This window comes from Canis lupus, chromosome 34, assembly GCF_011100685.1.
Source record: "Canis lupus familiaris isolate Mischka breed German Shepherd chromosome 34, alternate assembly UU_Cfam_GSD_1.0, whole genome shotgun sequence".
Classification (NCBI taxonomy): domain Eukaryota; kingdom Metazoa; phylum Chordata; class Mammalia; order Carnivora; family Canidae; genus Canis; species Canis lupus.
The window spans coordinates 18,839,591-18,961,486 of record NC_049255.1 but is presented as its reverse complement, the minus strand read 5'-3'; the positions used below and the strand labels follow the sequence as shown (position 1 = coordinate 18,961,486).

The 121,896-nt window shown below is 42.6% G+C and overlaps 1 protein-coding gene and 1 non-coding gene across 2 annotated transcripts; both read left to right on the top strand.

The window, feature by feature from the left end:
- Positions 1-1,077: 1,077 nt before the first annotated feature.
- Positions 1,078-60,597, top strand: ETV5 (ETS variant transcription factor 5). The gene is given in 14 exon segments (XM_038583633.1): positions 1,078-1,237; positions 4,394-4,512; positions 4,645-4,732; positions 4,865-4,912; positions 5,006-5,056; positions 29,312-29,441; positions 30,368-30,422; positions 30,424-30,656; positions 42,429-42,688; positions 44,779-44,838; positions 49,458-49,526; positions 49,701-49,870; positions 54,168-54,269; positions 58,041-60,597. Coding segments are annotated over 13 exon segments (1,533 nt in total). The 5' UTR covers positions 1,078-1,237; positions 4,394-4,467; the 3' UTR covers positions 58,263-60,597.
- LOC119867559 lies at positions 23,047-23,150 on the top strand. Its single transcript, XR_005384077.1, has one exon. It is a non-coding gene; the product is annotated as a U6 spliceosomal RNA (small nuclear RNA).
- Positions 60,598-121,896: the final 61,299 nt, after the last annotated feature.

The window sequence follows — 121,896 nt, the reverse complement described above, 5'->3', positions numbered from 1 at the left end:
GCACGGGATCTAACTCGCAAATGCACCATCTTGCATTCAACGCTTAAATGGAAAACAAGCAGTCCCGGAAGGGAGGCAGGCGGTCTAACGCTGCAGGCCCGTTTCGGAGGGATTTACGTTTCTAGGTCGGTCGACTGGTTGGTTGGTGCCATCCCCGCAGAGGATTTCTTTGAGCTCCGACCCCTCTCTCAGCTCTTCTCGGGCCAAGAACCCACCCTGGCGGAGGTTGTAAAATGCAATTAAACAGGGGGAGAAAACGGAATTTGCTTGGGCCTTAGGCTCTGCCAGGATAAAATTGTAACTGGAATCTGAGAGCTCAGATTTTAAAGGGAGATCCTGCTTATTCTTCCCCACTGGAAACCTGGTTAAAGGAAATTAAGGCCTCTCTTAAAGGTAACTAAGATTAGAGGGCTCGGTTTCCGTTTTCTGTGTTTCTGTGGGCCAAACGCCCAGGTCGGTCAGCGAGTTTCTTTCTGGGTGGAATGACGAATTCCTCTCGCCTGAATTCTAAAATGATAACTTTGCTTGGTGCTGCAGCTGCGAACGTCTGGCGCCCAGCGGCCCATCCAGGCGGTGGCGTTACCCGGGCGGGGGGTGAGGGGGTGGGGGGGAGAAGTAGGGGTGAGTGGGGACGGGGGAAGAGCCTTGCCTCGGCGAAAGTTGGGAGAGCTGCGAGGAGGGAAGTAAACGCGACACTTCGCGGCTTCGGCCCCTTTAAGTGCTTCACTGACTCAGCTAAGCTTCCCCCTCAGGTCGCGTTTTTTATGAATGAAAAACGTCCTTACATTCATTATATAAACAAGCCTGTGCTGATTGGCCGAAGGCCCCCGGTGCATAAATTATGTAAAACAGACCCCTGAGGGGGCGGGGAGGGGCGCGGTGTTGACCAATGGGGGCTGGAGTTGGTGGGGCGGCTTGGCTGGATTTGCCCGCAGACAGGGTAAACAAGGCGTGATGGACAGGCGCAGGAGCGGCCTCCGGCCAATGAGAACCAGACTGAGCTAGGCCCGCCGGCCAATGGCGGCGGGCGGAGCAGCAGGCCCCGGGGGGCCGGGCCAGCGCTCCAGCCTGGTTGGCAGCTGCGGCGCAGAGTCCAGCCGCTGGTGCGCGGAGCGGTTCAGCGTCCCCGGAGCGGTTCGGCCCAGCCATTCGCCCAGGCGCCCAGGCCCGGTGCGCGCGTGCGTGAGCGCGCCTGCGCCCCGGGGCCGCTGCAACGGGAGGAGAGCGGCTGCCTCAGGTGAGGGGGCGTCGAGGAGGCAGGGGGGCCTCGGAGGGGGTGTCCAGGGACGGGACCGAAGGGCCCAGCTGGCGAGAGTTCACTGGCTGATTCAGAATCCTCAAAGTCCGGGTGCACTTTCTATCTGGACTGAGCGCCCCCCCCCCTCCCCGGGCCGGCCGCCCCATCCTCTCCCGTGGCCCAGCCCGGCCCGGCCCGGTTCGGTTCGTGGGAGGCGTAGGGTGGGGGTGGCTAACGGTTCGGGAGCGCTCCAAGAGCGGGTTTCCGCACGTCGCGGGGAGGCGCGCCCGGGCGCGGGGTGCGGGGGCTCTCGGGTGGAGATGGGGGGGCTCGGAGTTGCGGGGCTTTGCAATCTCCGGAGGTCTGAGAGCCCGGAGGAGACTTGGAGGCTCGCGAGAAGAGACGCCCGGCGGAGCTTTGCAGTGGGGAGGAGGGGGCGGGAAGCAGCTTGAAGGGAAATATTTGAGAGGTGATGCCCCCCAAAGCACCAGGAGGGGTTAAGTGACACAGGCATGTGCAGCCTGAGGGGTTGGGGCTTGGCCAGGAACTTACGCAGGCCTTGCAAGTTTCAGATTGTGGCAAGTGGACACTCAGTCCCCCAACTCCCACCCCCAGCAGCCCGAGGGCGTCAGGCTGCATCGCGGTTCTCGAGAAATCGGGGAGCATCAGAGCAGCGGCCTGGGGATAGTGGAGGAGAAAACGGGTGCGGGGGGGGGGGGATGGATAGATGCTTCTCGCTGGGTTAGGGATCTGTCTGCATTTGCAGAGGAGAGGAGACCCCCGGAGGGAACCGAACTCCCGGTTGAGGAGGGGTGCCAAGGAGAGATGTTTGGAGGTTTGGGGGGCGCGGGGCTTTGGGGGCGGTTGATAGCGCCGGGCGCCGCGGCTCGGTTTTATGAATGTGGATGACTTTATGAATGAAGCGGGTTTCTTTCGTTGGCTCGCGGCTCCCTGCAGCTTTTTTTTTTTTTTTTTTTTTTTTCCTCCTTTCCCTTTTTTGTGAATGAAGCATTGAGCTTTCTTCCGAAATCGCTGGGGTGAGGGGCCTGCGTCGGAGGCTGGGCGTGCGTTGGGTGTGGGGGCGGGGGCGCATCTGAAGGAGTTTTCATGAATGGGGAAGGCTGGGAATTGGGTGGAAGCGTGTCTTGTTTTGTGAATGGGGCCCAGCGCGAGGGATCCAGTTACAGCCTTTACCTGCTGCGGCGGCCGCGGCTCGCTCTCCCATTCATAAAACCAGGCCCGCTGCGCGCCGCGGGGGAGGGGCCTCGATCGCGCCGCTGCGCCGCGTGAAAGTTTTCCTGGGGGCACCGGGAAGGGGGGACCACAAAGGAAGTGGCTTAAACTCCCTTAGGCTTAAAAAAAAAAAAAAAAGCAACCAACCCTATACTTTGAACAAGATTTTCCTAGCCCTTGAACTCTGAGAGCTTGCTTTAAAAAAATCCTCGATGCCTCTTTCGGGTTCGCTGATGGCAAAGCTTCTGTCTTTCATTTTTAAAAAGGTATTTTTTTTTTTCCTCGTGGTGAAGCGTGTCGCAACATAGTTCATCGTGAGGCTCTGAAATAGGTCTCCCGCCGAGCCCTTCGCGGTGCTCCCCTTCCCTCCTAGACACTGACGGAATTTCTGAGGTCACGATTTAATCTGACAGATGGGGAAGGTTAGAGAGGACGCATTTTCGTGTCCCTCCACTCACTGCGGATGCTTCTCAGGTTGTGTAGACGGGGTTGGTGGCATTTGAGAAGGAGGCTTTATTCGGAGTTCAGCGCTGTTTGGAAGGCTTGCAGGCAAGCTAGCCGGAGTGTTTTTCTAGGAAATTATGGACTGTGCAGTTTACTTCTCGCCCCCTTTCTCTTTGACTTTGAAAATTCCTGACTCCTTGGGCCAGAGTGCTGAGAGGAGGTTGGCCGTGAAGGGTTCTCTTGTATCCTCCTTACTTCAGAAAATTTAATATTATCCACAAAATGCAAAACAAGCTGCACGGAATTGCCCACTGAGAAGAAGTTCCCTATTTAAAATTTGTATAGGAGGTAAACAAAAGCATTATCCTTAGGCATTTTGCTCTGTTTAGAGCTGGGGTAAATGAAATTACTGTTTTCTCTATTCTGCTGATTTCACTGCATTTCTATTTGGAGAATGAAACAAAGGGTTCGGGAAGATGGTAGTACCTTCCTAAAATTGTTACTTTATTCCTCCCGAATTAGAAAAAGTCCCCTCCTTTCCATTTTGACCCTCAACCTATCTTCCCAGCCCCAAGACTTGACAGTGCCTAAACAAGTTTAATTTTATCTTTTGGCAAGTTTGGGGGGAAATTGGCTTCACTATAAGAAACAAACTGAATTTTCTTTACAGCAAAAAAAAAAAAAAAAAAATCTTTTGCTTTTAATGCTTTTAAGGTCTGTGGTAGGGATACATTTAAAATAAGTGTGGTGGAATTTGGTTTCCTTGATCCATTACTTTTCACAGCTATTTTATTTATTTTAGAAGTTGATATCACAGATATCTCTGTTAGGTTGCCATAGGAATGTTTGTGACTTTACAGACACTACATCTGTTTGGACAGAAGAATTAGGTTTTAAAAGAGTGTTGTGTGAAAATAAGTATATCTCTGATCGATATATTCCTGGAACTATATATAGTATCTTACCACTGACCTACAAACCACTTTTAGAAACACTATGTATGTCAGTTTCTTAATTGCCAATAATTTGGAATGCTTAAACCCATTTTCTCTACTTCCTGTCACTGTACTGTCAAAAATTAAATTATCTCTTGAAAGAAAAAAAGAAAGACCTAACTTTACAAATGCCCTGGAGAATCTTGTATTGGAGAGAATCTTGAAATCATCCTCTTATAATGAAAATAAGGGGCTTTGTTTTTTGTTTTTATAGGGAACAGATAGTAGCAAATTTAGGATGTTTATGATAAGAAAGAGAGGGAAGCATAGCTGGTAAATGGATTTGACACTAAGTACACTAGGAACTTTTGATGCCCTTAATCAAGCACACCTTTAGCCTGTAAAGCTTACACCCTGAGTGGGCTTTAAGTACTTCGGGAAAAGGTAGTGATTTTGCACAGGCCCTAAAGAAAGAGCAGTAAAAATTACTTCCTTTCTCTTCTTCCCCACCCCTCAGTTAAAATCTCCCAAATTCATATTGCAGGAGGACCCCTTTCCCCCCAGAAATTACTCAATGCTGAAACCTTTCAAAGTGATATTCGAGGCGTTGGAAGCACCATGGATGGGTTTTATGATCAGCAAGTCCCTTTTATGGTCCCAGGGGTAAGTTTATGTGGCTTTGGTTTGTTTTGTTCTCCCTCTTCGAATATTAGTCTCCTTATTGGCTGAGTGGCACAGCTCCCTTTTGACCTGTGTGTTTCCCTTGAGCCTTCACTGTCTCTTGGCCTCTTGCAGAAATCTCGATCAGAGGAATGTCGAGGGCGGCCTGTGATTGACAGAAAGAGAAAGTTTTTGGACACAGATCTGGCCCATGATTCTGAAGGTAGTGAAGCTTTCCCTTTGCTCTGTGGCTTCTTCAAATGGCGTCCCTGTGAGAGCAGCACGGAGACTTTGTCCTCCCTGCCCTCCTGGGCACAGGAGTTCTCATTCTGGTGTCTTCTGTTTTCAATTCCAGAGTTGTTTCAGGATCTCAGTCAACTTCAAGAGGCTTGGTTAGCTGAAGGCAAGTTTCTTGGCTGTCCGATTTTCTATATCAAACATTTTGCTGTGCTCTTGAATAAAACGTAAAGGTCTAAAATAAAAATCTCTTTTCCAGCACAAGTTCCTGATGATGAACAGTTTGTCCCAGATTTCCAGTCTGATAACTGTAAGTACCTTTCTGGTGGTGGCACATTTGTTCTGAAAATGTTTGGTCTGGGCACATCCATGTCTGGAAGACTCTTTTCAGCCGTCACCAGCCTATTTGGACATGGAGTGCATTTCGTTTCTTTTAATAATTCAAAGTTAACCCTCGAAACTTTTGTTTCATTCCTTATTGGAGTTATTTCTAAAATGCTTTTATTCTATGGCAGGTAAGATTTCCTGAACATAATTTCATCCTAAATTTCTTTTTGCCTAAGAATACTGCAAGGCTTCAAGCTCAAAATTATAAAAACAGTTTACATTATATATGTAAGATGTTGGACTTAACATCCTCTAACCAGACATTATTTTACAGTGTTTTGTTTGTTTGTTTTATAAATTAAGTCCTTGATGCAGATCATGAGTCTGACACTTTTTTCTCTTTTAAAGGTGCAGAAAATAGTTAATGGACGATTCCAGTTAATTGTGGCTTCACCCAACATGTTGTCAATTTTGTGTCTACTTCTAGGTTGACACTGGGTGGTCACAGTGTGACCTGATTTACTCTTGTGTTTTGCATAGTTGTCAGGACTTTATCTTTCAGAGAGGAGTAAAAACTTTTTCTTCAAATGGTCATTAAGTGCGCCTATCATTGAGATAATAAATGCAGTGGGGAAACTCAAAAGATGGCTCTCGAGGCTGGCAAGGGCATGGTTAGCTTTGCACTGATCTTTCCGGGCTGTCCTCAACAGGTTTGGGAGCTTTTATGGTCCAGGCAGAGCTATCAAGGACAAAGCCGGCTGATGAAATGTGAGCAGCACAGGGCAGCTCTAGAGAGCATTAGTCACTGGCGAGTGAGCAGGTTTAAGAGAGGCCTGGAGAAAATGCTCCCTCTCTTGAGAGTTGCATCATAGAGAAATTCATGTCTCTTAGTCATAGTTTATAATAGCAAGCACCTGAGCCAGGCAAGGATTCGATTTCTCATCTTGCAGCAACAAATTCTTCCCAGCTTTGTTTTATCGTGTGTGTGTGTGTGTGTGTGTGTGTGTGTGTGTGTGAGAGAGAGAGAGAGAGAGAGAGAGAGAGAGAGAGAGAGAGAGAGACACGGAATGCCATAGGAGAGAGAGGGTATCTTTGTATCTAAGTAAAAGCTGGCTGTTTTAAGCATTAGATGAAAGACCAGAGGTACCAGCAAAATATTCTTTAATGATAGACCTCCTATTCAAGGCACAATGCCATGAAATTTAAAAGGGAATAAACTGTAACCCACAGATGTATAGTTACCTTAGTGCTGCCACAGCTTGCTGTAGTTGTTTTCTATAGGAAAGTAAATGCATGTTAATTATTGCCCTTTTAATTGCTTTCAAGTGATTGGGAAGCTTGCCACTAAAGGGCTAAATAAAGATAACCCAAATATTGTGTGTGTGTGTGTGTTGCAAGATAAAAGACAGGATTTGTAACCCCACTTTGTTCTGTGTTGACAATTTGGCCCAGCCTTTCCAGTTCCTGCTCAGAGCAGCATAAACTGCAGTTTGTTTGGGAGGTGGCTTTCTTGGCAGAAGTTCTTTGAAATGCTTTTATGACACTTTTGTTTGTTTCTCTGTAACCCAAAGAGGTAGAAGGGAGTTGAGATGACTGCATTCAAATTGATTTCATGTGCTGAAGCAAAGGTATGCTCTTTAGAGAAGGATGTCAGTAAACAAGATTTATATTTGGAGAGATGTTTATCTGCAGGAATAGGCTAAAGTGAAGGAATCAATAAATGTGTTTTGGCTCCTTAGAAATAATTCCCACTCAGCCAATAGAATGTGCTAAATTCTTTAATTAAATTGCCATGCCTACCTAAAATGGAGATGCATTGAGAGAGATTTCTACTTACCAAGCGTGATGTGTTTTTTACTTTGTTTGCTTTTTGCTTTAACTTCTTAAGGTTGAGCTTTCCTGTCCTTTAAGGATAAAACAGATGGTTGAGTAGCCTCAAAAAGTGTTTTAATAATTCTTTCCCCCCTCTGACTCTTCTTTCGGGAGATAGAGGTTTAAGAAGGATAGCTTCAAATAGATCAGCTTGTCTTAGAGGTTAAGTAAGAATACAAGTACAGGGTGGTATGTACTTGAGCCGTTCATCCTTACCATTATGTGTAACGGGTTTGGCTGCAGTTGTGAGTGACAGTGTGTAGATGCAAGGGAGCTGGCAAAGCCTGAGGCTGGTCAGACTTCTCTGTGAGCACATCTCACAGCCTTGGATTGATGATCTGTTTTCACTGCAGTCACCTTCTGGAAGAGCCCATGATTATTCCAGGGGAGGGGGAGAAACTCATTCAGATTTAATAAAACCTTATGAGTTGATTTGAATCAGCCAATCAACGAACTGTAAACCAAACTTGCACTTGCCCAGTAAGGCAGACCTTTTCCCTGCAGTAGCGAAAGCCTTTGTAACAGATATTCTTCTGTGGCCTGCCACACTGATCTTCCTGCCCTTTTAATGATGATTTGATTAATTATCGTGTGTGTGTGTGTGTGTGTGAGTGTGTGAGGTGGGGGGCAGAGGCAGAGTCTGTGTGTGTTTATGTATGAGAGAAAAAGAAAAGTAATGTGGGTAATTTTTTTTTTTTTTTTTTTTAGAATGTCAGTTTTGAGGATTATGGCTTACTTTTTTCAGTGAGTGCTATGAGCTCAGCTTCTAAAGAGATTATGTTTTGTCAGTTTTCCAGATTTGGGTTCCCATCCATAGTCTTCTAAGTGTGATTTGAATAAATGAAACCATTGTTCTTGTAAGTCCTACAGAAATGCTCTGCTTACTTCTAGCTGTATAGACTTTCCCTTACCTCACAAATACAGACATTAGTAAAGTATCCTCCCCCCCCCCCACTCTGGAAATTTTTAAAGGTCAAATTCAGTGGAACAGAAAGTGCAACCTGTAGACCATAGGGGATCTACCAATTGGACCCATTATTCCCTGGTCCTGAGAAGTAACCTTGAAGATCCCAGATGGTTCAAGCTGCAAGTCCCTTGTAGAAATAGTCTTGCCCAACCCCTTCATTTTATAGAGGGGATAATACATGGTCCAGATCACTGGAGCTACTGACTGGTGAGTTGGGGCAAGTGGGAGGGGATAGGTGAAATAAGAAAAATTATAAAATATGATCTTTAAAGAACCTCTCACAAAGCTGCAGAGCCAGGTACTGGCATGTGCAGGTGTGTTCCACAGGCTCCCTCATTATTTCAAAGACCTGGAGCCAGCCCTCGGGAAAGATATAGGGAGACTGTTGGCCACCCAGTCTGACATGTCAGTGCTCTTCATTCCAGGATCCTGAGAAACTTATTAAATATCTTGGTGCTGTGAGTTTTTCCATCTAGGATTTGGAAGAGACCTATTAAACAAAGTTATAAAACTGACATCTTTCCTATAAGACATATTAGTGTGCATATAGATAAAAACTGTGTGTGTGTATATATATATATATCTTGAATAATATAAATGTGTGTGTAACTAAATATGTGTATTAACATACAAACCTGGAACCTACAAACCTGGAAATCTGGGTCAGTGGTTAGATGTGTCACACTTTTACTATACATTTTCATAGACTTAACTATAAATCAAAATGGTGGCTAAGATTGGAACTCAAAATGCTTTAGATCTGGGGAGGCAGAGCTTACATTAATTTTTTCTGGATTGACTGGGCACTTAACAGTATTACTAGACTTTAGTATACATAAATAGTATTTTTTTAAATGCAGATTTCAGATTAATTTTTTAATCTCATTTGTGATATTGTGAATATAGCATCTTGAATAACAAAACTATTTTACACTGAGGAAAAAGCATGATAAAAATCTTATTTTAAAACCGTGACCTCCATAGCAAATATAATTTAGAGAACTGTTTGAAAATCCAAATGACCTTATTTTCCCCTTGAAGTGTTCTTTTTTAGATCTGTGTTTCAAAAAGAATGGACCGACTGGAGGAAGTACTAGTAATTTCCTAAGGACTGGCTAATTAACTGATAAAATCGACTTTTCATAAATACATTGCAATAGGTGGCCGGGGAAATAGAATTAACTGTTATGGCAGCCCTTGAGCCTGAAACACATTGATCTTAATCCTGTTTTAATATGAGATGATTCAACTGGACTTTTCTTTTCTTTTCTTTTTTTTAAAACTACATATGAAGTTGATAGAGTAGAGGCAGAGACCAGCCTGTAGCAAAACTCTTGTTAACTTGCCCTGTGGTCTTGGGCCATTTCTATTTGAAAAGACTGTCCCAAAGTCTTTTTGTTTGGAAGGTTAGAAAGTAACAGTAGGCACTTTGAAAGTAAGAGAGTTGAGGGAGTCAGGGCTATCAGTTTGTCCTTTTTTAGAGAAGGTAGAAGGCAGAAGAGTACTGTTCTGGAAAGCCAGGAGAGAACAGTGGAAGGGAGAGGACGTTTGACTCCAGGCTACAGGGTATCTTTCGGAGTCTTTGTTAGCTAGCCCCCTAACTTACACTGGGAGAGTGCTAAGTGATTTGAAATCCTTCCTGTTTTGATAGCCTCCAAGATCCTTTGACCAGGACTCTTAAGGATCCAAGACCTGGAGTTCCCGTTTATCTAAGAGAGCCATATGTTCACACAAAATCTATTTTCTCTAACTTTAATTCAGTTAGGCTTATTAAAAACAATGAATTTCTCTCTTCCTCTTTGATGTCTTTCTGCTCTTAGCCCTCTAATAAAACCCAGTAACCTTTCCAGTCCTTTGCATTTGGCAAGAAAGACTTGGGATGGGGAATTACATGTGTGTCTGCCCCAGGCAGATCACTTATGTAGATGCCAGAGGTAACAAAAACCTGGAATCATTCAAGACCTTACCATCTATCTCGTTTTCAGCATTCTTTACTTTCATGGGATTAAAACATGGGTAGCTCTCTAAAGCTGAGGATTTGTATTATCAGCTCATTTCTACCATCTAGAAGTATCATCTTTTGAATTTCAGCCCCAGGAAAAATGTTAGTGGTAGTAGGCTTGGGTAGGATGTGTGGTTTTCTACCAAGAGACTGTACCCTCCACATGTTTTTCGAGTTTTAATGGTGGTAAAGTACAACGAGGCTCAGAGGCTGACAGCCCCCTCTCAGGCGCATGGCTGCCCTTGAGGCAGCTTGGGCCCCATCTGTGCCCTGGCACACGGTGCTTCTCCACTTGGAATCCAAGGAGCTCAGAGTCTTGTCATGTTGCAGCTCCCAGCTCTTGGACAAGCGCCAGGCATGCTGATGCCAGTACCGGATTAGGTTGCTTTTTTAAAAATTCATTTTGTGAACTCATCAAGCTCATTTAACAGAGGCTTTGGTCGTCAGTTTCTATCATTGTCCCAGCCCTCTAAGAGGCTCAGCTTAAAGGAGGGGCAAAATACTAGGTCCATAGTGTATTTGCGGTGGGTGCTTATGAGAGAGAGGGAGGGAGAGTGAGTGAGTGTGTGTGTGTGTGTGTGTGTGTGTGTGTGTGTAACCGTGATGTAAGTACTCCGATAGGCTTGGCTATGAAGTAGCAGCTCTTCTCATGGAGAAGACCCCCACAAGGCAAATAAAGAGGGCTCCCCTGCCCAGAAGGAGGAAGCACGGGGGAAAGTTGCAGCACAGAGCGCAAAGACTCCAGGAGCAGGATAAGTTAGCCACTGGTCTGCAGAGCAGCCAAGGCGTTGAATGTGGGGATTCTGTGGTCAGAAACACTATAGAGAGAAATGCTCCCTGAGTCACATCTGAGTTCACTAGTGTTGGGGGGGGGGGGGGGGGACAGGCAATGAGAAGAGGTAAACAGAAGATATTTGAAAATAGCCAAATCTGTTATGAAAAAAAGGAAACAACCCAAGAGCTAATTTATCTCCTGGATTTGGTTTTCACAAAGTAGTATGCTTTTCTTGAAATAAACCCTGGCTGTCAGACTGGCTTCATCAGATCTTCTTCAGGGTAATTATTGAAGATTTGGGGAAAAAAAAAAAAAATCTCCAAGAAACCAAACCAGTTTTTAGCCTTGTACTTTGCGTTGTCCTTGGAGTAGATTTCACCCGCCAACCCCAACATATCCATGCTCTTCCCTTTTGATGTCGCATGGGCATGGTGGGGGTGGGGGGCTGGGGGAGATTATAAACCTTTCAAGCCGGATGTGAAGCCGGTAGAGGAACTGTGAAGCTGTTCATAATAGGTAGCTCGCACCCTCCCCCCCTCTGCAGCCGGAGAATCGAGTGGTGTCTCCAGAGACCCTCTCCCTTGGGGAGGATGCCAGGTGGCTCCCCATGTAGCTGTTGGCAGTGAATGGAAAAGCAAGGAGTCTGGAAAGGCTGACTTCCATAGAGAGGTGTCCTCTAATGCAAACCAGCTTGCCCGGGGGGCAGGAGAAATACCAGGGAAGTCTTTTTCTCTTTGCTGGTAGCTACAGTTGGATTCTGAACCGGGCAGCACGGGACAGTTTTCTTTTGCCTTCCCCCCCTTGTGCCAGAGGGCACTTGCCGACCTTCCTCGGAGCTGACTTGCACATCCTTGCAGATTTGAGCCAGGGGCTCGGCCATCCGAATGTTAGGGAGGGTGCAGAGCAGGCCGGCGCCTGCAGTGTCTGAATTTCTTACATAAACACAGCGCGCTGGGCGAGCAAGCGTCCCTGTGGCGACAGCTGGGCTCTGCTCGGTCCGCCCCGGCGAGCTGAGCTGCTGAGTCCCCCTCCGGCCTGAATGGAGCATTCCAAATTGGTTGTGAATGGAGGGCGGGGCTCCCTTGCAGACTTTTTCAATGAATAACCAGACCCTATTGTGCAGCCTGTGGAAAAACAACCAACTCAAACAACACTGGGACTGTTAGAAATATGCTTGTGATTGGCAGCTTGGAGAACCTCCAAAATTAGTTTCCTTTGGCTTCCCTGCTGCTCCCTGTTCTCCGAGCCTGGGCTTAATGAGCCTGGGCTTAATGGGGTTCCAGTTTTCTTTTAAGTGCTGGCTTTAACCCTGCAACTGCCAAGCTAATGGTCTGGGCTTCGGAGGGAGGGCTGCTACTGACCCATGAGGCCGCCCTCCTCTCTTTGTCTCCCATTTTACACTGTAGCTGTCTAAAGGGGGTGCTAATAGAAGAGGGTGGTTCAGCTTCCCCAGAGAGAGAGGTGTTGAGACTTGATCTGAGGATATTACCCTTTTATCTCCCGCTTGCAGTGGGGCTGTGGCTTTAGCTCCCATGGAAGATTCCTGCTTGCTCTTCCACTGCAAGCTCCAGCCTTGATTCCAGGCCTGAGGATCGGGTGTTTGTCTGCTGCAGCGCACAGATCTCTTGCTTCTGCTTACATTTTGACTTGGGAATGACAAAGCTGTAATTTCCCTACTCCTTGGCCTTCTCTGTCCTGTTTAATTTCCCACTGTGGTCGGATACATGTCATTTTAAAATGATACTTCCCAGACTGTTATTCAGCTACGGGGGAGCCTCGCTTTGGCTGTGACCCTTCTGCCAGGCACTCCTCAGATGCCTAGCCTCCTCAGATGAACATCCCAGGAAGTGCCAGAAAGAACCCAGCCTCTGAGCAACCCCATAACCAGAAGGGCCTCCTCACCCCAAATGAGGTCAGGTTCTAGGGATATGCTTACCTCTGTTGCAACCATTCGAAACATTCTCCTCTGTCTTGGCCAGCAGCTCACAGACACCTCCCGCCTCCCCCAAAGGGCTGTGTGGGCTAGACCAGGGCCATGGGATAAGCACGAAAAGGACAATTAGTTAAAAAGCAAAACACAACTCAGTAGTAATGATTCAATGCAGCTTCTCAGTGTTTTAAAGAGCTCTTCTGAATTCCTGGTCCTCATCCTCGCACCTGAAATGAGGCTGTTTGCATTTGTGTTTCGCTTTAAGGTGGTTGGGTTTTTTTCGTTTTGTTCTTTTTTTGTTTTGTTTTTCCTGAAATATTTCCTTCTCTATAGGAAAAGACAAGGGCCTACAAGAATGTCTTCCTTTCCCTATTAAAAAAAAAAAAAAAAAAAAAAAAAAACCGGCCTGGGCAGATTGTCCTTTTGTGAGAGAGTTTGAAACCTCTCAGGAGGTAACCCTAGATATCAGCTGTGTAAGAGGATGCTGATATTTGTGCTTTTCCAGAAGGGGCTGAGGAGGACTTCAGCTTACAGAAACACTTCTCAGCTGAGTGCCTGGAAATGCTTTGTGACTGCCTGAAAGGGCACTTAATGAGGGTCCTTTATACTTTTTTATAGAAAAGGTAGAAGGAGGGGGGGATGTGTCTCCTTGGGGGGCTGCCCTCCCACAGTAAGGACCAGATCCTGGAATGCCTACCCCAACTGTCCTAATCTGAATCTAAATGGAGAATAATTTAGTAGGGGTAGCTACTCCATGCCCACGGATACCTCAAGTCCGAAGATTTCTGCCCCTCAACTCTCTTTCCATTTTCTTCACTCTTTATGGAATCTTTCTGGAGGAATAAGGAAAAAGCCACATAGGGCTTTAATGTCCTCTGTATTTTGACAAATATTAAACTCACTCCCTGCTTCTCAGTTTACATTCTTGTTAAAACAGGAAACAATCTCTCTTCACTATAAGTGGCTCCAAATGCAGAGGACCCCTGTGTTACGTTTCTTTGTATCTGCGGCAGCCGTAGCAGAGTTCTGCACACAACCAGAACTTGGTGAATGTATTCTGTATACCACATAGTCTCTCGTGTTCCCTTCCCACCTCACCTTTCAACAGCCTCCAACACTAGCTTCTAACTGCTCAGAAGCAGAGGATCTCAAAACCGGAGTTCTGAGAGTCCTTGGGATGACCTTAGAGATAAGTAGGAAAAAACTAGTTAGGACTAGTTCTCATTTTCTGATTCCTCCTTTAAACACATACACAAGCCAAGTCTTCCTAGGCTGCATTTAGACTTCATGCGGGTAATGCTATGTTTCCCAGTAAGACTACATGTGCTAGAGAATAAGTCACGGTGTAGACACCATTGACACATTTGCCGAGTTTCTGCTTTTAGGAGGAGGGCCATAAATAGAGGAATGGTTCTCAGAGGAGCTGATTTCCCTAATTTCTCTGGAGTTTGGATTTTTCTCCTGTCAGATTTTAAGTTTGAAGTCAAAGATAAAATTTTCCACAGTGCTTAAGTCCTGTTTCCAGTATTAATAACACTTTTCTTTAATGCCAGTTTAGAGGAGAATCACGTAAATTGGGAATAAATTATAGGAAGGATGTTAAAGATGGTTTCGTTTGGCATTCTTTTCACCATTCAGGAAAAATGCCTTGTTTCCCCTTTTCTTGATGATGTTGTGTCCTGTGTCCTCTCCCCCCACCCCCAATCCCCGTGAGCAGCCCTTAATGGTAACTTCATGGTCTGTGGTTGACGTAAGGCCCACAGTAGAGGAAGCCATCCTGTCATGTCGACCACAAAGGCTCTCTTTAGACTTGTTTCTCGCAAGTGAAAATCAAATAAATAGTTGTCTATCACATTGGTAAAAGTTGAATATTAAAATTCTTTGAACAGCTGCCCCAGGAAAGGAATTAGTATGAATAATGCTCAGATTTTCCTTTCGGGGTAAGCAGGCCATTCAGTCACCTTTTCATCCTGCTAGTCTCTTAAGCTTGAAAGTAACCAAATGCCCCAGGTGGAAGCCAGCTCTCTAGGCTGTGTCTAAAAAGTCCCAGCCTGTGGTAGTCGAAATGGGGTGGTTCATTCAAAGCCAGAGGAACCACTTATTTTTATCTTGACTCTGCTCTGAGTCAGCTCTGTACACTCACACAAGCCTTACACTCGACTGTCAAATGCTCTGGTTCCTCCAATCGCCCACAAATTTGGGGATGTGACACATTGATGCAACTAGGTATATTCATTCTGTACAAAATATTTTTGTGGAAGAGCCCCATAGCAGTTAAAGACACAAGCCCTACCTCAGTGTTCAGCCAGTTGCTTTCGAAGCTCCTTGTCCTCTCTTTAATTTCTCACTCTTATGTTCCAAGGCCTCTGAGTTTCCAATTTCAAATTCTAAAGTAACAATCCTAAATTGTTAGGGTAAATGAGTCCTTCGAAGAAAAGAAACTGCACAGATCCGAGCCATTTCAAAAATACTGAGATGTGGAGAGTGTGAACTTGAAGTGAATCTGGAATTTGTTCATCTGGGTCCAAAAAAAAAAAAAAAAAAAAAAAAACCCAAACCACACCTCTCTGCTACCATTGGCGTTAAATTATTTCCCTGATTTGATAACAGAGGTTTTCTATTTGGAAATGACGCTGAAAGATTTGCGATTTTGTACCAAGATCCAGAGGGAGTATTCTTGGATAGACATTTGTGCTTTCCCACATCCATAGTTCCCCATCCTCAGAGTCTGCACATCCCTGATTCATACCCTGTGTCCAGTGTGGGCTTCTCTCTGGACACCTGGGTGGCTCAATGGTTGAGCATCTGCCTTCAGCTCAGATCGTGATCCCAGGGTCCTGGGATCGAGTCCTGCATCAGGCTCCCTGCGGGGAGCCTGTTTCTCCCTCTGCCTGTGTCTCTGCCTCTCTCATGAATAAATAAGTAAAATCTTAAAAAAAAAAAAAAAAAAAAAAGTAGGCTCCTGATTAACATGACCACTTCTCTTAAGGAGGATTCATTGAAAGAATCTCTTTCCTTCTATTTTAGCCTAATGTAGAATAGAAACCTTCAAAAATCACCTGTGTCATTATTATTAGTACTGATTGAGCTAAAGAATGGGCAAGGTCAGTATCCCAAATTCTGCTTAGCAACTGGTCCTCCTACTTGATGACCATGGGAAGACATGATCAGCCAACCTTTTATACCCTGGCAAATTTGCCCCTGAACTATAGGTCAGCCATGAGGACTCTTGCTTCTAACGCCCACAACAGGCCCATTATTACCCTGAGCTCTTCGTAGGGCTCACTCAGCCTTTGGAGGTGGGGAGCAGCTTCCAGCCCTTTGCAACAGTAGAGGCAAATAGCCTTGAGGACCACTTTAACTCTTCCTAGCGAAAGCTGTTACCCCTAACCCCACACAGTCTCTCTTTTAGAAACTGGGTGTCATCCTTGACTTGGGTCACATTTTCTCCTCTCTGAAGGGAGAGTAAAGAGCCAAGGAAAGCTTTGAGACCCCTGGAGGCAAGGGTGCCCCCCCATATTCTGAGTGGTCAGCTTGCACGATACTATCTCTCCATCTGGGTTGCAGTTGTACGTTACACAGTGACCTCTCAAGCTGACTTTCATGGGCAGGATTGAGTTTTTCATCTTCTGACCAATAGTATTTCAGCTGGTGATTTGATTCTGGGATACCATGTGCTAGTTCTGCCTGCCAGCTGCTGCCATGGCTGATTGCTGGGAGAGACAGTGGAAGAGGAGGGAGAGGAGGGAGGAAACTTTTGGGGGGATGTTGCAATCATTAAGCTGAGTCTAGCAGAAGCAAACTTCCAGATCATCACATTCCCCTCCCCACTACATTAAGTCGCTCAATGATACAAACATTATAGTTCAAATAGTATGATTCCAGCAATAGAAAAACACCCCCAATAAAGCCCTTTCTTGTGAAGCGTACCCCTTGTCAAGTCAATCACAGAAATTTAAATCCTTTTGTAAGTATAAAACCACCATTTTTTTTCTCTTTTCCTACCTTTGCCCTTGCCAGAAGGGCTTTGTTTTGGGGGTCTAACAAGCTGCAACCCGGAAGCCCCTTGAGCTGAAATGCAGATGTGATCTGGCATCTTTAAAGCTGGGTTTCTTTGTTGCTGAGTCTGTCTTGTGTCATATATTCCACATTCCAGGGAGCAGTAGAGCATAAAATGCCATAACACCAGCCCTATATGAAACAAAATTTAGAAACCCTGTACTTTCCCAGAGCCGGTGTGAGCACTGCACCATCTTGTCATTGATCCAATGGCAATCCTATATACAGCCAGCATTTCCCCAGAGAAAGCAAAGTTCTGCAAACTCCAAAAGTATCCATGGCACCATCTAGACCCATGTTGCTGTCAGCTCCAGTCCATAGCAGAGATTTAGGGTTATCCAGGGTAAACAGAAAATGGAAGAGAGGCTTACAGAGCTTGGCTTCATGGTTTTAACTGCTTCATGGTATCCATTCTTTTGTCTAATTTAAAACCTAGGTGGGAGAAATTCTATCAATAATTCTAATTCCTGGGGATCCCTGGGTGGCGCAGTGGTTTAGCGCCTGCCTTTGGCCCAGGGGGCGATCCTGGAGACCCGGGATCGAATCCCATATCAGGCTCCTGGTGCATGGAGCCTGCTTCTTCCTCTGCCTGTGTCTCTGCGCCTCTCTCTCTCTCTCTCTCTCTCTCTCTCTCTCTGTGACTATCATAAATAAATAAAAATTAAAAAAAAAAACTTCCCTTTAAAAAAAAAAAAAGAAAAGAAAAAAAAAATAATTCTAATTCCTATATCCTGGGAGGAATTCTACTGTCTTTGCAGGTGACCACATAGAGATAGTTCAGATACCACTTTTCACTAATGCTCTTTATACATTTCAAAGTTGGGCCAGTGCTTTTTTAAGCTGCTTTTCCAACCTTTAATTTCTAACTCTTGTATCAAGGCCTCTGGGTTTCCATTTTCAGAATTCTGAAGTTGTTCTGATGTCCCTGCTAACCCTGTTTTCCTGGCACCCCACTTGTAAGTTGAGAGTGGGCTCTCTGGAGACGTACTCTCCATACCATCTTTCAAGTAAGTGCCTCTTATTGTTGATAGGAGCTCACCAACATGGTTCCTGAGTTTGCATCCATCCCCAAAAAGTTTCCAGCTCTTGAATTTCCAAATACTTGGTATAACCTCATCTGTCTTATGGGCAAAAAACTAGTGTCTTCTTCCCTCACCTCTTTTTCTTTAGCAAGACCTGGCTCTGGTTTCACTGGTTATTCTTTCAATCTGGTATTCCCCAGCCATGTTCATGCAAGATCATAAGCGTTGAATCTCACTTTTGGATTGGTCCTTTCCAAATACCAATGTAACCCTAATCCTGTTTGTTGCATCTGTCTTTACCCATAGTCCGTGTCATGATAGCAAGGTCAGAGACTTTTTTCCTTGAGCTTATTATATTACCTCAAGTTTCTAGCTCTAAGTCATGAAAAATAGAATGGGTTTGGGTTTTTTTTTGTTGTTGTTGTTGTTTTGGTCCACACAATAATTCCTGAAGCCTCTCTTTCGCTGACTGTAGGTTTTTCCTACTGCATAGAAGAAATCTGATTCCTGAAGCCAGATGTTCCGGGAACTCGCTTTATCAGTTCCTAATTTGGCTCTTGAGATATTTATTGTACAGAAGATAATACTGGCCATACAGGAAGGGCTTCTATAATTGTTAATTGATGAATTCTGCTACCTCATGGTTGATTCTATATCCATGGCCTAGAAGTATACCACCAGAGTGATGATACTCAGTCCTTTGGTCCCCAACTACCAACAAGGCAAGCAGGAAAAAATAACCTGGAGTAATCAACACTATAACCCCTACCACTACCACCATGATTAACCACCAATCTAAAATCTTGAATATTGCCACTGTGCCAGGCCTAAAGACCACTTTCCCTGTACCTACTGATCCCAAATTCTATCCCAGAGAGGAAGCCTTGCTTTCTTCATGTAGGACTTTGCCCAGGACAGTTACAGCTGTTCTTTTTTTTTCTTAAAGATTTTATTTATTTTATTTACTCATGGGAGACACAGAGAGAGAGGCAGAGACACAGGCAGAGGGAGAAGCAGGCTCCATGCAGGGAGCCTGATGTGGGACTCGATCCCGGGTCTCCAGGATCATGCCCTGGGCCAAAGACGGCGCTAAACCACTGAGCCACCTGGGCTGCCCTACAGCTGTTCTTACAGTTTGGGATTGCAGAATGAGTCTGCCCTGAAATCTTAGTCCCGATGTGTTGTATATGCTCACATAGGTGTTGGCTATACCAGAGATTTGTCCTATTTCCTGTTAGTTGTGTGGAGGGCTTCAATTCGACTCCAGAGTCCCACTGCCACTCTGGATTCCCAAAACATAAATGCACAGGGGATTCTCAAGCCAACATACTTTTAAAACACAACATACGTCTTTAGTCCATATTCCTTTCTGATCTAGCCTGGTAAGCTAGGTTGGTCCAATCTGGGCCTTCAGAAACGTGTGCCTTTTTTCCACAAGGCTCAGATCACCAAAAGCCAAGGCCATACATTTCAAACTGCTACTCCTGGCCCTGCTCAGCCTTTACGGACGAAAGGAGCCAAACCAGCTGCTTAAAGGGAAGAGAACAAAGGAGAACCTCAAGGAAAAGGACTTTAATTCTTTTTAATTCTGCCAACCTTCACAGATTGTTGATGACTACATTGTGTCCTCTTGAGGACTCTGGGGATAAAATCTAAGGAGTTGTCCAGCTGTTCTGGTAATGTTCTAAAGCTGTTGTGCATATATATATTTACAAGGGGTAGACATTCTCCATTTTTTCCCAAGAATGCTTTGTGATCTTGAGTTGGGCATATGTTTTAGTTTCTGTTATGTGTGTGTTAATATATATGTGGAATTACTGGTAGATTTTACTTTTGTTAATATTTTGTACTTGTGTAATTACTGTCTTTTTATCCAGGCAATGGTAAAGGCGGCCACAGGCCATAGTCATGATGATAGCAGTGGCACTTTTCATTCTGGCCTCTCTTGAGTGTTCCCTTCTCCTTTCTAATTGGACCAGGGCCAAAAAAGTATTTGAGAATCACTGACTTAGACATTGAAGTGTGACCAACATTTGTCTTTGTGTAAGTTTAGATTCTGGGGCTGTATTAGCCAAACATGGTAAAGGATAAATAGGATAGTATCCTTCCAATTTGATAATGGGCCAGGGTGGCTTTTTTCATGTGTGAATGCATGGTTTTGAAGTTCTTAGCACATCTACTTTTGACCTATTAGTCAATCATAAGACAAAGGCATATTTTTTTTCTCCAAATATCTCAGAAGAGATGGAATAGAGGATCTTATTGATTTATTTTTATTTTTTAAACATTTATTTATTAGAGACAGAGCAAGTGGTGCAGGAGAGACAGAGGGAGAGGGAGAGTCCCACACAGACTCCCGTGGAGCCAACACGGGTTCGATCACATGACCCTGAGATCATGACCTGAGCAGAAATCAAGAGTCAGAGACTCAACCGACTAAGCTACCCAGGCACCACCCTCTTACTGATTTTTAAAACATAGTCCTACATTTGCTTCATTTCTCTGTGTGTAGATTATTTTTTTCTTTCTGAACCATTCAAAAATAAATTGCAGACATGATATTTCACCCCCAGATACTTTAGTGTGCATCTCCACAAAGATTAAAAATATTCTACATAGCCTAGGAAAATTAACTTTTATACAGTAATACTCAGAATTCCCCCAGTTTTCCCTCAAATGTCTTTTATAGCTGATATTAATACTGTTTTTGATCTCGGATTCAATTAAGAATCCCATATTACATTTATTTTTGTCTCTTTTATCTTCTTTACAACACTCTGTCCTTTTTTTTTTTTTTTTCTTTTTCCTGTAACATTGATATTTTTTTGAAGGGTCTTAGTTTTTTTGTAGTTGTTGACTTTTGGGGAATAAATTCTTTTTTTAAGATTTTATCTATCTGAGAGAGGGAGTGCGGGGGGAGGGGCAGAGGGAGAGGAAGAAAGAATCTGAAGCAGAATTCATGCTAAGTGTGGAGGCCAACGGTGGGTACAGTCTTATGAGAGATCAGGACCTGAGCCTAAACCAAGAGTTGGCTGCTCAACTGACTGAGCCACGCAGGTGCCCCTGGGGGTACATTTTTAAAGGTTACGTAAAGGATATATAAGAAACAACACACAGAAATGCTGGCCTTAGGTCCAGAAATGTCCTATGTTGCTGATTGTCTCACTCTTATATCCACATTATTGGACTGACCTTAAATACTAGTATAAAAGAATAGAGTGAGTCAGATGGAGATATTTGGGTTGGAAATAGTTTGTACATGTTTAAGGAGAGGGCTTTTGAGGGAATCATTAAAATTTTTTTAGCACAGCTTACTAGTTGATTTTACTATTTATGGATGATTTTTTTTTTTTTTGCTATATTCAATTTTTAAATTTATGCTTAGCAGGGTTAGCTGTGTCGGGTATTAAAGAAGACAGCACATTCTCCCATACTTCCTCCAATCCTGCTTTTAGAACTTGTGCCCCCTAACTACATTTGATAACATTTGAAATTTTTTATTTTTGGAAACTGTTGCCAGGCAGAATTAATGTGAGCTTTTCTGATGGGTTTGAGCATGTTTCTTATTTGGTTTGGAAATCCAAAAGGCATCTCCTTTCCCAGATGTTCTTTTTAAGTGCCAGGACCTATCCACTTACTTTATCTCTCTTGAACCTTCTTGGTTCCCAGAACAGAGTATTATCTCTTGTTCTTGTCATTCACTAGTAGTGCTGTAGCAATTACAAAGAATATTGAGACATTAGGAATATATTTTATGCTTGAAATGAATTTTTAGTCTACTCAGCCCTAAAATAAAGACCTATTTCTGACCTCTTCTGGTAGTACGGTAGAACTTAAAATGTAAGCCTCAGTCTGTTTACCTCTTTTTTTCTAACTGGCTATTTGCACTTTGTCTCAAAATTTGTCCAAAAAAGCCAGAGTTAAGGAAAGGCAACAGTATACTGGAAAGTCAGCCTGTTGGCTTTGTTGTGCTCTTTAAACCGTAGGTCCCAAGGGACACTGCATCTGATGACTTCAAGCCCTCTGGTCTTTGCTAGTGGGGCACTCTGAGAAGTTAAGGGTACATGAGGAGAGAAGAGGTCACACTTACTCGTTCTGGGTGGCTTCTTTGGTTCTCTTTTGCCAGTGTTATGTTTATATTCACATGTCCTACTTGATGGTTTTTCCCTCTGCCTCTTTCCTTATAGTCTACTCACTGCCATAACCAAAGAACAATATGGGCTGATGTCTCGGGCTCTCCCCCACCCCATGCCTTCTTGAACTAAACAGCACGTATTTCCTTACTATGGAGGGAAATGAGGTGGGATGGTAATGGCCTAAGAGAGGAACAGTGACCTAAAGCTGCTGGGAAAGGGAGTAGCTCAAGAATAGACCTTCACTTTAAAATTATGACTCTGGACTCTTGAGACGTCTCTGACCACAACTATATACATTCCACATTCAGAAGTTCAGTGAGAGGCCCTAGACACATAAACTAGCCACCCGAGACATAGTCTCATGGACATGCCATTTGGAAGCAGGTGTGGGTATTCTGGTCACCTTCCGTCATGAGACACAACTTTCCATGAAAGGTAAGAAGATCAATCGAGTGTGACCAAATAAGGTCCTCCCCCAAGGGCAGGCCTGCACAGCTGATTTGGGAAGGTGAATCTGCCCCGGATGAAAATATTGAAACTGAAGAAGGGAGGAGGAAAACCCCAAAACAAAACCTGAGCAATGACCCCCTGCCCCGCGGGTAGGGGGGTAGGTAGGCAAAGCCTGTGTGTGAAGCATGAGAAATAACAATGGGCTTAGTCTGTCTCCCTCTCAGACTGCAGTGTCACTGATCAGCACTTTCTTTAACACTCAGCAACGACATGAATGCTATATGTATTCCCAACAAAGTCAGTGGCAAATTGAAACTTTGGTGATTACGGAAGCACCACAGGAAAGGCTTGTTAGACGAGGTGGGTTTTGTCTTTCTAAGGAAAAAAAAAATCCTTTTAAATCAAACTGTCGTTCATCCTATCATTCAACAAAAGTGTTTTCCTTTGTTTTGATCATATGTGCTGTAATAGTGAAGTTCACTGCCAGCACTGGCATGGGGTAGCTGCCTTGGACAGAGTCCACAAGCCTGTACTTGTGGGCAGGAAACAGATTTTGTCAGCAGAGGGAATTATTATTTCTCTTGAATGGGCCAGTTTGTCTATTTTTTCTATTTCAAAACAATTGGGTTATTTCTTTGGAAAACTGTTTCTATACCATCACAGAAGAAAGATTTTCTAAAATACAAGAAATCTTAATAAGTATTTATTAAACTCAATGATGCTGCTTAACAGAGCTTCTTTCTTTAAAAATGAGAAACTTATGCTCACTTCAGCAGCACATAGACTAAAATTGGAAGGATTCAGAGATTAGCATGGCTTCTCTGTAAGGATGACACACAAGTTCAGGAAGCATTCCATATTTTCCTAAAATAACACTCCATGTTAATAGTACTGGAATTAAAATAAAAACCTTAATACAAGCAAAGAGAAACTTAATTGATACATGGCAGTCACAAACTGTACAAACATTTAGATCAAGACTGAGAACTTATCAGAAGACAAGAAGACTCATTGTACCCCCCGAAAAGTACTACCCTCAAAGTAACCTCCATCCTGACTTTGCACACCATGTATTAGTTTCCTGTCCTTCTGAATGTTACATAAATGGACTCACACAGTATGTACTCTTTTGTGTCCAGCGTTTACTCAGCATATCTGTGAGATTCCATGCTGTTCAATGTAATTGTAATTTCTTTATTCTTATTTCTGTGTAGTGCTGAGATTTAGTGGGGTTATTAAGCCTATAGATAAATTTGGGAAGAATTGCTATCTCTACAATGTTAAGCTTTCCAACCCATGAATATGATATATCCTTCCATATATTGAGAGTTCTTTAATTTTCTTGTGCTTTGTAGTTTTTAGTTTAGGCATATTACATATCTTTTACTGGATGTGTGCCTACGTATCTCATGTTACTTGTCACTATTGTAAATTTATTTTTCAAATTTCACATGTATACAGTTCTTTTTTAGATTAGGCTTGTAGCTAGTGATCTTGGTAAATTAGCTTATTGATTCTTATATTTTGTGGGTACTTTTATATTTTCTTTTTTTTTTAAACGGTTTTAAAGATTTTATTTATTTATTCATGAGAGACCCACAGAGAGAGGCAGAGACACAGGCAGAGGGAGAAGCAGGCTCCCTGTGGGGAGCCCGATGTGGGACTCGATCCTGGGACCCCGGGATCACGACCTGAGCCCAAGGCAGATACTCAACCACTGAGCCACCCAGGCGTCCCAGTACTTTTATATTTTCTATGTACAAAATCAGGCCACCTGTGATTAATGCCAGTTATATTTCTTCCTTTCTAATCCTTTTGTTTTTTATTTGTTTTTTTTTACTTATTGAATTGGCTAAGGATCCAGCTTGATTTTTGATCACTGTGTCAGATAGAAAAATCTCCCAAGGAATTCCCATAATAACAAAGCCAACTATAAAGTTAAATGTAGTTGATCTAGATTTATTTTTTTAAGATTTTATTTATTTATTAATGAAAGACAGAGAGAGGCAGAGACACAGGCAGAGAGAGAAGCAGGCTCCATGCAGGGAGCCCGACGTGGGACTCGACCCCGGGTCTCCAGGATCAGGCCCTGGGCTGAAGTCGGTGCTAAACCGCTGAGCCACCCGGGCTGCCCTTGATCTAGATTTAATTTGGTGTTATAGTAGTCTACAAAGCAATATATTGTACTTTGTGTTGCACATTCACAGATAATGGACTAAAATCTGGTCAGACAGGAATCTTTGTCTTTTCTACCCCTGACAAGCAGAGACTTCCATATATATTTATTTGTATATGGTTCCTTAACAGAGTTCTTGCAGTTCATTAGGAGTCCAGACAGCTCACTCAAAGTGTTCTTGCCTCACAGGTGGCACTGAGAGGGGACTGTCCAGAAGCACTTTCAGGAGTGGCAGAGCATTTGGGGAGAGGGTATCCAGGGCAGTAATGTGGGTTCTGGCCAGCCAGTGACTCCTGTGGAAGATACCTGGTCTCCAAAGTCAGGTAGCTGTCTAAATAAGTAGAAGATAATGGTCAGCTGAAATATAGAAGGGAGAATGAGATCTTTTAGGTGGAATGGGAGGCAAGAACTGATAAGAAGCAGAGGCTACCGGAGTCAAGAGATGTTGGTTGCCAGTAGGAGGGAAGGAGGGATCCTGGGCATTTCAGTGGCCTAGGGACAGGGAAGGGATGAGTCGAATGGGGATACAGGTATATCAGATGTGCCTCCAGTTGGAGAATGTAGAGTAAACATGAGGATACAGACTCTGAGAGCTGGCAAAACGTATCCTTCCATTCTCCTCTGGTGTTGTCTTTCTTCTTCATCCCTTCCCCTATTTCTTTTTCTCTCAGATTCTCTCTAGGGGGCAATAAGATAGAATATGATAGAATCACCAAGCACTGTTTAGGTAGGAACCTCGACCACTTAAAGACCCGAGACTGTGCCAGATGACTTAACATTTTGAGCCTGGGCTCTCTCATCCTACTAAAAAGGGAAACCAAAAGTACCTTTCTCATTGAGTTGGGAAGATCGAATAAAATAATGTATGTAAGAGCAACTTGTCACAAAGTAAATGCTAAGGGGTCTGTCTGCTGCCTCTTTCTTTTCGGTCTACCTTGTTCTTTTCCAGAGGTCTTAGTTCTTATTCATTTTTTTTCTTTGTTCTAGAGCACTTTCAACCAGGTGTAATGTGATATTTTTGTTGTTTTTGTTGAAAAAAAAGGTTTATGTCCTCTATTTTTAGTGTGCAAAGTGGGTGAGTGAAATGTCTCCCATTTCTGTCAGTGCAGTAGATCACTGAAATGACAGAAGTGCTTGCGTCCTCTCTAATAACAGCAGCTCCAAGACTTGGAGCAATTACTTTGATTCCTTGAGCCTCACAGTCCTTATAAATGCAGGGGCTTGAATGAGGTGGACTGTGAGGCCCTGGTCTAACTATGATTGCATCTATGAGATGATGCCCAAAGTCCGATTCCTCACTAAATTGAGCGTACCACGAAGAAAAGGCCATGGCCGTTGGGCATGCCATCTGATCCCCTGCATCTCCAGGATGCCTAACCCATAGGAGATGCTCAGTGAGTGGGTGAATGGATGGAGGAGTGAATGATATCTTTACAACAACAAAGGTGATCCATATTCACTGGGGATTATTGTCAGGGCACCATGGGCTTTCTGGGCCCATTTTCTATAGTTCTGAGCTTAAATGCAGAATTTCTAATTGTAGAAAATGTTTGTCAACTTACGTAGTCAACTTTTTTGGCATTTCTTTTCCAGCTTCCTTTGGAGTTCGTGACCCTTTTTCATTCCAGTTCATTGCCATCCTTTGTAGTCCTAGGTCTCTGTCATCATTTAGGAAGCGATGCCTGTGCGAAGTTAAATACTCTATTTTTGAAAGCACAGTGTATAATTACACAACATCATAGCACCATCTGCAAGGTGCTGTGCCATTTTCTGTATTTCTCAAGGCAGCATCACATATCTCATTTTACAAAGGAGGGAACAGACTGAAAGCAAGGAGCATTCCTTGGGCTTCTAAGTCCTTGCTTTAAATACACCACTATCTCTGACTAATGCATGCCATAATTAGGTTCCTTCACACATCCTCTGGCCCAGCAGTCCCTTTGGAGAGCTGAGCCTTCTTCCTTACCACTCCAACGGCCCCTAATGGTTTTCTTGTCACTGATCTGGGAAACTTTCGAATCTCGCTCTGGCTGTGTTCCATTTCCTTCTCTCTCTCTCTCTCTCTCTCTCTCTCTTCATTCCTGGGGAAAAAATATTTATTTTTTTTAAAGATTTTATTTATTTATTCATGAGAAACACAGGCAGAGGGAGAAGCAGGCTCCATGCAAGGAGCCCGACATGGGACTTGATCCGGGAATCCAGGATCACGCCCCGAGCCAAAGGCAGACATTCAACCGCTGAGCCACCCAGGCGTCCCGTAAAAAATATTTATGACTAACACTGCCTCGCTTTGTAGGGTAGATGCAGTCCCAGCCTTCAAGGTTAAGAATTAATTGGAAACATAATCCACTTAGTCACTCATTGTGTTAGTCCATGGAGGCTGCTATAACAAAACATGACAGACAGGGTAACATATAAACAATAGAACTTTATTTCTCAAGTTGTAGAAGCTGGAAGTTTGAGATCAGGGTGCCAGTATGGTCCAGTGAAGGCTCTCTTCTTGTTTTGTCCTAGTGACTTCATGGCTCTGCCCTCATGACATAATCACCTCCCAAAGCCTCCCACTACCACCACCATCACATTAGGGATTAGGATTTCAACATATGAATTTGGGGGGTGGGGACACAGACATTCAGACCATAGCACTCATCAGCTGTTTCTTGAACTCCTCCTTTGTGTAGAGAGCATAAGATTCCAGGTGTAAGACAGTTTGGGGGTGGGATAATATACCATTTACTTTCGAGACAAAACAATAAGATACACACTAAGGGTACCGCATAGATTTGAAGAAATCGAGGCATTGGACTTGGCTGGCAGCTTAGATTCTCTCTCAACATGGGTATATGATGTTCCTGAAGCCATTCGCAAATTTTTCTTTCTGGACATGTTTGGCTTACCCTCTGGTCTTGGTCTTGTCAGCAGAACTGGTTACTTTTTAAACAGTACTCTGAAAATGTCAATTCATTTCCAAAACCTGAAACAAGAAAATTGAGTGATACCATAATGGTCTACTTTCTAAATGTAAGTAAAATAGTGATTATAAATGATTTTAAGTAAAAAAAAAGGAGATTTTTCAAGGTAATATAACTTTTGCTTACACTGGGGCATCATCAACCTTTCCTCATTATTTTTCCGTAACTTTTGTGACAAAAAGCTAATGAGAGGAAAGGCCGTGGCAAAGAGAAGGGTGCTGAGAACCACTGGAATACCCACTGCATTGGAGAAGTGTTGTCCTGTGTCAGATTGTCTAATTGTCCCATTTCATTTACTAACCACATTCTAACAAGCTTAGCCATTTTCTGTGTCTGAATGTCTGAAAACATTTGATAACAATTGAGGCTTGGCTGCCATGATGTCACCATCAAAAAATCACAAGACTAAGGACTTCTAACTATAATCTTCCAGTTCCAAACTTATTCCATGTGTTTTGGAAAAGCAGTTGGCATGCTGTAGGAAAGGAATTATAAAAACCTATCCTTTCCGGTCAGCCATTGGCAGGACTTTGCTTATAAACTTATCTGTGATAGAGGCATCTATCTCGTTTGTTCACTCCTGAGACCTGAACGTGTGGTTGGAGGTGGCACCTGAGCAACCAGTTGGCCAGAAGATTGTTCGGTCTTATCAGCAGAAAACAGATGATCGTTTAGTTAAGTTTTAGGAGTAAGCATTAAGTCAAACCGAAATTTTAGTGGGTCACCAGGGCACTGATTGTGGTTAGCTATCTAAAGAGACCTTCGATAGAGTGGAGAGTTACTGTCACAAAATTTAACTCAAAAAAAAAAAAAATTTAACTCCCCGCTCCCCCAGCCTTCCTGATAGCTGGACAGAGAGCAGCAATTCTAACTCTTAACGTAGAAAACAGACCCCGTGGTGTAGCATCTTTTAGAGTTTGTCCTTCTACTTTGGGTAAAATGCCCTCTCTCAAAACAAGTTAAGTCCTAGATAAGACAGAAAAGGCCAACCTGGTTTTATTTTGTTTCATTTTGCTACCACGTAAAGCTACCTTGGTTTGAAAAACTTTGCCCTCTCAGTATCACATATGGAATATGCACTTGATTTCCAAACATTACACAAGAGCTCTGTGTACTATTTCATCAATTTTGGAGAGGTGATTGGCACTTCTCTGAAAGGATTGGTTATGAAAACCTGCCCTTCTGGATTGGTCGGACGGAAAGGCACAGAGTATACACAAGCACAAAGGTTTCAAGGATTCGTCCTTAACTCAGTTAGCCTTAGCTAGGTTGTGGTTTGGCCCATTGTTGTATTCCTTTGCTTTTAAAATTTTTGAAACGCCATTAAGTATTTCTTACTCAGAACTGATATGTAGAGCTGCTTGACAAAGGACTTTTAAAAAGTCATATATTTAATTTATATGCCTCTGAATAAGAAATGTATTTGCCAGAACAGTTTCAAGCCTCTGGGAAGTTAATGTGCGATGTCTACCAGTATATCTGTGGCTGTTTTTGTCTTTTCTGGAAACAAAATTCTTCATGTCTGCAACCCTTGACATTCTATCACACCTGCATTTTTCTTGACGAACCGACACCTGCAGGAATTTTAAGGGTTTCAAAGCCTCTGCGAAAAGCAAACCCAACACCAACAAAATGGGGGGAGAAAAGACATGGTTAATTAAAAGTGTCAGATGATGACTTCCAACTTGAAAGAACTTTTCATTGGTTTTAGATGGAAGGCTCTGTGTTTAAGTGTTTGGCTTTCTCTGGCATGTGACTTGACATGACTTCCAAGAACAATCAGCTAGTTACAGGGGTTGCAGAAGGAAAGCATTGTGCTCCCTGTTAATCGGCTATCCTCTCTTTGTCCACCCCCTCCATCCCTCTTCTCATTGCAGTGGTGCTTCATGCCCCACCTCCAACCAAGATCAAACGGGAGCTGCACAGCCCCTCCTCGGAGCTGTCATCCTGTAGCCACGAGCAGGCTCTCGGTGCTAACTATGGAGAAAAGTGCCTCTACAGCTATTGGTAAGTGGAGCCAGAGAAAGGCTGGCCAGAAAGGAGCCGTCAGGCTGACGGCTTCAAGTGCTCTTCAGCAGACACTCAGAGTAGCGCTCAGAGTAGTCTCTCGTGGCAATGTCGGCCTCTAGGTGTGTAGCCCAGTACAGATGGGGCCTTTGTGCTGCACATAAAAAGTAAAACTGTTAGACGGGCTCCGCAGGGGAACTGTGTTCATGGGGTACTGAGCCCTCCTGAGGGAAAGAACCTTGAATACTGGGATATTTGATCTGTGGCTTCTAGGGAGGGAAGATATACTTCTCCATGTCTAGCATATGTTAATGTGAACTTTAAGCACCAAAGAAGTAATCTTCAAATCAGAATATATGAAAAAGTCCCAGGGCCTGTGCCCTTTACTTAAGAATATCCAGGCCCCAGGAATGAAGCTTTAATTTTAAAGCATTCTTTGCTCTAGAAGATAAACATAGATCTGCCTGGAAGGGGGAGAAGAGCCGTTAATTCAAGTGATCTTACAGCAGAAAATTTATCTTCAATAGGGAATCTCACTGCTTCCCTGGGACCCTGGAGTACTTGGGAGAGGGGGCCAGGACCCTCCTCCCCAGGGCATAAGTTCCCCGCACCATCCATCCCTACAGGCGCATACATGGAAAATGCTCTTAGAAGGGGGAAAAAGGAAACCGGAAACAGAGGCTAAAATTATCTTTGAGAAGAATCACTAGAAGTGTTAAACAAGTCCCTGTGACGCAGTTGTGTTTGTCACTTTTCGGAGGTACAAATATTCCCTCGGGGCTGCCAGCAATTTAACTATGTTAATGCTGTCATTTCCTGGCAACATGGCCTGCAAGCTAGCCCAGGCGTCCTGGCCGACCTGGCCACCAAGGCTCGGCTCCATCTCCATCGCAGCTTAATGCTTCCTTTTCTCTTTCTGTTTCCAGTGCCTATGATAGGAAGCCTCCCTCCGGGTTCAAGCCATTAACCCCTCCCACCACCCCCCCTGTCCCCCACCCATCAGAGCTCCCTCTTCCCCCCGCCCCAGCCAAGTCTGCCCACCCCTGCGCACGCCCCCGCGGCTGGCCCAGTACCAGGGGTGGGCCCTGCCCCCGCCCCCCACTCGCTTCCGGAACCTGGACCACAGCAGCAAACCTTTGCGGTCCCCCGGCCACCACATCAGCCCCTGCAGATGCCAAAGATGATGCCTGAAAACCAGTATCCATCAGAACAGAGGTGGGTGCTGATCCGGGCTGCTTTTGCTGCCTCCATCCTCCTCCCCTTGACCCCATGGGGAGAGAGGAAGGAGTTGCTTGTCTTTACCAGGTACCTATAAAGCTCTCATGGTGTTGAGGCATCTTGTCAGGTAAGATGAATAATAATAGGAATATGACCTGTTTATATACCACCCTGTTCTTGAGGTACTCAGAGGATCTATGAAGTAGGTGAAGGAGGGATTGTTAGTACCATCGCCCCATTATGGAGGTAGAAGAGTGACTTGACCAGGATACACAGTCTGTTGACGCTCACTGAGGACGGGCTTCCTGACTCACTGGAGACTGCCTCCTGGTATTGAACCTTGGTTTATGCTACTGAAAAATACTGCATTAACATGGGAAGGTTGCTAAATTACAAAAGGTATTATTACTCGTCTGAGTTTAACACATTTTAACAGGAAATTAGCAAAAGACATTACTTGTAATTACCTACTTGTGAGATAGAAATCTTCTCCTTTCACTCCAGGTAGGTAGTTCTACATTCCTGATAAGGAAATTGAGGCATCAGGAGTAACTTGGCCAGAGTCTCATTCATCAAACAAACTAAAGTGAAAAGGGAACCTCCTCTGCAAACACCAAACTTAACTTCTTAGGTCCTAGCCTTGTAAGTCCATGATCTAGGTATTTTAGAATTCTGGATGCCTGTGGCCTTCCTTTGTACAGGGTGTTCTGGAGACCTCTGTCTTTTTATTTCAAGTCTCTCTGGAATATATATAGATGGGGAGTTGTCAGTGATGTTACCAAGAGTTGCAAGATGGTGACCGTTGCAGTTCCTTCCTCTCTTTCTTGTTTTGCATTGGCTGGGTGTAGGGCTGAGGGGCAAGAGAGGGAGGCTGTATGAATATATACCTTCCCAAGGCCTGGTCCAACCCAAATGCCTCCCAGTATTTGCTCAGGGGTCACATTATTTCTAGATGAAATACAGAAAAGAAAGACATTTTTCTCTGGTTTTGGTCCCCTTTGCCCCTTGCTGTGAAAGTCACCATAAAGACCTACATAATTTGGCTGATTAGTCTTTATTCCCCTAGCGAGGCCCAGAACCATGAACACCAATGATACATAGGACCCAAGGGGCGAGTGTTGATTGGGGGGCTGGCTCAGTAGTGAGCCTTGGTTTCAATGGGGAGCTCATCCGAAGGAGACAGCTACCACTAAGCTTTGCCAGTTTATTGCCTTGTTAACAGCCTTACACTTCTTCAAGAGAATTCAGAAATCGGATTTTTATGTAAAAATTCCAGGTTGTATGGGGTTTTTTTGTTGTTTTTTTGGTTTGTTTGTTTGGTTTTTTTTTTAAGTTGGCAACTAATTCAAATTAAAAACAACAGCAACATTTGCAGACTAAACAAAACCTCTCTGGGCAAAATCACTCTGCAAGGCTGCCAGTTGGTGAACTCAGGCCTGGATGCCATTTTTATTTCAAAAGTTTTTTGGTTTTGTGTTTTTTAAACAATATCTTCCTGATTTTCTGCAGGGATTATTAATTGAGGAGGAGGGATGGGGCGTACATATATTTGGTATATGAAATACTTAACAAACCTTGTATTTGTTACACTATGTGTATGGTGAGAATTACTCATGTTAAATCTCTTTTATACAGTTCCCTCTCAATCCCTGTTTCTTATCCAGAGGGCTTGAGTGAGGAGAATGTTTGTCCTCTTGCAGCCCAGGCAGACAGGAAGCCTTAGTCTTAGTGGTGATGAAGTAGGTTTGTTGCCAGGCTTCCCAGCCCCCCTCCACCCCCGAAAGGGGGAAGTTTGATCCTGAGATCCAGGAGTATCTGCCCTCAGGTGTCCAAAGAGAGAAAGGCAGGAACCAGAAACCAGATATTTCTTTTTAGCGGGGATTCCTCTGACATCTGCCTGTGGACTTAGTTCCCCTACAGTCTGCCATTAGGAGTAGAGGTCTATTTTTTTAAATATTTTATTTATTTATTCATGAGAGATACAGAGAGAGGCAGAGACATAGGCAGAGAGAGAAGCAGGCTCCCTGTGAGGAGCCTGATGTGGGACTTGATCCCGGACCCTGGGATCACGACCTGAGCCCAAGGCAGGTATTCAACCGCTGAGCCACCCAGGCATCCCAGGAGTACAGGTTGAGAATAAAAAGACCTCTCGTGCTCTAGGCTGATACAGAGATCCTTGAGAGTACTAGGGTGAAGAGCAACACCTGGACACTTAGCCTTCTACCTGAGAACACTGTAGTTGCGAAGTTGCCAGTTACAGGAGTTCTCACAGGGGCTTATTTAAAATGCACATTCCTTACTCTGCCCCAGGTTTTGAGGTGGTGGGTCTGGGGGCATGACCTGGATATTTTATTGTCACACTTTGAAAAATCATGATATAGCTGTTTGTTCTACCCCCATCCTTACTCAAACCCACCTTTTCCTTATGCATCAAGTACCCAGTACTCTGAATTTTGTTCTTATTGCCCTTGTCTATTATTAATGAGGGTATCCATGGGATATTTGTGTGATGCAGATTACACCAAAGACATGACAAATGATTTTGCTTGTAGATACTGGAGAGCACACAGAAAATGAGGCAAACTGGGTAGCCCAGGTGGCTCAGTGGTTTAGCACCGCCTTCAGCCCAGGGCCTGATCCTGGAGACCCAGGATCAAGTCCCACGTCAGGCTCCCTGCATGGAGCCTGCTTGTCCCTCTGCCTGTGTCTCTGCCTCTCTCTCTCTCTCTGTCTCTCATGAATAAATAAATAAAATCTTAAAAAAAAAAGAAAGAAAGAAAATGAGGCAAACTAAAATCCCTGGTCTGATTTTGTAAAAGTAATAGTGACTGCACTTGTGTATGATAACAAGCTTAATAACTCCACCTCTAATAACTATTACACCTGCACGAAATGGGGCAGATTACTTTCTTTCAGTAATTGTAGTTTGTTCTTTGCTAACTTTCAATCTAAATGCAATCTGAGAATATTACTTCAAAAAGAACCCCCTAACAAAAATATATGGTATTTTGCAGGATATGAAGGAAACAGTCTTTTTTTTTAGACCTTATTTATTTATTTGAGAGAGAGAACACAAATGGAGGAGGGGCAGAGGGAGAGAGAGAAGCAGACTCTGCTGAGTGTCAGGCCCGATGTGGGGCCCTGATCCCAGGATCCTGAGAGCATGACCTAAGCTGAAGTCGGACACTTAACGACTGAACCACCCAGGTGCTCCAGGAAATAGTCTTATTTGAGCTTTTTAGCAATCCTCTAACCAAAGCGGAGTAAAAAACCCTGTTCCATAGATAAGAATATCAGGCCTCAGAGCAGCTAAGGGGCTTCCTTAATGGTCACATAGCCAAATACAGGGGCCTACATTTAGAAACCAAAACATTTATAACTGCACTGTTTTGGTTATGATTTGGGGGAAGGGGGTTGCTAACATCCTCTTAAACTACCAGAACTTTACCCATGTTTTAAATTACAAAACCCTGCTAAATTCCTGCTTCACTCATCTAAACTCATGTTGTGACAGATAGCTTTTTTGTTTTGCTCACAGTATGCCTTATCTCTGCTGTTGAATAAACTTTTTGAGGCTTAAAAACCATGATTTAGAACCCTCTCAGCCCAGTATCATACTTGTCCTCAGTTTATGTTTACTGATAGTGACAGCAGCTTGCTAGGATTATACTTTAAACAAATAAAATATAATCTATTCAAAAGTACATTCTTAATGTTCTATATAATCTTAGTATATAATTTTTCACAAGTCGTAAGTTATTTTTAGAAGATAAATACTGTGTTTGGAAGCCATGATTTATATTCGTGATTTCCTCCCCCCCAAGGAGGGGGGAAATAAAGCATGTAATTTGGCATGTTGAGACATGTTCCATTTATCCTTAAAGACCAGCTGCTCCTTAAAGAGGAGGCGTGTTTTTCGTTCAGCCATCCTAATCTTAAAAGTTTTATCATCATGCTGCTTACGATGTTTATATGGGCTGGGTGAGGGAAATTTAGAAAATGTTCCTGTGTTATAAGTATTGTACTGGCCAAGTATGATTTTGTCCTTTGTTACACCATTTCTCATTACATCTCAAGTTGAAAGAGTCCCCATAATTCAACTGAAGAGGCTCCACTAGGAAATTTATCATGTAAAAATTTTGGAATACACTGCTCTCTCACTTAGCATCAAGAAGCAAATCTCAAGAAATGACGGCATTCAAGACAGTACGGCTGGTGGAAAAATCCCCTGCTTTTTTGATGTTTTCCAAGGGCATCAGTATTGTGATAGGCTATCCTGCTGAAATTGATAGAATAGAATGTCCCAGAGTCATCAAGAAAGGATCAGTTATGCGAATCACCTAACCTGTTCGGGAAAGTTCTCTCCCACAGTGGTTATAAGCAAAGCTTTAAAGCTTAAAGGAATGAGCTTAAGTTTTGTGGATATGTGATTTGATAGGTAACTATTCATTCCCTAAAGATGCTGTATAGATTAAGAGATTTAATATACTCAGGGCTTTCTGTTGTTTCCACTTCCTCTCATAAAGTCCATCCCCAATAAAGTGCCGTTCATTTTTGTCCTTTAGATTTTGTAGTTTTTAGAGAGGGAAGAACTTGACTGTGAGTCATATTTGTAGCCTGGCCTGGAATGAAGTGAATGTGTCTGACGCATCTCCTCTCCACGCACTGCTGTTAATAGCATGTTATGTATGGTAGCACAAATTCACTTTGGGATCCGAAACTGAGTTTTGGAGATGCTTAATGGAACCTTCTTTGACAGACTGAATAATGTACTTCTAATGGTTAGAGTATGAGGTGTTTTAGTTTTGAATCTTAGAGGGATTGTTTTTAACATTTCACTATATTTACCTAGTTGTTTTGTTACCTTTTATCAAACTAAGGGAAATTTCCTTCTATTCCTAGTTGACTCAGAGGTTGTTGTTGGTTTTTTTTAAGATTTTATTTATTTATTCATGAGAGACACACAGAGAGAGGCAGAGACACAGGCAGAGGGAGAAGCAGGTGCCCTGCAGGGAGCCTGACGTGGAACTCGATCTTGGGATCCTGGAATCGAATCACACCCTGAGCCAAAGGCAGACACTCAACCACTGAGCCACCCAGGCATCCCTACTCAGAGTTTTAAATATGAATGAATATTGAATTTTATCAAATATTTTTTCTGTGTCTTTTGACATCATCAAATTAATTTTCTCCTTCCATTTCCTAATGTAGTGAGTTATACTGGTTTATTTGAAACAAACCTTGTATTTGTGTACTAAATCCAACTTATTTGTTATGTGTTACCTTTTTTGCATTCCTGGACTTTTTATTCTAATATATATTGAGGATGTCTGCATCTGTATAGGAAAAAAAATAATAACGTATAATTTTTTTCTTATATTATCCTTGTTGGGTTTTAGCATTGAAGTTATTCTCATCAAATGAGTAGAGGGTATCCTCCTTTTTATGTATGCTAGATTAACACATGTGAAATTGGAAATATTTATTCCTTGAATTTTTGGAAGAATTTACCAGTAAAACCATTTAGGCCTGATATTTTCTTTGTGGACAGATTTTTAATTACCGGTTAAGCATCTTCACTTTTCTGGTCTTGCTCTGAATTTCTATTTAGTTGAGTGAATTTAATAAATTACTTTTTCTGGGAATTTTTCCATTTTGTGTGAGTTTTAAAATTAATTGCCATAAAATCTCTAGTTAGTCCTTGGCAGACAATGTCATTTGTCTTTTCAACAAATCAACTTTGGTTTTGCTCATCCTCTCTATTAGGTGTTTTCTATTTCATTAATTTCTCTCTATTCTTACTAAAATTTTTTATTCATTCTTTCATTGTTTTTTTCTTTTTTTAAAATTTTAATTTATTTTATTTTTATTTTTTTGTTTGTTTTTCTTTTCCTAACTGCCTTGGTTGGATGATTCATGCATTAATTTTTTTAGCTTTTTTTTTCTTTATTTTTTTCTTAGTATTTTATTTAGAGAGAGGCGAGACACAGGCAGAGGGAGAAGCAGGCTCCACACAGGAAGCCTGATGCAGGACTAGATCCCAGGATTCCAGGATCATGCCCTGAGCCAAAGTCAGATGCTCAACCTCTGAGCCACCCTGGCCTCCCACTTTTTTTTCTTTATAGTGTAACATATAACCAAATTAAACTTCTCCTAAGGCTGGGGTGACCAGATACTCAGTTTGTCCCAGGTCACTTATGTTTGGTGCCTAATGGAAGTTACTGCTCATAGCTTTCCTTTTTACTCCCCCAAATGTCCTGATTTGGACAATCAATTATTTGATTTCCGTACCCAAGTCCTGCTTTAGCTGCATCCCACAAGTTCTGATTTAAATTAAAGTTCTGATTTAATTTCAAAGCTCAGTTCTAAGCATTTTCTATTTTTTTCTCTCAATCCTGTAGTTCTTTAAAAATATATTGTTTAATTTCCAAACATATGGGAGTTTTCTAGCTGTCTGGACTATATGATTTTTATTTCAATATCATCAAGAAAGTATTTAAAAGCAGTCACAGAAAGAGTATAGGTTCTAGAGTTGGGTCTGGGATTGAATCCCAGCTTGCTGCTTCCTCTCTGTATGACCTCAGGTAGGCACTTAACTTTGTCTAAGTTTTGGTTTCTTCATCTGAAAATGGGAGAATGGTACTTAACACATGGAATCATTGGGTGGATTAGATGAAGTCATACCAGCACAGAGAAGGTATTCAGTAAACGCTAGCTTCTGTGACACTTTCATTCCATAAAGGAATCTTCCTAAAATGTTGCAGATAACACAGCTTAGAAACTTCTGTTGCTGCATTGGTTAAGTTTTTAACGTGTAAACCTCTCTTTATCCCTAATCTTTGTATCATCAGGCATATTAATGTTATACACATAAAGCTAACACTCTCACCAGCTGTTATTCTGAGAATATCTTGTATTTCCATCACCATCCTTCTCTGTTTGATGTTAGGAAATCAGACAAACATCGAGTCTCTTAAAGGACATATTTTGTTCCTCATCTATCAGTGTTTTTATCATAGTTGAGATGGGCCACATTTGAGTTTCGGCAGTGCTAACAGGCCTCACAGAGCCCCGAGAGCTTTTTCAGAGTTCTGTGGTGTGCTTTTAGGGAGTGTTTGAGTTTGGTTTTGTAATAGTGTCTGGCTCTTGGTAGATGGCAGGAAAGTAAACATTAGTGTGAAATAAATGTGAATACAAATAGCATTTTCATTCTGAGAAAGGAGAATGGATATTGGCTAGGCAACTAGTGGAGTCTGTTATGTGTGTGTTAAAGTTTTCTCCCGGTTCCTTAAGATCTCCCCTTACTGTCTAGCTTCTGAATTTAGCCTTCTGGGGTGGGTCAAGGGGGAGATGGGGCAGTTGATGGTAGTGTTTGAAAATAACATATATTGAGAACTTAACAGCCAGCCAGGCCCTATTTCTTGCATTAGTTTTTGTAATCTTTACAACAAACCTTTGGACAGGTATCCTGGTTGTCCTTACTTTATTGACAAGGAAGGTGAGGCTCAGAGCAGTTACATAACTCACCCAAGGTCACACAGACAGTAAACGGTAAAGATTGGATTTCAGCCCAGGATCTTCTTCCTTTACGGCCACAGCCTCTTACCCAGTTATGCTGCGTCCCTGTTCTATCTTCTCTTAGCCTAAATGGATATATTAAGTGCATGGTGGTGGTTTCTGGCCGATTTTATGTATCATCTCCCAGCTGGCCTCTGAACCATGGCTACTTTACCTGGCATCCATAGTCACTGTGTAGCCTTCGTCAAATCCACACTTTTCTCCTTTCTTCCTCTGAGCATTGTGTTTACTCTGTGTGTTGGCAGCAGAAACCGAAAAGGAAATGCAGAAAAAGCATCTAACGGTTTTCATAACGTAAACCAAATGTTGGTAGCGTGGGTGAGCTCTTGGGAGGAAAGGCGCTATATAAATCTGACAAATAAATAAATAACTGGTTCTTTAAATAAACTGGTACCGAAAAAGCCTTAATCCGTAACCTATTGAATTTATGCTCCCTCGATAGTCAGAAATCTCCTTTTGCTCAGCAACTGTGAGTTCACTAGGGCCTGAGGAGTTCTGTTGGGATGACGGGTGTGGGAGCGAGAAGGGGGGGCGGTGAGCAAGAGAAGGGGGTTGTGAGGAACCAGGCGGCTCCTGCACTGAAAATGATTGCCTGCCTCAGTAAACAAGAGGCATCTTTGTCATAGCTGTATTATATATACAACACATTCTTAGATACTTCAAAAGGATTGCGGAAAGGGGAAGAGGGTTCAAATGAAGGTCAGTGAGTAAAGTTCACAGAATGTATTTTGAGGACGAGAACGGAATTACTTTACTAATCTCTGCAAATAAAAGCCATTATCGGCAGCAGGCTCGGAGAGAATCTTTCTCCCAATATGTTGGTTTTGTGACTTACCCTTCGGATCCCCTCTGCCTGCCATGCCACTCCCTCAAAACAAACCGGGGCTGAACCCTCCCAAGTATGGAATCTGTTCTGCAGATCCGAGGCCCCTAAGCTCCTCTCACCCTTAAAGTGGTGCTTAGGGTTGGGGCAGGAGCTGCTGGCTGGTACCCAGATGGAAGTACCTTTTCCTGAAGGGACTGCAGTAGGCCGACTCTAGAGTTTCATTCTGGAAGGTGAGAAGATAGGCGCTGAGAGGAAGCGAAAGGCTTGGGCCTGCCAGCTGCAGAGGCTCTGGTTACAGAACTGAGCAGTTCTGCGCCCTCTCAGAGCCATCAAAGGAAGTGATTTGTGGAGGTCACCTTTGAAGGTGCTAAGATGGTGGCAGAGAGGAGAGAGTGTGGAAGATGGGTGCCTCTGTTACTGTTCCTTCCTTCTAGTATAAGCTTTGGTTCTTGATAAAAATAAGGCCTTGAGAATATCTTCATCTTTCTTTTCTGCCCACTTCTTCAGAATTCTCTTCAGAAATTCAGGTTTGCAGTGTGCTGCTGCTGCCTGTATTCTAAATGTCAAGCCTAAACCCGGGTTTCAAATTTACACTTCTTCAAAGACCATGGAAGGGTTTCCTTAAATAACAGCAACCTTGAAAATCCGCATTCCTGATGAAGTTCCACTGTAATGCATTCAGCGCCACAGCGAAAGGCTCTCAACCCACCGAACCTTATATAGTTTGTAAAACTTGTTTAATACATTGGCCAGGCAGATTCGGATGCCTTTGGTGTCTGGGATAAAAGGCTAAGCGTATGTAAAACTGTTTGGGGATCTTCATGTCATGACATGATCTTACGGTAGTACCTTTGGTAAGGTAGCAAAGATTCACACAGAGTGAGTGCAGTGCTAAACCCTGATCTAAACAATGTTTTATCTGTATCCAGATCTCTTCAGTTAAAGATTTTAAATCTTGATATTCTAGAAATCTGTTGGCCACCTGTTGCCACAGATTGATTCAAATCAAATTCAAATTATTTTATGAAAGCTATTCATAGGATTCAAGCTAAAATTAGAGGTAAGACCTTAATATTATAGGCTTCTGTTGTTGGGTTTTAAAATTCCATTGGAATTAGTTGTAGATTTTTAATTTTTGAACCCAAACCTCAGCTCCTGCTTTCTACCTGAGGACATAGATCCACAAACGCTCTTCTTTATACACAAAGATTATGCACATTTATTATGCACATTTCATGGATGGAGACCTCACCTTTAGGGTTACCATCTCTGACTTCTACACCCACCCTCCTGAAGTCTGTTAGTGCTCACAGGTGTGATGGAAACCATGCTTTGTAGACATGATTTTATTTCACCCTTCCAGAGCATTTTGATTCATAATTTACTCCCATGGTACAGATGAGGAAACTGAAGCCACGAAAATTTGCCCCCTATCGCTTTCCCTTTCACTACACTGCCCTTCCAACAGATCAGGGGCAGTCGGTACACTTTTGGGTTTTTCTAACAGCTAAAGGATATTAATGCTACTCAGTTAATAATAAAGTAGTACATATGTATGAAACTGTAGATGAGCAAAAAAAGAAAATCACCTAAAATCATAGCCAACCAAAGATAAGCAGTATTCACTATTCACGTTTAGGTATGCAGATCTCTCCAAGATTTGCATGATCCCAAAAATACTTTTTTTTTCATACAGACTTTTTATTTTTGCAAAAATTTGTTGTTCTTTTTAACTATTTAACAATACGTCAAAAATAGCTTTCCAAGTTCTTACATATTTGAGTATTATATCATATTTGGTTGTTGCTTACAACTAAATAGCTTTATCATAAATGTGCTTAGCCAGTTCCCTTTTTGCAGACTTGCACTGGTGACCATCCTTGTAGCTAGATCTCATCTGCCTATGATTTCAGGGCTTTTTATGTGCCAGGCACAGATTTGTTAACTGCTTGTTCATCCTCCAAGTAACCAGGACAAACCTCTCTCTCAGTACTTTTTTGATCACTAATGAAGTTGAACTTCTTGTTGGTTTACAATCATTAGTAGTTCTTCTTCAGTGACTTTCCTATTTATGTTCAGTACCCATTTTTTTCTACTGGGATATTCATTCTCTGGTGATTTTTTAAAAGCTGCTTATGTCAACAATATTAACATTGCTACACCTGTTAGAGATTTTTCCCCAGTTTGTTTTGTTTTTGGTTTTGTTTATAATGTATTCTGACTGTTAGAGATGTTCTCCTCAGTTTTGATTCTGTTTCTGGTGTTTTTTTGAACTGTAGAATTTATATAATTAGAAATATCCGTATTTATCTTGATGATTTTTTACTGTTGGTATGATGTGTAAAAAGGTTTTCCCTCACTCCAAGATTATATGTTTCCACATCTATTTTCTCTACCATTAAGGTTTCACATTGAAATCTTAAATCTATATGAAATTTATTTTGACATGTGGTATAAAACAGGGATCTAACTCTCCCCCCAACTAATTTGAAATACTAAGTTTAACAAGTAGTAAATTTTAGAATATTCTTGACAGTTTTTGACTCCCTGTTTGATTCCCTTGACTATCTTTCATTCTTTTATTGCTGTATTAATTATTGTGGTTTTTGAAAATTTGTACATATCTAATCATTAATTTCTTTTCAAAAATTATTTAATACTTTGAAGTTTAGCATCATTTTATCAAGTTGATTGGGAAGGCATTGCTTTTAAAGAATAATAGGGAGCCAATAGCTTCTAAGTCCTAAATATTTTCTCTTTACTTAAATTTTCTTTCTTTTCCTCAGAAAACAGTTTGAAGGTTTTATTCTTATGGCCTACACATTTCCTGATTATTCCTAGAGATTTTATGTTTTTGATTGCTATTATGAATGGGACTTTTTAATTACATTTTATAACTGGCCAATTTGTACACTTTGGTTTTTATTTTATTTTTTTTGGTTTTTAAATTTTAATTCTATATATAGGTCAAAGAAGGAATGAACTAGTAAACATATGTATATGTTAGTACTGTTTGCAACTAAGTGGTTTTATATATTTAAACACATAATCTGACCCAACTATACAGATAGACTGCATGAAATAAACATGCATGGGAGATAAGAGGCTACCATGTCGTTGCTTTGGGGTGTTTTTTTTCTTTCTTTCTTTTTTTTTTTTTTTTTTTTTTTTTTTGCCACTCCCTGACTCAAGAGGTCTGAAATATGCCATATAATTTTGGGAAGAAGGTAAAATGTTCAGAAATATACATTAATAAGTGCTTTGCAAATAATTTCCTTTATCTGAATTTCTAATTCCCAGTGTTTAATCAGAGTAGGCATATATCATGTTCTTAGTTAAAAATTATAACTACTTTCTTCTTACAGATTTCAGAGACAACTGTCTGAACCCTGCCACCCCTTCCCTCCTCAGTCAGGAGTTCCTGGAGATAATCGCCCCAATTACCACCGGCAAATGTCAGAACCCATTGTCCCTGCAGCTCCCCCACCCCCTCAGGGATTCAAACAAGAATACCATGATCCACTCTATGAACATGGGGTCCCAGGCATGCCAGGCCCCCCAACACATGGGTTCCAGTCACCAATGGGAATCAAGCAGGAGCCCCGGGATTACTGCGTTGATTCAGGTTAGCATAAAATCATGCCATTCCTCTCTTTGTTCTCTTGTTTATCTGTCTGGTATTATTGTCTTCTATGTGCAGGGCTTTAGGAAATAGTTTTATAAAAAGTCGCCCTCAAAGAACTTAGGAGCTAGAAAGGCAGACTTGTTTATGTATAACTGAATACAAAGCAACACTTGATCTTAGCCAAGAGGCTCAGAAGCGATTCTGAATACAAAACAAGACAAAAAAGCCATCCGATGGTAGGAGATGGAATTGGCATTCAAAAGTGGTAGGGAATACACCTCTGAGTCCAAGCCCAGAGATCCAGTTATGGATCCTTGCCCAGTTATGCCCTTTATAAGACCTATTATCTTAGGGTCACTGGACATCGGAAATATCGTTTCTGCATTTTAGTCCTGCCACTAGCTTTATGTCTTTTTGAATACAGTGGACTCATAAACTACTAATATGAGCATAAGGAAGAAAATCTACACATAGGATGGGATTCTTTCTATTTTTGAAATGAATAGTATTCTGAGAAAGCACCTAGTATGTCGTGGCTCTATGGGGTGCTGGGTCCACCAAGGAAAAGGCTGTCTTGCTGATTGCTTCATGGGACTCACTGCCCTCTTGCAGTGTTTTCATCTGGGAAAGTTCCTGGTGTCCTTCAGATGCTGCTGGTATACACGGGGACAGGTAACATGTTAGGACACCTATTGTGTGCTTATGGGTTACCTCTCATCTAAAAAAATAGACATATCAAGAAGTTTAAACTGTCATTGGGGATCTCCCCCTACCACCATACACTCATTCACTAACTACGTATCTTACAGGCTGGGCATGTTAAATGAGATCATTAGGGGAAAGGAGAGTTGAAATTCTGCAGTTTGCACTTTCAGAAACAACTTCCTCCTGTTCTTTTCCTCTTCTTTCAGAAATTAAACTTTTTCACTCTTTTCTTGCAGTTGGTACTCAAGGAATTTGAGTGGGGTGGATAGGTTTTTAGCCTTTTTGATGGGTGTTTTTCTTGAAGACTCTGGAGAGGGGTGAGACAGTATGTATTTGAATGACTTTTGCAAACAGAATAGGATATATATAGTTTACTCTTGGCCTTCTGGGAGATAATACATAGATTGCTCAATTCAGGCAGAAATGGGTTATGGGAAAGGCTGGGAAGTAGAAGGGAGACATCTGTTGCTCTATGATTTAAAAAAAAAAAAAATACCAGTGTATAGGTATTGAGAGCTTGTAAAATTCCCACTGGCATTCCTCCTGAAGACTTTCATGTGTTTTTCTCAGGAAAACACATGACCAGCAACATTTTTTTCCTTTGGGATTGACATTTTTAATTCATCCTGATGAATTTTTCACTCCACCCTACTCCCCCTTAAAGCAAGACCCTTGGCAGATGTTACCATATCTATAATTCTTGTGTCCCACATGGGCAAAACTCAACTCACCAGCTGTCCTCTCAATGGACACCTTGATAATGTGATGCTTGAAGAAGAGCTCACTTGAGCATGGGTTTCATTCCAACACTTCCAATGTGGGGAAATGTACTTGTAAATGGCAGGTTGCCCCCACCCCCACTGGCTCTTGTCCTGGCTTCCTAACCTCAAATCCCCTAATCTCTTTGGCCTAAAAAGACCCTCATCTGTTGGAGCAGAACTGGATGTGACCATCTGCTATAAAGGGGAGCAAATTGGGAAAGATCTAAAGAACACCTCTTCTAACTCTAACCCCCAAAGCCCATGAGTCAGTAGAGACAGAAGGCCAAGCTTGGCCTCTTGAAAGCCACTTTCTTTTTCTATGATTAACTCTGTCACCAGATTTGGTGCTAGCCAATTTCTAAAATGAATAAGTTATGAGAATGAAGCATCATTTTTTTCCTCCTAGTTCTCTTGATCAGGAGTCAGGGGTCCTACTTCCAAATGGTGGGTGATGGCATTGCCCATGTTGCCTATTAGGGTGGTACCTCTTTCCCTGGACAAGACCAGAAAGACATGACCTGGGAGCAGGAGAAGGTCTAGGGGGCTTTACTGCAGGGCTGCACTTCAACAGATGTGCTGATTGACCTACAGAAATTACTGATGGTGTGTCTGTTTGTCTTTCAGAAGTGCCTAACTGCCAGTCATCCTATATCAGAGGGGGGTATTTCTCCAGCAACCATGAAGGTGAGTAACTTTTTTAAAAAAATAATATTTAAGCAGACTTAAAATTGCTTAGCTTCCAGGCTAAGATTTGGGGTCATAGATGGTTTAAACCTTTATTAAGTCATCAAAGTGAGAGCTAATGGATGATAATCTTCAGTTATTTTGAGGCACACTCCTGAACACAGTGAGGACCACCATCATTGTCAATAGAAATGACTAACTTTTAGGAGTTCATGGAATATTATGAAAGAAAAAAAATAAACCAATCTGATTTCCACATGTCCATTCAAGGAGGTTTATATAGCTGTATATATATAATATTATCAGCCTGAACTAGAACTTGGAAACTATGTGACTACTTGAGATGGTAGGTTTAGGATTTCTTTGAACACTGAAACAAGGAAGGGGTTTTTTTCTTAGTACATTTTCCCCAGAAGCATGTCTTGTTTTTTTGTCCTATATATCTGTCCTTAAATAGCCAGAGCAGTGTGATTCCCCAAACCCATGGCATCAGCTTCACCTGAAATCTGTTAAAAATGCAGATTCTCAGGACCCCCCCTCCCCATGCAAACTACTGAATCAGAGCCTCCAGGGGCTCAGCACTCTGTGTTGTAACAAGCTTTCTAGGTGGTGCTATGCATGCTTAGGTTTGAGAACTACCATAGTATCATAAGTTGCAGCTTTGGCTGCACATTAGAATCCGCTGGGGAGCTTTTAAAATTTTTGGTGTCCAAGCTTCACTGAGGACAAGTAAATCAGAAATTCTGGGGTGGTACTTAGGTATTTGTAGTTTTTTTTTTAAAGATCCCCAGGTGATTCTAATGTGTATCCAAGGAGGATTAAAAAGCTAATAAAACTGTACTAGGAAGCATGGCTCATTTTCTGTAAGTGATTGGCTCATAAGCATGATTTGTATAGGAGCTGCCTCCCACTGACCTGGTGAGAGGGGCGATCCAGCAGGGCTATCTTGGGGACCCAAGAATATTCTGAGTGTGTGTCCAGCCCTGGGAAGGAAGGGCTGTCTACCGGACCTCTGACTGTGATCGATTGGCACAGCTGTGTGGGGCTCTCTTCCAGGTTCCCAAATGTTTCTGCGGCAGCAATTGATGTGTGCAGCAGGCAAACTGGGAGGGAGTGGGGGAAGAGAGGAAAACATTTTTGCATAATTACAACATTTAGAAAGGAGCATGCTCTTAAAGGAAATATTTTTAGTAAAGCATTGGGCTGCTTACTATACACAGAATATCTGGCGAGTTTGTGTTTTCCCCCTACTCTTTCCCATTCCTCTCCCCGACCCCGCACACATCTGAGAAGCTAGTTTCAAAGAGACCTGCATTCTTAATTGCTCTAAATTGCCGTGATGTGGCTTCTCCTTCCTCCTTCTATAGGCTTGACCACGGATGCCAGTTAGTGAAACAAGTGTTTCTGATTGGCATCTGTGATTACTAAGATAGCCGTTCTGCCTTAGCGTTCACCTGGAATCTCTGCACAGCGTGTGAATCTTTCATTTCCACTTGGCTCCTCAAATAGGTTCTTCCTTCCTGCTGCCTTTGAGTGGTGGGATGGTTGTGGCCACAACCGATGTAACTGCTAGGGCTAATTCAACTGACTTAAATTTCACTTAAGCCAACAGTACCTTGCAGATGTTTTAGAGAACCTCGTGTGGCAGTGACCAAAAACCACAGATACACCAAAACGATACTCATGGGCAGGCCCTCACCTGATTGGTTTAAAAGCCAAACCTAGAATTTCATCCCAGCTTACATTTTTCCCCTCTGTATTGTGAATGTAGCATCTGTGTCCAGAGGAAGAACATTGCTAAAAATCACATGGCAAGGGATCCCTGGGTGGCGCAGGGGTTTGGCGCCTGCCTTTGGCCCAGGGCGCGATCCTGGAGACCCGGGATCGAATCCCACGTCGGGCTCCCGGTGCATGGAGCCTGCTTCTCCCTCTGCCTGTGTCTCTGCCTCTCTCTCTTTCTCTCTCTGTGACTATCATAAATAAATAAACATTTAAAAAAAAATTAAAAAAAAAGAAATCACATGGCAAGTTTGACAGAAGTGTAAACTCTGAAGACGTTTACTTATAATGACTTTATGATAAGGCCGTTAAAACACCACTGGAGTATCAAAATCCACTTGGAAAGTCAGGAAAATTATAACTTCCTGATAGCCAAGGCAAAAACAAACAAACAAACAAAAAAATACAACACATGAAACATGGGGGATTATGTAATTCTTGTTGATAATATAAAGTATAACAGTTTGTCATAAAAGTCAGTTTCCTAGTACCAGATTGGAAAATAAATTTATCATAGAAGTCACTGAATCCTGACTTACAAAGCTAACATTGTGTTCTTAAATCTTTTTTTTAATGGAGATTCTTTCATAATTATTCAAATATTCATTGAGCACTTATTATGTACAAGATGGTATAAGGATACTAAGATATTCGGGACATGGTCCTTATCCTCAAGGAATATAGAATCTATGACCAGGACTATATAAGATAAAGCTCTCACATTATCCAGTTAATTTCTTTTTGGGCGAGGGGCAGAGGGAGAAAGAGAATCTTAACCTGAGATTGTGACCTGAGCCGAAATCAAGAGTTGGATACTTAACCAACTGAGCCACCCAGGTGCCCCTACAATTACTTTCTAAATAGTTATTTATCACAATGTACAATTACTATCATAATCTTTAAACTATTATTTATCGTACATTTATGTGCTGGGAACTTAACACTGAGGTGTGGAGATAAACAGATCAATGTAACAGAATATATATTAACTCATAATATTCTCGCACAACTAGTTCTCATAGTGTCTTCCTCTGTCTGCGAATGAGGAAGCTGGGGTGCAGAGAGGGCACGCAGCGATTCCAAGTGTATCAGTCTGGCTTCATGGCCCGCACTCTGTGATGCCCCCCACCATCCCGGGTCTCACTTTGCTTAATGATATCAAAGGGAATATATTTTATTGACATTTATTTATTATTTAATCCAATAAATATTTATGCCAGGCACAGTGCTAGAAGGAGGTAGATAATGAGAATAGTGACTCGGTGCTTGTTCTCATGGAGCTTATAACCCAACTGGCAGAGACAGACAGACAATAAAGTAGGGAAAGAAAAGTGAGACCGAGATATAGTGCCTGGGGCTGAGAAAACAAAAATGAATAATATAAACCTCAAAATAATCCCAGTCAGGTAGTACTTTCCCAGTCCCAGGGCCTTTTAAAAACGGCGCTGGCCCTGCCAAAAAGAACGTGATCTTGGCTGGTTGTGAAAAAAGAGCAGCAGATTATTTCTTGGCATCTTTATTCATGGACTTTTCAAGTCCTAGCAAATCCCTCCCACAATCTCCTGCTAGTCCTTCATTGCAGAGTAGCCAGTCTCCTGGCCTGCCCCCGCTGCACCCCTGGCACTCGAGCACACCCCTGTACTGCACAGCCAGGTGGATGGGCACGTGGGTGAGCACGGGGATGGGCACGCAGGAGCAGCCGGGGCTCTCTGCAGAGGGCTGTGCTGGCAGGTTAGCGGGCACTGGCTCTCGCACACCTGAGGAACGGGCTCGGCCGTGGGGTCGGATGTGGTCCCCAGCAAGCCTGTTAGCTGGCTTTGATTGGCACCGCAGATCTCGCCAGGGTCCCTGGTGACATGACACAGTAGTCAGCACCAAACGTACAATAAGGGTCTATGGACTGAGAGTGCCAGCCAGCCCTCCTTCTCCTCGACCTGTTTCACTTTAGGCCCTCCCTTTCTTTCATTTCTGCTTATGCATGTTGAGCCCATCCGTCCCCCGCCCCTTTTTTTAAGATTTTATTTATTTATTCATGAAAGTCACACAGAAAAGCAGAGGCATGGGCAGAGGGAGAAGCAGGCTTTCTGCGGGGAGCCTGATGTGGGATTTGATCCCAGGCCCTTAGATCACTACCTGAGCCAAATGCAGACACTCAACCACTGAGCCACCCAGGTGCCCCCCACCCTGTCTTTTTTGACCTCTGTTCTGTTGTCTCTAACAATAAATACTTTTTATTGCAGGGAAGTCTTTTCAGATTTCTTCCATTATGTCTGGTGATAATACTTCCAACTTGCTTTTAAATTTATTGCTGGTTACTATCCCCCACAGGCCCAAGTCTTTACTCACTTCGGCAACACTGTCTACCCTCCAGGCTCCTTCATAATTGAATGAGATACACGGGCAGCCTCGACAAGCCCTATGAAAGGTTGAAATTAATATTTGCTAAAAGGAAAATGGAAAGACTATGTACAGATCAACCAAATCCTCCTGGCTAGGCCTGCTGAAATAGATGAGATGTCTTTTCAGATATAAAAGCTTAGTCACAGCAACACTGACCTATCCAGACCTCCTACAAGATGTGAGGGAACTTACTGGTGACTCAGCGCTTCCCTGCAGTCTTAGCTCAAATAGCAGGAATCGATGCTTCTCTGACTGGCATCAGAGCACGAATACCTAAGTCCCTTTGAAGTCCCCCAAATTCAGTCTGGGCATACATACTGCAATTAGTAGGGCTTAGGACTTGAAATAGTAGAATTCCATTTTAGTCCTTAAAACCAGAGTTTGAGTAGAATACAGATAGAATTTGTCAAGCAACATGGTCTTTTTAAATTTTCTTTCAGGTTTTTCATATGAAAAAGATCCCCGGTTGTACTTTGACGACACTTGTGTTGTTCCTGAGAGACTGGAAGGTAAGTAGCTCCCTCACCTCCCCACCCCCTAGTTTGTTGCTAAGCTGAAGTGTCAGAGATGTTAGAGCACCTCAGGCTTATTCACGCCAAGCTGGCATTAACAATACCTTCGTGCCCAAATTGCCCAAGAAACTTAATGCTCACATATTGTATGTATATCCTCATCCCAAATAGGCAAAGTCAAGCAAGAGCCCACCATGTATCGGGAGGGGCCCCCTTACCAGAGGCGAGGTTCTCTTCAGCTGTGGCAGTTCCTGGTTACTCTGCTGGATGACCCAGCCAATGCCCACTTCATTGCCTGGACAGGCCGTGGCATGGAGTTTAAGCTGATAGAACCTGAGGAGGTAAGCACTGGTGCTGGGCTTGAATGAGATTTGACTGGACGAGGATGATGATGTCTACATTTGTTTACCCCTCCATTGAGGCTTTTTACTGTGTTAAATATGCTCTTCCTTCTCATTCAGATTCTGGCCTGGCCAATGGGCTTGGCAGTTCTCTTCCTATTAATAGGACAGTTTACAATCCGGGGACAGGCAGGGTTCTCCACTGTAGAAAAAGTTTTAGTAACACATCTGCAAAATCTAAAGAGTGAGACCATGAAGACTTATATCCAGACAGCATCTGTTTTCCATGTTGGAAAGTCTTTTTCAAGGGTTGTTTCGGTGATACCAACTTGTTTTGGTGTCGGGCCTCATGTGTCACAGGATCTATTTGAGGCTACGTGAACATATTATATGAGATTTTGGTAATATAAGATGCAACTACCCCACTGTATATTTCAAGTAGCTCTAACCTAGAGAAATAAAATGATCAGAAGGGGATCAATCTTAGGAGCTTAGGTTTTTTTTAGGTGTATCATGTGGCATCACAATGGTTGAGAGGTGGCCCAAACCTTCATTATTTTAATAGAAAAGAAACACTGTTTTTTTGCCCAGAGCTATTGACAGAAAGGCCTACAGACAGACATATTTTCTCTTCAATGGAGAAATATTAGAATATTAGATAACAAAATAAATTAAATCATGTTCTCAGTTTGGCATATTCCAAAGGCATTGATTTTAAATTTGTTTGATTTAGAATCTAGAGAGATTATAAATGGAAAAAAAAAACTGCCTAAAAATCTGAGGTATGCTTCTTTTGGTACTGTATACCTAGGCATTCTATATTAAATCAGCAGAGCAAAAGGTATCTTTGGGTTGGATGTAAATGAAATGGGAAAAGACCTCTTGGAAGGCATTTGAGCAAGAGGTATGGTTTTAGATATTCGATTAAGTCCAGGATGTGCCTCAGCATACCAAGGGGATAAGTTGGTGTGGGGATTAACAGCAGAAGGTAGCCATTTGGCACTTGGCTTGGAAGAAGAAAATAGTCTGAAAGTTAAGATGAGAAAAGGAGACTATGTGAATTGGAAATTTCTAAAGAATCCCAGCTGGTAGGAGGATAAAGGAAGGTTCCACTACAGGCAGTTATAAAAGAAGATACGCGGTATTCCCTGTCTCATTCCCTTCATCAAATTGAAAGTGTGTAGACATGTCCTATCGTAAACAGTTTCCGCTAAGACTTTTCTCCCTTCAAAGCCAGAGTTTGGTACTATTGTGTTTTTTTGAAGGTTTCTCCTGGGCCAAGTCATGGGGAAATGGAGCTGTACCGGGGAGCCAGCCACCCCACATTGTTTTCCTCATAACATGGTCTGGTTGATACGAGGCTTGAAGAAAGGTTGCCTAGACTCACTGAGGCTTTCTGCATGCAAGTCTGTCATGTGGGCCGTCCTTATTGATTTATCTCATTTCACAAACAGGAGCTTTTATTACTTTATTGCCACTGCCTCAGGCCTAAGCACAGGCTGTGCAGCTGCAGGTAAACCTGGTTATGACCCTCTGTAAAGCTGTTATTGAATCTTCTGCTCTCCTACCAGCGGTAAAGACAATGATGAACAGATGGTAAAGGGCCCCTGCTTTCGTACTTAATAGAGAAACTAATATTAATCCAAAGTGCTCCTAAATGCCAAGGGGCCGAGTCACATGCAAGGCCTGTGGTAGCTTTGCACCTCCCTGGGTTGACTGGACAGCTTCGTTTTTCCAGGAAGGACTTCTTTCCACCCTACCTTGAAATCCCCCCAGCATGCTGCCAACTCTGAGGGTTCCATTCTCGGATATTCCAGGACTGCTTCTGTTCCGCGTGCGCACTTTGGCCTTGGGACGTGAGGCGTTGGTTGAGCTCTCTCCCTACTGGTTGTATAACTTTGCCGTCCCCACTCTTTGTTAAAGTCAGGAAGATACCAACTCCTCGAGAAAGCTGTAAGACGTTGTCATGGGGGGAGCTTGAAGGGTGAAGCGGAGGAGGAAGCTGTTTGGGACGTAATTGTAGGCAGCTGTGTGGCTGAGTAGTGCACTCTGGGTAATTATCCATAATATCCATTACACTGTGCATGGAAATTGTGGTTTTAGAACTGCGTTTTGGCAGGCCCCCTAATCAAATGTCTTTTGATAGTCATCCAGCTTAGCACCCTCTCAATTATGACTGACTCGGCTTTAATCTGGAGCCATTTTAACTGTGAATCTGCATTAATGAATATTTTGGGGGGTAGGGTTGTTTGTTGAACATGTGGCAGATAACTGATGCCATGGGGAGGTTTAAAAGGATGGGCTGCTAGAAAGAGCCGCTCCCTGTGCTGTGGCTTGCTCTGTCTTGAAAAGGGAGGAAAAGAAATGTGAGTTTTTTTAACTCTTTCTGCCTCTGTCCTCAAGATGCCTGTTTTCAAAGTAACAAATGGGAAAGTGAAAGAGCTGCTAACAAGCTATAGCCTGCTCCCCACCCCCCAGAAATGGGGCAGCCCTAATTTCCAGCAGCTTGCAGTTGTGCCGCATCATGCATTACTGTAGACGGAGCAGCCCTGGGGAGGGCTACTGAATCACAGGGCCCTGGCCCAAGAGGATGAGTCAGTAACTATGGCTACCAGAGCTGCTTGGAAGCCGGTGCAGATACAGAACCTCTCTCCAGCAAGCTATTGCATATTCAAGTGACAGCAAAGAGAGGTCAAGGCTAAAGTGGAAAAATATTCCAGAATTGATTTCCACCACTGAATATAGTAAGACGATGAGGCCGGGCTTGCTTTCAGAGTCCCTACATCACTTGCGGGAGGCTCACAGCAGTTCAAGGACAGCTTCATAGTGTCATTTCTTGTGAACAGGGTAGGAGTATTGGCTTAGCAGGTCTCCCTTTCACCACTGCTTCTGTTGGTTTAAAATGTTTATCTTCACCAACCAAGGGATGTATTTTTGGTTAATTGTGCCTTTTTGGCTATTTCGAAGAGAGATTTGAATGGGTGCAGTGTGGAGAAAGAAGGAGAGCCAGGGACATGGTGCATGCTGTTGGGGCCCAAGGCAAATGAATGGAAACTTAACTTTCACATGGTCCGTTGCAAGGCAGGGAGGAATCATAGCTATTGAATTATTCTAATGTAATTAGGACAGACGCATTCTTCCTTGCTTATCAGATCATTTCTGGTATTTTTTAAAGGTCATTTTAGAATCCTGATTTCAGAAGATGTTGCTTTCATTCTGCCCAAATGCTTTAAGGAAATACTTCAAGTGAAATGCTTTTTTATGATCCTCTTTCCCATTTTCAGTCTCCCTATTTCCCATTCCATGTTAACATCTGTTTTTTTAAAGATCAAAGGAATATAATTATTTTGATTTTTTTTTTTTAAGTTCCAGAAGTGACCTAAAATATTCAATACATGACCCCTAGTTTACATACATTTAAAGACCTCTGAGGAGGCTCACATTTCTAGAGTTACTCCTCTCCTGCATGGACAGTCATCCTTATAAGTAGGATTTGGATGTTGAGATGCTTGAGGACAGAAATTGCTTGGCTATCCTGACAATTGGGTAAACTCCACTAGGAAGTTTTCTTGCTATATGGCTTCTTTGCCCAAAGCTCCAATTACATCTCCCCATCACTGCACCTCAGGTGGACTGGGTTGGATATAATGCACTTCAGAACTGTTTGGGAAGCCCTGTTAATTTTTCATTAAGTGGATAATGGTGCTGCATGTTTTAATGTCCATTCTGCAAGTCTGCTGGGAGCGGGGGGGTTGGATGGCAGTGGGCTGGAATGATCCGGTTCCCCCTTACTCCATGAGCTGCAGTAAGTAAACAGCTCCCAGCCCCTCGCCAATCTTATTAGAATTGAACTTTTGCTCTGCTGGCCCATTAGCAACTCACTAGTGTGTTTCTAATGTTTCAGGAATGACCATTCTAATTATTCCTTATTGACTGCTACAGAAACCATAGCACTTAATGGCAACATGTTAATGGTCTATGGGTATTGGTCAATAATTCATATGTGGAGAAACAGTAGAGAGCCTGCTTCCTCTAGGACATTAGCCAAGCCCTCTGCAATCTTAAAGTGCTAGGATTCTTCGCCTTCTAGATCTCACCTCTCTTAGTGGTTGTGACTGAATCATCACCTTTGTTGAATGTTTGGTCTTGAGGGAATCAAGTACTTTTGCATCCAGGTCAGGGAAGTGGACCATTGACCAAAGCAGTCAGATTACAGAACTCACTCTCCTGGGATTGGGAGAAAACCACTAGGCCCAGGGAAGGAGTTTCCATTGCTCTCTGCTTCTTATCTCTTTAGGTTGCTCGGCGTTGGGGCATCCAGAAGAACCGGCCAGCCATGAATTATGACAAGCTTAGCCGTTCTCTACGCTATTACTATGAAAAGGGCATCATGCAGAAGGTGAGCAGTTACTGGGCCACTCTGACCACTTTCAAGGAAAATGTCAAGGGCTTCTCTAATACGACTTTTTAGAGTGGCTGGGAGAAAATGTGAGCCTCATAAGTGATTCTGGGGTAGGAAAAAATCCTGGGAGCACAAACTTGAGAGTCAAATGAGATATAAAGACCATTTTTAATGCTCTTGGGTACACAAACTCCAGAGCTTGCACATGGAACATACTGTAGGAAAATTAGGAACTCTGCTTTACTTAAATTGCCTCTGATTATAAAAATGCCCAGAAACATAAGCCAACAATTATATCCATAAAGGAGTATGTGAAGGAATCAACTTGAAGGCCTCTACTCCCATAAGAGCTGAGTTGAAGTCTTTAGTTGTCAAAATGCCTAGACTTTTAAATACCTTGATTTAATACTCTCAATAGTGTTAGAGGAGTAAGGAGATCCTATTTCTCTTTAAGAACCTATAGAGGGATGCTTGGGTGGCTCAGCAGTTGAGCGCCTGCCTTTGGCTCAGGGCGTGATCCTAGGAGTCCCGTGATCAAGTCCCACATTGGGCTCCCTGTATGGAGCCTGCTTCTCCCTCTGCCTGTGTCTCTGCCTCTCCCTCTCCCTCTTTCTCTCATGAATAAATAAATAAAATCTTTAAAAAAAAAAAAAAAAGAACCTATAGAAAAAACTGGAACTCAAGTTTAAAAACTCAAGGTTTGTAAAATGGCAGCAGAATCACCTAGCACCGGGTCTTTTTTTGCAGAATAAAGGGTAGAGCAGATTTTGAGGAAGCCAGTACAAAATCCTCATTGGGATGCATGGTGAGAGACCACAACCTGAAAATCCTGTGGATAAGCAGAAGATGGGAATGGTTAATCATTGGTTCATCTTTCTTAGCCACCGTATTTTATGCCGTGCTATTACCCACATTCTAGCATTTACACATTTAGGCAGTCTGGGTGGTGGCCAATAGGATGCACTTGGTAGAAGCAATATGGCCATTGCCGCTGAGAACTTGCCTATGCGGAGACCAGACTTATATTTCCCATAGCAGATGGTAATGTGACCCTATATTCCTCTCACCACCTTAAAAAATATTAAACAGCTTGCCATGAGCCTCTGGATAAAGAAGTAAAGATAAAGTTTTATAGACTTTCTGGTGGTTCATAAGACTGTAAGGCTATTCCCGGTCTGGACTGGACACCATCATCTAATTCCTGTTTCCTCACTCAGACTTGACTGCTTTCATTGACAAGGCCATCTTCTCTTAATTAACGTAGTATTTGTTTACCAAAGAATATATACCACATGTATATAAGTTATCAAGCATATTAGGAAATGAAAAAAAAAAACACCTATTAAACTATCATCCTATTTAAAAACTAGAACATTCTTAATGCCTTCATTACCTGGCCAGACAATCATCACTCCCAAGAATCTGAAGTCCTGAGGCTGGGTCTCTTTTCCTGCTTCCAGTAGCACCGGCGCACATCTCTATCACGGCCCTTCTCTCTGTACTGTAAACTACTCATTACTTATCAGCATCCCCCACAGGAGTGTAGTAAGCTCCTTTGGTGTAGAGCTGAGGGTTTGACTTCAGTGCTTGGCACAGAGTTGATAGATAATCTAAAATGGGCAGTCACTCGATTTCTCCTTTTTGTAAAGTGTACAATTCAGTGTTTGTTTTTTTAAATATTTTATTTATTTATTCATGAGAGACACAGAGAGAGGCAGAAATACAGGCAGAGGAAGAAGCAGGCTCCATGCAGGGAGCCCAACATGGGACTTGATCCCAGGTCTCCAGGATCACACCCTGGCGGCACTCAACTGCTGAGCCACCCGGGCTGCCCAATTCAGTGTTTTTTTAATTTATTCACAGAGTTGTGCAACCATCACCATGATCAATTTTAAAACATTTTATCACCCCAGAAAGAAACCCCAAATCCATTAGCAATCACTTTCCATTTTTCCCCAAACTTCATGCACGTGCATGCGTACACACACACACACACACACACACCCCTTTTAGTGTTAATACTGTCAAGTGGAATCCTAAAATTCAGGAAGAAGAGCTGTTACTCCTTTGCTGTTCCCAACTCCAGATCCATTCTGAGGGAATTTGACCAAGATACAATAACTTGAACTTCTAGCAGTGAGTTGTCCCTATGACTAGGGACTTCAGTTGTTTAAGGAAGTAAAAAAGAACTTTATTTCTGAGAACAAAACAGGCAAAGAGTACAGGAAGGCACAAAAATGAGGCTTGGATGGGTTCAGATCCTAACATTCCCACTTATTAGTTGGATGCTTTGTATTAACCTTCCAAAGCTTCTATTCCCAGTAAAAGTGGAGATTAAAAAACAAAAAACCCTGCTATCCTGTAATTTCACAGGATAAAATATGTGAAAATGTTCCAGAGATAATAATGTGCTATCCAATGTGAGGGATTGTTGTTACATATATTACATGACCCATGAGTAAAAGAAAACTAATTAAAGGTGAATGATAGCGTGCCCGTATGGGGAGAGAGATAGGAAAGCTGTAGTCCCTTATCCTCCGTTTTAGTGACTGAACCAGGTTGGGAATCCATCCATTACTGGCCCCTGATCTCATATTATTTCCACTGTGCCCTTCTGCCTCACTCTTTTACGTATACATACTGGCTTTAGGGGTGGGGTGTCAGAAATTCAGTGTAAATCTGTAGCTTAAAAAAACCAAATAGGGTTGATTGGTTGTGTACATCAAGTTGCCACTGGGATCGAGTCCCATGTTAGGCTCCCTGAATGGAGCCTAACATTCTCCCTCTGCCTGTGTCTCTGTCTCTGTCTCTCTCTTCTCTGTGTATTCTCATGAATAAATAAATAAAATCTTTAAAAAAAAAAAAAAAAGAATGACCGAAGGGTAGGGTTAAACTCAGCCTTTTGAATTTTAAGCCTAAAATGTTCATTTTATCAGTAATTTTAGCGGCCTTCCCTTGCCCCTTTGTATTACCCAGGCAAAGCACTTTATCAGGTTTGATTATCAGTGATAGTTGTCCTCTTGCACTGATGCTAAACAACCAGCAGAGAATGGGTGACCCCGTTGACCTGGATGGCTCATCAACCACATCATGAGGCCTTAGAATCAAGAACTTTGGGTTCTAATAATACTATAATGCAGAAAATTCATAAAAAGGTAGTTAGCAGTTCTTCGGTGTAACAGAACGATAGAATGCATAATTTAAAACCCTAGGTAAGCCAAAAAAGCAATTCTCTTTGGCTTTGGAACACATTTAAATTTCCACAGAAGCTCTCTGGTCAAATTCCTAGCCCTCCAAAATAACAAAGCCGTACTGTGAAGACTGTGAACCTTGGAAGTAACTGAAAACATGGTCTTTCGGCCTTTCACTTTTCAATCCTCCTTGTTCACACCGAGCACTGGCCTCAGCATAACCTTTCTTTCTAAGCTGTGAGTATAACACACTGAGAATTTTCCTCTAAAAGAGCCTAAGTAAATAAATAAGTAGGTGAGCCTATCTAGTCTGAATTTGAAATTCAGATATCTTCAACTACTGAGCTGTGGTGTCAACAAAACACTCGGCAGATAACAAGCCCCCAGGACTTATCAGAATAAATCTCAATGATTTGGACAATCAGCTGCTAATGAGCCTCCTTTGGTCGCTGGCTCCTTGAGACCTTGATGAAGGACAAACACCTGGTTATCCTTCCCTTGGTTCCTCCGCCGTCCCCCTCGCCCGCCCCATGCCCTGTTCCAGCTGGGCCTGAGAAGGTGTGTTTTTCTCTCCCAGGTGGCTGGGGAGCGATACGTCTATAAGTTTGTGTGTGACCCGGATGCCCTCTTCTCCATGGCCTTCCCTGACAACCAGCGTCCGTTCCTGAAAGCAGAGTCCGAGTGTCACCTCACCGAGGAGGATACCCTGCCCCTGACCCACTTTGAAGACAACCCGGCTTACCTCCTGGACCTGGACCGCTGCGGCAGCCTCCCCTACGCCGAGGGCTTTGCTTACTAAGTTCCCGAGTGGCTGAGCGGCCAAACCCTAGAGCTAGCAGTTCCCATTCAGGCAAACGAGGGCAGTGGTTTTGTTTGTGTTTTTGGCTGTTCCTAAAGCTTGCCCTTTGAGTATTATCTGGAGAACCCAAGCCGTCTCTGGATTGGCACCCTCAAAGACAGATACCTTGGCTGGGGAGTGGGAACAGGGAAGGGGCAGAGAAACCACCAAAAGGCTGGTGCCTCGGCTCTGATCCTGACAAGGTTTCTGGGAAGAGATTGCAGTGGAGCCTCCTTCCCATGGACACTATATATGCAAAGCAATACCTTGTTCAGGGTAGTGCCCACAAACCAGGACAGAGTGTGTGACAATCTGCATTGATCGTGGACTACTAATTGCCTTTACATAGAAGGGCTCTGATTTGCACAATTTATTGAAACAGAAATGACAGACCCATAGAACAGTAGGCTAAGAAGCTGGGAAGGCTCAGACCGTGAAGGGTTAAAAAGTCTATCTTCAAATTGGGAGAGCTCTTCTAGCTCGAGCTGCAATGTTTCCCCTCGGTCTAGAAAGAAGGGGGGAAAGTCAGAACAGCTGTTCCCCACTCCATGGTTCTCAAATACTAAACCGTTGCGACTCTTGGGAACCTTCTAGCCATGTGGTCACCAAGTAGAACAAGCCCCCTTTCTCTTCCCAGTCACACGGCTGTGTGTGTGGACGGCTTTCATTTTAGAAGGGTGATTTACACTTTTGACAGTATTTTGTTTTGCTTTGATTCGGGGGATTGTTTTGTTTTGGTGGTTGTTTTGGAAAACCAGTTTATAAACTGATTTTTGTAGTTTTGGTATTTAAAGCAAAAAAAAAAAACAAACCTTTTGGTAACTGTGCACTGCGTCCTAAGCAGGGCAGTGCCGACTGATGACGCTGCAGCTTGAAAGGGGCTTTGCTGGGGGCGCCCCCTTAGCCGTGCACAAGCCCATTCTATTGCCTGCTTTGTGCTTTCTGCACCAGACAGCCTGATGGAACATTTGCACCTGAGTTGTACATTTTTGAGGTGTGCAGGGCAGCCCGGACACACCACTTAGATTCTATGTGTATAGTTCCCCGTGTTTTCTAACATGCCCTCTCTGGAAAGCATATGTACATAATACATGTCATGTCCATTCGAAACCTGGCCACCTGGCGGGAACCCTGGGGATTTCTCCCCGGGCATGACCGATGACAATTTCCATTTCATCCATTTGTTTTGTTTTCTTTTTTCTTTTTTCTTCAATTCTTGGACTTTCAACCCTGCATATGATTCAATAGGGTTTGAGATGTACATGTGACACTGACAGGTAAAACAGTGCTAGCATTTGAGTTTCCTGCCACCTTAAAAAAAAAAAAAAAGTTTACTATGATTACTGTATTATATCAGAAAAGTTTTAAACCACCCAGCTAAAGCTATGTGAAAGTTGGCCTCAAAGTGGAGAAGTTCTTAGAAGTGGTAATGCCTTGCTGCCCACTCTGCTGATAGGATTGCTCCGCTGATAGGATTCCGTGCTCCCCGCAGCACTTGGCAAGTTAACCCTGACTGCTGGTCCTCATGTGCACAAGACAGTGCTGACTCGGTGAGGGGAAGAAACCCGCTTTGAATTGTTTGCCTCTCAAGGGGGGTGCGTTACAGTCTTCACCAGCCCCCCCCCTTTGACCAGCAGCGGCACATCTGCGAAGAGGTTCATAGGGCTGAGGGGTGCATTTTATAGCTATGAAAACATGAGGTTTTCCTCTATTGGAAGCTAATTAGCCCGCCAAGGTATTGAACCTCTAGCTTGGGCCTTAATTAGCATTGTACTCTAATCAAAGGACTCTTTCCCGACCATATTTATAGCTCTCTAACCTACACATAGTCTATATATAGATGCATATTTTACCCCCAGCTGGCTAGAGATTTATTTGTTGTAAATGCTGTATAGGATTTGTTTTTTTCTTTCTTATCCTGGTTTGGGTTTTCTTTTTTTGATGGATTTATGCTGTCTTAGCAAGTTTGAAAATAACCCTCTGTAGCCTGAGCTCCCCCCTTCCCTGCTGTAACCACGGGGCCTGTGCTGGTACGGGACACAGGATGGCGCATCACCGTTGCATTCCCATTGGACTCATGCACCTCCCGGATGGTTTTGGTTTTTTTTTTTTTTTTATTTGTTTTGTTTTGTTTTATTTTTGCTTCTTTTCCAGAGTGTGGAAAGTCTACAGTGCAGAAAGGCTTTAACCTGCCAGTTGATTTGAAATACTTTCCCCTGCGCAGGGCCGTATGCATCCTGCCAAGCTGCGTTATATTCTGTACTGTGTACAATAAAGAAGTTTGCTTTCAGTTTACCAAGTGCCTGAAACCTGCCTCTTTCTTGCTCTCAGTGGTCTAATTTGAAAGCAAGCAGAAGCCACCTGGCTTTCTCTCTCCCCTTCCCCCCAACCCCCATTCTCTCTCCTTCCCTCTCAGCTCTTTGGCCTTACCAATGGACTGGAGCTGAGAGTACTTAGAGGAACTATTACCTGGACATAGAAGTGCACAGTGCTCTTTGGCCTCCCCTCTTAAACTCTGGCTAAAAATGGAATCTGAAGGACTAGGAGATAGAGAGGTCCTCTTCACATCCAGTAGTAAGCTGAGACTACCCCATCCCCTTGAGCCTGCCTACCTGCTCAAAATTAGTAACAATTTTTTTTAAGATTTTATTTATTTATTTATTCATGAAAGACACACAGAGAGAAAGGCAGAGACGCAGGCAGAGGGAGAAGCAGGCTCCAGGCAGGAAGCCTGATGTGGGACTCAATCCCAAGACCAAGGATCACACCCTGAGCCAGGGGCAGGTGCTCAACCGCTGAGCCACCCAGACGTCCCTAGTAACAATTTTTTTAAAGCCTAGCTCCCATTTGGATCCTAGGTTGTGTGAATGATGACTGACTAGGCTAGGACTAGGAGTTCCAGAGTAAGTCTAGCTTAGCCCCCTGGATACATTCTTGAAAAACCAGGAAGCACCTAAGAAGTTTATTACTAATTCTCCCCGCAACAAGCTTTGATCTTAACAAGTAAAATTTTTACTAATATCAGGCTGCCTGGAGAACCACCACAAAGGCTTCGGAAAGTCTTGGCCTGTTTTTTTCCTAGCTGTGGGGCAGGGAGAAATTTCTCTTCCCAGTTTGTCTCCTCGTGGGCATATATCGTGTGGGTCAAGTGTAGAAGGGAATATCCATATACAGAGTGCAGGGCTGTGTGCAGGGCTGGGTCTTGCCGTGTTGCTCTTTCACTCTATTCTGCACCTTCCTTTGGGCTTTTCAAGACTCCTATTACAGTAGAGAATTAAGTAGAACCTTTTTCCAGGGCTCTGACAGAGGGCTTTCTGTAAGTTTATCTACCGTCTGTCTTTCACTGTTTTACAAGCCAGTGAGTGTACAAACATCGGAGACTGAATCGGAGCTGGTGAGGCATGAATGCCTGCCACATAAACCCATTAGCTCTGACAGATGAAGAAAAGACGCTTGGGGAGAAGGCAGGGGAGCCCAGGACAAAGCGAACTCTGCCTCTCAGCTTCACCACGATAAGGCTCTGACAGTCAGCTTCCCATTATTCACGGGCTCATTATCCAGCCTGGGCCCAGACCCAGATCGTTAACCTAACGCGGGAGGTCACCAAACACTGGGCCGCCCTTACAGCATTGGGCGCTAGGCTAAGGAAGCCCAGAAAATGTGAAGTTTACTCTTCATCGAGGTCCCCTTTCATGAGCCAAGCCCGGCAAACAATGCTTACTCAGTTGCTAGATGACAAAGAGGTAGTGTGAGGGCAAAAGAATGTGGTCATGAGAGCCAGAGTATGTGCAGAATCTAAATTCTAATGCAGCTGGGACAAACGTATATAAATGTGAAAGAAAAACACACACGCACCCAGACGGTTGGATACCCTAGACAACCCGTTGTCCGGTAGTGCAGGTGGCTGGAGCTCAGGGTGTAGCCTCTGGAACACAAGCAAAAGGAAAAAAGGCCAGAAAAGCATCGATTTTAATACCTGTATGTGTAAGCATTGTTTTGATTTAGCATGAGTGCACTGTACTTAAAATAGGCAGTGGGTGCGAGAGTGGCACACGGACAGCCCCTGGGTCCTGATCCCAGCACGCTGTTGTCCCATTGAGCGACCAGCTTTCTTTAGCTCCTCCACTTAAAGACCTGACTCTACACCCAAACCTTGGTTTGTTGACCTTGGCAGTGAAGCTCAGATAGCTAACCTTTGAATGGCACTTCACAGTTTACAGAGCACTTTTTCGTCCCCATTATCTTTTTGGCAGGACTTCTTAAATGGTAACAGCCTGTTGAAACTGAATCTGAAAATAAGGCTGTTAGCCTCCCAAAGTACTTTCTTGGAATGTTCAAAGTGGCTACTGTGGGAAGAGGACTAGACACGGGGGTTCTGGCCCCAGCTCTGGGATTGACTGGATTAACTCGATGATCTCTGGGCCGTCCTGGCCTAACCTCCCAGGCCAGTGAGGGCACAGATGAGCCACTACTTCCAGATCTCTTAGGAGGTATGGGAGAAAGGAGTTCCTTTGGGAGTTCAAGGTGTGTGTGTGTGTGTGTGTGTGTGTGTGCACATGCACACACATGTGGACACCTGCGTGCACAGGTTTAACAGCTAAAAACATTCTCAAGTCATTACTAGTAAGGAAACTCTAAAGTGTGCTGAGTCCCATCATTAAAGATATATGTCTGTTCATTTCCCAAGCATCTACTGAGCTAGATGCCAGGCACTGCTGGATCCTGAAAATAAATGATTTAAGATGACAGTTTTCAAATAAAGCCCTGTTCATGGCACAGTAATACATGCAGTGATTCCTTAAACGCCCTGCTCACGAGCTCATAGCAGCTCATACTCAAACTCCACTGATACCACCTTATTCTGACCACACTGGCCAGAGGCTGAAGAGGTGGGCATCCCTCCACCCACTGCTGCCCCTGCCCCCAGGGTTGTGAACTCTTCGGAGTGCTTCCTACCGGGGAGAGCAAAGGGTAAGCCCCAGGGTCAGTGTGCTGGGAGCTGTTGGTAGATGAGTAACTCAGGTGGGCTGAGGGGACCTGGAGCAGGTATGGTTGTGGTTGCTACACCTCCTTATTACATGAACAGGGCTCTCCTGGATGACCTTGGGTTTTTGGTCTCCCTACTTCAGGTGAGTGATTCTTTGCATCCATTGTTCTGTTCAAAAACATCAAGCATCTCTTTTTTTTAAGAAACTGCAGTAGACACTTTGGGGTGGGGGGGGTCACACAGGGAAACCCACCCTCCCCTTAAATGGCTCACAGGCTAGTGGGGAAAATATTTTTCTACATGAAACTAGAACACAAGTTATAACTTGTGATGACTATCAGTCATCCAATAAGTAGTGCCTATTCTATGCCAGGCCCCACTCTAGGATTGGTGAAAGGGAAAAAATGGGTACAAGTCTCTGCTCTCAGGGGTCTTACATCTGGGGGAAGGAGTGAAAAACACATGAAACAAGTGATAGCACTCATTAGATGGTGTTAAGTACTATGGAGAAAAATAAAGCAGGGAAGGGAAATAGTGAATGGTGAGGTATAGGGGTTGTGATTTTAAATAGGGATGTCAGGGATGACCTCAGAGCTGGGCAAAGACTTGAAAAAAATAAAGTAGCCTGATGGATATCTGGGAAGGAAGAGCATGTAGACAGAGGGAAGAGCAAGTGCAAGGCCCTGAAACTTTGAGTACACATGGAATATTTAGGAATAGCAAGACCTGTGACTCCAGATCAGAGGGAGTGAGATGCAGGGCATAGTTAGAGACAGAAGCAGAAAGAAGAAATTCTAGTTGTATCATCTTGGGCCAGGTAGGCTCTTTAATGACTGTGACACTGGGGATGCCTGGGTGGTTCAGTGATTGAGCATCTACCTTTCACTCAGGGTGTGGATCCCAGGGTCCTGGGATCGAGTCCCACATCAGGCTCCCCATAGGGAACCTACTTCTCCCTTGGCCTATAGTTCTGTCCCTCTCTCTCTCTCTCTGCCTCTCATGAATAAGTTTTTTAAAAAGAGAAAGAGAGAGACTCTGACATTTGCTCTGTTAATGTTTAGCTGTTAGAGGTTTTGAGAGAGAAGTGACATAATCTAACCTAATTTTTAAAGGACCGCTCTGAAAAAAAAAAAAATAAATAAATAAAAAATAAAGGACCGCTCTGCCCATTGAGTTGAAAAATCGATTGTAGGGAAACAAGCAAGGAAGCACAACCTTGTAGCAGGGCTACAGGAATGCAGGTGAGGTCCAGGGTACAAAGAGGACCTAGTCTGGATATATTTTTAAGATAGAGCCAATAGGTTTCAGATGTGTGGAGTGAGAGAAAGAGAGGAGTCGGTTACGGCTCCAAGGTTTTTTTTTGGCCTGAGCACATGAAAGTGTGAAGTTGCATTTACAACTATTCACTGAGATAGAGGAAGAGAAATTGGGGATGAGAGTGAGGGAAGAACAGGCATCCTGTTTTGAACACGTTAACATTGAGATGCCTATTAGAAATCCAAATGGGAACATCGATTTGGATACATGAGTCAGGAGTTCAGGGGAGAGATCCAGACTGTAGAGAGAAGTCATCAGTGTGTATTTAAAGCTGAAGCTAGATGAGATCACTAAGGGAATATGTCTAGATAGAAAAAAGGAAAGTTCCCAGGACTGAGCCCTGAGGACTTCAAGATTAAGAGGTTGAGGCGATGGAGAAGAATCATCAGAGGAGCAGGAGGAAAAGTGGCTCATCAAGTAGGGACGATCAGAACAGTATTTCCAGGGATCCCTGGGTGGCGCAGTGGTTTGGCGCCTGCCTTTGGCCCAGGGCGCGATCCTGGAGACCCGGGATTGAATCCCACGTCGGGCTCCCGGTGCATGGAGCCTGCTTCTCCCTCTGCTTGTGTCTCTGCCTCTCTCTCTCTCTGTGACTATCATAAAAAAAAAAAAAAAAAAAAAAAGAACAGTATTTCCAGGAGAAAGGAGAAATCAATACGGCAGATGCTTCTCATGTGTCAGTAGGGTGAGGACTGAATTAGCAACATAGAGGTCACAGATTACTTGTGCATTTCCACAGAGTGAGAGAAGGAGACACAACTGAATGACCCAAAGGAGGTTTGAGGCAGGGATCAGAGAAGGCTCCATGGATTCAGAATCCTGGGCTTGAGTTCAGCGCAGCCTCTTTCACTACCCCTTCCATTCCTTGACTCACAAAGTCTGAAAGAGCCCTGGGCATCCCTGCCAGGCGTCCTGCCCAGAAGGTACTAGATGACTGATTCAGGGATAGAGGAAGAGAGATTACGTTGCTGTCACCATCATCTTTACCATTCCTATGGTACTCTGTTCTTGTTCTGTGCTCTTATATTTCTTTTTTTGAAATGTTAAGTGTTTTTAAATAACCTTTTTTCATATTACACAATTAGCATATGTTCTTTGTAGAAAAACAGAAAAAAACCTTAGCCCAAATTTAAAACTATTCTGGAAACTCCACCTAAAAATCACAGTTAACACTGTATCATACATCCTTCCACATGGCTTTTCTTTTTTTTTAAGTTTTATTTATTTATTTTAGAGACACAGAGCTTGAGCAAGAGGAGGGACAGAGGGAGAGAGAGAAAGAATCCTCAAGCAGACTCCCCACTGAGTGAGGAGCCCAACTCAGGCCTTGATCCCGGAACCCTGAGATCATGAGCTGAGCCGAGATCAAGAGTCAGCCATTTAACCAACTTAGCCACCCAGGTGCTCCACCCACATGGCTTTTCTCTGTGCTGTTAATTATAAAAATAAGGTCGTGCTATACAGTGGACATAGTTTTGTAATTTATTTTTATACAGTATATTTTGAATATCTTTCCAGATCAGGAAGTATTTTCCTACAGTCATTTTTAGTGCCTGCATCGTTTTCCACTATATATATATATATATATATATATATATATATATATATGTGTGTGTGTATATATATATACATATATAATAACATTTCTGAGCAGTCCCTTTGCTGGAGATTAAGGTACCACAAATGTATATCCATAACCAAGCCAAGTAATCTCCATCCCCCAAAATCAAACAAACAAACAAAAGACAGGAATTGGGTTTTTTTTTTCTGGTGTTCCCAATTAACAATCAACTCCTACTAATTTTACCTTCTAGATATCTCTCAAATCTACCTCCACCATCACTGCCATAACTCAGTCACAATCACCTCTCACTGGACTATTGCCAACACCACCTAACACACTTTGCCACATCCACCCTTACCTCCTCCAACCCCTCTTCCCTACTGTAGTCAGATGATGAATTTTAAGCCCAAGCCATTCTATCACTTGAGACTTTCCAATGACACCCACTGGAACACCTAAAATTTAAAAAAGACTGATACTACCGCATGTTGGCTAGAATACAGTGCTGAGGTCGTGTAAAATGATACAACTCCTTTGGAAAGCTGGTGGTTTCTTATAAAAGTAAACATGCATCCACTTTACGATCTAGCACCTCTAGTCATGAGTATTTAGCCAAGAGAGATACAGAAATGTGTTCACAAAAAGACCTCTGTGAGAATGTTTAGAGAAGCTTTATTCACAATAGCCACCAAAAGCAACCCAAGTGTACATCAAGGGAAGATCAGATAAACAGGTTGTGATATCCATACAACAAAATACTACTCAGCAATGAAAAAGAATGAGCTCTGATGGTAGAAATCAGAAAATGATAGCAAGGTGTGGATAGGCAGGAATTGATCGGAAAGGTATAGAGGGAATGCCCTGGGGTGAAAGAAATGCTCCAGATGTTGGCTTCGGTGGTTGTTACTTGTACATTTGTCAGCATGTGGCAAACTGAATACCTGAATTCTGTGCTTTTTATTTCCTGTGAAGTATTCCTCAAAGGAGTATTTCTAGTCATTTCTTGGGATAAACCAGAATCCTTAACTTGGCCATACAAAGTGAGTCCTTACCTGTCACTTCAGCTTCATCTCGTCCCATTCTCTCTCATTTTAGATGTTCCAGCCCCGCTGACCTCCTGGTGTCTCCTGCTCCAGCCAGACACAAATTATTCCCTGGACCCGAAATGCGATACTGCCTTCAAAATCATCCATAACCTCCAACCAGCTTAACCTCAACACATACTTTCATCTCAATTCAAAGATCACCCCAGGGGAAGACAATCAACCACTCTTACAAGTAAGTGAATAATTTCAATTTCCTGGCCTTCCAAGCTTTGCTCTCATCCCCCATTATCCACTTTTTCCACACTATCTTTTTTTCATAGCACTTCTCACAATTCTTAATTATTCATTTATTTGCAAGATTAGTTGATTGTCTTTCCCAATAGACTATAAATTCCATGAAAGCAGAACCATGTATACTTTGCTAACTGCTTTATCTCCAATACAGAGCAGGTGGTTAAGAAATATCTATTGAACGAGTAAATACAGTAATCAGCGTCTTTGTTCTTTTATGACTTTCAGGATACATTCCTAGAAGATGGATGTTTGAGCAAAGGGTAGGAATATTTCAAGGTTATTTGTATGAACGACAAAAGGCCCACCAAAAAGATTGTGATTCATACTTGTTCTTATACTCTTTGTCTACACTCAACATTATTTATACTTAACACCTCAATTTGCCATTCCCTCTTTCTTTCTCTATTCATTCAAATATTATTTTTTAATATTATTTATTTATTCATGAGAGACACAGAGAGAGAGGCAGAGACACAGGTGGATGAAGAAGCAGGCTCACTGTGGGAAGTCCGATGCGGCACTTGATCCCAGGACCCCAGGATCAGGACCTGAGCCAAAGGCGGTTGCTCAACCACTGAGCCACCCAGGTGCCCCAATTTATTCAAATATTATTTATTGAGCACCTATTACATACCATGTACCAAGCCAGATGTTCATTATGCAGTGATGAATTATATCAGTTTTCACATTTTTTGCTTACATACCATCGAAAAGAATTTTCAAAAGCTAGACACCTGTTAGCACTACTTTAAGTCGACATTTAACATTTTCTATCATACTATGAAAAGTTGAAAAGGATATAATTTCCAATCTATTTTACATTTTTACATTTTAAAATATAATTATTCCAATTTAACAATGGATTTTATATATGCTACCAACTTAATCACCACCATCATTAAACTTTCATCATTATCACCAAACTATACGATCTCTTCTTTCACAGACTTTTATGTTACTCTTTTTTTTTATGGGGGGGAGAAAGGGCAGAGTGAGAGGGAGAATCCTGAGCAGGCTTCGCACCCAGCACAGAGCTCGACACAATGCTCTATCTCACAGCCCTGATATCATGACCTAAGCCAAAATCAAGAGTCAGACATTTAAGCACCCCACCACCCAGACACCCCATGTCACTCTTTTTTTACCCTTGAATCCATATTTCCGCATACACCCCCTAAAAGAATTTTATCCTGATACAATCTATTTTTATGCTGGAAAGTCTTTATCCTGCCTTTTAATCCTACTCTAGGATACATGCATACAACGAATTGTTTTAAATCATTTCCTTTGGCAATCAGCCTTTACATGTTAAAAAAGTATTCTGTGTTGAGTGATTACTAAATTAATATTTCACAATCGATCAAAACAACATAAATATATAACCAAATCTGGTATATATTTCTTAAAATTAAAAAGTAAAAATGTGTCAAAAACGAATCTGTCAGTGACCTCCCTGGGATGGAAGTGCTGTTGTTTTTCCATTAGTTCACTGCACGAATGAGATAGGTTTCAGTGTCCGCTCTATTCCTAATTTTCAATTTTAAGTAAGCGCTAAGATACACTGTGGGAAGACGGTGCTAGCTGTCCACCAAATTCATTTTCTTCTTCTCCTTTGGCAGTAAGATTGTAGCTGTACACATGACTAGGCTACATTCCAGCATCCCTTGCAGTTGATGGGCCCATCATCAATATATTGTCTCCCAGTTCAAATTCACCATTTTGTGTTTGCTCTGTGAAATGAATCTGGGCCCCATATGCATTCTTTCTTTGCTAGGTGGCAGTGACACTTTGTCAGCAGAAGGCGCTGGAGTGACAATGAAGGAGAAAGGGCTTTATTTCCTGGTTCCTGTGTGCAGTCTCCTGAAGTTACTCCAGCTTCTGTAGTACCTAGCTACTGCAGTGCGTAGCAACCAGCTTCCAGCATTTTCTTCTGGCACCCCCTACCTTCAGTGGTTTTATTTTTTTTTTTTTTTTTTTTTTTCCTTCAGTGGTTTTATAGCAGAGTGTTTGCATCTCCTGTTGGGCCTGCACTTTTTTCAGTGCCTGTTGGGCTCCCATAGTGCACAGTAGCCAGTGGCAACCAGCAGCCAGAAGTTTCCCTTGGTACTGCACCCTCCCAGTTGGCTTTGTAGGAAAGGACCTTGAGCAGTTTTCTCTGGCCCCCAACAGGGTGGATTTCCAGCAAGTTCTACCAGTCAGGAACTCTCTGCCCTTCAGTGAGCCATAGCTATATCCTCTAATACAGCAAAGAATTAACTTAGCAGGCTTACAATGTCCAAACTTTTCACATTCCAAAAAATGGTTTGGCCTTCGCCTGGCTCCTTTGATAACCTCTAAGCCCTTGGAATATCTTGCCTGGAATATCTCTGTGTCTCTGTTTACCCAGGACCTCAGGCCATGCCACATAGTCTACGCTAAGAGTGTGATTTATACTTGGGGTGCCTTGGGCCACATAGCATCAATTGACTTCTGGGGGGTGGAGTGAGTGAGTGAGATCAGCCATGTGGGCAGTAAGCCATGCACACGTGATCAACCGCTGTGGAAACACCAAGGCTCAGGTAAGTTTCCTGAGCTGGCAATATTTCATGAATATTTTCACATTTCACTGCTGGGAGAATGATGGGCTATCCCTTTGGCTCCAGTGGGAGAGGACAACCCGAAAAGTGTGCCTGGTCTCTCCTGGACTCTGCCTGTGTGCCTTTTTCATTGCTGATTTTAATCTGTAGCCTTTTACTGTAATCAACCATAACCTTGAGTATAACAGCTTTTCTGAGTTCTGTGAGTCCCTCTCACAAATCATTGAACCTGAGGGTGATCTTGGGGACTCTCAAACACACCTTCCCAATAAAGTCTGAATCTCAGCCCTCTGGGGAGAGAAGGGTATTGGGACCCTTCCTTGGCACTCTACCTCACCCTGGGGCTAGTACCCACTCTTTATATCTGCTATTCCTTTACTTTAGAACTGACAATCCCTTGTTACTCCAATTTCCTGTATTGGTTAATAACTATTCATATTAAACTTTCCTTATTCAAATTACTTTGTGGTTTCTCTCCTCTGATTGGACCCAGATAGATACTTAGTTCTCTTTCAGCAGAAATAATGATGGCTATTTCTGGGTTAGGGCTATTAAGAAAGCATGTGTACCTCCACTGTGCCTTCTTCCAGTTGGATGTAGATGATGACCAGACCCTGGGTGGTGGCAGAGGTGCAAGATGGAGAAGCCTGGGCCTCTGATTCACCACATGCCTGTTAAGAAACAAACTGAACCATGTTTATGTCAATTTGTAAGAGCAGTTTAATTTACCCTAACTAATAAACCTTGTTCACTTAAACAAATACTTAGGAATGGAATAAGCTGCGTGCATGTGTGTTTAATAGAAATATCACTCCCTTATGGAATAGTCCTTCCAAGCTATATGCCAAGGTTCACATACTGATTTTCATCAGAAATTATTTTAAATGATCTGTCAACTGACAATTCCATTAGGTCCTCCTTTGATTTCATTGAAAACGAAAGATTGGAGTCAACTTAACTTACAAAACTAGAAGTTACCAATCACTAGAGTCTAATCATTTCCTCCATATGTATACCAAAAAGGTTTTACCGAGACTTAGCTACCAAATGCTTCTACTGGTGGTTCTCAAAGTGTGGATTCCAGACAAGTGCATCAGCATCATCTGGCAACTTGTTAGAAATGCAAATTTTAAGCCCCACCCAGACCTACTGAATCAGAAATTCTGGGGATGAGACCAGCAGTCTGTGTTTTACCAAACAAGCCCTCTAGGTGATTCTGAGGCTCCAGTTTGAGAATCACTACTGTATGTTACATCTGTAATTCTTTGCCTGGACCTGTATTTAATCAGATAGTTTCCAAAAGCATTCAAATATTGAAATACTAATTTCAATATATACATATATGTATATCCCACAAATTTAGTGGCTTCAAATGACACACATCTATTTTCTCCCAATTTCTGTAGGTCAGGAGTCCAAGCATGACTTACTGAGTCCTCTGCTTCAGGACCTCATAAGGCTGCAAAGTGCCAGCTGGGACAGAGGTCTCATCTGAGGCACTGCTGGGACAGGATTCCCTTCTAAATTCACATGGTTGATGGCAGCCATCAGTTCTCTGTGTCTACCAGCTAGAGGCCACCCTCAGCTCTTTGCCACCTTGAGGTCTTCCCAGTATGGCCCGTTGCTGATTCAAAGCCAGCAAGGCAAAGTCTCTCCTAATAAGACTGCAGCTGCAAGTTTCTGTAACAAAATCATATAAATGTAGTCATGTACATCCATCATCTTTGCCATATTCTCTTAGTTAAAAGCAAGTTCTAGGAAGGGGACGATACACCTGGAAGGGGAGGATATCGCACAGAAACAAGAATACCAGGATATAGGGATCATCAGGTCCACCCTAACCTCTGTCTGCTGCATTGCTCAGGACTTCTTGTTTAAACACTTTTGTTTCATCACATGCTTTAACTTTTTTTTTTTTTATGATAGTCACAGAGAGAGAGAGAGAGAGAGAGGCAGAGACATAGGCAGAGAGAGAAGCAGGCTCCATGCACCGGGAGCCTGATGTGGGATTCGATCCCAGGTCTCCAGGATCACGCCCTGGGGCAAAGGCAGGTGCCAAACCGCTGCGCCACCCAGGGATCCCCACATGCTTTAACTTTATTTAATTAAACTTCAGAGGTTCTCTCTAGAGCATTCAATGGTAAACATTCTGAAAAATATTTACTAGAATAACTTTTCCAAAGCTGAGCCTCCTGGTCAAATCAGACTATGACTTCCTTTCTATCAGAAAAAGTCAGATGGCATTTTTCAACTCAAATAAATGTGTTAATACAAAATTTAAAAAACATATAAAAAATTGAAATAATACATTTTATAGCATATATTGTAAGAAAGATCATTAAAAGCAGGGATGCCTGAGTCTCAGTGGTTGAGCGTCTGCCTTCAGCTCAGGGCGTGATCCCAGAGTTCTGGGATCGAGTCCCACGTCGGGCTTCCTGCATGGAGCCTGCTTCTCCCTCTGCCTATGTCTCCGCCTTCTCTGTGTCTCTCATAAATAAATAAATAAATAAATAAATAAATAAATAAATAAATAAATAAAATCTTTAAAAAATATATTACTAAAAGCCGTCAAGATCAAACTGATGAATATCTAATAAAATTGATCACATCTGAGTTACCAGAACAAGATGATAATGGCAGTACTCATTACTTTATAATTATTCAGATGTGTGACTAAAGTTATCAATTATTATTAATGTGATGAGTATTACTGAAAACAAGATACTCCTTCAGTAAGTGTGTGTCCATGTGGGTACTGAACTCTGGTGGACAGCTTCTGGGGTTAATACAATAAAATAATGCATTAAAAAGGCCAAAATAGCTCCATTAATTTAATTAGACATTATGATTAAATTTCCCATGCATTTAATGAAAAAGAAAGGTATATACTGCTAAAACTAATTGGTCCAGAAGCTAGCATATAATTTTATTTTTTGTTAATAAGAACTAGAAAATCTTATTATAAGCTGAAATAAGATGAGTATTGACTATAATTGCAATGCACATTTCATAATATGATTTGACAAAAGAGGTTTGAACTATTTTATTGAGCAAGGCATACCAAATTTGAAAGCACATGAGATTTTTTTATATAGTACCTATTTTGTATGCTTGCATGAAGGATACTTTGTTTGCAAATTTGTGTTTTTCTCATTTCAAATCTGTGAAAAATTGAAAGAATAATATAATAGACACATGTAAACATTTCACTTAAGTTCATCTAACCTTCTACCTATTTATGAAAGTATATGAAATGAAAAGCCCTAAGTCACAAGGACTTTACAAAGACTATTGTCTAGGAAAATGTGTCACAAGCTAGATTTGTCTGATATTCTCTTGTGATAAGATTCAAGTCAAACATTTTTGGCAGGAATACTACTTAAGAGTTAGTGTACTTCTTATCCCATCACCTTGAGAGGCACATGGTATCAGTTCGCCCTGATAGTACTTATTCTGAAGGTGATTACTTGGTTAAGGTAGTAACACCAGTTCTATTATAAAATTACTCTTTCCCCTATGAGATTAATAAGTAGCCCATTCCCCAGTTAAATTTCATCTGATGATTTTATCATCTTCTGATGATCTTGCCTGAGTAAATAAATATACACATTGGTGGTTGTCCAATGTTAATTTTCTGGGATATCTTGAAAAGTGAGTAGACTTCTTGGCTCACATCACAGAAAAGTCCAGGAGCAAGACAGTTGAATCCAGAGACTCAGGTTAAGTCACCAGTACCTAGTCTCTTTCTATCACACAAGGTTCTGCTTTTCATTTTGTTGGTTTTGTTCTCAGGTTACACATGGTGGTGGTCCCTGTAAGCCCAGGCTTACAACTTTATAGCTTCAGGTCCAATAAAAAAAAAAGATGACCTCTTCTGAAATAATAGTCATAAAAGTCTTAGAGCTAAGTCTTCTTGACTCTGATTGTCTTAGCTCAGGTCATGCCCCATCCACAAGTCACCGACTGTGGTCAGGGAGATGACACCAAGTTTGATTTAGATATCCAACCCTGCAGCAGGAGCTAGCGTCAGTTCCAAACAAACCATATGGACTGAGAGGTGGTTCCCCAGGGAAAATGGAGGAGCTGTTATTAAAGGGAGAGGCAAAGGATGCTGGGCAGGAGGCAGAAACAACAGATGTCTCCTATAACTGATTATCCAATAAAGATGTTTAGACATCTGATAAGCCATCTGAAAAGACCAATGTTGGAGAGTAGGAAGCAAAGCCAGGCACCTATTCAGTCTTTACATCAAAATAAATTCCAGATGATTTTTAAAGTTTTTATGTAAAAAACAAAATGACAAATGTACTGGAAAAAAGCATGATTGAATAATTTTAAAAACTGGGAGTAGAGATAGCCTTTTTAAGCATGACACAAAACACAGAAACCAGAAACGATAATATTATAAAATTTGACTACATAAAAACCTTAAAAGCTTTTTTAAATCAAAAATACCACACTGAATGAGGCAAGGAAGCTCTGCAACGAAGATATAATAGTTATGAAAATCTATATACCAAGAAATGTAATAATGACCATCATGTAACATAAGTTAGAAAAGATACAAGAAGAAATAAACACAAATACATTAATAGGAGACTTTAATTCACCTCTCTCAGTCCATGACAGGTCAAGTGGATAAACGATGGTAGATAAGCAATGATAGATAAGACCTCACATATATAATTATTAGTAAGGAAGTTCTGATAGATAAAATTTCAACTTTGTACCCTGAAAATAGAAAATACATTCCCCTTCCCCACAAAGGCCTGTGAAACATTCGTGAAACTTGATCAGATATTAAACCATAAGAAAGCATTCTCAAGACCAATGCACAATAATACCAGTAATAATAAAATCAGAAAATAAAAAGACACTTCCACCTTCGGAAATTAAAAAAAAAAGTTAAAATTCTGTCTTGAACATTTCCTTGGTTTAAGGAAAAATAACAACTAGAGTTCTAGTCTGTCTAGAAGCAGTAACAATGAAAACAGCAGCACCTGTGGGCTAGTGTTAAAACAGTGTTCAGTGAAAATTCCATAATTTTATTTAAACTGATAAAGAAGATAGAAGAAACACAAATTAATTGAGCATCTGACTTCAAATTTAGAAAAAGAACAACATAAACTATAGGAAACTAAAAAGGAAAAGAATAAGTCAATGTTGGAAAACAAAAAAATAGAAATAAGAATAAATTAAGGCATAACGAATAAACCAAGGGGAAATAATAAAATAGATTAAAATTTGCCAATCTTATTAAGGAAAAAAACAGGTATGGTAGGCAGAATAATGGCCCCTCAAAGATGTCCACACTATCATCCCTAGGACTTATAAATATATTACTTTACATGGCAGAAAGGGACTTTGCAGATGTGATTAAGGTGAAGGACCTTGAAAAAGAAGAGCATCCTGGATTATCCAGGTGGGCTCATATCTCATCATATGAGTCCTTAAAATCAGAGAACCTTCCCCTGTTGAGGTCAGAGCGAAATGTAACAACAGGTGAAGGGTCAGAGAGATGTATGTGAGAATTTGGTGTGCTATTGCTGGCTTGAAGACAGAAGTAGAAGACCATAAACCAAGGAATGCAGGCAGCCTATAGACAGTAGAAAAGGCAGAGAGAGAGTTTCTCTCCCAGAGCCTCCAGAAAGGAATGCAGCCCTGTCAGCATCCTTATTTTAGCTTGCAGTCCCCGAGTCAGACTTCCCACCCACTAAAATGTGAGATAATAGGCCACATACACTTGTGGTAATTTGTTACAATGAGGAAGTTAAATTTCACAAATTAAGAAATGACAAGAGAGAAATACACCTAAAATTAGAGGACACTAAAAGGTCATAAGGCTAATTTGCTAACTCTATGCAAACTTTGAAAACCTGAATGACATTGACCAACTTCTAGGCAAATAGATTCCCTAAAATCAACCCCAGAATAGGTGGAAAATAAAAATAGACCAATTTTCATAAAAGGAAATGAGAAATTTGTTAAAAAGTTACTCCCTCAAAAAGCACCAGGCTCAGAGAATTCCACAGGGGATCTACCTCCCCACCCCCCTCCCCACATACACAGGGAATTTTTACTAGACTTCTTGAGAGTTGATAATGCCAATGTTATTTAAGTTGTTTGACAGCTTTGGAAAAAATAAAAACCTTGTAAATGTTTTTTTTATGAGAATTTAACATCGATACAGATAAATAACAAAGATAGCATGCACAAAAGCTACATATCAAGCTAATTTATAAATATAGATACAAAAATCTTAAATGAAATATTAATAAAAAGATCCTAGCAGAATTTTTTTAGCAGAATTTTTTTTAAAAAAAGAGAGACTACATAAGGATACTCTATGAATGAATGCATGGATGGTTCAATACTAGGAAATCAATCAGTATAATTCATATTACTAGATCTAAGAAGAAAAATAGTATGGTCATTCCCATAGACACTGAAAAGGCATTTGACAAAATTAAAAGAGCATTCATTTAAACCACTAATAAATGTAGAAGGAATAAAAGAATTAGAAAATCATAATTCAGCAACCATCACAATAATATAATTAATGCAAGCTAAAAGCCATCAGTTAATGCCAAAATTAGTAGGTGAAAAGTTTGAAGACTAACAGGATATTTGCATAGTCTCAGAGTATCTCCCCAAAGATACTTAGAACTGCAATGGAAAAATGGTAACTTTACAGAGGAAAAACCTGATTAACACTATCATGTGATGAAAGCTAATGTCACCAATAATATGACAAATCAACACCCCACACCTGATATGATGCAGTGAGAAAACACAGCAGCCCTTCTGTAGTATTCCTCCAAAATAGTATAACCTTATCCTAATCATGAGGAAACAACATACAAACTTAAACTAAGGGATTTTCTACTAGAAAGACTGGCCTGTACTCTTTAAAAATGTCAGCATCATGAAACAGAAAGAGAAAACTGAGGAACTGTTTTAGATTTTAAAAAAGAAAACAACTAAAGAAACACGGCAAATGAATTTTCCTTTGCTATAAAGGACATTATTGGGACAATGGATAAATCTGAATATGATCTATAGATCAAGTAACATATTAATGTTAATCTCCTGATTTTTTTCAAAGATTTATTTATCTATTTTAGAGAGAAGGAGACAGAGAGAGAAATGGGCAAATGGGGGAGGAGTAGAGGGAGAGAGAAATTCTCAAGCAGACTCCCCTGAGCACAGACTCTGATATGAGGCTCAATCTCATGAAATCGTGATGAAATCTCATGAAATCATGATGACCTGAGCCGAAATCAAGATCTGATGCTCAATCAACTGAGCCAACCAGATGCCCCTAATTTCCTGATTTTGACCATTGGCTTACATTTATAAAAAATACTTGGTATATAGGTGTAAAAGAGCACCTTGTGTGCAATAGTTCAGGAAAAAAATATATATATACAAGAATAAGTCAATGTGTGAGGCACCTGGATGGCTCAGTTGGTTGAGCATCAGAATCTTGATTTCAGCTCTGGTCCTGATCTCAGGGTCCTGGGATTGAGCCCCACATCAGGTTACACACTGGGCATGGAGCCTGCATGGATTTTCTTTTTCCCTCTGCTTTGCCCACCCCGCCCCATACAAAAAAAAGAATAAATCAATGCATTAGAAAACAGAAAAATAGTAGATATAAGAATAAATCAAAACATAATGAATAAATTAAGGGAAAAATAATAAAGTGTATAAATATAAACATATCTATTTATATGTTTAGATGAAATTAGATCCAGAGAGAGAAAGCAAATGTGGTAAAATGGAAAACATTTGGGAAATCTGGGCGAAAAGTATGTGGGAAGTCTTTGTACTACTCTTGTCATTTCTTAAACAGCCTTGATTGTGATGAAGAAGGAGAGAGAAGTTGGTCAAAGGTTTAGGGGGCTGGGGGTATTGTATTTTTGAGATATTTTAAATTTTATTTATTTATTTTTTTTTTAAATTTTTATTTATTTATGATAGTCACAGAGAGAGAGAGAGAGAGGCGCAGAGACACAGGCAGAGGGAGAAGCAGCCTCCATGCACCGAGAGCCCGACGTGGGATTCGATCCCAGGTCTCCAGGATCGCGCCCTGGGCCAAAGGCAGGCGCCAAACCGCTGCGCCACCCAGGGATCCCTTTTTTTTTTTTTTTTTTTTTTTTTTTTTTAAGAGATTTTTTAAATTTTAAAGTAATCTCTACACCCAATGTGAGGCTCCAACTTACAACCCTGAGATCAAGAGAGGCTTGCTCCCGCCAGGCACCCCAGGGGTATTTTTAATGAGAGAGAAGCTGGAGCATAAAGACACAGCAGCAGTGGTGAAAGAGTGGTGAGTGGGGGAGAGTGTGCATAAGAGTGAGGAAGAACAAACAAGTGTGAGAGTAAGAACAGAAGAGGAAATGCTTGAGATTGTAAAGGAGAATAAATGTTCAAGGTTGGGGGTGCCTGGGAGGCTCAGTCGGTTAAACATCTGCCTTTGGCTCAGGTCATGATCTCAGGGTCCTGGGATCGATTCCTGCATTGGGCTCCCTGCTCAGCGGGGAGTCTGTTTCTCCCTCTCCTTCTGCCCCTGCTCATGTGTGCCCTCTCTCTCTCTATCTCTCACTCACTCTTTCTCTCAAGTAAATAAATAAAATATTTTTTTTAAAAATGACAATGGGGGACACTTGGGTGGCTCAGTGGTTTAGCGCCGCCTTCAGCCCAGGGTATGATCCTGGAGTCCCAGGATCGAGTCCCACATCAGGCTCCCCACATGGAGCCTGCTTCTCCCTCTGCCTGTGTCTCTGCCTCTGTGTGTGTGTGTGTCTCTCGTGAGTAAATAAATAAAATCTTAAAAAAAAAAATGACAGTGGGATGCTGCTGGCATTTAGTGGATGGGAGCAGAGACGTTAAACTTGCTACAGTGGTCCAGGAAGTCCTACACAATGAAGATGGTACTGTCCAAAATACCACTGTACCCCTGTCAGAAAGCCCGACAAGAGCTATGCCTAAGAATCAGGCTTCGGGGGTCAACAGTCAGCCCGCCCACCATTACCGAGCCCTGTGACTGGGCAAGGCACCAGTTCTTCTCATTTGTCTTGAAAATCAGCATTTTATACCAGATGGGAACTCACATCCTTCAGCCTCTGACGTGCCCAGATTCTGTCTTCAGAGGTCACCAACAGCAGTGACGAGCTGATCCTGCCAATGATACACAGGTGTAGGCAAGAGTTAACCCCCAAACCCCTCACTTGTAACCACCTCAGCCTGGGCAGGTTCACAGACTAGTAAGTCTAAGCTCTGCATCTAGAACTTAGATGATAACTGTGCTTTCCATAAAAGTCTGTTAGTTAGCAAGCATTTCCGCCTGGACTATTTCATTGAGTCATCCCATTAGCCCAGGAAAATAGTTATTACAACTCCAGTTTTATAAATGAGAGAAACTAGATTCAGAGGACAAATGACTTCCCCAGGTAACTGGGTAGTAAGTGAAAGATGATGCAGGGGTGAGGCCCGTCTTCTAAGGCCAAATCCAGAAGATTTGGCCTTCCCTCCTCCCCACCTCCACTCTTACCATTGCCCTTGGGGCAAATGCCAGTCCTTTGGTCCCTTTGGCTTAGGCTAGGCAATGAGCTGTCTTCCTCATCCTCCTGTCTCAGGTGATGCTTTTCACTGGGATCAGAAATCACTCAAAAAGCAAGCAAAAAGACCACAAGCTTGCTCTCAGCTTCCTGAGGAAACAACTTTCTAACACCAACAATAGAGGGCCAACTGGTCTGAAAGGTACTGAGCTCTCTGCCACTAGATGTGTTTAAGAAGACATTGAATGACTATCTGGCAAAGATGTCATAGAGACGATTCCTAATGTGCCAGTTAAAAGGATTTCTGAGGTCTCTTCCAAATTTGAGAACAGAGGACTCTGTGCTTTGGGAGACAACATGGTTCGGAAGCTGGCTGGGCAGAGGCCCAGGGCATGGAAAAGAGACAAGTCTGGAGAAGGAAAGAAAGAAAGAAGAAAAACGTCTGAAAGTGATTGTGAAGGCTAAAGCGGATTCTTCTCTTCCAAGAAAGAGACTGGAGCCCCAACAGGGATGGGGAGACAAACTGGGCTGATGCCTAAAGAGAAAGTTAGAGGAAATGTCAGTATTTCTCAAATAGCCTTGCCCAGAAAATGTGTCAACAAACACGCAGCCAAACTTCATTGACTACAATTCAGGCAACACAGACGAGAAAAAGAGGAGCAGTCTCTTGAGAGAGAAGCACTTGAATTGAGTTAAAAATATATTAAATTCACAATCAATCAAAAATGCTAAAGGCCCAGAGAATGTCTCTGGACTAGATTTCTTCCATTTGCCTGAATGGAGGTGGTGTGGGATTCTTTTTTTAAAGTATCATCTGAATCAACTTTTGGGGGCGGAGAGTGGGAAGGACTGGTCTGTGGTGGGAAATCTGCATTTCATCTTTTAGCCAGACCAGGATTTTAAATGCAATTCCAGAGAGAATTCTGGGGCCTACTGCTCTTCTTACAATGGAAACCAGGTCCAGAATGATTCTTTGCAGCCTGGCAGCCTGAAGTAATAAACAGCGTCAGGTGAAAGGAGGATTCACATTTATAGTATCGACAGAACCACTTTTTCCCAAAATCCATTGAAATCTTGTTTAGCTCCTCTTTTCAGCCAAGGGGACAAAGGCTTTCACAAATTTAAGGGAAAAAAGTTTTTCAACAACTCCTTTTCTTACACATGAAAAACATTCAGAAAATACTGATGCACTATAAGGAAATAAACAGGACATGTTTCTCCACTGCCCAAAAATTAGCATTTTGGTATGTCTACTTGATTTTTTTTAATGTAGTTTTCATTTTTTTGAATGGTTCCAAACAGAGTGGCATGGAAAAGATAGTCCTTGAGGAGGAACATCACTTCACTTCCAGCGATCTGTTTCCCACCTACCCCACCCTCTGAGGTGAAGTCTTTTTGGTTGTTTGTGTATCCTTGTAGGGCTCCTTAATGCAAATACAAGTACAGACATAACTTCATGTTTTCCACCTTTCTTACTTTAAGAGGCATCATACCACATGTACCACATCTCGCTTTTTGCTTTTGATCGTGTATCTTAGTTCAGATTTTTTTTTCCTGTGTTTCTGCAAACATTTTAGTTTTTACTAAAATGGGAACACACCCCTGTAACTGGCTTTTTGCACTTCAGAATGTTTTATGGACATGTTTGTATACGACCAAATATTCTCCAGTGTGACTTTTAAAGGCTGTGATGTCAGGAAAAAGCCCTGAGATACTGATATGGCTGGGTTTTGCCTTCCTCCCAGTCAGATCATCCCTGGACCAGGAAAGAAGAATGCTTTAACCCCCAGCTTCAAAGGCCCATGGATGAGTTTCAGCTCAGCCTGTTAGTCACCGCTGTGTGGACGTAGGCAGGGCTGAGGCTGGGAGTGTCAGTTCGTAAATACTCACATCCTCCCACCCACAGTAATGCCAGCCTGGCCTCTAACCGGGGACTGCAGTGAGGATTAAATGAGACAATGGTTAGGAAAAGACCACTTAATATGGGGCAACAAGGTGTTAAAATATTGCTACATCTACACCATAGACACAAGCATCTGTCCCTGCATGCACACACACATGCACACACAAGTACTTGCATTTTTTTTAAGATTTTATTTATTTATTCATGAGAGACACAGAGAGAGAGAGAGAGAGAGGCAGAGACACAGGCAGAGAGAGAAGCAGGCTCCATGCAGGGAGCCTAATGTGGGACTTGATCCCGGGTCTCCAGGACCACACCCTGGGCTAAACCACTGAGCCATCCAGGCTGCCCAAGTACTTGCATTTTAACAGAGAACTCTTTTTGGTTACTGTCTTATGGTTTTTCAATAAACATTTTTTCTCAAAATTTGAGTCTTTTGAAAACATTTTGCTTATTACATATTTAACATATATGCATTATAGAGAAATTAGAAGAGTGGATGACCAAAAGGAGAAAAATGGAATAATCTATAATTTGTAAAAATCCTTGCCCAATTTTCATATATGCACATATATGTATGTACGCATGTCTATACATACATACACACATATAATTTACAAAAGTGGGTTTATAATTGTATATTTTGTTTTTGTAATCTCTTATTCCACTCAACAATATATTATAAATACTGTTCCATATTCATAAATATTATCTTTGTTGTTATTAATGCCTATATAGAATTCTGTTGCATTCGTGAATATACCGTACTTGGTCTAACCAATGCATTTTTGTTGGAAATCTAAGTTCTTTTGAGATTTGCCTTATTACCTATAATTCCATACTGGTTATCTGTATAGCCAAATACTCACATGCATTGAAGAAGTCCATTTAGAATAAGTCTCATATGTTTCCATTTATCCACTCAACCACTGCTCTTGAGCACTGACTCTTCACCATGAACTATGTAGGTGCCAGAGTTGCAAAGATGAATCTGGCACAGGGCCTGTTAATCTAGGCAAGGATACTGAAAGAATCATTAATTATACTTTGGGCTCACTAGACTTCCTAAGGTTCCTAGTGTGGCTGACTGGCCAGCCCTGTCACAACCCTATGTCTTATTCATGCAGCTAACCTAAATGACCCTTTCTTTGCCTGGTGAACTTCTACCCATCTGTCAAGACCCAATCCAAATATCCCTTGCTCTATGAATCCTTCCCCCACCCCTCAAGAGAGAATAAGTCTCTCCTGGAGAATTTTTTTTTGGTCCCAGAACACCTGTCACATTCCATTTTTAATTATTCATGTCCTTCCCATCTTTTTCTCTGCACTGTACATTCCTTGGAGTTGGAGACTTTATCTTATTATCTCCAACTATGCCCAGAAAGATGCCTAACTCATAGATGTTCTCACTGAGCACTTATTGAATGAGTCACTAGTACCATGTGCTTAGTAAAATAACCACTGAAATTACTTTATTGGCAAAGACTTGCACTTAGCAAAGGGCCATGGTCAGACCAGTTTAAGGGAAGGCTCAGCTGTCCTGGCCCATGGGCTGGGCCAGCTTTTCCCCATGTTCGTACTTTGTCATTCTCTCACTTGACCTTAACTATTGAAGACTTAGACTTCATTCCTAAATGTCTTGACTCACTTGAAGAAGCAAGGGGCACCAATGACTCCCCAGGGCCCTAAACTTTTATAATTGGAAGGGTTTTTTAAAAGAAAAACAAACAAAATCATGAATACCGAATTAGGTATAAAAATAATATTTACTTTGACCAAGGAAAGAAAGCAGAGCAAATTACACATTTTAAAAGCTGACCAACACCATAAACTCTAACAGCCTGACACACTTGTCTAATACTTTTTGAAGTTTTCAATTATTCTGAGAAAAATATACAGTAATCTGAAATTAAGGAGTACACAAGAACAATATCAATACATTTTAAAATGGTTACAATCTAGGGTATGATGAGCCTGTAGCATGTTGTAGTGCCAAAAAAGTAAGGAAGTATTAAAAAAGAAGAAAAAGAAAAAAATTCATGGTCATATGTCAGAGGAACACTTGAGCCAACTGAAAGAGCTCCCAATGGCCGAAGCTGGAACATTTTGAGAAACAAAATAAAGAAGTATTGGATTATAACCCAAAGTATGAAATAAATATCCAGAGTATATATATTCTATACTGATATAAATGATTGAATAACTAAAAGGAAAGAAAGTAAGGGCAAAAGAAAGAAAAAGAGAAATCTCCCAAGTAGAAGAATTCCAAATAATTTATGTAGATACTACCCCCTCAAGGAGGATTACGTAACTCCCCACCCCTTAAATGTGAGCTGCACAAAGTGATTTCCTTCCAAAGAAAATAGTAGGGCAAGGGCAGGGATGGGAGGAATAACTAAACAGCAGAGAAACTGGACAAACACCACCTCAACCAGGTGACAGAGGTCACCATCAACATTGATAAGTCATGGTGATAGTATGTGCCCTGGATATGATGGGATGAGAATGGCACTTTACCTCTGTGGCCTTCCTCCCCAAAACCTATAATCCCAGTCTATCCATGAGAAACACAGATAAATTCCAATAGAGGACCACTCTAAAAAACCCAACGAGCACTCCCCTAAAACTGGTCAAAGTCTTCAAAAAGAGGAAAAGGTGAGAAATTGTCACAACCAAGGAAAGTATGAGGGTACATGACAACTAAATGTAGTGTGAAATCCTGGGTGGGATCCTGAAAACAGAAAAAGGATATTAGGTAAAAACTAAGGAAACTGGAATAAAGTATGAACTTTAGTTAATGATAATGTATCAGTATTGGTTCATTAATTGTAATCAATATAACTAATGTAAGATATTAATAGTAAGGGAAAACTGGGAACAGGGTATATGGGAACTCTGTACTGTCTCCACAACTTTTCTGTAAATCTGAAACTCTTCTAAAAATTAAAGTCTGTACAGAAAAAATGGCTATAACGTTGTATTGAACTCCACAAATGTGTTGTTAAATTATAAAACTTGTTAATGAACATGTGTTGGAGTTTATCATGAGAACACTTGTTCTTAGGCCATTTTGCTGCATCAGGAGAATTTTTCCCTGTTCTTTTACTTAAAACAGCCAGACTTTATCAGTAAATGAAGGGTTTTCTTTCTTTTTCTTTTGTAAGATTTTATTTACTTATTCATGAGAGACACACAGAGAGAGGCAGAGACATAGGCAGAGGGAGAAGCGGGCTCCCTGCAGGGAGCCCGATGTGGGACTCGATCTCAGGACCCTGGGATCACAACCTGAGCCAAAGACAGACGCTCAACCACTGAGCCACCCAGACATCCCAAACAAGAGACTTTCATCTCTTATCTGGGCATATATATTTAAATTTTAACAGATAACTGTGAATGCTACAGGTAAAGGAAGGATGGGGGCCTGGAGACCAGTCATTGGCCCTCTTCTCCCCAGCTCTCTGGGGCATCCAGGGAACTGCCCACGGCTCTAAGTAGTTGTTGAATTCATTAATTCTACAAATATTTGTGCTGTTAGTGAATACAGTGGTACACAACAAGGTCTCTGCCTTCGGTAAGGGATGGTCAGAAAACTCTAGGCTGGCTCTCAATCCTGGCTGGATTTTAGAAACACCTGAGAAGCTTTGTATTATTTTTTTTAAGATTTTATTTTTAAGTAATCTCTACATTCAACATGGCACTGGAATGCACCCTGAGATCAAGAGTCACACGCTCCACCCATGGAGCCAGCCAGGAACCCCCTCACCTGAGAAGCTTTTTAAAACATACCAGTGTCTGGGCTTCTCCCCTAGAATCTCTGAAGGTGAAACCCAGAAATCCGTATGCTTTAAAATCTCCAAGAGATTTTAAATCTCCACCTGCTCTAAAATCCCTGTTCAGTGATCTTTGTCATCAAGGGAAGAAAAGGAGAAAAGGGCTGAAGTCCAGACCCTGGAGACTACCCCCTCCCCCTGATGGAGTCTGGGGAGAAAGGAGCGGGGGTGGCAGAGGTTCCTCAGCTGAAGGCAAGGCTGGCATCGCAGAAGTGGGGGCGAGGGGCGGGTGCTGAGGAGCTATGGTGCGTAGCAACCCACGCACTTGCTAGTTTTAGAACAAATCAGCTCTTCTCCGACATATGTACTGAAGAAGCCTCCTCCTGGAATTTTCCAGACAGAGCTGAGGACTACTCACAGCATAAAAGAAACAAGCCTAGATTCTGCTTCTCTTGGTACAAAGAATCCTAAGACTGGAAGGTCCTTAAGGGGTCACCAACACCCCCCCCCAACACACACACTTCAATAATATTAGTTCCACAAGCTGTATGTTTCAGAGCAAGTTTTCATGGTGCATCTGAACATTCCATGCAGATATTTGAGCTGCCTTTTGGCATTTTTGCAACCGTAACCAAGAACTCCATTTAAGGAAAAGCCTAGAAAACGTGGCTAAGGGACAAAGAAAGGGAAGAAGAGATGAGCCAGTGGCCTAGAGTTGAACAACCTCTCACCCCCTTATAACCTTACAGATAAGACAGGACTCTCCCCACTTTAGAGAGGAGGACACTGTGCCTTTGGGGATCGAATATCTATCTTCTCCAGGCTCATTCAGGTAGCACGGGGCAGAGCGAGGATCTCTCTTACTTTCACAACTCTGTCAGCAGCTTTATCACCCCTGTTCTCCCACGAGGACACTGAGGCAGGCAGGAAGATGGTGGGTGGCAGAGGGAAGCTTTCACGTGGGTCTCCTGCTCCAAAGTCAGTGCTCTCTCCTAGGAATCAGAGCTGCCTGCTGCCCCCACCCCCAGCCACACCAGGAGAGTCTCTGGTCAACTCTTTGCACTGTCTTTGCAACTCTTCTGTACATGCAAAATCATTCCAAGATAAGTTTATTTAAAAATGGGGACGCCTGGGTGGCTCAGCAGTTGAGCATCTGCCTGCGGCCCAGGGTGTAATCCTGGAGTCCTGGGATCGAGTCCCATATCTGGCTCCCTGTGTGGAGCCTGCTTCTCCCTCTGCCTGTCTCTCTGCCTCTCTCTCTGTGTGTGTGTGTGTGTGTGTGTGGGTCTCTCATGAATAAATAAAATCTTAAAAAAAAAGTTTATTTAAAAATGGCAAATAGTATCATTACTCTCTTATACCAAACTCTTTGCAAACAATAAATAAGTTAATATTATTTTTTAAATGTTAGTTTATTCAAGGCACCTGGCTGGTTGAGTTGGTAGAGTCGGTAACTCTTGATCTCGGGGTCATAAATTGGAACCTCACATCGGTTGAAGAGATTAAGAAAAAAAGAAAAGTTGTTTTTTTTTTTAATGTTAGTTTTCTCATCTTCACACATTCTTCAATATCTATTTCTGTGTGCATTTTGTAATATGCATAATATACAATACAGGAGCCTATGGACAAATTATATTCGTTTCTGAGGGCTCTTGTAATAAAGTACCACTAACTGCACACCTTAAAACCACAGAAGTGTATTGTCTTCCAGCCCTGAAGGTTGGAAGTCTCAAGGCAAGGTGTGAGCAAGGGTCATGATCTCTCTCAAAAGGTTCTAGGGGAGAATCCGTCCCATGCCTTTCTCTTTGCTACTGGTATTAATGGCAGTTCTGCTCTCCTTCCTCTGCCCCTGTTACACGACCTTCTCCCTGTGTCTCTATGTATATTCCCTTCTTATAAAGATGCCAGTCATATTGGATTAGGGGACCCTGCTCAAACATGACCTTGTCTTGACTTACATCTAACTACAACTGCAATGACTCTACTTTCAAATAAGGTCAAATTCTGTGGCTCCAGGAAGGACATGAATTTGGGGGGACACTAGCCAACCTAGTAGAATATACCTTCTGGCCTCCCAAAATTCACATCTGTTCCATGTACTAAAGGTCCCCAAATGTTCCTAAGAGTTTCAAGTCATTCCAGCAACATCATTAAATCCAAAATCTCATCTAAATATCATCAACTCTGAAAGGCCCACATTTCATCACCTAAGTCATTTATGGGTGAGGTTTGGGATATGGTACATCCCGACCCAAAATTCTGCTCTATCTGTGGAGCTGTGAAACCGAAAAACAACTCATCTATTACCAAAATACAGTGGTAGAACAGGCATGAGATAGGTATTCTCAGTCCAAAACAAAGAAAGAAGAAACCAAAAAGAGGTCACGGATCCCAATGAAGCCTGAAGTCCAGTGCACAAATCTAGGTGATAGTCTTGCTCTATTAGTCAAGTCTTGTTATTTTTTTTATAGTTATTTAAAATTTCCCAAAAATAAAGAAAAGGAAAAATAGTTCCCTTTTCCCTAATATAAGAGCTGCAGGTTTAATGTAGAAAGAATACAAACAAATAAACAATAAACATCACTCCTAATTCCATGACATAGAAGTAACCCACTGTTCACATTTGGTGCATTTCCACATACACATGATTTATTTTTCATATTTTATCACATTTTTACATTATGCCTGTACTACAAATGGTAAAAAAAAAAAGGAAAACAATATATATTTTATATATGATTCTAACTACTTTGCCTAAGCAGAGCCCCATACCACATATTTCTTAGTCATATTACAAACAGCCTTGTTGGAAGAGGCAGTTGCAATTGCAAGTGATATCCAGCCATAAGCCACCAATCACCACGGAGATCCACTGGAATGGGGAAGTTTTCTAGGAATAAAATGAAAAGTTGCCTTTTCAGATGAAAGCCCTGAGTTTCTTAAAATTTCTGTACAGTGACTTGCATTCTCTCTTCTCTCCTTCAGCTGATTATAAAAGAGGCTTTAAAGAAATGAAACTCTGCAATATATTATCCCAATAGATAGTAAAGGAAGATAATCACAAAAATAATCCTTTGAGCTAAGATATCTGCAGCTGTCAGAATCTATAGTGTTGTATATTTTTAAGTGTTGACTGAAATTCTAGAGCTACACATCAATAATATATTACTCTACTGAATAAATGTGTTTATTTATTTTTTAAGAAGGCTCCAAGCCCAGAATGGAGCCCATCATGGGACTTGAACTCATGACCCTGAGATCATGAGTTGGTCACCTAACCGATAGAGCCACCCAGGCACCCCTAAATGTTTAAAACATCCCTACTTTGACTAGAAATAAACTAGGATTGGATTAAAATGGTAGGTAATAATGCTGAAAATCCTTCAAAATACCTCATAAAATTCCATCTATGTATTTATATTTCCAAACACTTGCTCAGTAAATTCACTTTTGTGAGTTAAGGTTTAGTAATAATGTTTAAGTTCAACTATTTAATAAAGTGGGTTTTTTTAATTTAAAAATAAGTAAAATCCCAGTGAAATGCAATAATCCCCCCAACCTAGCATCAATCAGCTTCCCTTCCATCAGACCATGCATTCTTTGCCCACAAGTGTTTTTATTAACTGGGATACCATCCATCTCTGCGCAACTTTATGAAATGTGTTTTGGCTTGGAGCACAGAAAATCCATTTAGACATTAATAGTCTAGTTGCAAGTTATGTTATTCATTCATAAGCGTAACAACAGTGTGCTGTGATTTTTTTCCAACATTTTCCCCTTAATTTTACTGGCTAGTAAAATCCAAACACTGGAACCTTTTGCCCAGAAAGTGGTGCCAAAGGAAAGCAGCTGCCCACCCAGACCCCCCAGGGGCTCTCCAAGACCTGAGCCTTGGGTGAGGCCCCAGGGGAGAGAGGAAGACCTGCTCTCCAACTGCTAGTCCTCCCCACAGGGTCAGCCAGAGGTTTCCCTTTAGTCTTCCTGACTGAAGGAAGAAAACAGGGGTCTCCCTGTAGTTCTAGAAATTCAAAATGGTACTATCACTGCAAAGCATTCTTCATTTACTTCTTTCAATCAAGCGTTCTTGTTCTTCCAAACCAAACAATTTTCTTGGTTGCTGTTCTTCCAGCAAGCTATTTTGAATAATTAATTATGTGCCAGATTCTCTATAAGGTGGGCATATAGAAAGGAGCTCATGGTTCAGTAGGGGAGAGAGGTGTGTAAACCTATACTTGCAACACAAACCTGGTGAATACTGTAATGAGACAGGAGCAAAGTACATGGAAGCCCAGCGTATATTTGGCACAAATGTAGTCAAAGATAGGTATTTGTAAAAATAGTTACCAAAGAGCTATTATTTATCCCATATAAAAATGGGTCAAATATATACATGAATATCACCTCAACCTCATTAGACAAATGGTGAGGGACATGAAGCAATTAATACAAGAAAAGAAAAGGATCAAACAAGAAGTTTTCAAAGATCCCTTATTTTATTAGTCTTCAAAGACATAAAAATCAAAATAATGAAAGCAAAAATTTGTAAAATCCAATTCCTGGAAGTCTACAGAAAATTTAAAACTCCATTTCATCTATTAGCAATGTAAATTTATACAAGCCTCCAGGAAAACAATGGGGCAATGCAACCCAATTTGAAACAATAGTTATCTTTCTAAACTCAAGATCCCAATTTCATGGAATTTATCCTAAGGAAATAATTGTAATGAAGAAAAAACTTACATGTATAAAGATATCTGTCACTGTTATTTATATTAGTGGTAAACTGAATATGCCATACATACCTAATACGGGGGGGGTGGGGGAGTGTTTCAGTAGATTACAAAAATAATTAGAAAGTCTCTGTAGCAAAATGAGAAATGATTTACTTGATAATATAAAATTTAATAAGAGGAAAACACAAAACTGTACAGGATAATAAATATAACTCTAGTCCCCAGATCCAGGTGGGACTCCAGCATTAGAAACCTTCAGCTAGAATAGGTTTCAAAGTGATTTGGCAAACGTTAGGCTAGGCATTTCCATAGGTAGAGTTAATCAGCTCTTCCCTTCTATGCTTCCTTTTCCCTAGCCACCTCCCACCCTTGTCATCCTCTGCTTTATTTAATCTATTTTAAGACTTTTTTTTAACCTCTTTATCTCCCTTCCTTTGAGGTAGAAACTATGTCCTACTCATTTTTGTAACCACCTACCCCTTCACCAGCCACTAACAAATTGGATAAAACCATAGTTCTTTAATTTACTTAACGGCGTACAAATACATGATGAGAGGGAATGCTGAGAAACGACAATAATTGTGTTAGTCTGGTGAAACTGAGAGAACATTTAAAAAAAATACTTTTCTTATATGTTTTGTTTTACAATTTTTTTAAGGCCAAATCCCAATTGCCTGGACAGGATTTCACTGTGATATCTGAAATCAGGCTTTGGGTAACTATGTCCCATATGAGTAAGGAAGTTTATCTGGAAAAATAAATGTATAAGCTTGAAAGACAAGCCAAGACATTTTTGGAGAAAAGTAAGGAAGAGAGTCTGATTCTATAGATACTATAATTTCTTTTAAAGCTATAGTTATTATATGAGCGAGAGAGAAGCCAACAACCCGGACACCTCACTGAGTGTGACGGTGTTGTTTTATTATCACTGGAATAGGCCTGACTCTAAAACACACACAGAGCAAGTACATCCAAGTCTTTAATAGTGCTGGACACCTACACATTTTTCACCGTGAGCCAAGATGAGTCTGAAGGACCACACTTGGCAGAACAGCATAAGACCTACGTTGGACATGACTCAAGTTCATAGTGAGGCATCCTTTATTGTCTTCCTCCTCTTGTCAGCAATTCACCAAAATGCTCGTTTTTATGATATGGCTTTTAGAGGAATTAAGCTCGAATAGCACAAAACTGTATAATTGCATTACAATTCAATCGCAATTATTAACAGATCCCAGTCTGCTACATCATTATTAGGTAATAAAGATGGTGATGATAATAATGATAGCTACCATCCATAGTCTGTTTACCATGTGCCAGTTACAGTGCTAAACAGTTGGGAAGATGATCAAGCCTACTAGCCTGCAAGTTCATGTGTGCTACTTATTTAACATGAACAATTCTAAGAACTTCAGGTGACCACAGTCTGGAAGCAGATGAGTCACACTGGGCTTCCAGAAATCATATTGGATGCACAGGCCAGTGTCCACATCCCCATATGACAATAGGCAGGAAATTAATTTCTAAGGTTTTCTTTCAATAAGGCATGCACTTCCTGCTTCACCACAATCCTCACTGCTTCCTATTGGACTTATACTCCAACCTTCATCATAGCTTGCTTGTATCCTATACATTTTAATTTTCAACCCCTCCACCTAGACATCATGACTACAAGTCAGGCATCTGCCACTAAATGGTACAATGCCAATAGGTAGGCATAAATATAAAAAAAAAATGGCAATCATGTAGGCTGATAGTTTTCCCAAATCTTTTATACCAGTGAAGTATTTCTTCTAATGAAATCTTACACAAGGCCTGATCTCTAAATATAAAGAAAAGCTGATCTGGCTGAGAGTGGGGAAAACCCCAAGAAGTACCCAATCTTTTCCCCATCCTTCTCTCTTACACCCTCTGGGAGAACCCTTGACACTCTAGGGGTGCTGGCAACAGTCCAATCTCCTGATTACAAAGCAGAAGGCACAAACAAGGGAAGTCATCTGTCCTCAATCACACAGCTAGTTAGTGGTGGAGAACCCAGGTCTCTGATAAATGAGTCACTGTTTAGCAGCTTCTTCCATTAAAGTTGTTGAATGGAAAAGAAAAATTTTAAGTAAGAACAATGATTCTCTACCGGCTGCTTTTTCAAGCCCTCATTACTCCATGTTACACACCTTTATTAGAAAAGTTTTAAACTAAGTAGTCAAGCATAGAATTATGAAACCATATGGTGTTAGAATAGAAAAAAATATCAGAAGTTTTTTCATCCCACTGCCTCATTTTACAGGCCAGAGTAACGAGGAATTTCTTAAAACTAATTTCCCCTCTTAGGTGTTCCCATTTACTCTTGATTCAATATATGAAGTACTGTTACATCTTGACTTGATGGTCAGAAGCCGGAGCTTTCTATTTTAACCAGTTTCTCTATGAAAATTGCAGAGTTAAGATATAAATTAAAGTTGTGGTTTCTTAAGTCAATCAGAGAAAGACAATTATTGATTTCACTCATATATGGAATTTAAGAAACAAAACAGAGGAGCATAGAGGAAGGGAGGGAAAAATAAAACAAGATGAGATCAGAGAGGAGACAAACCATAAGAGACTCTTGACCATAGGAAACAAACTGAAGGCTGTGTGGGGAAGAGGGGGGCAGGCGGGAATGGGGTAACTGGCGATGGATATTAAGGAGAGCACTTGATGTAATGAGCATTGGGTGTTATATAAACTGGTGAATCACTAAACTCTACCTCTGAAACTGGCAGTACACTCTATGCTAATTGAATGTAAATAAAATCAAATTAACTTTTTTAAAAGTTGTGATTTCTTTCTCTTTGGGACTTACTTCAATCTTTGAAACACTCTCTTAGTGGGACCTTCAAACATCTCTTTACTCCAGAAAGTGTATTTACACCCTTACAGGAAGATTGTTTGTTTCAGACTAAACTTTCCAGGAGAATTCAAGTCAAACCATCTGTGGTCAAGAGCTTTTATTTTAAATTTTCCAATTAATCTTATGATAGACCAATTTGTAAAACACAATAAAATCCAAATAATAGGAAAATAAAATTTTTATTTTATTTTTTTAAAGATTTATTTATTTATTCATGAGAGACTCAAAGAGAGAGGCAGAGACACAGGCAGAGGGAGAAGCATGCTCCATGCAGGGAGCCCGATGCGGGACTCGATCCTGGATCCCGGGATCACACCCTGAGCCGAAGGCAGATGCCCAACCTCTGAGCCACCCAGACATCCGGAAAACTGAATTCTTAAAAGACTCACCAAATACAACTTTTTTATTCTAAGCATAAAATTACTCTATCAAATTGCTATAGCAGTTTTTAACCACCTACTTTCCATTCCTATCCTCACCTCATTGTGAACTAGTAATGAACAAATCTCGGAGCTACTCTGAGTAACACCATGCACATGCTACTGGTAAATACCAAAGCACCGTCCAGGTGATTGGTCTGGATACAGGGCATGATAGTGAGACCACTCGTGTGAGCCAGGCTATGCTTCCCACCTTTTAATCCCATTCCCGCTAGCCATTTTGAGAATATGGTGGTGGTCCTCCTAGGTCTGGGCCCTGGTCTCTGCACAGCTCAGTAGGAAGGAGCTGTGCACAACTGTCTAATTGCACCACTTGGAAAAGAGTATGGCAGGGTTCAGATCACGGAAGCCATGCAAATGAACTAAGAAATGTTGGGACTTCATACTGTAAGTAATAGGAAGTTGTTAAGCTTGACTTGAGTCATATTTGCATATGAGAACAATAGTTCTGCTAGCAATGTGAAGCATGGCTGAGAGGGGAACAAGACCCCTCAAGAGGCCTCTGTCATACTGTTGGAAAGAGATAATATAGTCTGAATTCAAGTGGTAGCAGTGGGGTTTCAAGAGCAATTTAGAGAACTTGGTTATTGATTGAATGCAGGTGATGGAGAGCAGGGAAATTCACCAATGACACCCAGGGTTTGGCTTGAATGACTGCATGACCGGTGGTACTAGTTACTAAGATGGAAAGCCCAGAAGAAGGAAGGTGCTGAGAACAATGAGTCCCATTCCTGACAGGCTGTATTTGAGCTGCCAGACCGTGCACTCTGACTCATGGTGGTCTCTAAGCTGGAATGCCCACCACTCAGCAAATCTAAACCATAAAAAAAAGACATTGCAACCTTTAAAAAGCATATTAAGAACACTAAAGCAACATGGGAAGATATGAAGTAACGTTAAGTCATAAAAATGCAAATTAAAATAAAGCTCTGTTAAATTGGCAAAAAAAAATTTTTTTAATTAAAATGCCCCAAACTGCCAAGGATGTGGGAAACCTGGCACTGTCACACATTGCTGGTGGCAATGTAAATTGGTACAAACCTTTTGGAAGAAATTTGGCAACATGCATCAAGAACCATAAAAGAGTTTGTTCCTGTGACCCTATAATTCCACTTCTGGAAATCTATTCTAAGGAAATAACTCAAAATGTGGGAGGAAGAATTTCATACACAAAGATGTTTATCATAGCCAAAGCTGGAAACAAGCAAAATGTTCAATAATAGGAGACGGGTTAAATAAGTTATGATACATTGATTTGCTGGCCTCTTGTACAGAGTGAAGCTGCTCAGTAATGAAGAAGAATGCCCGTGCTAGAATGTAAAGTGGATGTGGGTAATACATCTCTGCTTTCATCCTTCTTGTGTAAACAATTTCCACGGGAAAAGGACTAGAAGGAAATGACCATGATGATTGGGTTACAGTGATGAGTCCGTAGATAATTTCTAAAGTTATTTTAAATGAATTTCCCCAAAGCCATTGTGAATGGTCAAAACACTTATATAAGAAAAACCATAGTGTATAAGGGAAAAAATTGGTAATTAAAAAAGTAAACTAGAGAATTGTATTTGCGTTAGTTTTTTTTTTATTTAAACATTTATTTATTTATTCATGAGAGATACACAGAGAGAGGCACAGACATAGGCAGAGGGAAAAGCAGGCTCCCCACCGGGAGCCCAATGCGGGACTCGATCCAGGATCCTAGGATCATGCGCTGAGCCACTCAGGCGTCCCGTATTTGCATTAGTTATAAAAAAAACAAAAATGTAGGTTTTCTCATAGACCAGGAATGGAAAAGACCATCAGTAAAAACAAACGGTTGATGTTTTGGAGTAAAAGATTTTTATGTTTACAATATTACAATTAATTATAATCTTACGTATGAGTTTGTAGTCATTTCAAGCAATCTACCCAATCTTCAAAACCCACCTCAAAGAACTTCTCTTTTCTTTTCTCTACTTAAAAAAAAAAAAATGAAGTGTAAGGATGCCTGGGTCCTCAAGTATAAGGATGCCTCACCATACCACCATGCAATATTATTCCAATATTACTGACTATATTCCCTATGTTATATTGACTATATATTGACTATATGCCCATTCCTTATTTCATCTCTGTGAGTAATTTATTTTATAACTAAAAGTTTATACCTCTTATTCCCCTTCACCTAAATTGCCTATGCCCCTACCCACCTTCCCTCTGGATACCACCAGATTGTTCTCTGTATTTATGAATCTCTTCCTGCTTTTTCTGTTTGTTTGCTTGTTTCATTTTTTAGATTCCACATGCAAGTGAAATCATATAATATTGTCTTTCTCTATCTACTTTATTTCACTTAGCATCATACCCTCTTGGTCCATCCCTGTTGTCATGAATGGCCAGATTTCCTTCTTTTCTGTGGCTGAGTAATATTCCACTGTTATAGATATAGGCCACATCTTCTTTACCCACTTCTCTACTGATGGACGCTTTGGTTTCTTCCATATCTTGGCTATTGTAAATAATGCTGCAATAAACACAAGGATACATATATCTTTTCAAATTAGTGTTTTCATTTTCTTTAAGTAAATACACAGTAGTGGAATCACTGGATCATATAGTAGTTCTATTTTTAACTTTTTGAAAGACCTCCATCCTGCTTCCCACAGTGGCTGCCCTGATCTGCATTCCCACCAACAGGTCATCAGGGTTTTCTGCTCTCCACATTTTTGTCAACCCTTATTATTTCTTGAAAGACCTTTTAAGGCGTTCCCCATCCTCTGATCAAACATTATTGCTTTTTCTTTGAACCACCATGGCATTTCATTTTCATTCTTGTATGATGTGGCCCAGTAGTTCTCAAACTTTAGTGTGCATCAGAACACCTGGTGGCCATTCTTGGGTTTTAGCCCCAGAGCTCCTGAATTAGGAGCTCTGGGGTGGGGTCTAAAAATTTGCATTTCTGGCAATTTTCCTAGGATACATGTACTGCTGGTCTGGGGACCACACTTTGAAAACCCTTATAGAAGGAGCTGCAGATGCAATAGGATATCCCCCTGCCCCTGGAGAATATCTGCCAGTTTGAACACCTTCTCGGAGACAGACACATTCTCAGGGAGCAGTTACCCATGGTAAACGAGGAGGCATTTGCCCAGTATGCTACATTTCTCTGGAGATTAAGAAAGGCAGAATCAGTGAGCCGGACTCAGCCAAAAATTCAGTTTACTGCTCTGGCCCCTGCCTAGCATCACGGGAGTTTGTCCCACCAGCTTTCAAAAGTTCAACTAAAGTAATATACACTGAACAAGGCACTGGGTGGGGATGGGGAATACATAAATAAAGCTTAGTCCAGTTCCCCAAGTCCCCAGCAGTGCACATAAACAAATGCAGTACACAGTCCCATGGAGGAGAAATGAGGTGGCCTCAGTTTTGCCTGGAAGAAGAGAATGAGGCTTCTCAGAAAGAGCCATAGTGGAACTGGGTCCTCGAGAACGAGGGATAATCCACCTGGCAAAGATGGGAACCAGGTGAGAGCAATCAGACAGAGGGAACAACCCGAGCAAAGGCTCTCAGACTGGGCCATACTGGCCCACTGCGGGATGGCTCCTCCGTGCCTGGAGGCCCGAGAGGTTTGTGCAGGGTAAGGGGTGACGTGAGGACAGATGGGAGTTTGGGGTCACCTGAACACATTGCTATAGGCGAAGATTTTATCTGATAAACACTGGGGAGCTTTGGGTAGGGAAATACCAACTGACATTGGTGTTTAGGAAGAACAAGAGGGACAGACAGGAAGGCATATCAGAGAGTACCGCTGTCATTGGTGAGGATGACGAGGCCCAGGACAGGGGGCTGTGCTAGAGAAGGACAGGAAGGGACGGCTCGAGAGATGTTGTGGGGGTGGAATCACAAGGATCCAAGCCTGTTCAGCATTGTGAATCCTTCCAAATCCCTTTAACACACCTACCCCCACGGCCCCCCAGCTCCCCAGCTCCCCAGCCTATCCTTCTTCCCTCCTTGGCTGTTAAATTCTAAGGCAAGGAGATTCCAAATGCTGACTACATCTTCCTTGGCCCATCTCAGCTTTTGGCAAATAAATCGATGCCTTTCCCCAGAAAGCTTTTCTTGAACTTCATAAAGTTAGCAAAGAGAAGAAGTGTTAACAGTATGATCTGTTGAGTCTCAAATTCTAATCCCAGCCCTCACACTAACCCAGCTTTTTCACTCCCTGAAGTTCTGCCAAAATCCGAAGAGAAGGTCTGTGCCAGACACAAGTAATTCCAGCTGAACAAGCACTCCGAGGGTCACAAAATGTCCTGCTGCTGTAGAGCGGGCTTTGGGCAGCTAGTGAGGGTGCATGTGTGTGACACAGTGAAAAGGGGCATGAAAAGTAGTTTTCTTTGGTGGGTAAATATTCCATTGTTGATGCTGAATTACGTGAGGCTCGAAGAAGACAGGTGTCATTCATTTATGAAAAGAATGGAGGAAGAGAGAAGGCATGATTTAAGATGGGCTCCTAGGGAGAGACCAAAAGGGATTTATCCCCAGCGGCTTGAGAAAAGTCAAGGTTTGGGAGGCACGCAGTGCACACGCTTGTGTGGCTATCGTGCATGTAATCTTTTAGAAACACCATTGCATTTAATCCCCACAAATCACTCTAGAAGGCAAATGGTATTATGCCCATTTCACAGATGACAGAGCTGAGGTTTAGAAAGCTGAAGTCATGTGCCCAAGGGAATGTGTAAGCAAACTTCATCATAGTGAAGTACAGACTGTGTGAAAGAAATAGTCTGACTGACATGGGGAAATGGAAGAAAAAACTGATGCTGTTTCCCTTACCTTTGTATACGACTCTAGAGTTTGCAGAGCACACTCATGTACGTTACCCTCGTGGCATGCTCCGGAAGGCCCTGTGAGGAGGACAATGATGGTTCCATTGCAGAGATGAGGGAACTGAGGTCAGAGAGAAGGGATTTGACAACTAGAAACTGGGAGTTGAACACAGAACTGAGTCCAGACCCAGCTCCTCTTCCAAAGAGGGAGGCTCTGTAAAAGACATAGGGAGTGCTAAGAGAAGAGCAGGGTGCCTGGGTGGCTCAGTTGGTTACGTGTCCAAATCTTGGTTTCAGCTCAGGTCCTGATCTCAGGGTTGTGAGGTTGAACGCTACATCAGGCTCCCCACTGGGTGAGGAATCTGCTTAAGATTCTCTCTCCCTCTGCCTGTGCCCCAACCCCACCCCTGCTCACCTCTCTCTCTCTCTCTCAAAAAAAAAAAAAAAAAAAGAGAAAGAAAGAAAGGAAGGAAGGAAGGAAGGAAGGAAGGAAGGAAGGAAGGAGAAGAGCATTCCCAGGAGCAGGAGACAGAGGACAGGAAAAAAGGTCCTCAAGGAGACTTTATAGTATATGAGGGCGAGCCTAAGATCCTCAAGGCCAGGTTACACCAATGTGCAATGGTGTTGGGATCGATGTGTCAGGCCTGGAGCCATGCCACCAGGGTTTGAATACAGATTCTGACATTTAGCGCCCCCCCCATGCCTCAGTTTCCTCATCTGTCAGTGCTGACACTAACGGCCCCTCCTCCAACAGAGAATGCTGGGAGGAGTGAGCATGGGAGAAGTACTGAGAAGAGGGCCTGGGGCTGTATCATCTTCATGCAGTTTTGCTGTTATTGCCATCATTACTGTCACCACCACTGCTACTACCATCAGCGAGTCCTGGGGACGAGGCCAGTCTGAGGAGAGAAAGGTTGGAATCTCAGGTTGTCACATTCAAACGTCATCTTAGCCTGTTCAGGCAGCTATAACAAAGCACCACAGACTGAGGGGCTTATAAACAACAGAAATGTATCCCTCCCTGTTCTGGGGGCTGGAAGTCTGGGATCAAGGTCCCAGCACAGTTGGGTTCTAATGGGAATCTTCTTCTGGGTTACAGACTGCTGACATCTTGTTGTATCCTCATGTGGCAGAAAGAGGATGAGAGAGCTGTCTGGGGTTCCTTTTACAAAGGCACTAATCCCATTCCTGAGGGCTCCCTCCCAATGATCTCATCACCTCTGAATGGCCCCTCATCTAATAACACCACATTGGGGGTCAGGGTTTCAACATATGAATTTTGGTGGGATACATTCAGCTCATTGCAAACCTGAAGGAGCAAAAGTAATCAGAGGCCTATTTATTTTATTTTTTTTAAGATTTTATTTATTTATTCATGAGAAACACACAGAGAGAGAGGCAGAGAGACACAGGCAGAGGGAGAAGCAGGCTCCATGCAGGGAGCCCAACGTGGGACTCCATCCCAGGTCTCCAGGATCACGCCCTGGGCCGAAGGCAGCCCCAAACCACTGAGCCACCTGGGCTGCCTTTTTTTTTTTTTTTTTAGATTTTATTTATTTTATTTTATTTTTTTAAAAAAATTTTATTTATTCATTTGACAGAGAGAGAGAGTAAGCACAAGCAGTGAGGGGCAGAGGGAGAGGGAACCTGACCTGGGGCTTCATTCCAGGACTCCAGGGATCAGGGCCTGAGCCGAAGGCAAACACTTAACCCACGGAGCCACCCATGCAAACCAGGCCAAATTTAGTTAAAACAGGATAAAAGTGTTTGTTGTATGACAATGAGTCTGGTGGGCGTACACAGGCCTTCCCTAACACTTCTCCCTGTGTGGACTAGGACCCCATCCTTGAGCTTCCCCAGCTGCCTGTGCTTCTGCCATCACCACACTCACCCCAAGTCCCTGTAAGTGCCTGATAATTGTCTGCCTCCCCAGCCAGACGATGCTTGTCTTCTTCACTGGGGCATCTGGCATCTAGCACACTCTCTGGCACCTAGTGGGTACTCAGGGAATATCCTTCTGATGAACGAATAATAAATGACGCACAGTGGAATGACAGTTTGGAGAGGAAAGAGTCTATATGGAGACCAGCCAAGAAGCAGGTGCAAGAGGCAGATGCAAGACTCTGGGTTAGGATAGAAGAAGGAGTTAGGAAAAAAAAAGAAATGTAAGAAGCATGCTCAAGAAAGGACAGATGGGGCTTTGTGAATGATGGACGATGGGAGTTCACAGGAAAGGAAGGTCAAAGTGGATGCCAGCCCCAGGGTCCTGGACACTGGCAATGTCTGTTTCAAAATGGGAAAAGGGAGCATGGTGGTTCATTGTTTGAGCATCTGCCTTCAGCTCACGTCATGATCCCGGGGTCCTGAGATCGAGTCCTGCATCGGGCTCCCCGACGGGAGCCTGGGGAGCCTGCTTATCCCTCTGCCTATGTCTCTGTCTCTCTGTGTGTTTCTCATGAACAAATAAATAAAATCTTTTTAAAAATAAAAATAAAAATGGGAAGAAAGAAGGAGATGTTGGTTTATGAGAGAAGATTCAGTCTTAACTTTGCCTTTGTTGAGCTTCATATAAGTTGGCGGAGACGCACATGGAGCAATACAGGGCAGGATGGAGCAAGAGCTGCGGGCGGGAGCTGAGGGTTCTATGAGTGCCTCTTCTGGAAAAGGGGCAACAGCAGGAGTGGGTAGGGACTGCCTAGTCTAAGGAGGCATGGAGCAGAGAGGAAAGAGGTAGATGGCAAGGAGACCTGGATGGAACAATGGGACCATCATTCCAGGCTGTGTTGCCTCATTTTTGCCACATACAGCCCAATCTGCCTGGTGGAGTTAGCTTTAAAGTCCCCTTAGTTGTGCCCAGACATCCTTTTCCACTCCACCGCCTCACCCTGCCCTCCTTTCCCCTCCCTTCCCTCCAGCAATCACCCCATCTTTTCTCTGCCTTGGGAAATACAAGCCAGAGGAAGACACATTCACCAAGTGTCCTAAATAAAGGCAGTGCTTAGCTCTTGCGACCCCTTACCCCCCTCTTCCTTTTTTTCCCAATCCATACCTTCCCAAGACCTGCCGATGAAAGGACGGAATCAGAAAGGAAAGCCATTTATACCAGAAGACCAAGCACGTCACTTAATTTTTGTTTTGTTTTCTTGAAACGTCTCATTTCAGTCGTGGCTGCTGTGAACCCACAACTTCTCATTTCTTCATTTCTGCAGGAAAACTGCAGCTGCTGGGATTCTCTGAAGAGAGAAAGAGAAAAAGCACCAAGCCATTTCTGCATGTTTCTGCCTCCCTGTGGTTGGTGGAAAATCCTAGGAAAGAAAACTAATGCTCATCCACACTACAGGACAATGCGGGAAAAATTGACTCTGGAATTGAATGCACTTAGGTGAGCTGACTCATTGTGCTTTAGAGCTGCTGGTTCCTCACCGAGCAAACACAGTGGGAAGGACTCTGCCCTCCGGAGAGGATATGATGATGGCATAACAGGATCAGGGACTTTACCCAGCTTAGGTGCTCCCTGAAGACTGACCCAGTGGTCCCTGCTGCTGCCCACACCAACCTCCAAGCCTCTGGACTATCTGCAGACCTCTAGGGGAGCCATGCGGGAGGCACAAGCTAGGGACCCACTCCCAATGGAGTTTCTGCTTAATGGTTTCCAAGAATTTTCACTTTATTATACATTTTTTCCCAGACTTCAGTCTGACTTGACTAAAATGTAGAGAGACCTCACAAATTTGGGGTGGCCAGAGCCACATGCCTTCCTAAGCTTATCACACTCTATGGGCCCAAGTTTAACACCATCTCCAAACAAAACATCTATTTCTGGCCCAAAGAAGGCCCTAGAAGGCCTGATCTGTCTACTTCATCAAGTGGTGCACTTGCTTGGAAGGGGGCCAACCATGTTGGAGTCCTGGCCAGCCAAAAGTACCCAAGCCACTTTTGGAGAGGGCAAGCGGAAGTGAGGGCTCTGATTTTCATGTTAAATCCCCATTTGGCCTCAGAAATGTTAAAAATAAACTTTCACCTGCATCTGATTTTCCTCTTTGTTATTGCAACCATTGTCTGTTTGAACAAAGAGGTAGCAAGAGCCTCTTTGAGCAGTTCACAGAGTTCAAGCCAGAGCCCAAATTGGAGGGACACAGATGTTAATGAACAAGGGGAGCAAGCAAGAGTGCCACTGGGAATCAAAAAACTTCCTCAGGATTGTCGGATCACACTCTGCTCTGTCAGCGGCCCCTCCTGGCTCTCTGGAGAAAGACCTAGGAGCTGCCCGTGCATTTCTCCCTTTGCAACTAGATGTTAGAGGGAGAGGGTGATCCAGCCCTCCACCGGCCCCCGTTTTTCTTCCCACTTGCTTGCGTTTTGGAAGCACCCATCAAATTTGGGGGGGGGGGGCGGGTAGGTTAGTTACAATAGGATGAGAAATCACAGATTTCTCTACACTACACTACAGAATTTACTGGTTACCTTGGCAACAGTATGTTGTTATAGAAAGAGCCTGAGTTTGGGAGCTGGATAAAGCTGGATTCAAATTCATTTATTTTCAGTTGCGTGACTTGGGCAAATTACGTGACTTCTCTGAGCCTCAGTTTGCTCTGCGATAGAATGGGCATAAAAACACCATATTGGTTAAAGCTATGCTAGCTACCATAATAAACACACACACAAAGTTACTTGGCTCTAACACTGTGGAAGTTCATTTCCGATTCATATAAAGTGCAGAACAGGTATTCCTCATCTCCGGGCTGTTCTCTTCCAAGAGAAGAGGTATGTGCCTTTCTCTGTCTGGCTTCACCATTTTCTAGACAGCTCTCCAGGTCATCAGGCTCTGTAGACATCCATCCAAGGAGGATTGGTAGAAGGAAGGATTGGATGGAGGACTATGGCCAGGGGAAGAGTTTTATACTAAGCCTAGAAATACCACATGGCACTTCCACTCAGGGGCTAGTGTCTATATCACAGGTATGTGGCTGCAATTTATTGCAAAGAACACTTACCACTGAAGTCCAGCTTCGTGCCCAGAAAGATGAGGAAACGGGTTTGGTAACCCTTTACCTAGTCTTTGCCATGTACACCTGCTTTCCGGGTAAATGAAATAATGACTATGAAATAGGGCAGCTTTTAACACAGGCTGTTTCCTCTTTCTCTCCATGGCCAAACTTTTTGCTAGGAGCAACGAGAGAATCTTCCTTGCAACGACACAACAGGAACAGCTGCTGCCAACAAGCTCTTGACCCCCGCAGTTCTCCCCTGACATTTCCTTGTTGCCAAAGCGGTGGACCCTGAAACCCTGGGCGCTCCTTCCCCGCATCTTCCAGCACTCTCCCCACAGCCCTTATAGTTTCACCAGGTCCCCACCCTTCCACGCAATTGGAAGTTGCAGTGGTTAAACCCAAGATCAGAAAATCCTCACTGAAGGAACAGGTTAGTTAAGTTACCCGTGGTGTGACTGTGTTTCCGTTAAGTTTTATTCTTCACGCCTGTAGGTAGGCCATGCAGTCTCTCACTGCCGTAGTCCCCACCATTTCCTGTTGATGACACCTGGTTGGGTTCATTCATCTACCTGCCTGGTTCCTGGAAACGGTTGGATATGATACCCCCGCAAGACCTCCTGGGGGCTCCCTGGGTCTCCACGCAGGGCTTCCAACTCTCAAGCCCAGCACCCTTTCCTTGCACGCATTCCCAGTCGGCCACTCAGACCTCATGGGTTTTGCCTGTACCTTGAGTCACACCTTGGCTCTGCTTCCTCTTTCTACACATGTACACGGCTTTGGGGACACACTCCTCATGACTTCCCCCAAGTACTGCCTTGTCCTCACCTTAGCATCGGTTTCATTATTCATCTGAGCGAAAGGGTTAGCAGCAACATCTTACTGAAAGTTGTGGTTTCAGAGCCGTGGAGTCAGTGGAGTCACCAGCGTTTAGGGGGTTGATCTTTATACGGTGTTGCCTGTTAGCATTTCTACAGTGTTTCTAAGAGCAAATGTGTCCCAAATTCCAAACAAATGAATTTGGAATGAATTTTATGATCCAAGCCTTTCATAACTCAAGAATTGCATTGATCAAAGTTCTGATATAGTGGGAAGCTGACGGACATCAGAGACATCCAGACTTCAGTTTAAATCCTGGCTCAGTCGTGTACTAATCATATGATTTGGGGCCAATCATCTAAACTCTCTGAAGTGTGTTTCTTCCTCTGTAAAACGAAGAGATAGTCTTCTTTAGAGTGTTGGTACAAAGACTGTGAAAGTATGTATAGATAGCTCAGAGTGTAGATGATACGCTGATGATACGTGTAGTAAACACTCATAAAATAATTATTATAGCTTGCTGTAACATAAGGAAGCATTAGGTTGATCTAGGCTGTTTATTAAATTTTACTTTTTGAGCAACCCAAGTGGCTCAGCAGTTTGGCACCGCCTTCAGCCCAGGGCCTGATCCTGGAGACCCAGGATGGAGTCCCACATCGGGCTCCCTGCATGGAGCCTGCTTCTCCCTCTGCCTGTGTCTCTGCCTCTCTCTCTCTCTCTCTCTGTGTGTGTGTGTGTGTCTCTCACGAATAAATAAATAAAATCTTTAAAAATAAATAAATAAATAAATAAATAAATAAATTTTACTTTTTACTTTTTTTATTGAAGTATAATTCACATACAATGTTATGTTAGTTTTATGTGTGCAACATAGTGATTTGACATTTATATATATTACAAAATGATCCCCACGATAAATGTAGTTACCATCTGTCACCATACATAGTCAATACAATATTATTGACTATATTCCCTATGTTGTACTCTGCATATTTATCTTATAAATATATGACTTATTTATAACTGGAAGTTTGTACCTCTTAATCCTCTTCACCTATTTTGCCCATTCCCCACCCTCTGCCCTGGTAACCACCAGTTCTGTGTATTTATGAGTCTGTTTCTGTTTTGTTTTGGTTGGTTGGTTCTTTTAAGTTATTTGTTATATTCTTTTTTTTAAGATTTTATTTATTTATTCATGAGAGACACAGAGAGAGAGAGAGAGGCAGAGGGAGAAGCAGGCTCCCTGTGGGGAGCCCGATGCAGGACTCAATCCTGGACCCCAGGATCACGTGCTGAGTCAAAGGCGAACGCTCAACCACTGAGCCACCCTGGCATCCCTATTTGTTAAATTCTTAAAGTAACCTTTTTTGACATAAACCTTCAACATATAATTTACATATTTTTACTACGGAAAATTTGAGGAAAGAAGAAACTTAAAAGGAGAAAATAGAAATCAACCAAAAACCTCACTATTCAATAAAAACCAACTATTACCATCCTCGTGATTTTCCTCTCAGGATTTTACTATGTACGTGTACGCTTTACACCATTGCAATTTGGCTAACCGTTATGTCATTTCACATCCAATATTTTCTACTTAAAACATAATAAGCTCTTTTTCTGTAAAAATTCTTTACAAATGCTAGTTTTATTAAAAAGATTTTATTTATTTATTTATTTGAGAGAGAGAGAGAGAGCATGGGGGGTAGGGGCAGAGAGAGAGGAGCAGACTCCCAGCTGTGTGCAGAGCCTGCTGGTCCCAAGACACTGAGATCAATGACCTGAGCCACCCAGGCGCCCCACAAATGCTAGTTTTAAAGAATTTTAAATTCAAGAAAATGTTAAAACTATCCAATAGTTTGTTTATCTATTCTTGTAGGGCTAAACATTTAGATTATTTCCATTTTCTTACTCTCATGAACAATACTTCCATGTAAAATCCTGCAAATTTTCTTTTTATCTGTATTTGTGTTTGCTTACTTAAAATGGCTTCCTAGAAGTAATATTGACAAGTCAAAATGGATGCACATTTCTTTTTTTTTAAGATTTTATTTATTTACGAGAGAAACAGAGAGAGGCAGAGACATAGGCAGGGGAGAAGCAGGCTCCCTCAGGGGATCCTGATGCAGGACTCGATCCCAGGACCCAGGGATCACGACCTGAGCCGAAGGCAGATGCTCAACCCACTGAGCCACCCAGGTGCCTGGGATGCGTATCCCAGCTGAGTATTTCCTTCAGAAATTCTATTTCAACTTATTCCTAGAGTGTTTTAAAATTCATGCTAATGCTTTCCTATTCCCTTCTGCAAGGAGCCCACGAGTTGACTCTATTGCCAGGGGACAGCAACTTTGTAGAGTGTACGGTATTTTGGGGAGAACAGGGGGTGGGAACTGCCTGGCATGCACTTTCTTTTCCTAACAATGCCCTAGATTCCCTTGGAGGAATTGTCTCTGTCCCTTGTACGGTTGTGGTGGGACTTTGGAGTTGGAACCGTCCCCTGGGCCAGAGACAGAATGACATGGAAGCCAGCTGCAGGAGCACCCAGAGCCAGGCTCTGACCCTTCAGCCTTGGGCTAGAAAGCAGCGCTCAGTGCTCCTGGGGCTGAAGCCTGGGGGCCCTGTTTCCATAAAAGTTTCATCCTCTGCCCTAAAGCCTCTCTGTGGTGGGCCAGGCCAGTGCTGGAGCCTTTGGATAATACCCTGGCTCTCCCTTTCCTTTCCTTAATCCCAAAGCAGGCCCAGAGAAGGCACTTAATCCCACAGTGCCAGGTGCAGAGACAGTGTCCAGCACATGTTTGGTGAAATGACCATGGAGGGGACCGAGAGAGCCTAAAAGAGAGGACCCCCAGGGCTGCAATATGCACCATGTAACTGTCTCCTGGAGCATTGTTCTGGAAGAAAGCCCCTGGAGAAATCCATGTGGGTCAAGGCTGCCGCCAACCTTTCTAATGGAAGGCTCGTCCTGCCACCTAGTGGTGGGCAAAGGGACCTGGGCAGGGACAAGCCCCCAGCAGAGGGCAGTCAGGGTCAGAAGGACCTGCATTCGGAGGGGCGGCAGCTGTGGACAGGTTAGGGGAGACGCCCAGCAGCCTGTGGACACCACGGAGCCCGGGGTCCCCTAGGAAGGAGGCAAGGGTAGGTATTGTTCCCAATAATATTTACAGCTACTCTTTATCGAGCACTTACCATCTGCCCAGGACTATCCAAAGTGTTCTTTACGCGCTGATTTTTGGTCCTCCCAGCAGCCCCTTGTGAGGATGGGAACTAAAGCCCAGAGAAGGCAAGTGACTTGCCCAAGTTCGCACAAGTAGTCAATGGCCGGGGGAGGTATTAAATCCTGCATTATCTGAACTCATAGCTTGGGTTTCTAGGAACATTTCTAAAATCAAGAAGAGAGAGAGATAAAGAGAGCCATCTCCCGTGTCCCCTGTTTCTTCACCCCAGCCCCACCCTCACCCCACCCATTCCCTGGGTAACAGACGACAGTGTTGTTTACTGGGGCGCACAGCCCCATTTCAGGACCTCTCTTGGATTCCCCACGTCTCTACTCAGAGCAACTCCAAAGAGAAGCTTTCTTTTCCTAAGCCTGGAGGTGGTGGAGAGGGAGGACAGGGTGGCAGTGGGCTCCCTTGTCTACTGTTAACAAATAATAAACATTTTAGACTTCCTGTCACCATTCTCCTCTCTCAAGACACAAACGAGGCCCCTAACAGCACAGTCTCCCTCCAGATGAGCCACTGTAGGGTTTGCTTCTAGGCCCAGAAAGGGCTTCAGAAAGGGCACCTCACAACAACAATGGTGGGGCTGGCCTGGGGCTACTGCAGCCTTGTCCCAGGGCCCGAAAGGACCACCCAGTGAATACACAAGGGGGCCAGAGAACTCCCCACTTAGAGGATGCTGAGGTTTATTTAGGAAAGGGCAGCCATTTTTTCTGCCTCGCCCACCCATATGAGTAATAAACTGCCTATTTTTAGTTTAGGGTTTTGTTTTTCTTTTCCCTTTTTAGAGATCTATCCAGACTCATTTCCCAGGGTTGAGAGCATGAACTGCCTTGAGTTAACTGCTCAGGAGATGAAGAAAGTGCTCTCTGAAAAAGGAGAGTAGTCCTCAAATGCAGTGACTGTGACTTCCCCCCCAACAACCAAGATTGTCTGCAATAATATCAACATCATTCATTCATTGCAATACCTTCAACATCATTCATTCATTGCAATACCTTCAACATCATTCATTCATTGCAATACCTTCAACACCATTCATCAATAAACACTTGCCACTTGATGCCTTAAGAGACAAAACAGCTGTTGTTTGGCACTGCCCTGGCTCCTTCTCCTCTGGGTCAGATCCTGGGCCACTATATCCTCTCACACAGGGAGCACCATCCCATCCCAGCTCAGCTACTCTCAGCACTATCCACTGCCTGCCTCGCCTCCTCTCCCAGAAGTAGACAACCTCTCATCCACAAAGTACCTGTTGCTGGTTCTTAGCACTCTCCAACCTATGCATGTGTTTATTTCCTTTTCCTTATAATGATATCATCAATTACCTTTATGTACTTATTTAGTCTATCAATAATTACTGATCACCTAATATGTGCCAGATACCAGGACAAAGATGAGTTGCAAGTCTCTCAGAGCCAAGAGAAAACTAGTATATAAGATAATTACAATATGGTGTAGGAAATGCTAAGCCAGAAATATAAAAAGATACCATGGAGTTCCTTCCATCATCTTCTTGTTCCACTTTCCTACCTTCAACCAAGCCTTGCCTCAAGCTCCTTGCCTTTACCTACTGTAGAACCTCTGGGCTTCACTTTAGCTAAATGCTTAGATGGCCTCTCTTGCCTTGGCATGACACAAACCCAGTCATAAACTGAAAAGGAGCTACGGCAGCCTTTGGAACGTGGACCACCCCAACCACGCAGAAGAGAAGTCCACAAATGTACCATCAGTTCTGGTGCTAAAAAAAAAGCTTGTGGAATGGATAAATGAAAGATGGATGAATGAATGAATAGATGAATAATTGAATGCTGAGTCAATCAATGCTTTAATGAATGAATAAGAGAATGAACTTCCATCCTGGAAGCCAAACTGAATTTTAGGGTTTCCAACACCCGTGCTTGCCCACTAAACACAACGTTCCCCAGAAAATCCTCTACAAGGATTTTTTTAATTTAAGAAATTAAAACTACTGAAAAGTTCACTGAGCATGTAACAATGCACTTGGAGACACTGGAGCTGTGTAAGGAGAGTCTCAAAACCAGGTTCGGGATCACTTATGCAAGAGAACACTGAATGGTCCCCACGTCTTATTAGGGAAGAAGCTTCAAATTCCTCAGGCCAGAGCCTTATGAGACAATTTGACTGCTGAGGGGCGGGGATGTAGCTACAAAAGGTAGTAGGTTTGGGGCTTCTCACTTAACCAGTTGGGGGTACCACCCTGAACACCAGCTGGAAAGTTATGTGTGAGTGAGATTACTGTGTCAGATCACCACTGCAGTGTTCCTACTGTAAAGAGAACTGCAGGGACACCTCTGGTGTTCCGGCGATTGTGTCTGACATATCTCTCCTGTAACTGTAGATGGCTGTGCTATAAAGAAGACCAGGATCAGGGAGGAAGAGGGTTGTGTGGCCAAGGGCCTGTCTGAACAGTTTAAATGCCCTTCAAGGCTCCCTGGTTCTCTAAGAGGGCTGAAGCTTTAGACTTTGGGGTTTAATCGATGGGGAAGCCTGACATCACGGTCTGGCTTCATCTGAGAGACACAACACATGTTGGCCATTTCCTCTGCTGCAGGAAATCCCAGCTTCCTGTAAGCTTCAGGGGTGATCTTTTAAGAACATGTTAAAAGACAGGGAATGCTGTAGCCCACATTTAAAATAGTTTGAAAAGAAATTGTTCCCCTTAGTGATGACAAAGGTCCACAATTCTTTAGCCTAACTCTAAAACCCAAGAAACTCAACATTTTTTTATAAGCAATTTGGCAGTACGCTGACTTTTCTGAGCTAATTTGGTGGCAAAACCTGATCTGAACTTAGGTAAAGCTATTTATGGTGTTCAATGATCCCATGTAGTGGAAATAGTCAGATCTTTTTCTGCAGAGATATTGATGTGTTGATTACAGGTTCCTGCCCCAGCCCTTGCTGGTGATATTATATAATGCACATAGACCATAACCTATCTAAAATCTGAAAGATCCTGAAAGCTGAATTGTTTCCTAGCCCCATGTGTTTTGGATAAGGTACTATGAATCTGTACCCCCCCTTCACCTGACCAGCTTCCATCTACATGTGGTCATGGCATTCACCAGGCAGCCCTCCGAGGCAGTCCCCCAATTGAGCCCTCCATGCAGCATCAGGCTCCCTCACCATGGCACTGGGCTCTCCACCCTTCCCTTCTGGCTGAAGTCCTTTCCATCATCACTCCCCTCCTTGGTTAGAAATGAGCATTTTGACCATCCCAGGCCCTGCCAGGGCTAGGCCCAAACAGATGCTGCTGGTCACACACCTACTGAGCCACCTTCTGTCACCTTCCACAAAATCCACACCCTGAGTCCCTTCTGACACCAACTAGACCAATAGTTGCCCTGCCTGAATCAGTAGGGAAACTCTTTTTTTGTTGTTTGTTTTTTAAAGATTTTATTCATTTATTTGAGAGAGAGAGAGAGAGAGAACGCAAGCAGGGGGGGTGAGGGAGAAGCAGGCTCTCCACGGAGCAGATAGCCCAATGTAGGGCTCCATCCCAGGACCCTGGGATCATAACCTGAGCTGAAGGCAGATGTTTAAATGACTGAGCCATCCAAGCGCCCCAGCAAAGACCATTTCTAACTATTGGATCTGTTGTGATCTGTCTTTAGACTCCAGAGATAAACTCTAACCTTGTTATTCCACTTGGCTTTAAAAACTGTGACAGAGGGCATCCCAGGTGGCTCAGCGGTTTGGTGCCTACTTTCAGCCCAGGGCCTGATCCTGGAGACCTGGGATCGAGTCCCGCATCAGGCTCCCTGCATGGAGCCTGCTTCTCCCTCTGCCTGTGTCTCTGCCTCTCTCTCTCTGTGTCTCTCATGAATAAATAAATAAACTCTTTTTTTAAAAATGTGACAGACACAAAGAACTTATACAAAACAGTGATCATCCTGAGCCATTTATAATAATGAAAAATCAAAAACAAATCACATGTCCAAAAACCAAGGAATGGTAAAATAAATGTTGATACGCTTTTCTGTAAGAATATTATGCTGCTGTTAAAATTAATGTTTTTGGAGAAGTTTAACAGAATAGAAAAATGCTCCTAATGTAATATCCAGTGAAAAAGCCAGATGCAAAATGGTACATTTTGTTATTTTAATGTTATTTTAATTTTATGACATAAATACACTGGGAAAAGACTGGAAGAAAATGTGCCACATCTTAACAGTTGCTATTGCTGATAAATCAAATTATGTGATTTTTCTTTTCTTTTTTTTTTTAAATAATTTTCTCTATTTTCCGAGTTGTCCGCACTAAGCATGGTTATCTTTGAAAACAGAAAAAGAAAATTAAAATTTTAGTGAGTTTGGAAACAGAACACTGTACAAGAAGCATGAAAGATGACCTCCTGTCTCCTTGGGTCGCTCCCTCATCCTTTAATTTTGATTGCTAATATCCCTCAGGCAAGAAAGACATTCTTCTCTGCAGATTTTTGGAGGAAAGAAGCTTGTTCTGTTGTGTCTCAATTTCTGAGAGAACCGGGTTCCTTTTGGGATTAGACAGTGTCAGCCAGTGTCAGCTGATGGGAGAGCTGGCTCTGAGGCCTGCGTTCCCTGCGGTAACCAAGCCGGCAGCCTCCTGACCGCGCTGGGCAGTCAGACTCCCAGGGCTGGAGCGCCACCTCGTGGCCACACGCATCCCTCCCCAGGGCGGCGTGGCGCCCAAGCGCTGCCCCACGTCAAGTCCTGCGAGTTACCAGACGCCAGCCGCAACCCCCTGTAGAACTCCCGGCCTCGCCTCGTGTGGCCTCGAACTTTGGTGCCAGAGAAGTTTCCGCCGCGTTGTGAAACAACGTGATGTACCAGGAACAGTCAGGGACCAGGTATATGCTTGGGAGGCCTGAGCCATCCTCAGGACCTTCCAAAGGACAGGCCTGCTCCGTCCTCTGAGAATGAACACACACACACACACACACACACACACACACACTCTCACCACGTGCTCACACTCCTTCACTTTTCTCCCCTTCTTCCTTACAGAATTCAAACTCCACGACACAAATTGAATATAAAACCCAGATTCAAAAATGAATAAGTAAATCATAAATAAATAAATAAATAAATACCCAGATTCAAGTGCCTTGGGAGAGAGGTCAGTCACAGAGAAGTAAATTTGTACCCAGGTACAAGTGACTTGGCAGATCTTCTCAGAATTCCATTTTTTTTTTTTTTTTTTTTTTTTTTTTGTCTTGGGTTTGGGAGTCCCATATTTTCTCCATGAAATTGTGTGTGGTTTTATAGTGAGATTTCCAAATGTGCTATCTTGGCTGGGTTGACAGCTACAATAGCTCCCTTCTTCAAAAAAAAAAAAAAAAGGAAGGAAAGAAAGAAAGATAGATAGATAGATAGATCCCTTTGGTCCAGTACCTGAGGCAGAATTGGGAATCTAGAAACCCCCTCAAGACTCACTTGGGCCAAGAGTTGCAGATAAGAACAAAAACCAACCTTCTATCCCCAACTCTAGGAAATCTTGTACCACAGGGATCAACAAGCTTTTCCTTAAAGGGCTAGATATAAATATTTTAGGCTTTGTGGGCCATATGGTCTCTAACTATGCAACTCTGTCATTGAATCATGAGCACAGCCGCAGGCAACACGTAAACAATGGTGTGCCTGTGTTCCAATAAATCATTATTTGCAAAAGCAGGCTTGGAACTCTGTAAGGAAGAAGAGACCCCCTGCTCTGAAGAGATGTTAGTGCTGGATAGAACCTCAGAAATCATCTAAACAACATCTCACTTCACGGCTGGGAGAACCGCAGCTAAGAGAGGCAAAGAGCATAGTAGTTCGTGCCTGCCAGATGAGAGATGGCATGGGCCCTCCATCAGCTCTGATGGACTCAGTGTGAGGGACACACAAACACCACTTCCTTCTCAGAAACCCTGTTCTCTTTCCCCTTCCTCGGAGAAATGGCTGACGGTGCTCATTGTCATCACTTCCCCTGGCCTTTCTGTGAGACATCTGTGCTAGCCACACTCTGCTCCAAGCCACTCCAGCCTGATCGTTACTGGGGGCTTATGGAGTTCCAGACACGGTGCCAGGCAGCTCCTGTGTGTCCCTCATTTCATCTCTGCAACAGTCCCAGGAGAGAGGGATGTGATAACCTTTTTAAACATATGAATCGACTGAGGCTGGAGAGGTTACATGTCTTGCCAAGATTCCACAGATAGCTTAGGGGAGAGCCAGGATTTGCTTACTTCCCCAAAGAGCCTCTGGTTCACTGACGTTGATTCTAGAATTTAGACAGACTGGCTATATCACTCCCTCCACCCAGACGCCATCGTCAAGGACCACCTCAAGGCCTCTTTCTTCTCCGTGAAGCCTTCTCCTACCCTTCTTTGGTCACCTATAGCACAGATCATGTGACCATCTATGGCCTTCTGTTTTGTATTGATCACTGTGACTTCACGTGCATTAACCTTTTTACCTCACCTTTGCTAGAAACTCCTCAAAGATACCACTAACAAGTAAAAAAAATAAAAAATAAAAAATAAATAAAAAATAAAAAGATACCACTAACAAGTGGCTGGTACATACTTACTGTGTGCCAGACTGCCCTTGCCATCTTCACTGCTACCACCCTGGTGCAAGCCACCGTCCTCTTGGATTTGAATTATTGCCAATTTGGTCTCCTTGTTTCCACTCTTGCCTTTTCATGGTCTCTTTTCAACACAGAAGTCACAATGATTCTGTAAAAACTGAAGTCCGTTCGTGTCCTATCTGCCCATACCTCTAATGGCTCTTTGTGTCTCTCAGAAGAAAAACCCATGGCTTACAGGACCAGATCTTCTATTAGCTCTGGCCTCACCTCCCACTTTCCCCTGACACTTGCTCTGTTCCAGCCACATTGGCTGTTCTCTTTGCCCAAAAGCCTCTTGCCCTGAATATTCACAAAACTCATTATTTACCCCCATCAGAAGGTGCTCAGATGTCACTTCCTCCAGGAAGCCTACCAGTTGTCTCACTTAAATCTCACATCCTCCCCTTCCCACTCTCTCTCCACATATACTCACCCAGCCCTGGTTTTCCATAGCACTATCACCTTCTAACACACAATATATTTTACTTCTCTACTATTTTCATTATCTGTCTCCTCTACCAGAATATGAGCTTCACGAGGGCAGAGCATTAACTGTTTTGAACTGTTTATTTTTGGTTCCTCAATAAGGGACTGGCAAATAGACATAGGAACATCAGGGACTTGCCTGAGGTGACTCAGCCAGCAAGCAGCAGAAGTCGGCTCAAACCCTCATCTGTCACTCCAAAACCTGTGTCTTGCCTACAGAGTGATATGGCCTCTCATAGATTCCCAGAATCCCAGGGCAGAACCCAGTGTAGACATGACCTAACCCCAGCATGCTCCTTTTTTAAAATGAAGAATCTGAGTAAGTCTATTGACTCACCCAGTGCCTCACAGCTAGAAGGCAACAGGCTAAGACAAGAATCATGGCCTCAGAGTGTCATTCCAGTCTACAAGTGACTTCAGGCTTAGCAGCCAGGGACTAAATACCGCATTTTATCTTTTATAGCAAAAGTCACGTTCTTAGATTAGATCTTATTGGCCAAATGTCTATCATTCCTTGGATTAAATTATTTTTTGTATTTGTAAAGCAGTTTGAGTCTTTTGAGGCACTCAGATCAAGACCATTCTGACTTTGAGATTTGTTTTTACTTCAGGGTTGACATTCTGGGGCCAAGTTTAAAGGCAGCTGTAGGACAGTGGTAAAGAATATGGCTCTGAAGCCAAAGTGCCTGGGTTTAAGTCCTGGCTCTGCCTTAGTGATCTTGGGGAAGTTACTTGTAGATCTTTCCCTCAGTTTCCTCATCTGTAAAATGGAGACAATCAGCACAGTGCCAGGCACCTGCTCAGTGTTTAGTAAATGTTAGTTATTCCTATAGTGGAGAATGAGATTTGGGGATACTTGACACTGGGTTTTACAGACTTTGGTGCCCCTAACAGGACTGGGTACCAGCATAAGTTAAAGGCATCATCTTTTTACCAAGGGCCTATCTGGGAAGTGTGGGGCGATCTGGCTTCTGAAATCTGGTGGAGGCGTGGGAAAAGAGGAGGGTGAAGAGATGTGCCACATTTATACATTCATCTAGTCATTTGTTGAACTATGACCAGAGTCACCTACGGGGCAGAGAAAGTGCTCCTTGGCTGCTTTGCCTGCCACCAGTTATGTCTTAATTATGCACCAAGGAAGAAAGGCTAAATTGCTGCCACTGATACTGCAATATTTTCTCCATGCCACAGAGCCACCTCAGACTGTGGGCAAAGAAGATGTCCCCAAAGGGTAAGGGGACGCCGGTCAGTGGACTGCCAGCATTGGAATTCCCAGGAGTTCTCACTAAAACTATGGTCTTCCAGGCCCCAACCCAGACCTGTGGAACCAGGCTCTGCAGGTAGGGCTGGGAACCTATCCCTGTGGAGTCAAAGTCACCTGGGGGATTCCGACCAGGGGACCCAGGTCAAGAGGAGAACGCTTTTCCTGCTGCCACAGAAGGTCAGGCAGATGAGCTAGAAGAAAAAACCTTCTTGTCCAACTTTCCCATGAGACACGGAAAACTAAGACTTGAAGTCACAAAGCTAACTACTTAGAGAAGGGACATCAGTACGTGGAGACGGGAAGTGTAACCCTTTGTGTTTCTAGTCCGAGATCCCGCTCTCTGTGAGGTCCAGGGCAATCTGCTATACCTCTCAGCACTACACACAGAGCTAAGACATAGTAGGCACTCAGATGACGTGTGTCTACTGAAGAGAAGCCAGGGAAAGAGGCAGGAGGGAAGGAGAGGACAGTAGGTGTCTGGCTAACTTTAACTGCAACCTTCCAGGGTGCCTGGCTGGCTCACGTAGTAGAATATGTGGCCCTTGATCTCAGAGTTGTAAGTTGGAGCCCCATGATGCTCATAGAGCTTACTTTTTAAAAGGAGGTAGTGCCTGGGGGCTCAGTTAGTTGAGCATCTGCCTTTGGCTCAGATCATAATTCTGGGGGTCCTGGGATCAAGCCCCACATGGGGTTCCCTGTTCACCGGGGAGTCTGCTTCTCCCTCTGCCCCTCCCCCCTCGTTCATGCTCAATCTCCGTCTCTCTCAAATACACACACACAAATAAATAAATATTTTTTTAAAAGACGGAAAAGAAATAATTGCAACCTTCCATTTACCTAAGGTGTAGTAATCATGGGCTCCTACATAGTGAGCAAGTTTTCAAAGAGGCTGCCATGCAGACACTGGTCATGGGGACACCAATGAACCAGAAATACTCCTCTGCCTCTCCCTTCCCATCAAACTGTGGCACCTCCAACTTGCCACCTACTCAGGCACTTGACCTTCTCCAGGCTGCTATATATTACATGCTTTGGACCCAGGTGCTTGGCAGCCTGTGCCACCAGCTTCCCTAATGGACAAATTATTTCTACGGATGACTAAATATGTATAGAGACTAGAGGACAGGTGCTGGGTCCCCTTCACCCCTCCTTACCGCTCTCCTTGGAGAGGGAGCTCTTCCAGTATCAAAATATATTTAAGGTATCATACAAAAGGCCATCAGTGGGACGCCTCGGGGGCTCAATGGTTGAGCATCTGCCTTTGGCTCAGGGAGTGATCCTGGGTTCTGGGATCAAGTCCCGCATCAGGCTCCCTGCATGGAGCCTGCTTCTCCCTCTGCCTGTGTCTCTGCCTCTCTCTGTGTGTCTCTCATGAATAAATAAATAAAATCTTGAAAGAAAAGAAAAGAAAAGAAAAAAAAGAAAAGAAAAGAAAAGAAAAGAAAAGCCACAGCATTAGCAAGCAGAAACTCCACTGTGTCAAAACGCTAAAGCCCTCAGCCTGCTCCTACTAGGGTTGGAAGACCCTGGGACACTGGGAGGTGGTGGAGAGGAGAAAAGAAAAGACGGGAGGGAGGGCAGGGAAGAAAGGAATTCCTGGGACTTGCGGGAAGGGAAGCGAGAGGCAACCTGCTGGGAACAGTCAGGAAAATTGGCCCCTCCCTCTGGGCTTTCAGTGTCTTGGTGGTCAACTGCCACATTAACACACACACACACACACACATATATATATACACATAATATTTTCTGCTAATGGATTCTATCTGCATATCATTTGGATACGGAGGGCATAATTGAGGGAGATATGGATATACACTTCAAAGCTTATTTACATAATATATAAAATTTGTATGTGTAAAATATATGCCTACACACAAATATATTTATTGTCTCCTTTTGGGGGTTTTAGTTACAAGTTTTCTTTTCTTTTTTAAAGATTTTGTTTACTTATTTTGAGAGAGAGCATGAGCAGGAGGGAGGGACAGAGGGAGAAGCAGACTCCCTCCTGAGCAGGGAAGGATCCCTGGACCCTGAGATCCTGACCTGAGCCAAGGCAGATGCTTAACCAACTGAGCCACCCAGGCACCCCTAGTTCCAAGTTTTCCAAAGTACCTTCATCTCTCTCTCTCTCTCTTTCTCTTTCTTCATTTTCACTCTTTCTTCTTTTTTCCCCTTATAAAACCCATGTGACAGGCAGAGAAAATATAATTAACCTGGTTTTAGTAAATGCAGAAAGTGAAGCAGAGATCGGTTCCATAGTGAATGAAGATCTGAATTAGAATCCAGAGTTCCTAAAATACTCCTGCCCAAAGTTTATCACTAAAAGATAAAAACTGTAAATGGCATCATTAATTTAAGAGACATTCCTTAAACAATTCAATCCTGCTCTTAATTTTTTGAATTGTGCCACTTCTGCAAGAGGCTGACCCCATCCATACATTTTTAAAATACCATTTTCATATTTTTTCTAATTTATATACATATATATCATTTTTACATAGTACTGACATGGGGGAAAAGTAGATCTTATAATGACAAAGCAGTTCCCTGAGCCCCAGGGCTGATAATTATCTCTATCTCCAGAAGTAACGATTTTCATCTCTTAGCTGTTTCATTACATCTAAATAACATATTAACTCTGCTAATTCTTTGTTTTTTCAGTATATTTCCTAAATTCCCGCTATGAAAGATGAGCTCTCATTTTTAGCGTTCTCTCTCGATTTCTCTCTCACGCACACACAGTCCACCACCATCACCGCCACATGTATACATAATTGCCTTTTGTTCATCCTCCCAACACCGCAACTGTGGGTTAGATCAATAATCAGGGCTTATGCACAGCTGAAGCAGAGCCATATGACATTCTATGGTTACATTTGTTTTTTCTACAAACTTTTGTTTTCCCAGGAGTTAATCATTGTGGATTATTTGCTTGTTTATTTCTTTTTCTGTGTACCCGTTACTAATTCATCCCCAAATTCTCTGCCAGATGTGTGAATATACTCATTGCACTTTTGTTCTTTCCTTTCCACTCTCAGGGTAACTTCAATATATGGAGTGTCCTTCCTGCACCCCTCACATGCCATCTACAAACAAATGAGAACCAGAGACTCTAATGACTGGCTCCATTACACGGTCCCTCTCAAGTATCTGAGGTCTGGAGATTTAGACAGGTGCAACGTAACACTGATTGCACAATCCAAGACGCCTCTAACAAGTACCCAAAGTACATATATTTCATAAACGCCAGAGGGATGTTGTGGAATGAGGTCTATATTTTTGCCCAGACTGAAGACCTACCCCCTTTCCAGGGAGGGCAGAGCAGCCAGGGAGGATGAAAGGAAAGTGCTCAAAGACGGTTGCCACCCAACATGCGTCTTTCTCCTGGTCCTTTGGTTGAGATGGTTCCAGAAGTTGGCCACCGAAGCACCTTCTAGAGCAGTGTCCACTTCATCATTCAGGGAGGAACACTTTTACCACCTGGGCACCAAGGTCTCAGAGCACCAGTACATTTGGTGGAATCTCAAACTTGGTCAGTGCTCTCACAGTGAACTTTTTGCACCAAATGACCCTGGTCATAGAACCATCCTCAGCTCCGGCTCAGGAGCTAAAGGTCAGGATCAGGGAGATAAGAAACACAGGAAAGGGCAGCCTGGGTGGCCCAGCAGTTTAGCACCACTTTTGGCCCAGGGCGTGATCCTGGAGACCTGGGATTGAGTCCCACGTTGGGCTCCCTGCATGGAGCCTGCTTCTCCCTCTGCCTGTGTCTCTGCCCCTCTCTCTCTCTCTCTCTCTCTCTCTGTGTGTGTCTCTCGTGAATAAATAAATAAAATCTTGAAAGAAAGAAAGAAACAAACAAACAAACAAAACAGGAAGGACCAGAAAGAAAGTTCACTAAAAGAAGTTGAGCTCTACTATTCAGAGTAGAGCTGCTGCAGTAACTGCTTCAAAAGGTGCCCCCCTGGCTTACCACGGGTTTTTAAACTAGGTTTCAGAAGCACCTTTGCAGAAGCCATGGGGGAGAAGAAAAATGGCAGAGGCTTGAGGCAAAAGATGGCCAAATAAGCAGGGTGCCAGACCCTGCACCCCAGATTCAACTGAGCAACTCTCCTCTTAGCAGGTTAAAGATTTTGAGATTCTTCATACAATTTTATTTTCAAAAGAGGTTCCTAGTATGTTCTCTTTCCTAAGATAAATATACTAATGGAATATAGTCAGATATATCACAAGAAAGATACTCAGTGCCACTGCCACCCTAAACTACACACAGTCCTGCACTAGCCATGTGGAAAATTCTCCATACCACTGCAACCAAAAGAGACAAAGATTTATATTCAAGGAAGTTTACCCACAGTATTGTTTGAATGGAAAAGAATAGGGCACAATCTAATGTTTGCCACTAGGGAATCAAGTAAGTAAATTATGGCATAACCATAGACAGAATGGTGTATCTACATTAAAAATTACATTTTCTAAGAATTTGCCTGATATGGGAAAATGAAACATAGTTATATGGGATCAGTAAAATAGAAAACTGCATACAGGGTGGATTCAAGGTTGTAAAGAAAAATAATTGTATACATACACACATACACACACGCATTCACCCACACACATAGTCTAAGACTATTGAACGCTCTTATGTGCAATATATTGGAGGTAGAGCCTAAGGACTGGGCATAATATAAAGATATCACACTCACACTTTTCTTACAGCATAGTACTATGACACACACATTCTAAGAGGTGACAGGAATAAAAACTAAAAAGAGTACCTGGGTGGCTCAGTGGTTGAGCGTCTGTCTGCCTTTGGCTCAAGTCGTGACCCCGGCCGGGGTCCTGGGCCCACAGGGAGCCTGCTTCTGCCTCTGCCTATGTCTCTGCCTCTATGTGTCTCTTGTGAATAAATAAATAAAATCTTTAAAAAAAAAAAAACTAAAGGTCTATGAGGACATGGCAGCACTGTTTATGATAGCCAAAAGTTGCCAACAACCCAGAACACAAACCTACTACTTTTTAATTAAGCTAATCCCCACCAGGGCAAGTAGTGATCCATTAAGAAGACTATGTGCTCACAGAAAACAGAAAATGGTGGATGCCTTTTTCTTTGTTGTTTGAAGGCATCCTGAGCTGATGGCCAAGCATTTATTTAGGGTTCCCTTGATGAAAGGAGTCTGTGTTTTGGGTCCACTCAGAGAAGAGAAGGGGTAGGATTCTCTGCTGCTAATGTTCAGCTGTACACAGCCTTGCGTGCGTTTGCCTCTTACTTCCAAGGGTAATTAAGTCAACCCAGTCAACTCTCAGCTAGAAGGCTGTATAACATGACTAAAGCTGTGGAGTGTCACGGTCCTGGGTTTAACTCCCAGCTCTACCCCTTATTAGCTGTGTGACATTAGACAAGTTTTACAATTCCCCTAAGCTTCGATTTCCTCATTTGTAAAATGGGGGTTGTAGTAGTATCTACCGCATATCAATATAGTGAGGATCAAATGAATTTAAACCACTTAATCTATGCGGTACAGTCTAAAGAAATTAACTGCTATTATTTCTCAACCCACTGCTCACTATCAGGCTAGTTTCCTCACCGCAACCAGCCTCTTACCCCATATTGTCATCCATCTTCTTCACTGCACTAAACTGATATGTGCTCAAGCAGCAGCAATTAGCTTATCAAAAAGGAAAATATAGAAATAAATCTGCCTGGAGGTGGGGGAGGCATAAAGCACATTCCAATCCAAACAAAAGACTTAGTGGTTAGCGGAGCTTGGGGGATCTGGAGAGGTTGTCTTGACTAGGGTGAAGCAAATGAGGCACTTGCCTCAGTATGCGATTTAAGGGATCGCCAAAAACTCCATGATGAAGATAAGTATTTTAATGCATCACCAAAATCTAAGGTGAAAAAGTTTCAAAATGTTCAGTAAGGACAGGATGCAGCAAGGCCAGGATTAGGGTGAAGCAGGTGAAGGCTAAGTCTCCTTAGCATGTACAGAATTCCTGAGCATCTTAAATTCTTTGATTTTATCCAAGAGAGCCACTGCTGTCTGGCAAAACACACATTTGTGTAATTTTCTTTTAAACTAGAGGATTCCCTCTCTGTAGGAGCCTGACCCAGGATCCTTCATCCTTCTGGTTCTCTTTGGAGAAGACGAAGCCTTGGTGTACCTGCATTTCCCAGAGCAGTAAACAAGAGTGTGTGTGTGTGGGGGGGGGGGGGGGGGATCCCTGGGTGGCTCAGCGGTTTGGCACCTGCCTTTGGCCCAGGGCGCGATCCTGGAGTCCCGGGATCGAGTCCCACATCGGGCTCCCGGCATGGAGCCTGCTTCTCCCTCTGC